This window comes from Dermacentor andersoni, chromosome 7 (assembly GCF_023375885.2).
Source record: "Dermacentor andersoni chromosome 7, qqDerAnde1_hic_scaffold, whole genome shotgun sequence".
In the NCBI taxonomy this organism is placed as follows: domain Eukaryota; kingdom Metazoa; phylum Arthropoda; class Arachnida; order Ixodida; family Ixodidae; genus Dermacentor; species Dermacentor andersoni.
Genome location: NC_092820.1, coordinates 29,995,945 through 30,140,123, shown reverse-complemented (window position 1 = coordinate 30,140,123; position 144,179 = coordinate 29,995,945). Strand labels below are relative to the sequence as shown.

Below are 144,179 nucleotides of genomic sequence, written 5' to 3'. Positions count from 1 at the left end.
CTATTTGAGGTTCGAGCTGGTTGCCTAAGCACAAAATGATACCGGAGCAAATAATTGTAACAAGATGAGAGATGTGTATGGTGCAATAAGACTCCGGAGACCACTGAACACATTCTTATGGAATAAGAAGGCATTCACCCAGTGAGACCCATAGATAACATGAACGTTCCAGATGTGCTTGATATTAAAGTGGATGGAAGCATCAACCGATCAGCAGTCGAGATAAGCAAGAGACGTTCGGAGAACTGGTGGAAAACAAGCAGGGAGCGGATTGATAGGAGCAGATTGGTTGCAATATAGGTAGCGATGCAAGGTTGATGGATAATTTTTTAGGAAGAGAAAAAACTATTAAAGATGTGTATACAAGAATCCTACAATGAACATCATTACAGCATACCTGAATAACTCAAAACGCGCTGCGTGACTATTTGTCACCGCCCCGTTTCGAAGGGGATGAACAATAAATCATCATCACCCGGAGCTTATGACGTATGACGTGCGCTCATTCCTCTCTCCTCCTGCCACGGTGCGCCTGTTCTCGCCTCACAGCGGCACGCTTCCTTTCTCGTGATGTTAGGTGCCTCTTTCCGTCCATCTGCTTCGGTCTTCTGCCCTCTTGATTCCTGTCCCTTTTGCCGTACGAAAGCCGGAAGACGCGTTTTCGTTCACATGAGTGCTCTAATGCTAACGCATTAAAAATGAGCGCGATCAATGTGATTCATGCAACAGTAGCGAGTAAGCATTTGTTCTTCCCTGTGTAAGGCACAGCTTCAATCTTTACCTTTAAATTTGTAGCACACAGAACACAACCACCGCCACTAACGTAACAATCGGAGTGCGCGACAATGACTTGCCCGGAAGCGAATGGCATCTGATGATGGCCGAGTGCTGGCTATGCTGGGCTGCATTGAAGCGTGCTCCATACCGCCCATTTGATGTCTCGGATATGTACTTTTTTGACGCTGTACTTACTTTTATTTCGATCATGTTAATTTTTATATGTCCATGCTTATATTTTTTTACTTGGTTCTCTTTAATCCTGTTGTTAGAGAGAGAAGTGGTTCTTGTGGGGAAGGAGGAAAGGCTGGCGCTATTTTTAGTAATTCTGCATTTTCTGTAATTGACGTTCTTTTCTCGCTATTGACTTGTTCCTACGCATGCTTCACTACTTTTTATGCACAACCCTAAAACAGATATGTTTTAGGTACTTAAATAAATACGTATGTTCTGTGGCGTTGCCGCACAAAAATTGCATTTGCACCCTCCATTACTGCGGCACGAAATAAAAGGTGTTTCTAAAACTGAAGTCCTGCAGTGGTAATGCACACTACATGAAGATTGTAATTTTCGTTGGCACTTGGGTCAAATTATAGATAATACTAAGGTATCTTGAAGCTGTCACAGCCCGTTTTCAGTTACCACGCGCTCTGCCTTTTGTATAAAAAACACCGCACCAAACTTTCGAGGTCACGCGACAGCATCGCCAAAGCTTCGTGAATGTGGGGCGAACCCTTGAGCTTTTCTCCAGCAAATTTTTTTTTTACTTCGTGAGTCATGTCTACATCAGCGATTGGAGGAGGAGGATGAGGAGGAGGAGGAGGAGAAACATTTATTTAAAAAAAAAGAAATGACAAGCAGGTGTATTTCAGCTTGTGCGGGAGGCGCCCTTAGTCCAGGGCTCCTGCGGCTCTTGCTGTCTCCCGGGCCCGCCGCACCAGTTGCTGCTGGTTACGAGGGTCCGAACTAGTCAGCCCGGCCTCCCACTGCTCGGGTGTGGGGTTGGGTACTTGCGGGGCCGCCTTCACGTTGGGGCACGCCCATGTGGTGTTATATAGGGAGGCGTAATCATTACAAAGGGGAAATTTGTATGAATATAGTGTAGGGTGGATTGCGTGTAGTCTGCTTAAATGTGGGTATGTATTGGTTTGTAGTTGTCTCCATGCTACGGCGTCTTCACGTGAGAGGGTCTTGTGTGGAGGTGGGTATTGTCGTCTGTTCAATCTGTGGTGCTGTAGTATGGCGTTGTATTGTAAAGGTACGGGCTCCATGGATGCGTCCGTATCCCTCTCTTGTGGCGCCCGGGAGGCATGAGCTCGGGCTACAGCGTGCGCACGCTGATTTCCACGGAGGGACTCGTGTCCTGGAGTCCACACTATTTCAACGTCCGGGAATGCGGAGGCCTGTTTGAGGAGTCGGTGGGCGATTGAAGATATTCGACCTCTCGCGTAGCTACGGCAAGCTGCCTGGGAGTCGGTAATAATTGTCATGTACTCGTTGGTCAGACTAGAGGTGATGGCCAAGGCGATGGCTGTCTCCTCCGCTACGAGGGCGCTAGCAGTGCGGACAGTCATCGAGACCACCTCTTATAGGTTACAGTCGACAGCGCTGGCCGTCATGGCTGCTTTTTAGGGTACTGCGCGGCATCTGTGTATAGTGTGGTGGGGAGACTGCCATATCTTGTCTGCAGAGCTTTTGCGCGAGCTTGGCGACGATCGGCATGATGTTCCGGGTGCATGCTTCTGGGGATAGCGGCTACCTTGATGTGCTCTCGGAAGTTGGGGGCCAGATGGATTGCTTGTTCGTGGCCTTTGCTGTGTGTGGGGTAGCCTAGGCACGCTAGGACTGTTCTTCCTGTTGGTGTGAGGGCTAGTCGTTCTCGTTGGCTTGCGAGGTGGGCGTCTATAATTTCTCTTGTAGTATTATGGACTCCTAGGGCTTCAAGCTCGACTGTCGCTGTTCACGGGGGTAGGCCGAGCGCTTGCTTGTAGGCTTTCCGAAGACGTACGTCTAATTGATCTATCTCCTTGGGAGTGAGGGGCAAGTACGGGGCAGCGTAGGCAATGCGGCTGATTATCAGGGCATGGACGTGCTGTATTATGTCGTCTTCTTTCAGTCCGTATTGTTTGGTGGTGATACGGCTGACCATTCGCATGATCTGGAAGGTGGTCTGCTTTAGACGTTGGATGGTGTATGCGCCTCCGCCGTCCTGTTGTATGTGGAGTCCGAGAATGCGGACGCGGTTTACTGTGGGTATTTCTTTGTCGTCGAGGGTGACTGTGATGTTTGGTAGTTCATTGAGCTTTCTTCGGGATTTCTTTCGTACGATTAATAGTTCTGACTTCTCGGGGGAGCACCGGAAACCACTTGTTTTTGCATATTGCTGGGCGACGTCGGTCGCTTGTTGAAGGGCGTCTTGTTTCTCTCCTTCGGAACCAGCGGTGGTCCAGATAGTGATGTCATCGGCGTATATTGCATGCCTGATTCCTGGTATTGCGTTGAGTTTTCAGGTAATTTCATCATAGCAATATCGAAAAGGGTGGGTGATAGAACAGCACCTTGTGGGGTTCCTGTGTTGCGGGTAGGTAACGTCGGGGTTGTGAGTGAGCCAATGCCTATTGTGTCCGTGCGGTTGCTTAGAAAGGCGCGTATATAACTGTAAGTATTACGACCACAGTTCGTGAGGCTTAGGTTTGTAAGGATGGTATGGTGAGCCACATTGTCGAAAGCACCTTTGAGATCGAGTGCTAAAATCGCTCCGGTGTTGTGCGGTGAGATGTGTTCAAGGACTTGTTCCTTCAGCTGAAGAAGGATGTCGTGGGTAGAAAGGTGGGGCCGGAATCCGAACATTGTTTCGGGAAAGAGGTCGCTGTATTCTAGGTAAGGTTTAAGCCGGTTCAGAATGACATGTTCCAGAAGCTTGCCTAGGCATGAAGTCAGTGGAATTGGTCTCATATTTTCTAAGCTGGAGAGTTGGCCTGGCTTCGGAATGAGTATGATGTCCGCGTGCTTCCAGTCTGCTGGTAGTGTACCCGCTTCCCAGTGATGATTAAAGAGGTCAGTAAGAGATTGAATGGCGTCATCATCCAGATTGCGCAGGAGCTTGTTATTTATTTTGTCCTTCCCTGGGGTGGTGTTTCGTGTGAGTGCATGGAGTGCTTGTTGCACCTCAGTGATAGTGATCGGCTTGTCGAGGTCGTAATTGTCGCTCCCGCTGTAGGTTGGAGGTTGTTCTTGTGCGGGTTCGAAATCGCCTATGTACCGCGCCCGCAAGTCCTCCAGGATTTCGTAATCAGAACCCGGATGGTTGTGGAGGATACGTTGGATTGTTTGCTGGCTAATTGCCTTGCTTTGTGTGGGGTCAAGAAGATGGCGTAGCAGCGACCATGTTTTGGCCGTGCTAAGATTACCCTGCAACTTGTTGCATAGTTGTCGCGAGTTGTGACGGGTGAGCTCCCCAGCATAAAATTCCGCGGTTGCCGTGAGTTTCGCTATACGTAGTTTCAATTTACGATTATGTTTTTGGCGCTTCCATCTCCTAACAAGGCCTCGACGTGCTTCCCAGAGGTGAAGAAGGTGTGGGTCTTCTGCAGGTATGTCTGTGGTGAGTGTGATCTGTTTTGAATGTCTGACTACGTCTTGATGGAGCTCTCGTACCCACTGCTCGAGATCCGTAATACCCGTTGAGGAGTCATCCGCTCGCTCTTTGCGAAAAGCTGTCCAATCTGTGAGTGTTGTCTTTTTTATCGGGTGGCGTGCATGCGTAACGTTCATTGTGGTGGCAAGTATGCAGTGGTCACTGCCCAGAGTTTCCTCCGTGTTGTGCCAGGCAGCTTGCTGTATCCGTTTAGTGAGGGTGAGGTCAGGGCATGTATCTCGGGAGACGCTGTTTCCTAGACGTGTGGGGTATGCGGGGTCTGTGAGGATGATGAGGCGGTGCTGCTGTATCGTGCACTGGAGTGCAGTGCCTTTTGATGTGGCTGTCGTGTAGCCCCATGCCTGGTGAGCAGCGTTGAAGTCGCCTACAATCAGCAGACTATTATTTTTGGCTATGCCAATCGCTTTAGTGATCAAGTAGTCGAACTTGGCCTGCTTCTGCTTGGGTGGGCTGTATATATTCAGTATGAAAAGGCTCTCTCGGCCTCGTTGGAGCGGCAGGATCTCAATTAGGTTATGATCGACGTCACTGCCGTCTATTGTGTGTTGTGTGGTTGTGAGCGTTTTAGCTGTAAGTGTGGCCACGCGGCTTTCAGGCGTGGTGGTATGTGTGTTGTAGCCAGCTTGAGTTCGGTGTGTGCCTGTTTCCTGTAGTGCGATTACGCTTGGTGTCGTTTTGGAGTTCCTTATGTACTGTCTCAGTGATCCTTGCTTGCGTTTGTAGCTGCGGCAATTCCATTGCCAGATTATGAGTGGATTTTCGTTCCTGTGGTTGGTTTTGCTATTCGTCCTGGCTGACGGGTGGATCGGCAGGGTGTCCCTGCTCTACTTCCTGTTGTACTAGTGTTCTGACTTTCTTGCGTCGCTGATCTTTTGCGAGCCGCGTTTCTTCAATAACACTTACCAGTTGCTGGATGCTTTGCTGCATTGCTAGAAGCTGCCGTTGCAGTACATCAACTTTCTCCTCGACTTGTGCGATTTCTGTCGGTTTTGCTGATTCCGCGAGAATCATGGGTTCAGAATGCTCCGAAGATGATGGCATTGAGGGTGCGGTTATTGGTGTGGAATGCTGAGTGGTAGTACAAGTCGCGTATAGTTCTGCAATCTGCGTGCGAAGTTTCTTGTTTTCTTCATGAAGGCGTTTGTTTTCTTCTCTGATGGCCTTTAGTTCAGCTAGAATTTGCAGTTGAACATCAGTATTGTGTATGGGTGAAGAATTATGTGGGGTGGGTGGTGTGTGCAGACGTGATGAGAGGGTGTTGTCTTGGTGGACTGTGTGAGAGGGGAAAAGCCGTGCTGACCAGACGTGATGAGAGGGTGTTGTCTTGGTGGACTGTGTGAGAGGGGAAAAGCCGTGCTGACCAGCTCACCGCTTGTGATCCCGGTACAGCAGGTCCGCTGAGGTTCCGGGTCGCTCCTTGTTGGTTCCGTGAGCAGGAGCGAGACCTGGAGCGGGAACGCTTTCGTTGCTTGTCTGTACGTGACCGAGACTTCGACCGTGAGTAGTCCCGGCGGCTGGTCCTTTGGGATGCTGATGACGCCTTCTTCAGTCGATCAGGGCACTCCTTGGAAGCCGTAGCATGAGGCCCCTGGCATAAGGCGCACCGGGGATGACAGGGGTGGTCCTGAGTGGAGTTCGGTGTGTGCCTGTTTCCTGTAGTGCGATTACGCTTGGTGTCGTTTTGGAGTTCCTTATGTACTGTCTCAGTGATCCTTGCTTGCGTTTGTAGCTGCGGCAATTCCATTGCCAGATTATGAGTGGATTTTCGTTCCTGTGGTTGGTTTTGCTATTCGTCCTGGCTGACGGGTGGATCGGCAGGGTGTCCCTGCTCTACTTCCTGTTGTACTAGTGTTCTGACTTTCTTGCGTCGCTGATCTTTTGCGAGCCGCGTTTCTTCAATAACACTTACCAGTTGCTGGATGCTTTGCTGCATTGCTAGAAGCTGCCGTTGCAGTACATCAACTTTCTCCTCGACTTGTGCGATTTCTGTCGGTTTTGCTGATTCCGCGAGAATCATGGGTTCAGAATGCTCCGAAGATGATGGCATTGAGGGTGCGGTTATTGGTGTGGAATGCTGAGTGGTAGTACAAGTCGCGTATAGTTCTGCAATCTGCGTGCGAAGTTTCTTGTTTTCTTCATGAAGGCGTTTGTTTTCTTCTCTGATGGCCTTTAGTTCAGCTAGAATTTGCAGTTGAACATCAGTATTGTGTATGGGTGAAGAATTATGTGGGGTGGGTGGTGTGTGCAGACGTGATGAGAGGGTGTTGTCTTGGTGGACTGTGTGAGAGGGGAAAAGCCGTGCTGACCAGACGTGATGAGAGGGTGTTGTCTTGGTGGACTGTGTGAGAGGGGAAAAGCCGTGCTGACCAGCTCACCGCTTGTGATCCCGGTACAGCAGGTCCGCTGAGGTTCCGGGTCGCTCCTTGTTGGTTCCGTGAGCAGGAGCGAGACCTGGAGCGGGAACGCTTTCGTTGCTTGTCTGTACGTGACCGAGACTTCGACCGTGAGTAGTCCCGGCGGCTGGTCCTTTGGGATGCTGATGACGCCTTCTTCAGTCGATCAGGGCACTCCTTGGAAGCCGTAGCATGAGGCCCCTGGCATAAGGCGCACCGGGGATGACAGGGGTGGTCCTGAGTGGAGTTCCGTGTACCACACTGGGTGCATAGGTTTGCTTCTGGAGTTGGGCATACATCGGTCCGGTGGCCGACATGGTGACAGATGCGGCAGAAATGCATGGTTGGTCGGTATGGTTTGCATCGTACTTCACCGCTGTAGTATCGCACGTAGAAGGGTACAGCCTTGCCAGTGAATATGATCACAGCCGCAGCGGTTTGTCCGAGCATACGGGCATGAAAGATTTCTCGGCCAGGTGCATAGAGCCCGCTAAGGAGGACTTCTGTGGGAGTTCCTGCAGGAATGCCGTGAATGACCCCTTTGACGGAGCTGTCAAGTGCCGCCACGTATGCCGTGACTGCAAATTCTCGACCGCCCAGGTGAATTGTAGTGATGTGACGGATGCTCATAGCTAGCTCTTCGTTTGGTATGCTAGCAATAGCGATGTTTTGTACTGGGTCAATTCTTACAGTAAGGGTCCGTACGTGCTCAGTAGTGGGGTGCTGACATGCCAGCTTCATGCCTTCAGCGACCTGTGGCGTGGTCCAGGTGGCAAGGTTGAGCCCCTCTCGGGGACGGATGATTACCTTGAGGTCGTTTCGAGGCAGCGGTGGGAGTCGGGGTTGTCGGGGAAACGATGGGTGGCGGGGTTGGAGGGGTGGATTGGTGGGAGTCGATGTTTTCTTCTGACCGTACTTAACAGTGAGCCAGTCTCCGCCGGCAGGTTCATCAGGAAGTGGGATTTGCGCGTGCTCGAGATTCATCTCGGTGCCATCACTGGTGGCCATTGGTGCACCGAACTGAGTCAAGGTCTTCGGCTAGACCGTACCCGTCGTTAGGCTTAGCTGGGCGGGCGCCTCTTGCGAAGTTCAGAGTCCGGTAATTCGTGGAGCGAGCGACTCACAGCATAGCCTTGGGTGTCGACGTGCCCCGCTCGACGTAAGGAATCGATTGAGGCTGGTTGTGGCGGCGCTGACGTCAATTATCCCGGGTTTAGCGATGTAAAGGCGGAACCCATGTGCGGTGCAACCGTGCGCAGCCTCTTCTTCTTCCTCTGCCAGCGATTGGAACTTTTGTGAACATGGTGATAACTATACTTCTGCAACACATGAGATGTTCTGCGAACTGAGCGTTCTGGGCAGCGACATCTAGTGCTCAATGCAGGGGCTGCCACATGAAGATAACTTTACGGAAATCAATTAACCTCCTGCTTCCGAGCGAAATCGAAGGGAAGCCGTGACAGACAACAAATTTTCAGCATTTCACTTTACCTCGTTTCTCACCTTGTTAAACAGCGCAAAATGATACATGGGGCAGCAAAAAAATGTGGAAACAAGACACGCGCTGTGTTCTTTAGCGCTTCCTTTCGTCTCACCTTTGTTTCGCGTCGTTTGCCTCATTTTACGCTGTTTAACAAGATTAAACACCAACTAGCCCTGTGTCAAATGCCTAATTCAAGTCTTGGTTCTCTGCAGCTCCTCAGTACAGAAAGCACGATTTATCTCTACCAGACGTCTGAAAACTGGAATCCCACGAACTCACTGTGTATGAAATGTGTTTTTGACAAACATGAGAATGAATCCTACTACAGGAGATTGGAATTTTATGCTTCAACAATTCGGTGAGCCTGATACACGCCTAGTATTTACCATGTAGTAAGGAGTCCTTTTTTTTTAATTGTTAGATCATTTTGATCTCGGCTTAAAGGTTTGTATTCCGAGTCATATCTTAAGCGTTGGATAACCTCTCTGCATAATGTTGATGAAGACTGAGTATGATGTACCACATTACTTGTACAATATTGCCCAAAAGATACGAAGTGCTGAAAACGGATTGCTGTGGCCTTTGATGGAAATAATGAAATAGGCAAGCTTACTTTTGATCATTTCTCTAATGATGCGATTACTGATAAGTGAGGTGTACTAAGGTACATTCATGCTTGTACTGTGTTACCACTCGAACTACCTGCCAATCGATCTAAGAAGATATACACTTAGCTAAACACTTAAATACCTTGTGTGTGCTATACCTTGTTAAATAGTTCAATTCTCAAAGTACTGTAGATACCAATGTGGTAAGTGTTTCCTATTTAGTCTTTATTTTAAAAAGACATGCGCGCGCAAAATAGCTTGCATTATGTTACAAAAGTTAACGCTAAACTTCAACAAAGCTTACCTGGCAATCGTGTTCAGGTAATTGTATAATAATGCTGCTACCTTTACTGAAACATTTACTCTTCATTGTAATATCAGTTCTCCGAGCAGTGATAAGGAAATATTATCGTATCTTGTTGGTTTTTCCACGCTTCGGTGGAACTGTCTAAATATCCGTCACCGTAAACCATACTTGCGTTTGGTGTTTTCAGCAATGGAGCTTCAAAAATGGAACACAGGTAAGTTGCCTACATCATTTCTCAAGTCGCATTTCTCATGGTTGTAGTTGGAGACTTCAGCTATATATTTCGGCGCATAGAGGATAAAAATCTGTTGTCTATATCTAGCAGCGTTAAAGACCTTCGTGGAGTGTGCGTTGTCTGATGCAGAGTTGAGCGAAGGAGGCGGGATGCATAAGCGACTTGTTACAATTCTAGGTGCACAGACAAATCACACTGGCTAATGCACAGATATGTACGTAAGCACAACGCGGCTTGTTGGGCTACCCAAGCGACACGAGCTACTAACGACATCATTAGACATGCTCGGCTTCTAACTTTCTTCTAACTTCATTACTCCTTCGCTTTTTTTTCCTTGGCGTTATAGTCCATGCTCGACAAGACCAGAGAGCATACGTCAGGTAAAAGTTTGAACCGAGACCATACAGAACAAGCTAATACTTTATTGACCTTGTTGCCAGAATTGTCCACTTTAACGACGTAGACTCTTGCTATTGCTTATTTTAATTTGCAACTTCGAAACTGTACTACTCCGAAGTAAAGCTATCTTAGTATACTCATTTTTTCCGGACATTTCCTGTGCAACGGTCACTCTCAACTGTGAATTTTGTATCTTCATAATATCATCCTAGCTTTAGTATTGCCCAAACTATGCGCAAACGTTTTCTAGGAGGTGCTCAGGGTCTCGTCTCGTGGTTCAACTTTCGGCTTAGGTGAAAATTTTCGTGTTCTTTACCACAGTTTTCTACTTCTGCAAGCACGAGAATGAATAAATCTTGGTTGCTGATGTCGCAGTGTTTATGAATTTGTCTGAGAAAATGTGGCGCGTCAAGGCTGGCCTGCGTGTTGACAACACTTTCTTGCAGGCTCCGGAAATCTTCTTCATTTGAGGTTATACAAATGACAGCTTCGGTTACAAGTTTTAGACCGCTGTCTCTAGCGGAATGGAAAGTTCAGTATAACGCAAAATGTATGGTTGATAATAATCTGCCAACCATTGGTGCGACAGCACTTCCCTTTTTTATTGGAACAGTTCTGCGATGCCTTCTTTATGCTATAAGCAGGCTAGGGCTCACATTTGAGGATTTCATGCTTCATTTAAAAGCAAGAAGAAATGCGTTTTAAGAAAGCGAGCCATTGCACGATATCTAAGAAAGAAACAAATAAAAAAACATTAAAGGCGGCAAAAACAAAACAAATGAGACAGCAACACACAGCAAAAGTTACCTAAATGGCGTGGACAAAAATAAATTGGCATACAAACATTAAACGTTCATAATACACTTTAAGCCCCTCTGGTATGCAATCTGCCTTTTGAAATTCAACAAGACTGGCTGGAACCCTATTCAGTTGTCGGGCTAACTATGGAAAATAGGCGTTCTTGAATGCCTCAGTTCGGCAGTAAAATAGTTTCTTTCAATTTTTCAACTTGATGCGATCGTGTGGATCGTCTACTGACAGCCTCTATCTGCCCTTCTTTATTTAGAACTAATTTACGTGAAACCATAAATACATGTATTCTAGTCCTTCTCGCAGCCGTCTTGGCTGCAAAGAATCCAAGCCAGTATTCATAAAAAAGGAATTGACGGATGTGTGCCTACTGTACAAGTGATGTGTAAATCTAACTGCTTTTTACATCGAAGCTGTATATGACTAGCCGATTCGTCCGCCCGTCGGTCTGTAGCGTGTATGCCGAAAACGCCTCCGGCGCAACCATATGCGCATGCTCGAAAAAAAAGAGAAAGAGAGGCGTGTGAGAGGCTGCGCCAGTAGTGGCTTCATTTCTCTTCGTCGCAGCCGAGCGCGCGCCGAGCAGTTCCTCTCCGGCTCCGCAATGGGTATACAACACGTCATACGTACTTCTGAGTAGCAGGCAGCTTTCGATCAGAAACTACGTGAGCGGAAGCGGGAATGAGCTCGTCTACGCCGTGCCGATGCTGCAGCCCGGGACTGGCTCGCCACCACGTCACTCGCCACCACGTCGCTGTGAAGCTTGCTAGCAGCGCCGCACCAGGTCGAGTGCAAGTCATCTTACAGCGGCCAGGCTGCAAACTGCGTCTGCGCTCCAACCAGCGTTGACGTCACTCTGCAGCTACATAAAGGCTGCCCCGGCGGAAGAAGGCGTCATAGCGGAGCAATCCAGGCAGCCACAGGGTTGATCGACAAGTAACCGCTTGCTTGTTCTACGCAGGTACGTCAGTAACTACCTACTTCGTAATAGATACAACACTTAGGCTTCTGGATTGCTCCGTCTATTGCCAATAGAATGTCTGATAAACCACCTTCGACTGTGAAGGAAGTAGCTAAGGCGCTTGCAGATTTGTCAGATCGGCTCGATAAGCAGCACGCCGAAATAAAAAAAGTCATAGAAACGGAGATCAATTACGTGAAGAAGGGCATGGAGTTCATTATTGAAAAATTTGAAACGTTCAAGACAGAAATCGTACAAATAAGGAAGGAACTTGTTGAAGTCAAAGCCAGGAATAAGGAAATTACGAATGAGAACACCCGCCTTTCAAAAGACTTGAAAGAAATTAAGAAAGAACTGGTCGACCTGCAGCAGCACAGTCGCCAAAACAATTTGGAGGTGAAAGGCATTCCTGTGGCTCCAGATGAAAACCTTGCCACAACCATGAAAGCTATTGCTGTCTGTGTCGAATCTGAAATCCAGGATTCAGACATAGAGGTAATTCATCGGGTTCCCACAAGAGACAAGGCGAAGTAATATATCGTAGTTCGGTTTGTATCCCGTAAGGTCAGGGACAGAGTCCTTAAAGCGGCTAAAAAGCACAGAATAAACACGTCTCTTCTTGGCTTTAAGGATATTTCTCCAATTTTTAATAATGAACACTTGTGTCCAGCGAACAAGGTATTGTTGGGCAAAGCGCTGAGTGCAAAGAGGGAACATAACTGGAAATTCAGTTGGGTGTCTGATGGGAAGATCCTCATGCGCAAAACAGAAAATTCGCGTGTACTGCATGTGACGTGCGCAGCGGACCTTGCTCAGGTGCAGTAAGCGTAAAAAAAAGAAAGAAAAGGAAAAAAAACAAAAAGAAAGACAGAAAAATGAAGACTTTAACAGATATTGAAGAAACATGGAAAGGACATGATTTCTTGTCCTTAGTCCACTGCAACATGCGTAGTATTAACAGATATCTAGACGTATTTTTAACCTACATATCGCAACACTCGTTTTCTTATGACATCATCGCGATAACAGAAACATGGCTCAGAAGGGATGAAAAAATAAAAATACCAGGATACACGATGCTATCGCAACCTAGAGAAAGTACAGCACGTGGCGGTGGCGTCGCGCTTTTCATAAACCACAGGCTCGGGTTTCAATGCCTAGTTAACAGTTCGTACAGCAACCAAAGTGCCAAAACCCTTTTTGTGAAACTTGTATGAGGTGTTGTTATACGCGTAGTTTACCGTCCTCCTAGCTCATGTATTAATAATTTCATCTCTGTGATATAAACAGTTATTGATCTTCTAACACAAGTCCGCAATCCAATTATCATTTGTGGTGACATGAACATCGACTTGTCTAGAGATGACTGCAATGAGTACATATTTTTTCTACAGTCCTTTAGTCTTAAAAATGTGATTTCATCCTCTACTCGTGTTTGCAACATGTCTTCAACTCTCATCGATCATATTTTGTGCAATATTGATATCGATGTACGGGCAGGTGTTTATGACACCACAATTGCTGATCATTGTCCAACATTTTTGTTTCTGCCTCGGGATTGTTTGCATTCTTTTCGCCAAACGCACCACAAATATTTGACAAGGCTTAACTATTCACGTGTACGCAGCATCTTACTCACTACAGATTTTGATAACCTCTGCAATGACAACGTTCACAAGGAATGTCAAAACGTTATTAACTGCATTACAAATGCGATAGAAGAATCGCGGTACGCTTCACGACACAGCTATGATTACGCCATATGTCCGTGGATGAATGAGTCCATACTTGCTCTACTGAAGAGGAAAGACTACTATTATAATAAATTAAAACATAACAAAACTAACAACTACTACAAAAGCCAGTTTAAATTTTTTCGGAACAAATCAGTTATGCTAATTCGCAAATCAAAGAAGGTCTATTATACGAACTTGATTAAACGACTAAATGGCAATGGAAGGCAAATATGGAAAATTGTAACAGATGTAGTGGGATTACAGGATAAACAGTATATTACTCCCGAAAATCCGTCCCCTAAGACTGCTAATGACTTCAATGATTATTTCTCAAAAATTGGTGACAATATATTTAAGCAGGCTGTACTTTCAGTTCCCACAACCAGGCTCCAGAGAACCGTCGACAGTGATTTTTCGTTCGATCAAATAACTTTTGAGGAATTAAAAAGTATCGTAGGCAAATTACCGGTCTATAAGGCATCCGGACTTGATGGCATTCAAGTTAAGATATTGAAAAACAATATTGATGTCTTATGTGTGCCCCTTTGTCACGTATTTGAGCGTGCGATAAGTAGTAATGTTTACCCAAATATACTGGAAGTGTCAAAGGTTATTCCTGTATACAAAACTGGTGATCCAAACCATCCGAGTAGTTATAGACCTATTTCAATTCTTGGTGTAGTTAACACACTATTTGAAAAGCTCATTGTGCTGCAGTTAAATGCATTTCTTGTAAGCAATAAGGTTATCTGCCCGCAGCAGCATGGTTTTGTTGCAGGTAAATCTACATCAACCGCAGTCTTAACACTTTCGCAATCGCTTAACTCTGCTCTTAACAAGAATAACATTGCTGTGTCAATCTTTCTTGATATAAGAAAGGCGTTCGATACGATCTGTCACTCCATACTGTTAGTAAAACTGGAATCTTATGGTATCGTTGGAAACGCGCTTCAATTCATCCACAGCTACTTTAAGGCACGAAGGCAACAAGTGGTAATTAACAAACATCATTCTGCTTTCACAGATATCGTATGCGGTGTACCGCAAGGCTCGGTTTTAGGCCCTATTCTGTTTTCGTTATATATAGATGATTTACCGGGCGCACTTAAGCTGTCAAAAGTTTTGATGTACGCTGATGATACCGCCTTAGTTTACTCCGGGGACTCCCTCTCGTCATTACAAGACACTATATCTGGTGAACTGCTAAAAGTAGCTAAATGGTTTTCAGAAAATAGACTAGCCCTAAATACTGATAAAACTAAATATATCATATTTCACTCTAACAGGAAAATACTAGACTACAGTGAGTTCACTTTGACTCTAGCGAACCGAACTCTGGATTGTGTTGATTCATTTAAATATTTAGGTGTTACTTTAGACAGTCACTTGCACTGGAGACAACAAATTAGCGTTGTCTGTAGAAAACTCGCTTTCAGCTGTTACACACCGGCCCGTGCCCGGCAATATTTTCCTCGTGCTTTGCTTCGTTGCATATACTTTTCTTTGTTTCATACCCACATGAGCTATGGTTGTGAAATATGGGGCCTAACATATAAAACTTACTTAACACCTATAGTGCAGTTGCAAAAACGCGCCCTAAGTATAATAACATTTTCCTCTGTTCATCACCCAAGTAGCGTTCTGTTTACTGACCTTCGTATTCTTTCTTTCACGGCGTTAAGAAATTATAAGGTCACTTGTTTAGTTCACAAAATACTCAACACCAACTTTCCCTTACCCAACACCATATTTACCTTCCCACGTGCGAACACCAGGCAAGCAACTAACTTTAACTTAAACCTTCTTATTGCAGCAATGTATACGGTGAACGATTAATAGAGTACTCTGGCGCTATAACTTGGAACACTGTGCCTGTGGAAATAAAACTAACCAGAAATTTTGATCTTGTGTGTAAACGCTTCTTCTTGTCTAGCCAAATGTAATAGCTTTTCCTTTAAAAAGAAAAGTACTTGTTCATGTAAAAAATGTTCTTACTCATTGAGCTGATATGTATTTGGTTGACCTGAACGTGTACTTTTGTGTATTGGACCAGCTACTAGCCACATAGGCTATTGGTCCAACTATTTTGTACACATTACTTGACTTGTATAAATAAAGCTCACTTTTTGATTGATTGATTGATTGATTGATTGATTGATTGATTGATTGATTGATTGATTGATTGATTGATTGATTGATTGATTGATTGAACAGGCTCGTGCAGCCTAGAGCAAAAAGCAACTGCGTTTTCATGGTCCGACAGCCTACCAAGCATTCGTTTAATGAACCCCCTACTTCAAAAACCGGCGTCTTCCAGTCCCCTCCAGTGTGAAACTAGCGCGTTTTTGACGCTGGGTTGCGCTGGGGACGCTGGCACTCGCTGGGAGTCACTGGGATACCAATGAGAACACTGGATAAGAGCTGGGTCACACTGGACGAGAAGCTGGTTTCACTGCTATGATACTGGGGCGCACTGGTTTGCGCCGTACACGGGCTGGTTCTCATTGCAGTTTGCTGGCTTGTGCTGCAAATTGCGCTGGTTGCGCTTCTGCCGCACTGGTTGCAGTACGGAAGGTATTAATATTCATCGCTAGATACTAATACCTTGTCCTGAATAAAGACATATCTTTGGGACATAAATGTATATTTCGTGTCGCAGCTTGGAATAAAGGTGCGTGATTACACACCTTTCATGGTTCATTCCCTGTTTATGCATACGCATTATTTGACACTAAGACCGCTTTCGTTTTTTGTATTTTCCTTTTGACTGGGTGGGTAGCTATATTCTTGCCAAAATGTCGCTTACGCAGATGATGCCTCGTTTTTTAGTAATTTGTACGCAACCGACGACTGTGAGTTGTCGCTGTGGTAGCAATGTTGTGGAGTCGACACGAAACGCAGAAGTCGTTCAGAGGTGTTCGAACAGACTGCCAGGAAGCCTGCCGCTGATTAATATTACGCACCGATAACAAAGCTAAGGCAATTCGAGCGCTCCCACTTTTCTTACTGTACTAAAGAATAATAGATAAAAGGCTCTGAGTCTCAAATACACGCACTGTAGCAATTGCCCGGTACCCACGCGAAGATAGTTCCCTTCCACCGAAGCTAAGACCTAGCCTACTCGCCCAGTCTGTATAGACGCCATGGGCCCGTCTGGGCTCAGCAATCAGCAAGTCTACCAACTTTAAATCACTCTATATTTCAGCTTTCGCATCGGTGTTATTAAAGAAACCACTTTTTCGTGTCTACAGTGTCACTACAAGAAACGATGAGCGCCGATGTGACGCGTTTTAAACATACTTGTCTCTGCTCGCCGCAGGCTGCCAGCACTAGCCTACGTTTCGCTGACGAAGATATGCGACTCGATGGACGTGTCGATTGAAACATATCGTTGAACGAAAAAAACGTTGCATATCCCTTGCACGAAGAACAAGAAAAGATTATCAAAATCAGCAGTCACAGCCCATACAGCGATCCGGGTCGGTGGTTCATTTGGGGCTTTTTTTCGAAGTCTCTGCGATGGAATCAGAGGTTGTGGACCTATGAGCAGAACGCCCCAAGACGCCAGCGGCGTCTGAAGGCCAGAACCTTCCGGTGGAAGCCGGGACGCCGGAGGCACACGATTCCCTGGAGCCTGAGCCGTTGGACGCAAGCAGTAGGGCTACAAGGATGCCTGGGCTTGATCCGGACGAGGATGAAGGCACGTCAGGGAGCACCGCAGAGATGAAAAGCACGGTGCAAAAAGTAAAATCGAAAGCGGTCATGAAGAGCAACCATGTTAACACGGCTCCTTGGATACCACCCGTGGAGAAATGTCACAAGCGTTCCTTGTGACCTGTAAAGATCACGCCTGAAAGGCATGCATCACTGGCCACAGTAATGGTACTTTTAACACTGTGGCTTACTTAAAGCTAGCAACCTTTATCTGCGTGAGCTTGGTCGCACGCAAGAGGAAGCAGTGGTTTCTAAATCCACCACATCAAGAAAATGTTGACATTGTATATATTCAGGAGACAAAACTTTCATCGAGTGTGCAGGAGGAAGAGATGCACCACTTTGTTCGCAACCATTACTCGTTTCATTTTTCCGCCTGCTTGTGGATACATTGTAGGGTTGGCAGTTTTAGTAAAGAAACACTCAGTGGTGGGGAAGAAGAAGACGGTCGCAAGCGCTAGGTTTCCATCTCGACTCCTGCTCTCTTGAATGATTTCGGCAAGATTTTCGCCTCTAATCTCCGTCATGTTGTTACCAACGCACGTCTAAAGGGAAGAGGACCACATCGATATCGGACTTTCTCCAGTGGGTGGCCTCTTTTCCATGTTATGAAAGTTTTTGTGCTCGGACCACGCCGCCGCCTTTCTGGCCCTAACGACAAGCCAAGCCCCGGCGTAACGCCGATGGGCGCCACCAAGTGTAGCTGGACTAACAATTCTGAGATCTCAGTGACTATGCAGATGACGGTTGAAGGGGAGGATCTTCCTGCTGAAGAATTTTCAGCAGAATTTGGATGGCAGTCGGCAGTTTCGAAGCGTATGTCCGCCAAGGTGGACTCTGCCAAGCGCCCTAGCGGCGGCATATGGGGGAATAGGCCTAACGCCGGCGCCTCATTTAGCACTCAGGAAAATGGAAATAAGCTCAAGAGTCAAATCATCAGGGCATCACGGGTGCCTTCCATGCCCAAGGAACATGCCAAAATTATCATACGACCCCGCGGAGGGCCAAATATTGCCAAGACAGGACCGACCGTGATCGGTAAGGCGATCGTGGAAGCGGCGGGTCTTACCCCTACGCAGATAAGCTCGGACATCATTTGTCCTAACATACAACAAAACATTCTGGTGGCCAGCACGCCCAACCGAGACAATGCTTCAAGATACACAAGAATCAGGGCAATTCATGTGGCTGGAAGAATGTTTGAAGTCAGTGCATACGAGGCCGCTCCCCACACCACGTGTAAAGGGGTAATCAGACACATCGTCCTCAACGACAATCCATCGGACCTGGAACGTAACATCGTCAACGAGAGAAACCCGCTGGCCTTGGCGGTCAAGAGAATTAAGAACAAAGGCACAATCATCATTGCTTTCGATGGACTCAAGGTTCCGAACTTCGTATGCTATGGCCCAGTCCTTGTAAAATACTTTCTTTATCGCAAACAAGTCGAAACTCGGGCACCGTGCCGAAGTTTGCCCGACTCCCTAAGAGTCCACCTGCAGAGGATGTGGGGCAGTCAACCCGGACGATCAACACCAGTGCACGCCAAAGTGTGGGTTGTGCGGGGGCCCACACCCTACGGCGGACAAAACGTGCAAGGAGAGATTCCAGATGCCGTACGTCGTCAGAAGGAGACGATGGGAGAGTGCGACGGTGGAAGCTTCGACAAATGGGGCTTCGTCAGCACCACATAGCAGTGACAGCAAGAAACACTTCGAGCAACCTCCACCGCAAGAGCCTAGGGGGCGTTCCCGATCCAGGGGACGCTCTCGCTCCAGAGGGAGCCCCCGGAGTCGCTCTCGATCCAGAGGGCCCTCTTGTTCCAGAACCAGGACCAGATCACGCTCCAGGGGTCGCTCCGGATCCCGGCACCGAGGCAGTCAAGTCCAGTTCAAGTCCTGCTCGAGGTCCTGCTCTAGGGATCGCCGACCCGAGTGCTACCCGACCTGGGCCGACCGAGTTAGAGGAACGCCGGAAAAGGTAACGCGGGGCTCACCGCCAGAGCATGATAGAGGTAACAACAGACTAGCACAACTTGAGCGCGAAAACGAGATGAAGAACACAATAGCTCGACTGATGACATAAATTGCCGAGATTAAGAAGGGCGGTCAACCCGTCATGGCTGACAAGCAGCCAGCCACTCCCCAATCAATGGAAATCCCCATGGTTGAGAAGAGCGATACGGATAAGCAACCGGCCGCTCCCCAGCCAATGGAAGTCCCCATGGTTGAGAAGATCGATACAGATAGGCCCGCTAAAAAGAGGGCAATCGCTAACGAGCAAGAAAGAGCACCAGGCAGGGCCAAATCGGAGATTCGCGAGTTGCTCTCCGCTCTCAGTGACAGCATTAAGCAGATAAATGAAAAGTTCTCGCTCTTCCATAGCAACATGACTTCCATGGAGGAGCGCATTAATCAGCGGATCAGAAAAATTGAATCCTTCTTAGAAAACGTTGTAGCACCTGTGCTGGTACCTAAAGCTCCTACACCCCCAACAACAGCATCGACCAGTAACAGCTCGGGGGCGATCGGCTCTCCGGTGGTTAGCACAGCAACTCAAGACCAATACGATGGCCACTCAAACTAGCTCATTCAAGATGTGGCAATAGAATTGCAGGGGTTTCCTTCCCAAGAGAGCTCCCCTGCAACAGTATATTCGCTCACACGCAGAGAAGCCAAATGTTATCATTTTACAAGAAACATTAACATCTAACGTCACGCTGTCTGGCTACAGGCCCGTAGCAAAGCACGAAGAAGGACGGAGAATCGCCGTACTGGTTAGCAACAAGCTGACCCACATCACTCACGACCTTAGGATGACCGCAAGTAAAGTCGAATACATGATGATAGAGATCATCCCTAGCCCAATGAACCGCGAAAGTATATTCATCCTGAATGTCTACAGTAGTCACAAATCTCCAAGACAACGCTTCAAAGCCCTAATCACCAAGGCCACGCAACTAGCGCACGACTCCCCTTTGATCATAGCTGGTGACTTCAACGCGCCGTTCCACACCTGGGGCTACCAATATAACACTAACAAGGGGGAGGAACTCTGGCGTGAGGCTCTAAACCTAAACTTGATGCTAGTCACGTACCCAGCGTTCCCCACCAGATTCGGAACATCGTCGAGCCGTGACACGACACCGGATCTCACCTTTGTCAGGAGCATTGCAGCGGTCAAGTGGACGAGCCCCGGGGTAGACTTTGGTAGCGACCATTATATTGTCACGTGGTAGTGACGGTGAAGAAAGCAGCAATACGGTGGAATACAAAACTAGCTTTTATTGGGCGAACCTGTGCCCACAAAAACAGGCCACACTTATAGCACAACGATAGCGGCGAACACGGTCGGCGATCGTCGAAAATATCATCAGCGGGTCAAGCGCGTCGGCTTTTAAAGAACAGCCGTCGAATGTTCCAGACTAATCGTTCGGATCCGCGTGCCTTCCACAAAGTTCTACACCATTCGCGTCAGGTGATGAAATCAGATAACATAAGGTTCGGCGACAACACACAGCGGATAGAAGCATCGATAACTTTCCAGAAACTTCGGATACATGCAGGCGCGTCCTACTCTGTGCGATTACATTCGTTAGGCGGCGAAACGTGGTTGCCCGACAAAGTACACGTGTCAATACCCCCCTCTTAAAAAGCATTGTCCCGATGCTACAAATATAAGAGAGTGAAACACAAAAGGACACTTATTAAACATAAGTAACAAAACAACGAAAAGAAACAAAGTCCAAAGGTCAGTTACGCGAAGCCCCAAAGTTCATTAACGCTAGTAGTACGGCTTGAATCGGACAACGTGGACTATTCCAGGTCGTGAGCGGCGCCGCGGTGATAGCGAAATGCCGTCTCGCACGACCTCATAGTCCAGTGCGCCAATACGTCGGATAATCTTGTACGGTCCGAAATAGCGACGCAAAAGCTTCTCGCTCAGTCCTCGTCGGCGTATAGGTGTCCAAACCCAAACACGGTCACCGGGCTGGTACTCGACGAAGCGTCGTCGGAGGTTGTAGTGTCGGCTGTCGGTCCTCTGCTGGTTCTTGATTCGCAGGCGGGCGAGCTGTCGGGCTTCTTCGGCGCGCTGGAGGTAGGTAGCGACGTCAAGTTTCTCCTCGTCAGTGACGTGCGGCAGCATGGCGTCGAGCGTCGTCGTCGGGTTCCTGCCGTAGACCAGCTTGAACGGCGTGATCTGTGTTGTTTCTTGCACCGCCGTGTTGTAAGCGAATGTTACGTACGGCAGGACGGCATCCCAGGTCTTGTGTTCGACGTCGACGTACATCGCTAGCATGTCGGCGAGGGTCTTATTTAGCCGCTCCGTAAGACCATTCGTTTGCGGATGGTAGGCAGTTGTCCTCCTGTGGCTTGTCTGGCTATATTGCCGAATGGCTTGGGTGAGCTATGCTGTAAAAGCCGTTCCTCTGTCAGTGATAAGGACTTTTGGGGCACCATGTCGTAGCAGGATGTTCTCGACGAAAAATTTCGCCACTTCGGCTGCGCTGCCTTTTGGTAGAGCTTTAGTTCCAGCGAATCGGGTGAGATAGTCTGTCGCCACGACGATTCCCTTATTCCCGGATGTTGACGTCGGAAACGGCCCCAACAAATCCATCCCAATCTGCTGGAATGGTCGACGAGGAGATTCGATCGGCTGTAGTAACCCTGCTGGCCTTGTCGGCGGTGTCTTGCGTCGTTGACAGTCTTGGCATGTCGTGACGTAACGGGCGACGTCGGCGGTCAGACGCGGCCAGTAATACCTTTCCTGTGTCCTCGACAACGTCCGGGAGAATCCTAGGTGCCCAGCGGTAGGATCGTCGTGTAAGGCATGCAGTATTTCTGGACGCAGCGCCGACGGAACAACAAGAAGGTAGTTGGCGCGGACTGGTGAGAAGTTCTTCACGAGTAGGTTGTTTTAAAGCGTGAACGAAGCTAATCCACGCTTAAATGCCCTAGAGACAACGTCGGTGTGCCCTTCCAAATACTCGACTAGGGCTTTTAGCTCCGGGTCCCCTCGTTGTTGTTGGGCGAAGTCTTCCGCGCTTATTATTCCAAGGAAGGCGTCGTCATCCTCGTCATCTTGCGGCGGCGGGTCAATGGGGGCGCGTGATAGGCAATCGGCATCTGAGTGTTTTCGTCCGGACTTGTATGTTACAGTGATGTCGTATTCTTGTAGTCTGAGGCTCCACCGTGCCAGCCGTCCTGAAGGGTCCTTTAAGTTAGCTAGCCAACACAACGCCTGATGGTCGCTGACCACTTTGAATGGCCTGCCATAGAGGTAAGGGCGAAATTTCGCTGTGGCCCAAACGATGGCGAGGCATTCCTTCTCGGTTGTAGAATAATTGCCTTCCGCTTTTGACGACGACCGGCTAGCGTAGGCTATCACGTGTTCATGTCCATCTTTTCTCTGGACTAGGACGGCACCGAGGCCTAGGCTACTGGCGTCAGTGTGTATTTTGGTATCGGCGTGCTCGTCGAAGTGCGCAAGTACGGGCGGCGACTGCATGCGTCGTTTGAGTTCTTGAAATGCGTCGGCCTGCGGCGTTTCCCACTTGAACTCGACGTCACATTTAGTTAGCTTTGTCAGAGGCTCAGCGACGCGTGAAAAGTCCTTGACAAATCGCCTGTAGTGGGCGCACATGCCAAGAAATCTACGGACTGCCTTCTTGTCGATGGGCTGCGGGAACTTTGCAATGGCAGCTGTCTTCTGCGGGTCGGGGCGGACTCCAGACTTGCTGATAACGTGGCCTAAGAACAGAAGCTTATCGTAAGCGAAGCGGCACTTTTCTGGCTTCAGAGTGAGCCCTGATGACTTGATGGCATCTAGTACTGTTGCAAGCCGCCTAAGGTGATCGTCAAAATTTCCGGCGAAGACAACGACGTCATCCAAGTAAACGAGACAGGTCTGCCACTTCAGTCCTGCTAAAACCGTGTCCATACCCGCCGTGGTTGCTCAGTGGCTATGGTGTTGGGCTGCTGAGCACGAGGTCGCGGGATCGAATCCCGGCCACGGCGGCCGCATTTCGATGGGGGCGAAATGCGAAAACACCCGTGTGCTTAGATTTAGGTGCACGTTAAAGAACCCCAGGTGGTCAAAATTTCCGGAGTCCTCCACTACGGCGTGCCTCATAATCAGAAAGTGGTTTTGGCACGTAAAACCCCAAATATTATTATTAAAACCGTGTCCATCACGCGTTGGAACGTTGCAGGCGCCGAGCACAGCCCAAATGGCATAACCTTGAACTCGTAAAGGCCGTCTGGGGTGATGAAGGCGGTCTTTTCGCGATCTCTTTCGTCGACTTCTATTTGCCAATAGCCTGACTTGAGGTCCATCGACGAGAAGTATTTAGCGTTGCAGAGCCGATCCAATGCTTCGTCTATCCGCGGAAGGGGGTATACGTCCTTCTTCGTGATCTTGTTCAGACGACGATAATCGACGCAGAAACGTAGGGTTCCGTCCTTTTTCTTCACCAGGACAACAGGGGATGCCCACCGGCTTTTCGACGGCTGGATGATGTCGTCGCGCAGCATTTCGTCGACTTGTTGCCTAATAGCTTCACGTTCTCGCGTCGAAACTCGGTAAGGGCTCTGGCGGAGTGGTCGAGCGCACTCCTCGGTGATTATGCGATGCTTGGCGACTGGTGTATGTCGAATCCTCGATGACGTCGAAAAGCAGCCTTTGTATCGTCGGAGCAGACTTCTGAGCTGCTGTTGCTTAATCACGGGGAGACCTGGATTAATGTCGTAGTCTGGTTTGGGAACCACGGTCGTCGGGGTAGATGCGGCGGAATCTAAGAGGGCAAACGCGTTGCTGGTTTCCAGAATTTCCTCGATGTACGCGATCGTTGTGCCCTTGTTGATGTGCTTGAACTCTCGGCTGAAGTTTGTCAGCAACACTTCAGTTTTCCCTCTATGCAGTCGAGCGATCCCTCTTGCGACGCAAATTTCACGGTCTAGCAGTAGACGTTGGTCGCCTTCGATGACGCCTTCTACGTCAGCGGGTGTTTCGGTGCCGACCGAAATAACAATGCTGGAGCGAGGCGGGATGCCCACTTGATCTTCGAGCACACTCAAGGCGTGGTGACTACGAGGGCTCTCCGGCGGCATCGCTTTATCTTCCGACAGCGTTATTGACTTCGACTTCAGGTCGATGATTGCGCCGTGCTGGTCCAGAAAGTCCATACCGAGAATGACGTCTCGTGAACACTGTTGGAGGATAACGAAGGTGGCAGGGTAAGTTCGGTCATGAATGGTTATTCTTGCCGTGCAGATTCCAGTCGGCGTGATGAAGTGTCCTCCAGCGGTCCGAATTTGAGGGCCTTCCCATGCGGTCTTAACTTTCTTCAACTGGGCGGCGATGTGTCCACTCATTACGGAGTAATCAGCCCCTGTGTCCACTAAGGCGGTAACTTCGTGGCCGTCCAGAAGCACCTCGAGGTCGGTGGTTCTTTGCCTGGCGGTGCAGTTAGGTCTTGGCTTCGGATCACGGCTGCGTCGCGTTGACCTGTGGCTGGTATGTGACGTCGTCAGGTCGTCTTTCGTCGTCGCATTCTTTCTTTCCAGACTTCGTCGGGACGGCGGCGTGTCGTTATGTCATCGAGGTAGTTTCTTGGGTGTCTTCCTCGGCGGCGTAGGGTCTTTGTCAGTTCGACGGACAGCAACAGCACCTCCATCGGTTGCTGCTTTTAGTTTTCCGGATATGGGCTCGCTGACCGGCCCCGGGCTGGGCCAGTGAATGGTCGGCGCTGCGGCGACAGGTAGCGGCCTGGTGATGGCGAACGCGACGGTCGTCGAGAGCTCCACTCAGTAGCCGCGAGGTAGTCAGCGATATCGCGAGGGCGTTCACCTTGCTGCGGGCGGGGAGCGTTGACGGCGAAACCTCGCAGTCCCATCTCCCGGTATGGACATCGTCGGTAGACGTGACCCGCTTCTCCGCAGTGGTAGCACAGCGGGCGCTGGTCAGGAGCGCGCCATACGTCTGTCTTCCTCGGGTAGCCGCGCTGGGCGACGGGTGGGCGTGCTGGCGGCGGGGGTAGTCGACGGAATTGCGGCGTTACAGGGCCCTGGCGCGGTCGCGGAGGAGGACCTTGACGGCGTGCGACGGCGGCGTAGGTCATCGCTTCTGGCTGGGGTTCCGGTAATTGAGGTGGCACCTCCGGAACTCCAAGCGACCGCTGAACCTCATCTTTGACGATGTCAGCGATCGAAGCCACTTGAGGCTGTGACGACGGGAAGATCTTCTGAAGCTCCTCTCGTACGATTGCCCTGATAGCCTCGCGCAGGTCGTCGGAGGCCAGCGATTGAACGCCGGCATAGCTTGTAGAGTTGGTGCGGCGGTCGGATTGCCGGTTTCGCATCTCGAGTGTCTTCTCGATGCTAGTGGCCTCGCGAAGAAACTCGTCGATGGTCTTCGGTGGGCTTCATACCATACCGCGAAAAGTTCCTCCTTTACACCACGCATCAGTAGCCGGACTTTCTTTTCCTCGGACATTTCCGTGTCGGCGTGGCGGAATAGGCGCCTCGTTTCTTCCGTAAAGATGGCAACGTTCTCGTTTGGTAGCTGCACTCGGGCGTCCAGCATAGCTTCAGCCCTTTCCTTGCGCACGACGCTTTTAAAGGTGCGCAGGAAGCCGCTACGGAACAGGTTCCACGTTGCCAAGGTCGATTCCCTGTTCTCAAACCAAGTTCTGGCGGCGTCTCCTAAGGCGAAGTAGACATGCCGCAGCTTGTCGACGGAGTCCCAATTGTTGAACGTCGCGATGCGTTCGTAGGTCTCCAGCCATGATTCCGGGTCTTCAGTCGCTGCTCCGTGGAAGGTTGGTGGGTTCCGAGGTTGTTGTAGGATAACGGGGGACGCTGGGGCAGCCATTGGAGTTGTCTTGACCACGATGTTCTTTGTCGTCTCAGTTAGACGTCCGCGCTCTGGGGGCAGTCCTTGCATTCGGCGGCTAGCACGCTGGTCTTGGGCGATGTTGGTTCTGTCCTCGGGCTTCGGGCTTGGATCGCGGCTTTGCGGGGGCGTTCGGTACATGAACGCACAAGCACCTCCACCAGATGTCACGTGGTAGTGAGGGTGAAGAAAGCAGCAATACGGTGGAATACAAAACTAGCTTTTATTGGGCGAACCTGTGCCCACAAAAACATGCTACACTTATAGCACAACGATTGCGGCGAACACGGTCGGCGATCGTCGAAAATCTGATCAGCGGGTCAAGCGCGTCGGCTTTTAAAGAACAGCCGTCGAATGTTCCAGACTAATCGTTCGGACCCTCGTGCCTTGCACAAAGTTCTACACCATTCGCGTCAGGTGATGAAATCAGATAACATAAGGTTCGGCGTCAACAGACAGCGGATAGAAGCATCGATAACTTTCCAGAAACTTCGGATACATGCAGGCGCGTCCCACGCTGCGCGATTACATTCGTTAGGCGGCGAAACGTGGTTGCCCGATAAAGTACACGTGTCAATATCTTGGCCACGCACCTCCAAGTCGACCAGAAGAGACAGCGCATGTCCGTGTACACAGACTGGGAGAAATTTCGCAAAATTAGGGAAGAGCGAACGGAGAGTGAGGACAAGCCTAGCCTCGAACAATGGTTTGCACAGGTTAGACACGACATCAAAGCTACCACCAAAGAGGTTTGTACCGACCTCCCGGTGGAAAAGATGGACAGCCGTCTGGCTCACCTGTTGGAGGCCAAGCAGTCCCTCCTCGCCAGGTGGAAAGGACAACGGCTCAACCGCAGGCTCCGAAAAAAGATATCGGAAATCAACAGAACTATAGAGGAACACTGCAGAGCCCTCTCTAAACAGCAATGGGAGGAGGTGTGCAACTCGATCGACGGGCAGATGCGCAACGGGGGCACCTGGAACCTCCTAAAGCATCTCGTCGACGAGACGAACACTAAAACCAACCAACGCAACACACTGGCGCGCACTCTACACACAGCCAAGCAAGAATATTCGAGCAAGGAAATTTTATCCAAACTCGTGCAGAAGTACCTATCAGTCGCATCGGGCCGTACACCCCCTTCCCCTGACTACGAAGGCTCCGTGAACCCTGAGCTCGACGCAGAATTCGAGATTGAGGAGATCAGTCAGGCGCTCCACGCCCTCAACGGCAGATCGGCTCCGGGTCTGGACAACATCACAAACAAAGCTCTACGGAACCTGGACGAGAAGTCCATCGAATACCTAACGGACATCATTAACCGAGCATGGAGCAGTGGTAAAGTCCCGGAAATGTGGAAATCGGCCAACACCATTCTCATCCCCAAGCCAGGCAAGCCGCCCAGCCTCGATAACCTCCGCCCATTTTCGCTCACATCGTGCGTGGGGAAGGTTGCTGAGCATGCAATCCTAAACAGGCTTTCACGCTACCTGGAGGACCACAACATTTACCCACACAACATGATCGGCTTCAGGGTCGGACTCTCGACGCAGGACTCGATGAAGCTCATCAAGCATCACATTATTGACTGTAATACGCGCGACACGAGAGCCATACTAGGTCTAGATCTGGAAAAGGCATTTGATAACATTCTTCACTCGTGCGTTTTAAACACAATTTCGAACCTAAACCTGGGGAAGCACTTTCATTCCTACACGAGATCTTTCCTGTCAGACAGAGAAGCCACCCTTAAGATCGGGGACCTGACTTCAGACATTATCAAGCTGGGGTCTAAAGGGACGCCACAAGGGGCATTCATATCCCCAACCCTCTTTAACCTCGTAATGATTGGTCTATCCAGGACACTCCCTGCTATTGACGGTACCAGTCATACCATATACGCAGACGACGTTACCATCTGGTGTACGGGAGGTAGTGACGGACAGGTAGAGACGGCCCTGCAAGAGGCGATTGTTGCTACCGAATGATACCTGAGTCCACGGGCCTTCTGTGCTCACCGCACAAGTCGGAACTGCTACTTTATCGACCCAAGCGCAGAGGCTCGAAACCAAAGGGATGGAAGCCACCCGCCGAATGCGACATAAAACTGCGCACAAACGACGGAGGCTATATTCCGAGGGTGGATGCTATCCGGATTCTCGGCATGATGGTAGAGTCGAGTGGTTCAAACAACCAGACAGTGCTGAGACTCACTAAGAGGACGGACAATGCCATCAGACTAATCAGAAGAGTGGCCAACCGGCAGCAAGGCCTCGGAGAAGATAACCTCGTGAGATTGGTACATGCGTTCGTAATGTGTTATTTCACTTACGCCGCGGCCATGCACAACTGGCAAAGATCGGAGAGGGATAAGCTCAATGCATTATTCAGGAAGGCAATCAAGAGAGCTCTCGGCCTCCCCATATACACTCCCACGGAACGTTTACTTCAACTTGGCATGCATAACACGCGAGAGGAAATAGCGGAAGCACAGGAGAGGGCCCAGTTCGTCAGGCTATCTACCACACAAGCTGGAAGACACATCTTACAGGAGCTGGGCGTTCCCCCCAGAGTAATCAAAACAAAGTTCTGCAGCATCCCTCGAGAGCAGCGGGACCGCATCACTGTCGCCCCGATCCCACGAAACGTCCATCCAGAACACAACGTGGGAAGACGTCGGGCGCGCGCGAAGGCTCTCCTGGAAAATGCTCGTGAACAGGCTTCGGAGAACAGTTTCGTAGACGCAGCGCGCTACGCCGACGGACAGGCCTTCGCTGTAGTTAGCATAAATCATGAAAGGCAAATAACGAACGCAATCTCTATTCGGACGACGTCCTCTGAAATCGCAGAGCAGGCTGCAATAACGATGGCCTTATTGGACGACAAGAGGACATCAATCTACAGTGACTCGATAACAGCTGTTAGGGCATTTGCCAAAGGAACCATATCCGAGCTGGCCCTAAGGATATTAGGAAGCAAAGATACCAAGCCACACACATTGATCTGGTTTTCAGCCCACATGGGACAGATAGAGGGTGCCCCGCCCAATCTCAATGAGTCGGCACACGGAGCTGCGCGAGGGATCATCAACCGCGTAGCTACCGGGCAACGTGACGCCGGGGGTACTGACAATCGGGACTCTCCTTCCTCGTACACCGAAATTGCTAAGCACTTTTACCTGGCTCGGAGGATCTACCCCCTCCCACAATGCAAACTCAATAGACCTCAGGCTTTGACACTAAGACTTCTACAGACGGGGGCATACCAAAACCCCCTACTTCTTCACAAGATGTACCCCGAAATTCAGACGACAAATACATGTGCACTATGCAATGACTTAGCGAACTTAGCTCATATGCTCTGGCGATGCCCCGCGTTACGCGGCGATGAAGTAACACTTCTTCACGCTGGCATGCTGTCCTACACAGCCCCAACCTCGAAGAACAGTTATGGGCTGTCCGGAGAGGCTCGGCCACTCTGTGCCGGCGTGGGAGCGGCCCGCTGCGCGCTAGGGCGCGCCCTAAAGGACCCTAATAAAGTTTTTCATCCATCCATCCGAAAGACGCACCGCTACGAAAAGAATTCTTTTCAGGCCGGAGGTAGTTCTTGACTCTCCGCGCCGGAGACAATATTACCGTATTTGATGGAGACTGTGTTTTATGTGCTTCGAAAAAGCGATCTCGAGATACCAGCCTAGCAAAGCTCTGGAAGTTTTTGCGAGACTATGGCTTACAGTATGTTACCGAACTTGCTCCAGGAGATAATGACGGTCTTACACATTGACAAGGGGACTGTCATTCAAGGCTTGATCGGTTTTACGTTTGTAGCGACCTCTCATCGTACAACGTGCGTCATAACATGCAACCTGTCTCATTCTCAGATCATGCATTTGTAACAAACATATCTGAAAAAAGGAAAAATACAAGAAAGAAGCTCAAGGAGTGGCAGTTGTGAAACCTGAATGAGAGTCTGCTTGATAACAAACAAATATTCGGCACCATTAAGAATCTAATCAAGGAATGAAAGAAAGGAGGAAACGTAGGTGCGATATTGTGGGAAGATATAAAAGAATAATGTAAGATGTCTCTACTTACAAAAGGACAGGAAAAAGCAGCACTAAAGAAGAGCGAGGAGCTGAGCTTGATACGAATTCTAAAGAATATAACCGAAGCCGAAAACTGTAATCCTGGTACCCCCACAGAGTGCAAAGGCCAGCTACTGTCAATCTTGGAGAAGGAAGGCGCCATGATTCGGTCTAGGGGAGAATGACAGCAGAGAGATGAGGAACCGCTCAAGATTTTCAAGACAAAAGAAAGACGGCGCAGCAGGAAAAACAGAATCGAAGCAATACAAAGCGGGGACAGCATTTTATTATTACAAGACGACATTGAGGCTGCTTTTACTCAAGCATACAAGGACCTCTTCAAATTTGGAAGTAACACATGTAACCGTGAACTCTTGCAAAAGTATGCTTCAACGTTTAATTGCATAGATGATGAAACAAAACAGCAAACGGATGAGTGTATATCAGAGAGCGAAATAGAATGGGCCATACATAAGCTAAAACTAAGAAAGTCGCCAAAAGGAGACTGACTCATCGCTGCCTTTTACAAGAAATTTTCACAGGAATTAGTCCCAATATTACGCGACGTGTACGATAGCATTTCAAAACGAGCATTGCTGCCGCCATCTAAGCGACGTGGTCATACTGTCTTACTGGCAAAGAAGCAATGAAGGCAAGTGCCTACAGTGAGCGACTTCCGCCACATTAGTAATTTAAGGACCCATTACAACATTCTTGCTAAAATTATAGCTAAACAGCTGGACTTTGTCTTAGGAACAGTTATAAGGAACCATCAATCATATTGCATCAAAAGACGTCGCATCAGCGATAATTTGCCTGCCATGCGGACACTCTGCAAAGCCACCTCCATTGATGGAACCAGGGTTGCGGTTTGGACAGAGTAATACATGACTTTCTCTTCAACTTGTTTATGGTCTGCAACATTGGGGACCAGCTTCTAAAATATATTGGCGTCTGCTACAGAAAAGTATTAGTAATCAACGGGCAAACAACTACGACAATAGAGCCCAACAGGTCCGTTAGGCAAGGATGCTCCATGTCACCAGTTCTTTTTGGTCTGTACCTGCAACCCCTGTGCCACACAATTCTGAACGACCGCGCATTAACAGGCTGAAGTTTCGCAGGTATTTGTCTGAAAGTCGTCGCTTACGCCGACGACCTTACGCTTGTGTGCGTGTCTAGAGAAGAATTCCGCCAAGGAGGGCAGCATCTCATGGACTTCTCTAAAGTGTCTGGTGCTAATGTGAATCGGGAACACTGCGCGGGTGCATGGCTAGGTGCATGGGACTTAATACCAAACACCTTCCTAGAGGTGAAGTGGACGTCTGGAATAATCAGCTAACTCGGTGTGCGTTTTGATACTGCCAACCTAAAGAAAGGACAAAATGCAATTCGAAGTGGTACTCTCGCGGCAAAAGTGTCCCATTGGCACAGAAGAACGGTCCCGCCAATGAATAGAGTCTCTGTGCGTAAGGCTGTTCTTTTCACTTATATGGTACTCAGCGCAGGTGATTCCCTGTTTGCCGGCTAACGTGAATCGAGTACATAGATTATGTGCAACATATATTTGGGAGTCATGGTATGAGCGCATTAGGCGCAGTAATTTATTCCTATGTGAAACAAAAGAAGGCCTAGGGCTGGTAAACGTAAAAGTAAAACTCGAAATTCCCAGGCTCATCTTATTCAAAAACCAAACACATTATATTATACTTCATTCTTTAAAACAATTAGGAGGGCGAACTACGTTAAAAAAATTAAGAAAGTCGCAGAATAGAGTAAGGCGTGGGTTCGTGGTAAAGTGTCGGGCTTGGGATTTGTGGATCACAGGATCGAATCCTGATGGCGACATTTTTTTATCGCACTAAAACGCTCTGTGTTGCTTACTGTATTCAAAAGAATATGCTGTGCCCAAGCACTGCGTATTTTACGCGCTAGAGCTCCTTTTCGCAAAAGTACCCAGCGCCTCCCAGTACGCCGCGCCTTCCCAGCGCCCCAGCATCAGGCGCGCGACACTGGGCACGTAATCCGGCATGACACTGGACACTGAATACTGGGTTTTGCAATACGGCCATCGGGATTTACCCAGTGATGCACACCGGGGCCACACATTTCAGCTTCGCTGGTTAACCATCTGTACGGAGTGCTTGGGCGGTAATCTTTATTTCTACAGCTACAACGTTACTATAATATTCTTGTGTATATGGGTCCCAATTAATTTATTCTTACTCCATAATTACACGAAGATTTGTTTAGTAAGGTAATGACCTTATTTTCTGTTTGGCAGGCTGTAGAGTCCGCCTTATATAACGAAGCTTCCTGATTGCTTTTTTCACCAATTTCGATATATGCTCCTTCCATCGAAGATCTCATGGTATAGTCATTACTAAACTCGTTATGGTTTACTGTAGCCAAGTTGCACTAACCTATAGAATCTAAGAACTATGGTGGCCTTTGCTTCCTGATGAATATAACAGTAACTGGTTTTGCAGTGTTCGTTTTCATCATGTTTTGACATCCTAGTTATATTTTAGATAATACGTTCTTAAGGAAGCTACGGTCATCACCATTACGAATATCATAGTACACAACACAATCGTCTGCAAATAATTAGATGTTACAGGTATGTCTTGAACAATATCCGTAATAATGAATAGAATGAACAGACGCGCGAAAACTGAACATTGTGGAGTGCGTGATTTGATATGCTCTGGTCGGGAACATACATCAACTATCGCCAGTTGACACCGAGAGCTAAGATAAACCTTAATTCATGCATATATTGAAATATGCTGTAGGACTGGTTGAAGCTTAGACAATTTATTCACACAATCTACAGAGAGACTCGCCGCCACTTTACATTTAATTGGCTCACGCTTTCAGGTCCTGATTATATTACCAGGACTCTATGGACTGAAACTTATCTGTTTTGACCTCTCAAACCTACTTCCCTCGTTTGCTACTATTTGTATGTGTTGTACGTGATATCCTGAGTCATCGGGAAATGCAGCCACAATGTACAGTTTGTACCAGGCTAATTCACCCAGTCCTTCGCTAACGTTATCCAGTAGCCTCGAGTAAGCACAACGGCGCGCTCTTGAGACAAATCAGCGAAATCTAATAATTAACTGCTAAACTTCGAAAAATTTTACTAAGATGGCGTAATGGCTATTTCGTTCTGTTAATAGAGTAGAGAAGCAGGAGAAGCAGATATGGATGCGCGTTGTCTGTTTCTTCTTCTTCCTTTCCGCCAGGGCAGTCAGGAATCATCAAAATTTGACCAGCGGGTAAAGCGCGTCGGCTTTTATGCAATGACTAAGCGAAGGTTCCAGCGTCATCGCTGGTGCCCGCGTGTTTCCGAGAAATTACTGCACAGTTCGCGTCACGCATACAATAATATTACGCGAGATTTGGTGACAACATACAACGGATACAACCACAGATAACATATGAGAAACTTCCGATACACGCAGGCGCTGAGCGATAACGTTCAACATTTGTTAACCGGTAAAAAGCGGTCACCCGAGAAATATGAGCAAGTACACGTGTCAATGCCCTCCTCTTAGAAAGCATCATCCCGATGCTGCAAATACAGGAGCAAGAGTATTACTCTTACGATTACGGTTCTCCATAATGCGAAATTTGAACGCAGCTCCAAACGTATTTTTGTCCCGTGATATATTAGCTGGCACAGACAATCTGTTTCGTGCGCAACGTTGCAAAGCGAAGTATGTGCGGCGCGACTGCCTCGCTAATCTTGAGACCGCGAGATCCAGCGCGTATGTGACGCGTGGGCGTCAGTCACAGCAACTGACGCCGACAGACCTCCCAGATGATGTATGCTACTTTGGTGCCATCTCGTAGCCATCGTCGCCGTACTACGCTTTTATGCTCACGCTTTCGCCATACCTTCCTCTGCTTTCCGCCTCGTGGTTTCTCTGCCGCCTGCTCTTCGCTTTCCGCCTCGCGTCTTTCATTCCACGCTGTGCTCCATGTTCACTTTCAACTTTCGCTTTGATAATTCGCTCGTCTACGCCGGCGCCGGCGGCGCCGGTTACCTTTCGTTCTAGAGCTGCGTTCTAAAACAAAAGTACCCGTAGTAAAGCAGAAAAAACAGAGTAACAAAGCAACATTGTTTCCGCAGTTCGTTAGCGGGCATGGGAAGGTATAAGGCGTCCATTATGAACTACATTAGGCCGAGAGCGGCGCCGCTGTGATTGCGTAATGCCAATTTGCACTACCTCACTTTGCTGTCCGCTAATACGTCGGATAATCTTGTAGGGTCCAAACTGCCGTCGCAAAAGTTCCTCACCCAGTCTACCTCAGCGAATCGGGGTCAAAACCCAAACACGGTCGGCGGGTTGGTATTCCACGTAGCGTCGTCGAGTATTGTAGTGTCGGCTGCCCGTCCTTTGCTGGTTCTTGATACGCGAGCAGGCGATGTCGTACTTCTTCAGCATACTGCATGTTGGCGGCGACGTCTAGATTCTCTCCGTCGGTGACATGGGCCAGCATGGCGTCGAGAGTCAGCATCGCATTCCTTCCTTAGACCAGTTTTAACGGCGTGATCTGCGTTGTTTCTTGCACTACCACCCGCCGTGGTTGCTAAGTTGATTTGATCCTGCGCTGTTAAGAACAAGGTCGCGGGATCAAATCCCGGCCAGGGCGACCGCATTTTCATGGGGGCGAATTGCAAAAGCACCCATGCACTTAGATTTGGGTACACATTAAAGGGACACTAAAGTGAAAAATGATTTCTTCTGCATCAGTAAATTACCGTTCTACAACACCAAAAACACCACTCTTGCAACGCTAAGACGTTTGCTAAGCCAGAAAAAGCACAAGAACGAAATACGGGTGGCGACGCCTACTTGAGTTCCCGCACCTGGGGGCTGTGACGTCTTGGATTTTGATGGCATCTTCTAGGGCCTACTAATTATATATAGCGGTACAGACTGACTACATTGTGTTCTAAAGGAACCAAATATTAAACATGGCAAGCTTCGGGAACCTTTATTCAGCCAACGCGGCCCAAATGCAGAAGCATACTTTGGAATCCCTGATGTCACGCTGACGTACCAGCGCTGGGGTTTCGGTGCGAAATTCAAATACTGATACTTGGACTTTCATTTTCTCATCTAATAATCAAACAATTTTTTTTAAATGACGGCCTGCAGGGTTCTCAAACAATGCTTCATTAGTCTAAACTGATTTATTGTTTCGCTTTAGTGTCCCTTTAAAGAACTGCAGGTGGTGAAATTAATCCCGAGTTCCCCATTAGGTGTGCCTCGTAATCAGATCGGTATTCTGGCACGTAAAACCCCATTATTCAATTTTTAGCTTTTGTACTGCCGTGTTGTGAGCGATGATTACACACAGGACGACAGCATCACATGTTTCGCGTTGCGCGTCGACGTGCATCGCTAACAAGTTGGCGAGCGTCCTGTTCAGGCGTTTCGTTAGAAGATTCGTCTGTGGGTGGTAGGTGGTTATCGCTAACAAGTTGGCGAGCGTCCTGTTCAGGCGTTTCGTTAGAAGATTCGTCTGTGGGTGGTAGGTGGTTGTACTCACAAGACTTGCCTAGCTATTGGCGGCGAAGAGTTAGGAAGTCGCCATCTGTCGGAAGCGCCTCGCTGGAGTAGTATGAGGGATCACACGGCGCGCTCCTCGAAGGTTTTGCTATGAGCGCTCACTGAAAACAACACGGGCGAGCTCTCCCGGACATTTCTGTAAGTATTTTCAAAACGAGAGAAGTTTTTTACTGTCTAAATAATAATCTTGGGCGAACTGAAAGCACAGAATCGTTTACAGACACTATCTCTTTACCGAATACGTGCAGTGAACGCCACCGCGCGCTGTCGCCGCGATAGAGTCTCCCGAACCGGCTTCTTGCGTGAAACGTAGGTAAACGCTGAGAGCAAACTACGTGAAATATGTTCTTATAGTGTTTGTATAACTAAATGGAGCGTAATAGAATGAAGCCTCAATGCAGCGATCACACAGATTCGAAGCGACCGACTGCGCGTCTGCATGCTTGTCCGCGCACTGTTTCCCTTTCGCCGCGTGCGCGTTTTCGCACCGTGCCATGAGCTTCAGGCCGCAGAATATGAGCATTTGACTGCATACAAGCAACCATTGTTGCGTGGGCGCTATCAGAGCTGTTCAATAATAATTTCATTGTAGAGACTTCGACGCCTACGGGGAACGTGATGTGCTGTCGCGACGATTCAATCTTTTTTTTTTCTTCTAAATTCTTGGACGTTTCAATATTATTTCTCGAATTGCCTCGCACTGTATGTTTATCGGTGTTCTCAGCCTGCGATTTTCCGCTGCTTCTTTTTTGCAATCCAGTGCATTAATTCGTAACACAAACATGACCATATTCCATGCTTTCTTTTATTCCGCTTCTTACCGCTCCCCTTCCACTCCAGTGAACTGGAAATGAGGACCGCAGCGTACGAGGGAATTTAAACTCGTTTTCAGCTCACTTCGGCGCTCCTTGAAGCAGCCGACGCGGCTGCTATGTCCACATGATCCCTAATAGCCCGTCATGCCGACGCTGGCGCCAGCTTTTCCGGTGGTGGAGCTCGAGGCCAATATTGCAGGATGCCTTGCCTAAGCGCAGCTATAAAAGCCGTTCCTCTTTCGGTAATGAGGTCTTCTGGCACACTATGTCGCAGCACGTTGTTCTCTACGAAGAATTTCCCTACTTCCACCGCTGTAACCTTGCACAGGGCATTCGTTTCGGCATAGCGGGTAAGGTAGTCGCCTGCCACGACGATCCACTTGCTTCCGGATGTTAACGTCGGAAAGGGCCCTGATAAGGCCATCCCGATCTCCTCAATCGGTTGGCAAGGAGGCTCGAACGGCTGTAGCAATTCCGCTAGCCTTATCGGTGGTGTCATGCGTCACCGGCAGTCTCAGCATGTCTTGACGTAATAGGTGACGTCGGGATTCAAACATGGCCAATAACACTGTTCCTGAATCCTCGCGGCCGTATGGGAAAACCATAGATACCATGCCATTGGGTCATTATGAAGGACGTGTACAACATTTGGCCGCAGCGCCGAAAGCACAAGGAGAAGGTTTATTGCGCGGACTGGCGAGAAGTTTTTCTTTACGAGAACGTCCTTTCGCAAGGAAAATTATGAGAATCCGCCCTTGAATAGGACAAAGTCCGTTTTCTCTTCCAAGTACTCGACAAGGCTTCTTCGCTCCGAATGTGCTCGTTACTGTACGGCGAAGTCGTCGGCACTTCTTTTCTCTGAGAATGAGTAGTCGTCCTGGTCGTTGGCGGCGACGGGTCAATAGGAGCGCGGGAGAGGCACTCGCTGTCAGAATGTTTTCGTAAGGATTTATATATCACGGTGATATTGAATTCTGTCAGTCGTACGCGCCTCTGTTTAGGCGTCTTCAAGGGTCCTTTAAACTGGCCAGCTAACACAGTGCGTAATGGTCGCTGTGACGTTGGACGGCCTGCCATATAGATAAGGGCGAAATTTCATGCAGCACCAGTTATGGTAAGGTATTCATTTTCTTTGTTTATTGTTTGGAGTCTGCTTTCTACAGTGATTGGCTAGCGTAAGGTATGACGCTTCCAAATCTGTGTTTCCTATGGACTAGGTCAGCGTTGAGGTCTCTGCTGCTTGCGTCAGTGTGAATATCGGTATCCGCGTCTTCGTCGAAGTGGGCGAGTACTGTAGATGACTGGTGGCATCCTTTAAATTCTTCAAATGCCTCGCCTGATGAGCTTTCGCACTTAAACTCGACATCCGCTTTCGTGAGAAAAGTAACAGGCACGTCAATTAGTGTGAAGTTCTTGACAAAGCGTCTATAGTAGGCACATAGACCAACAAACCTGCGCATTAGCTGCGGAAAGTTTGTAATGGCAGCTGCTCTCAGCATCTCAGGTGGGGCTACTGACTTGCTCATGAGGAGGCCCAGGAACAGGGGTTCTTCATAAGTGAAGCGGCATTTCTCCGGCTTCAGTGTCAGCGTTGATGACTTGTAGGCCTCAAGTACTGTCGCAAGGCGCCTAATGTGTTCTTCAAACTTTGAGGCAAAGAAGACAATGTCATCAAGCTAGGCTAAACAAGTCTGTAATTTCAAGTCAGTCAATACCGCTGGAAAGTTGCGGGTGCCGAGGAAAGACTGAATGACATGATCTTCAATTCTCAGATGCAGTCCGGCGTGATAAAGACGGTCTTCTTTAGATGTCTCTTCGTCGACATCAATTTGCCAGTAGCCCGTCCTGAGGTCCATCGACGAAAAGTAATTTGCGTTCCAGAGCCAGTCCACTGCGTCTTCTCTAATTAAAAGGGGGTATACGTCCTTCTTAGTGACCTTGTTGAGGCGACGATAATCTGCAAGAACGTAGAGTTCCATCCTTCTTTTTCACCATGACAGCAAAAGACACCCACGGGGTTTTGGACGGCTGGGTGATGTCGTCACGCAGAGTTGTGTCAACGTGTTCCCTTGCAGCTTCATGTTCTGGCGTGCAAACTCGGCAAGGGCTCTGACACATTGGTCGACCACATTCTTCGGTTATTATGCGATGCTTAGCAACTGCTGTTAGTCGAATCCTTGATGGCGACGAGAAGCTGTCGCGGAATTGCTTGAGGAGAATTTTGAGTTGTTCTTGCTGATGCCTGGGAAGTCTCGGATTATTATTGAATGATGATTCAGTAACATGGACAAGGTTCAACCGAATCCAAGTGGACCAACGTATCGCTGACTGATGTAGCTTCTTCCGTACAGGCAACCTTCGTGCCATTCTTGAGGTGTTTAACTGCTTCGCTGAAGTTTGTCAGCATTACTTTCGCTTCTACTTTATTCAGCCAAGCGATTCCCCTTGCGAGGCAAATTTCACGCTTGAGCAGCATATGTTGGCCACATTCAACGACCCCTTCTATGCCTGCGCGTATTTCAGTGCCGATGGAAAAAATGATATTGGAGCAAGGCGGGGTGCTGATTTCATCGTTGAGCAAACGCAAGACATGGTGACTCTGGCGGCATCGCTTCGTCTTCGGAGAGCGTTATACACTTGCACTTCAGGTCAGTGATCGCGCCATGTTGCTTCAGGAAGTCCATGCCGAGCATAACGTCCCGTGGGCATCGCTGTAGTATAACAAACGTCGCAGGGTAAGTCTGGTGATTGACTGTAAATCTTGCTTTGCAGATTCCCGTTGGCGTTATAAGGTGCCTTTCAGCTGTCCCAGTTTGAAGGCCGTCCCATGCAGTCGACTTTCTTCAACTGGGCGGCGAATGATACCCTTATGCCGAAGCAGTTGGCTCCTGTGTCTACGGGACTGGTGACTTTGTGGCAGTCAAGAAACACGTCGAGGTCAGTTGCTCTTCGCCTTGCGCTATGGTTAAATCTTGGCACCGGGTCACGGCTAAGTCCCATGGTCCTGCTGTTATTGCGTCTCATTGTTAAGCCTCCTGTACCTGGCGATATCTTGGCTTCGAGGCTTCATGTGGATGGCGGCGTTCCTTTGCGTCGTCGTCCAGTTGGGTCTCGAAGCGTCGACGGTGGCGGAGGAGGATGTTCGGCATTTAGACGAACAGCAACCGCACCTCCATCAATTGTGCGTTTGGATCCCCAGATGGGAGATAATTAACCGCACGCGGGTTGGGCAAGTGCATGGTGGGTGCTGAGGTGAAATGTGAAAGCCAGGCGACGGCCAACAGGAAAGTCATCGCTGTCTCCACTTGCTTGCTGCCTGGTTGTGTGCGATGACCCGTGGTCTTAGGATGGATAGTTGGGCGTGTTGGTTAAGCATGATTTCTGAAGTGAAGGCGCTAAAAAGACGGAGGACAAAGAAGAAACACACACATGTGTGTGTCTTCTTTGTCCTCCGTCTTTTTAGCGCCTTCACTTCAGAGACTCGTGGTCGTTTCACTTGACGCGGGCACAGCGTGTTGAAGATGAATCCTCGTGATGCCATCTAGTGGTATGGGCATCGATGGTAGACATCGCCCTGTTTCTCCGCAGTGGTAGCAAATGGCCCACTTTTCCGCAGTGGTCGCTGTTGCGTGGGCCGACAAGCAGACGGGATGGATGGATGGATGTTATGAGCGTCCCCTTTGGAACAGGGCAGTGGGTTGCGCCACCAAGCTCTTGCTATTATACTGCCTAATGTCCTACCTAAGTTAAACATTAAAAAAGAAAAAAAAACACTATGAACTCCCACGACCAAATTTTCTGAACCCCTATTGCGAACTGCGCTTTTGTACGTCTCCGTTTTTTGTCGTTTCCCTACTTTTCTTCCACCAAGCCTCCAATAACCTCGATTGGAGTATTGGTGTCCGGAACGGGCTTGCGGTGGTAGGAGCGCCGTCTGGCGACCGAATTGCGGGGTGATGGGGCTTTGATGTCGGCGTTGTGGAGGAGCGTGGCAGCAGACAGCAGCGGCGTAGTTCATGGCTTCCGGTTGAGTTTGCAGTGGTTCAGTAACTCCTAGCAACTGCTGAATTTCTTCGTGGATGTCAGCAATCAATGGAAATTCAACATGCGACGATAGAGCATCTTCCGCAGCTGTTCACGCACGAAAGACCTGATGGTTTTCCGCAGGTTATTGGAGCAGAGTGCGTGAGCTTCTGTGCAGTCTGGCATCGAGCAGTGCTTGAATTCTCTGGTGCGCATTTCTAGTGTCTTCTCAATTGAGGACGCCTCTGTGAGCAATTGAGCTACGGCCATCGGCTGGTTGCCCATCAGTCCCGCGAATTGATCTTGCTTAACGCTGCCCATAAGCAAACAAACCATCTTTTCTTCGGGCATGTCGGGTTAAGGGTGGCAGAATAGCCGAGACATTTCTTCAGTGAAGATATCGACAATCTCATTTGTTAGCTGCATCCGGGCTTCCAGCAGACTTTGAGCTCGCTCTTTATTGCGACGCTCGTGAAAGTCTGTAGGAAGCTTCTACTAAACAGGGCGCATATTGTTAGGGTGGATTCTCAGTTCACGAACCAGTTCCTCCAGGTGTCTTCAAAGCAGAAGTGTGCGTGGCACCACTTCTCCTCGGCGTTCCAGTTGTTGTATGTAGAAATCCTTTCAAATGCCTCAAACAAGGTTTCGGTGTCGTCCGGCGAAGATCGATAGAAAATAGATGGTTCCCTTGGCTGCTGCACGAAGATGGCTGCGGGGGATGTCGACTTGGTTTTGCTTTTTTTGGTCGTCTCGGCTAGAATTTCGTGCTCCGGAGCAGGCTTCGGCGTTTCCTGCTAGCTTGATGGTCGAGAGCGACGCTAGCGCTGTCTTCGTCGTTGCGTTAGCTCCAAGCAGCGGGGGTCACGGCTTCGAAGGTACGTCCGGAACATAAACGGGGACACACCTCCACCATATGTCACGTTGTAGTGATGGTGAAGAACTCAGCAGCAAAACTGTAAATCACGAAAGAAATTTTTATTGGGTGAACCTGTGCCCGCAAAAGCACGTCACACTCGAAGCACAACCATACTGCCGAGCACAGTCGGCGATCATCGAAATCTGATCTGAAATTCAAGCGCGCCGGCTTTAATACATAAATCGTCGAAGGTTCCAACTTAATCACTGGTTCCCGTGTGTCTTCCAGAAATAATACACAATTCACGTCGCGCATAAAATCAGATTACACAAGCTTCGATGACGACATACCATGGATAGAGCCGTCGGTAACATTCCAGAAGCTTCCGATTCATAGAGGCGCTGAGGGATAAGGTTTCGTACAGGTGTCACAGCACACTTGTGATGGTGATCAGGGCTGATCCGGATCGGATTTCTTGATGGTGGTCAACAATGGTCACTGCTACACGGTCCGAGTTATTATAGCCTGCTGATCGTCGGCAACTATCATAATTGCATAATGCTTTGACTGCACATTTCAATTTGCAAATTATGGTTGAATTCGGACAATAACTCCATTTTACTGCTTACTATTGTGCATAAAAGAAATTTTAGACGTTTTTAATTGAGCTGCTTCCACTTTATACTTGGCGTTTTCAGAATAATATGCTAGAGCGCGCTGACGCCAGCGTGCTATCGCGATCAACAGACATGATGGCGATTCAAAGATCGCAGCTGTATGGATCTGGATCCTGTCTGATTGTGATCGCAAATGACCCCGTAGCAACACTCCATCCGGATCAAACTCAGTCCAGATCACCCATCATCGCTATCAGAAGTGTACGTGTGACACCGGTATAAAATTTGCTAGCCGGTGGAAGTGGTCACCCGAGAAAGATAAACACGTACACGTGTGAATACAGAATAAATAAAGCAGAAGCCTAGGCTGCAACCTCCAGCCATGATGAAGAAATAAGACAGTTTTATAGAGATTTCCAAGTAGCAATGAGACACGTGCAGACAGAATACTGTAGTCATGGACGATTTCATTGCAAAAGTGGAGAAAAAGCCGGCTGGAAAACAAACAATTGACAAAAATAGCGTCAATTCTAGGAACATTATAGCAGAAATATTTGTAGAATTCGCGGAAAGGAATGCATCCAGAATAATATAACTTGCTTCAGGAAGCGCAGTAACCGGCAGTTTACCTGCAATAGCGCCAATAGAAAAAAGAAATATGTATATTTCACCCAATCTGGTGATCCCAGCATAGGGCGAAATAGGCTAAACGGCAGTGATCATAGATTAATGATTTGTAGGATTTCCATCAATAGAATAAAGAAAGTAAAACCATTCAAGAAGAAACCGGACAACTTAGATGCACTATGCATAATATCAGTGGAATTGACGGTGGTGCTCGCAAACAAATATGCAGCTTTAGAACGGAAAGATTAAGATAACAAAGAGGTAGTGAACGAAACCGCAACTAGGCTGATTTCGAAAGCAGCAGTTGATTTGGGAGGTAAGGCACCAAGGAAACCAGTAGGTAAGCGTTCCCAAGTAAAAATAGTGCCTATAAAAAAAGACAACGCGTGAAAATATCATATAGAATTCGCTAAATTGTCAAAACTGAATAAAAGGAAGACAGTGAGCGAATTTTAAGTCGTAACGTTGGAAAGATTTGCGAAGAAGTAGCAAAATGGCCAGAACACGACATGATTGACAAGAAAGGTTGGCATAGAATACGGCAAGATGTATGCAGTGAAAGATAGGCAGGGTAATGAAAGGATGGAAAAACTTTATTATGGTCCGTTAGGTCGCGCTAGTCTCCTAGCCCGAAAGGTGCCCTCCCACGTTGGGACCGAAAGGCCAAGCTTTCTGGTAATGTCATAAACAATTCTTATGGTATAATAAAGCAGTAGTACACTTCTATACTAACGCGAACGGTACCCAGAACAGCAACGCTTCTTTCATTGGAAGTAGTGATGAAAATCATACAGAGGATGTTTGAATATGTAGCGATGAAGAAACAAGGGCCTTGTAAGACATGTCGCAGGGAAAAGCGGCAGAAGATGTAATAACAGACGCTTCATTCAAAGATTAAAGCGATAGCATGTTTGAAAGCTTGGGGCACCTCATACGCATTCCCTCACGATTCAAGTGTACCAACAATCTGGAGGAATGGCAACATCATAATAATCTATAACAGCGAAGATATTAAAGAACTAATAAACAATAGGCTCATTAGCTTAGTTTGAATTTTGTATAAAATATTCACTAAGCTAATTTCCAATAGAATCGTAGTAACACACTACTTCAGTCAGGCAAGAGAACAGGCTTGCTTCAGGAAGGGATACTCTACAATGGACCACACCCATATCATCAATAAGGTGATTGAGAGCATTGCGGGGTACAGTGAACCTCTCTACATGGCTTTTGTAGATTATGAAAAGGCATTTGATTCAGTAGACATACCTGCACTCACTGAGGCACTGTGTAATCAAGACGTATAGGAGGCATCCGTAAATATCATGGAAAATGTTTAACTTAGTCCTACACAAGAGAAGTACAAAATTACCTATCGAGAAAAGCTCCAGACAAAAGAACACAATCTTTTCAATGTTATTCACCGGATACTTAAAAGTATTCAAGCTCTTATACTGGGAAGGCTTAGGAGTGAAGATCACCGGCGAATATGCCAAAACCTTCGGGTAGCAGATGATATTGTCCTGTTCGGCGACTGGAGCTGAACTACAACAAATAATTGATGACCTTAACCGAGAAAGTAGAAGAGGGGAATCGAAGTTTATTATGCACTCGACAAAGACATTGTTAAAATTGCCTGGCAAGGAAACAAGAATTCATGATCCCAAGTCAGCCTCTAGAGTAAGAGCAGGAGTACGTAATTCTAGGTCGACTACTCACCGGGAACCCTGGTCGTGAGAAGGAAACTTACAGAAGAATAAAAATGGGATGGAGTGGCATACTGCAGGCATTGCCAAATCCTGACTATGGCTGGGAGCTTAGCCCTTTCACGGAAAAGTGTTCAGTTATTGCATTTTACTGATGCTAACATAGGGGGCAGAAACCTTGAGGTTAACGAACCTCGAGAACACGTTAAGGACCGTGCAAGAGCGACAGAGCAAAAATGGCACGCATAACGTTAAGATGCTTGAAGAGAGCGATGTGGATCAGTGAGCAAACGGGGATCGACGATATTCTAAATGACATCAATGCAGGCCATGTGATGCGTACGGTAGATAATCGGTTGGTCATTAGTGGGAGAGAACACATGCCAAGAGAAGAAAAGCGTAGTCGTGGATGGCAGCAAATTAATTGGAGTGACGAAATTAGGAAATTTGCAGGCGCAAGTTGGAATCAGCTAGAGTAAACCACCGATAACTAGAGATTGCTAGAACAGGGCTTCTTTTTGCAGTGGGTATAAAAATCAGCAGTGGTATACCTCGGCTATGCCAGGATTTACGTAGCGAAAGCTTAGGTATAACTTGGTCAGCCTTGGTTAATCTTGATTGTAAGTGCAGGTTAGTCTCGTTGTCTAGCTACGTTGCGGCATTTAGCCAGTCGTTCGGCACGCTGTTCGTCTCTTTCCTGGGCGTTTCGTTCTCTCTTCATCTCGTTCCGATGTCGATTCCAGGCCACCTCCTGCTTATCAGAATTTCGCCGTCCATACTGCCGCTTCAACTGTGGTTGCGGCGCACGCGAGCTCTCCTTTTCAATCCTCCGACATGTTGTCAGGCATGCAACGCAGCTGGCGTTCCAGCTCGGCCTTCTTATAGTATTTGTGGAGGGATCAAATACATGAATAATAACTGCATTGCAATTGCCAAAGATAATCCAAACGAATTTTTGAACGCTACGCACTGTCAACATAAGCAAAATATGTATTTTTTCATTAAAGAATGTACTCGTATATCCCAAAAATTCTGCCCGGAATAACTTAAATCAATGATTTCAGGTTCTTTGCCTATTTAATAAGTAAAGAAAATACCACACAAACTTTTGAACTAGATCAGTTGGAAACTTGCAAAGTAGTGCATGCTGCTGATATGAAAAATGTAAAGGCCATGAAATGAACAAGTTAAGGACAAATATATTAATGAAACTTTGTCAGTCAAGAACCTTATTTACATTTTTGTACATCCACAAAGGCCAGGGAAAAATCTCAATGGTGCTGTCCTTTGTTCCAATGTATTGCTCAGGAGCAGCTGTCACCGGTCGTGTATTTTGAGCAATTGCACCGAAATTATAGTCTCAACAAATGGCACATATAAAAAGCAGGAGTTCTGCAAATTATACGAGGCCGAGTCAAATAAAAGTGAGCCAAGTGAGAATATAAAAACGGGGCACTTTATTTAAAAGTACTCTCCATGAGCATTTAGTAATTTCTACCTCTGACTAACGAGTCGCGTGATTCCCGTCTCATAAAATTCCTTGGGTTGCTGCTTGAAAAAGTCTGTAACTGATTCCTTTAGTCATCATCCGACATGAATCTGGTTCCTTTGAGCTGTTTCTTTTTTCAATTGCCCCATATTGTGGAAGTCACCAGGCGATAGGTCTGGGCTGTATGGCGGATGTTGAAGAATTTGCCACTTGAATTTTCCCAGTTTTGTGTTAACCCCATCAACAACGTTGGAACGGAATTGTCGTGGAGCAACATGACCCCCTTCCTGAATTCTCCACATCGTTTGTTCTTGATTGCGACACGCAGCCGATCCGGCGTTTCACAATCTCGAAATGAGCGATAGTCTCTCCAGGTTTAGCAAATTCAATCAGTAATGGCCCCTGACGATTGAAAAAAAAAGCCATCAGCACCTTTCCAGTGGCAATGATGGCCTTTGCTTTCTTTGGGGGTTGTGAATTTGAATGTGTCCACTCAAAGCATTGCCGTCGTGTTTCAGGCTCTGAATGGTGGCACCATGATTCGTCCCCGATAACAAATGCAGACAAAAAGCCGTCACCCTCATTGTGATACCGGATCATATGAGTCAATGCAATGCCGAACCTCTCCGTATTCTGGCGGTGGTTCGAAATTTCGGGCGACCATTGAGCACACAAGAGCCGATGACCGAGATGTTAATTAATTACGGTGTGAAGCGAACCATGACTGATGTTCACACGCTCTGCCAGTTCATCGATGCTTATCCACTATTGCTGTCTAATCAGCTCATCTACCTTCGCAATTGCATTGGGGGTGATTTCACGGTGGCTTTGGCCCGGTCTTGGATCGTCTTTGCAAATTTCCCGTCCTTCTTTGAACCGTTTACTCCAACGCTTTACAGTGGCCAGCAGTTTTTATTGTCAGGTCAGCCGCCTAAAAGGGGCATGTTATCCTCACCATGTGATCATATCTGTTGCAGAAAAAATGCTCAGGCAGCTTAAGGAACCTAACGTTCTAGACCACGGTCGAGCAGGCCCTTCTGGAACTAGGTGCGCTATCATTCCATACGTGCACGGCATATTTCACTATCCTGCAATCAGGTAAACGAGCTGGTGTTCTTGTTTTATTTTCCGCTCCGAAACGTCTTGGTTCGATGTGTTCCAAGGTGAACGCTGGACGTCGGGAAAATAAACAGGTGTGCGCTAAAAAGATGGGCAGAAGCATGTCGGATGTTCAAAGAAAGTAGTTTATTCGGTTCCCTTGTCGTGTGGTTCATCATATGTAGGCCAAACGGGCAGATCTCTGAATGACAGATTGCATAAGCATCGATATAAGATGGAAAACCAGCTCTCCGGTCACATTAGTGCGCATGTAAGACTCACAAATGCATTCCAGATTTCATTAGAATCTGTGTTTTGAACAGAGCTGATGAACAACTGACAAGGGCGATATTGGAAGCGCTTGCGATCAAGAAGCGTGATGATGATTGTATCAGTGAAGCCTCAGTTTCTCTACGCACAAAGGGACTGCCGTATCTTGGGAGCGGCACTTAGAAGTTCTCCTGTATCATGTTTTCGTTATGCAATGCACATGACGGCCCTGTTTCTTCTTGTTGTTTTGATTCTTGATAGCAGCTATATATTCCTGTGTCAAGAAATAAAACGCTCAGTCGTTAGTGCGCCTACGTGGTTGACCAGTGTCTCCTTCCTTGGTCCGTTGTTTTATTTCGCGCCTTTGTTGTAATCAACACCGTGTAGATGTGTGCCAACAGAATTGTGCACCATATAGAAGACAACCGAGGAGGAATAAACTATATTTGTGGACAGCAGATTTGAGACCTAGGCCTCTCTACCTAGATGACAGCCTCGAGCGCTTTTGCCCTGGCAGCATTTCTGGCTTACTGGATTGCCTTGAGTCTCTCTGTCTCCCGGTGCACAGCTGAGCAACGCGGTCTCCCACTGCTCTCTGGTCTTATTCCTTTTATTATGTGTGGGTGTCCGAAGACAAACCCAAACCATATGTTGTAGGTCCGCCCTTTCTTGTCAGAATCTACCTCTATCCGTGTAAAGGTCCAGGTGGCCACCGGGTTCGGATATGTATCTGTTTGTAAGAGGCGCCATGCCATCGCTTGCCGTCTACTCAACGAGGAGTGTGCCCGGGGGAATTGGCCCTTCCGAATTTGTAGTGTTTGGTGATCTGGTTAAAGCTGGTCATCCGGTCTGTCTCTGTTCAGGTATTTGTTGCGTGTCACCTGCTCGGCCTGTCAATTGTCGAGCCAGGTTGTGCACTGCTTCGTACCCGGGAAGGGAGGAGTGTGCGGGTGCCCATGGAATGTGAATGTCGCGATCTTCACGAAAGTTGTTTAAAATTCTCAGCGCTTCAGGCGAGATTCTTCCTTTTGCATACTTCTTGACGGCTGTCTTGCAGTCGCTTACTACGATGTTAACCTCCGTGAAGGCTATTGCCAGTGCTAAGGCAGCTTCCTCCGCCACCTCCGCCTTCCCTGTTTTTACCGTCCCACTAACTCTGCAGTCACCCTGTAGACTCGTAGCAGCTGTCGACATACTCTGTCCATTGGCGTACTCCGCCGCGTCCACATAGACCACGTCCCTGGCACTACGGAATCTTTTGTGGAGAGCTCTCGCTCTTGCGTTTCTTCGATCTTGTTGAAAATCCGGGTGCATGTTTCTGGGGATTGGGGGTATTGATTGTTCCCTTATTTTTCTTAGGATCTCTCTCCCCGACTCCGTGCTGTGCTTCATAGGTTATTCCGATGTCATCTAAGATGCGTCTCCCCGTCAAACTCTGTCTAAGTCTTTCATACTGGGCAACTCTCTGGACCTCAATAAGTTCGTCTAGTGTGACGCCGAGTGCCAAGAATTTCTCGTTTGACGTATCTGCCGGAATTCCCAAGGCCTACTTATATGGCCTTCTAGTAATGCATTCTATCTTGGCTTTCTCCGCAGCGTAGAGCATCAGGTAAGAGACCACATACAATTCGACTGATTACGAACGTTTCTATTCTTCGGATGAGATTGTGCGCTTTCATGTCATAGCGCCTGTTGGATATCCGCTTTATTAGTCTGATTATTTACCACTATTGTCTAGTAGTCTAATGGTTTCTTCATTATGGCAATTTTCGGATAGGCGGAGTCCCAGTATTCTCAGGCTCTCTACTATCGGTATCGTGGTGCCTTCAACTGCGACTACAATTCCCGGCCTTTCCCTAATAGTTTTTCGACCCCTGAATATGGATCTATAGAGCAAACGTTGTGAATTCTGAGTCCTGAATTCTCTCTTTAACAAGAAATCAGCTATTGACACTTTATTGTATTTATCCCCCTATCAACACGAAATACACGACATCAATAACCAAGATCTTTTACGCCATATTTCGCAATAACAAATGCTTATAACTTTTCCTTTTTCCCGCACACAGTGTCTCAATGGAATTCTATACCAGAGCGTGATCGTCTTGCCATCGTGTAGCATTGTGTACACTTACCCGTTGTGTTAATTTTTGTTTTTTATTTGTCTCTGGATGTAAAACACAATGTATGTTCACCGTTATACTCAATGTGATTTGTTGAAAAGAATGCCCGTCCTGCTTGGACCATGTTATGTGGTTTGAAGTATGTATAAATAAATAAACTTTTGCGAGGAACAACCCAGTCCTTTATCTCTGATGTACTCTTCGACCGTCTCTACTGCTGTTTGAAGGACTTCTTCTACATGCCCATCGCTTCCAGCCGCCACCCAAGGGTGATGTCGTCCGCGTATGGCCTGTGTCCGAGTCCTATTTGTTCGAGTCTCGTAGAAAGACCGATCATTTCCACGTCACTAGTAAGGGAGATAGGACTGAACCCGGGTGGGTGCCCCTATGACGTAGTTTGCGTGCTTCCGATTTAGATTCTCCAATTGAAATCTTTGCGGTACGATCCGTGAAGAAGTCTTTGATGTACGCGTGTATTTTACGTCCTGCATACAGTTTTTGGAGATTTTGTAGCATTGCCTTGCGCTTGCCAGTGTCAAAGGTCTTAGATGGCGACCTAGAATTGCCTTGCTGTCTAGAGTTTTCTCACCCGCGTCTACGATCTGATGTTTTAGTTTGAGTACAATATTCTGCATTGACAACTTGTGTCGAAATCCACCCATGGTATGTGGGTAAAGTTTCCCATCATACATGTATCTCACGAGACGTGTCAGAATCACGTGTTCCATGACCTTACCGACGCAGGATCTTAGCGATATGGTCCTGAAGCTCGTCAGTTGTGATTTCTTTCCAGGCTTCGGTATAAAAATGATTTGGGCTGATTTCCATTGACTTGGAATGCCACTTTGCTCCCAGCAGTTATTCATGTAGTCCGTGAGAGCTCGGATAGATACATCGTCGAGGTTCCTAAGTGTTTTGTTGGTTATACCATCAGGTCCTATCGCAGATTTTGGTTTGAGCCGGGTAAGCTCATATCTGAGTTATTCCCGCGTAATAGGGGTATCAATATCAGGATTCTCGTTACCTAGGTAATCCGGGAGTCTTTCCCTATCCGCATCTCCAACGTACATTTTTGGAGCTCTTGAAACAGCTCTTCTTCTGTATCGTCGTAGCGGTGAATAAGCTTCTGTAGATTGTGTCCTTGTATGTTTGTTTTTTTTTACTGCCGTGGTCCGAGGAGCATCAGAGAATGTTCCAGGTCTTGGCATTCACATCTGCCTTTCCATCGAGTCACACGTGGCTTCCCACATTTGTTGGTTTAACCTACTTGCATATCTCTCAATTTCCTTGTTTAGTTCCACAATTCTCTTCCTCAATTTCCGACTAGGTTGTTGCTTTTTGCATCTTTTCAGCATACTACCTTTCGCTCCCCATATGCGCAATAATCTGCTTTCCATCTCATCTATTCCTGCCTCCTTTGGAACAGCTTTGATACCTCGTTTCATGCTTTCTTGCAGTTTCTCTGCCCATTTCTCGATGTCCGTGATATTATCTTGCGCATCCTATTGACGGATTTTGCGGGAACAGTCCCATTCTAGAAGTTTCAGTTCTCTACCCCTCTTTTTTCTTGGGTCTGCTTGTACCGCTGTGACGATGATGTAATGGTCACTACCTAAGCTTTCCTGCATGTTTGTCTATTGAGAATCTGTTACATTTTTCGTAAATGGGAAATCCGGCGTCGTATCGTTCGTTACGCTGTTTCCTATTCTGGTTGGTGCCTGAAGGCCAGTCATGAGCGTTAGTCCTTCGTGCTGAGCGTCTGCCCATAGGCTTCTGCCCTTATGTTCTCTGTGCGGTATAAACGAGCCGCGTGTGGCGCGTCAAAATTGCAGCCCACGTCTAGTGCCTGCTTGTCCGCTACACTGAACGCTTTGCGGATGAGTGGACCGAATTTTGGCTTGTGTCGGGTTAGACTGTATATCTTAAGAATAAATGGACTTCCCTCTTCTTTACGGGAGGGAATAATTTCAACCAGAACGTGGTCTATGCTGCGCATACCGGTATCTTGCTCGACAGCCGAGAGGTTTCTGTGTATCAGCGCCATGATGGTTGCCATGCCCCCGGTCTCCTGCAGGGCGATGACATCTCGCGCATCCTTACTTGTTACGAACTGCTGCAGGTTTTCTCGCTTGCAACGATACCCTCGACAGTTCCATTGCCAAATGGCTTATTGGTTACGCGGTGCCATGGTAATTTATCTGTTCTTCTCCGGTGGTCTACCTATTTTATACCGCATTTGGTCTGCTATGCAGTTTGCTTTTAAGTGGCCCTGTGCCTGCCGGCCAACTATCTTTTGGGGTGCTTTCTGGCGCCGCAACTCTATTATCAAATCCATCGAATTGTTGTTTAATTTCCAGATACATGTTTGTGATTTGTTGCTGCAACTCATCAAACATTTATTTAAACGTTCCCATAACCTCGCTGATTGCAAAAACGCTCTTTTCCTTAACCATTTCTTGCGCCCTCCTTTTTTGTGGTGGTGCTTCCCCGTTCGCTTGTGTGAGAACGGGTGTTGGAGCTCGACTATGTGTCGACGTCGTACTGGCGGAGGGTGTTTTGCAAATCGTTCTTTGTTGCTGTAGCATCGTGTCCTCTACCCTAAGCTACTTGATCTCAGCTTTAAGTGTTGCATTATATCGGGTAATCTATTCTAACATGTTTCTAATGTGTATCATTTTCTGTTCTAGGGCGGACCCCTTAGCTTTAGGCGATTGAGTAGCAGTGCCGGAGACCATGCTTGCCCAGCTCACCTGTGCTTTTCCCCCGTCTCACCCTCGATTAGTTCTCGAACCGGACATCGACCTTGATCTTGTCCACGAGGTCAAGGTCTAGACGTGGACCTGGAGCGTCCACAACCGGCTTCCCCGAGCAGTCTCGCGAAGGAACCGGACCGGTCTCTTCCGTAGTTTTTCCTGCTTGTTTCTTCTTTGTCGGTTGAGGACTGCTTGCTCGCTGTAGCCTTATGATTATTTTGGTCGCTCCCTCTTGTTTCTTTGTAGTTGTGGTAGTGGTACTCTTCCTCTTCGGCCTCTTCTTCTTCCCTCCTCCGTCGCTCCCAGCAGCGTCTGACCAGGTACGCTATCTCGTATCTTGTCTTGCACTTACTGTCTCGCGTGAAGTGGTCATTGCCGCAGAGTTGACAATCCGCCTCGCAGTTGTGATCCTGCTGTGGGTTCTTGTACCCACACACCCGGCAAATCTCATCTTCAGGGCTGGGACACACATCAGCCCTGTGCCCTTTTCTTCCACGTGTATAGCATATGTCGATGTGCTTTTTATACAAGGAGCATTGGATACGCATCGCTCCATATCTCACACATCTTGGGACGGGAAATCCGTCAAATAAAACTACCACGTTGTCTGTGTTACCCATTTTCTTAGCTTGCAAGACTCCAGGATTGTGCGGCGTGACCAGACTGGTCACTATGTCCTCCGGACTCTCCTCCTTGGATATTTCTCCAATGAGACACTTGGATCTGTTATCAGGAGCTGCTCAGTAAGCACTTGCTTCAAATTCTAGTTCTCCAAAGCGGAGCTTATTGATAGCCCCAGATTTCCTGGCCCGGTCCTCGGAAGGCGTGCTGAGGGTGACTACATTTTGCTTGCTTTTATGCATATGCTGCCTTCGTCCGATATCTCTCGACCAACCCCGGCAGCGTTGCGTAGGTAGCAGTAGATGCGATCCAGCTTGTAGTCCGATACATTAAGTACACCATGTGGGCGCACGATAACTCTGTAGTTTTCTTTTGGCAGGTTAGGCAGCCTACTTGCTTTGATGATTCGCCGCACCGTGCGTTCGTTCTTCCATCTGTTTCTATTTGTTGCTTCCCCGACGGAGGTTGTTCCCTGCTGCTTGTGTGCCGCCAATCTGGCCCCACCGCTGCATCGCTTCTTTGCGCCTCTTCTGACTTCACACCAACCTGATTCTCTTCCGAACTCCTGCGGTTGCATTTCTTCGCCTTCCACGCTCACGAGTTCCATCATGCAGCAGGCCCTGGATATCTCTGTCGGCGCGTAAGGCCGAGCTCCCTCAGCCACCGTTGTGGCGGAGACATTCGAGGCATCGAGGCGTTCGCGTTAGGCGTAGATCTCCCGCCACGCGTAGCGAGAGGAAAGAACGAGGCCTAAATTATTTCACCTGAGGACTATTTATTTAAATCATTCAGCATCTGTGCGATAAATCGGTTCATCTTTCGTACTTGGTCTGCTGATGGCGCTTCTTACGCTTTGCTTTCGATGTAGGCTGCAAAGGCATCTGCTGAGAAATAGGAACGTGCAGCACGTTTTAAATATTTACGTCAATTGTTCATCTATCAAATAAAGCCATACTGCAAAAGAGGCTACGCTTACAATGCTCACTCGCGAACCCCGGCAGCTTCTCAGGTTTCAGTGTCTTTCTTGGTGGTGCCTGCTTCTCCTACTTGACGAAGCGTCGGCAAGCTGCTCCTGTGAAGCTCATATTCCTCACGTTAGGGATACGCCACGAGAGCGTTGTGGCTTCCTTGCGAAACAAGGAGTCTTTGGGGCATGACAACAGCCACGTCCAATGCTCCTTTGGCAAGGTGCACCTGTATGGAAGAGTAATGTTCAGACCCGAGTAATAACTTAATTATTTAAGAAAAATCCTACGTTCTAGAAATGATCCTATTAAATTATTATCGCCTAAAATTATTAACAAAGTGCTTTACATGAGTTGCACCAACATTATTTTGATAGGCTCACGAGGTTTCTATTTTGTTGTACAAGTAATGTTTCAGTTTAATTAGCAAACTTATACAAAGTTAATAAGGTGCCGATGTATATATTGTGGAGCTCATTGAGAAATATTCGATAAGAGCCTTTAAAGTAACATAGGGCTTGCATAGTCTTTTCCTGAAAAAGCAAGGCGGGCAAGCTTTTTCAAATTACCACGAGAAAATAATGCTCCCCCGCATCAGGAATATCAGTGGTTTCATAGTATACCTAGTCATGTTTTACGTTGTGCATTTACCGTGTGTGCAAACCACGGAAATGTTTATAGTACATTGCATAGCACAACATTTCTGTTTTCCTGCGGCCAAACTACAATGCACCGCCAAAAGCACACTCTAGAAATGCCGAAGCTCAAACGGGTTCCTTAGGCTTGTATTCAAGGAGTAAATAATTATACAGCGATGGCTTTGTGGTTGCCACTAAACACCCACATACAGCTAAATTTACCAACTTCACTTCAACTTTCTGTTTTCGTGCAACATGGCGAAGTTGGTGCAGCACTTCCACAATATCTGCTAGTAATGAAATAACTTGAAAAATTCTTGCGGTAGAACACACCTCAGAGGGCACGTAACGACTTCTAGCGTATAACCAAAATTTGCTACGCAGTCTCATCAGGGGCTCTTTAAGGTCATCTCTTTGAATGTCACCATTTTATCACAATTTACAAAAATGCAGTAGAGTAAATAATATAAGTACAGCCAAACCCAGATATACCAATCCCACAATAACGAATCATTGTGTATAAGAAACAGCAGTGAAATCTCCTAGAAAATGTTTCTACAAAATTTTTTATTTTATATACCGAACTATCTATATATCGAACTTTCTTGTGAAACCCTTCAGATTCGATATATGCGGGTTTGACTGTCTACGCACGATAAACTATAAGCATGGTGTCAATTGCATCAGTGCCATTTAGATACTCAGCTTTAAGATGATGTTAGTGAGCAAAACCGACTGTCACCTTCAGAAAAAAGTAAAAATGCATCAGGAGTGCAAAACAATTTTCTGAAAAATAAGTCTCCCTACCTCACTATTTACGACAGCCAATAGTGCAGTCAGCTTGGCCACAGCATTTGCACAAAATAATAGTGGGTTAATGAAAAGAACAGTTAATTTTTTCCACACATGCACTCCACTGCATGTCAATTTGCTCTTTTTTGCATTTGCACCTACATGCCATGATAGACATATGCATCTTTATGGATATGCCTAAATGCACACAGCAAATCTGACCAAAATGCAAGTACACTTTTGCATTAGAACACCACAGTGCTAGTGCACTTGATCTCAACTCTATTATGAGCTTTCAAAGCCACAGCTCATTTCAACTCCGAGGAACATGAACAAGAAGAATGGCTTGGCCATTGTCTACCGTCCCATGATCATGAGTTCAATTAAAGAACTAAATAGACGTTGCCATTGCACACTGCAAGATGTTCTTCCTGTGGCATTCATGCAGTTCATTATTGGTTGGCTATTGAAACCTGCAGATTCAATTAAACTGCAATGCACCTGTTTGGCAAGACGAAATAAAAAAACCTGATTTCTCATGTTGCAAATGGCTAAAGCGCCATCTGATTACGAGGGACACCGTAGTAAGGGCCTGTGGGTTAATTCGGACCACCTGCTGTTTTTAATGTGGATCTAAATCAAGATGGAATGCATTTAATACATAACATTAGCTAAATAAAAATTAACACATCGCGTTCAAAGCATGCTACATAGAACTATGTGTCACATTCAATAATGATAGCCTTGAGAATATTTCACTGCCTGATTGTCAAAGGAACACTAAACCGATGCTTACTACATCAACATATTTTAATTACTAAATCAATCTACAAATCCTGTATACATTTCAACAAATGAACTGTGGAGCTGCAATTACTGTCAGCTCACGACTAATTAGCGTTTGCAGCAGCTAGCACCTCACGACTTCCTTCGCGGAGAGCCCGCAGTGCAAAACAGCCACACCTTCCTCTGAGTGCGTGCACATTCCTATGATCTTTTTGCCAGTGAGCTTGTCGGAAACCGGTTGTGTGTCTATTGCAATGTAGCTGGCAGAATAGAAGCCACCGTGCAGGCCACGGTAGAATAACTGTTCATCCTTGATCGCTTAAGCTGCGCTTGTGACAGTCCGTGCGCATTGGACTGAGCCGAACAAAACTATTGCATGCTGCAACAGCTGCGAATGAAACAGTGATTACTATCGACGCAATCATGAATGGCGACTACACAGTTCTGAAGACATGCAACCTGTTATCAGCTATAGCCACAATATTAGCTCATTTTTCAGGACAGCCTATGCTAATCTCTGAGATCATACCTTATTCTGTAACTTCATAGCTCACTTCACTAATGCGAAAATCATAAAAAAGGCACTTAGTTTTTGCTATTTACCAAGGGTGTAGAAATTGGTTAGCAAAATGAAACGCTCATAGATTCTGCTATTTTGAAATCCCAAATTATGCATTATGCAATTTTTCTTCTATACATACCTGGCTGGTGTGTTCTGCATGAACGGCATCGGAAACCATGTCCAGTTGTTGCTGTGGAAGCAGGAGTGGTTTCTGTGGCGGCATTGGCTGTTGTGGCGGCGATTGCTGTAGCGCCGGCATCTGCTCTGGCAGTTGCTCGTGGGGCTGTGGAAGCAGGTGTGGTTGTTGTGGCGGCAATTGCTGTGGCACCAGCATCTGCTCAAGCAGTCGCTTGTGAGCAATGGCACATCTTGACAATAGCTGTCAGACTGATACAAACCTAATAAGCAGCACCTCAGTTAAGTACAACCTTAATTATGAAGTCACAACAAACCAGAAGAAAATGATTTATAAAACCTAAAACATAATGAAAGAATGCACAAATAGCACAAGAAACGGTTGTCTATAATGGAACAAATCAACTGAAGTACTATCCGTTAGATCAGTCGCTGATGTGGCAAATATCAAAAGTTATTATGTAAATGACAATCTGCAATATTGTTGACCTACAGTTTCACAATCATGAATTGCAAGAAAACAATGGGGGGATTCTGCTGCACAGAAAGTGTTGTACTTGTGGTAAGCACGCCATATTTAGGACTAAATCGTTACGCAAAAATATTTAGAAATTTTTCGGCCGGTCGGCCATGCCCTTTTCATTCTTAAGTGGGCACCTGTCAATCACACAAGTGCGATATGCGCAGCCCAGTTTTCTACACCCTAATGACACGGTGACTCGCGTGCTGTCAATACCTTCTGGTATTTACACACTCGACAGCCTATTGCAGTCTGCTTCCGTGAATTCATGATCACCGTCATCATCATCAGCCTGGTTACGCCCACTGCAGGGCTAAGGCCTCTCCCATACTTCTCGAGCTACCCCGGTCATGTACTAATTGTGGCCATGTTGTCCCTGCAAACGTCTTAATCTCATCCGCCCACCTAACTATCAGCCATCCCCTGCTACACTTCCCTTCTCTTGGAATCCAATCCATAACCCTTAATGACCATCGGTTATCTTCTCTCCTCAATACATGTCCTGCCCATGCCCATTTCTTTTATGCGTTGCATATTGCAATCACTCAGTTCAGCCCTTGGGTGCGGCCGGGCAGCCACCATTGGGGGTATGAGCCACCATAGTGGCTCATACCCCTACACTAGAGTTTTATGCGTTGCATATTGCAATCACTCAGTTGAGCCCTTGGGCGCGGCCGGGCAGCCACCATTGACCTTTAGCGCAACCACGTGACGTGACGTCACGACAGCCGGAGGAAAAGCTGGGCCCCAACTCGCGCGGTCGCGCGCGGCCGCAGCCACCACCTGACTCCCGCTCCTCCCGCTAGGGGCGCTGCGCCGGCGCGTGACGTCACGGACCGCGCAATATGCAACGCGCGCAATATGCAACGCATTCTTGGCTTAACCAAGCTAAGCCTGGCCATTTTTTCTTGATTTCAACTAAGATGTCATTAAGTCGCGTTTGTTCCCTCACCCAATCTGCTCTTTTCTTATCCTTTAGCGTTACACCTATCATTCTTCTTTCCATAGCTCATTGCGTCGTCCTCAATTTAAATACAACCCTATTCGTAAGCCTCCAGGTTTCTGCCCAGTACGTGAGTACTGGTAAGACACAGCTGTTATACACTTTTCTCTTGAGGGATAATGGCAACCTGCTGTTCATGATCTGAGAATGCCTGCACAACGCACCCCAGCCCATTCTTATTCTTCTGATTATTTCAGTCTCATGATTCGGATCCGAATCCAACTGAATTCAACTCCCCCTAATTTGATATTTCAGTTAATTTGATCCAATGAAGCCGGTGCATTTCTATGGGAGCAAACTTTCGTTATGTTGCTCGTGAAGTTAACCTTCGCCAGATAACTTGAACTTCGCAGGTCATTACGCATGCACCTGCCTATAGTGGTGACGACAATGGTGATGGCACTAGTGGCAGCATCCGTCTTGGCGGTGCTTATGGTACACGGAAAATGCATCAAACAGGCATCATATCCCTATGAAGACACCTACTTTTGGTGTGACTCTTCAATCGCCTGTCACTAGTCACAATAAGCAAATCTGTCATTGCTGGAGGTTGCGGAAAATTCAGTAAACAGCTTGGGGCCTATTTCTTTTATGGTATTCCTCGCTAATTGTGTTGCTCAATTGGTTGCCGTAGGTGAACAAAACAGTGTAAATCCGGCACACAGCCCCAGTCGCTTCAATGCATGGTCCAGTGGGACCACCCTACTGGTGTCTCTTAAGTCAATTATGGCACATGTTGAGGCACTGGCCAGTCTGACCTATGCACATTTGACCAATTATACACATGATCAGAGGAATAGACTCAAATAAATAGGGGGTTTTACATGGCAAAACCATGATTTGATTATGAGGCGCGCCACGGTGGGGGCCTCTGGATTAATTTTTACCAGCTAGAGCTCTTTACTGTGCACCTAAATCTAAGAACATGGGCGTTTTTGCATTTCGCCCTAAGAGATCACCAAATTTTACTCAAGAGACCAGTATGCTCGCCCGAAGTGGCCATGCATTGCCAAGACGGGGCTTCACGTTGGATTAAGATTGCTCATCTGTTTTCTTCCACAATGAAAAATTGACCAGTGAGAGCAATGAGGCATACCACATGAATAGCATGATGTTAAATGTAAGCAAGCCCTCACTAATAATGCATCACAAAAAAAGGCATCCTTTCGAGATCAAAAAAGATCGAAATGAGTCTGTTACTACTGAAGTAACTACAACATAGCGAATCGTGACGTTCATATTTATTTCTAAGAAATTCAAGCTCGATAAATGTTTATTTGCAAGTGGCTATTATTCTGGAAACATGACAGCAATGACTGTAAAGATAGCAATGATTAGCAATGGTGCGCACGCTGTATGCTTAGACCGGTGACATACGCGGCACGCTACAGTTCGAATTCTTACGTGCACAGAAAACTGCGCTAGCTTTTAGCACAAACATAAAATACAGAAAATACTGAAATGAAAGCTACTGCATAGGTAAGCTTTAAAACAATGAACTCATTATAGGAAGTGATAAATATACTATGTACTAAGCAATAATAAAATTTAACTTGCAGCCAAGCGATTTATGCAATCTGCATTAATGAACACCGGGAAATCTTAGGTACATTTTTTGTACAGAGTACAATAATGTGTGATAATGTCTATGCACATAAATAAGCAGAACGTTCAATAAAATTACACAAATATTTGTGCTCTTTAGTAAGCTGCGTTAAGCAATGTGTCGATAAACTTAACCATGAATGATACCAAGATGTTACTTTTTGGAAGGCGTACCCTTCATACACATATGAGATGACCATCTCGATCACGCGCCGTGCTTTTGCAGCCATAGCCACGGTGTCCACATTTCTAGGGGGCTCCTCCATTCTGTGGATAGTGTTGTGGGCCACGGCCACCCAACTATAAAGTGAGTTCTGTGTTAGCTTATCGGAAATGGCACGATAAAGCTGTCATATCGTGAACACATGCAAGGAGTACCCAAGAATAGTCACGAAAACAATATCTGCACTACTGCATAGTGGCAAAAGACAAAAAGCTCGAAATCACTGAATAACATCATAACAGGAACCTCTTCGCCAAAGTAATATTTCGGACACGGTGCAACAGCACATCAGAATGTAATGTTTCTTTTTTTATTACCTAATTTAAGCAACATTCCGTCGTTATGTTACGTCAAAGTTATGTAAACACACCTTGTCTTGAAAATCAAGCCGTACTAGTAGTAAGCTGTGATTTCCTTAAGATATTTTTCAACCTCGAACTGCTCGTGAACCGAAGACCTCGTAAGCAGACATTGTTCATAAAGACGAAGTATTTATAACCGAGGAAACGTCCATGAAGAAAGAATCAGGGAACAGGGAGATGGGTCGTTACTACGTAACTTTATCAGAAAAGTGGGTACTCAAGCACAGGTGCACAAGGTGAATGAGCTTATTTCCCAAGGTAATCTTTATCAATTCCGCACTGTGGCCATTATATTCTGTGACTAAATTCCGACAACTACAAGCACGCAGCAAGCATCAGCGCAGGTTTCACTGTTGTCATGGGTGTTCTATTTGTACGGTCGCAAATAATTCTATTCCATGGTCTATGAACACATCAGGAGAATGCAAAACATGCGTGTAGTCAGCAACCACGATTACTTGCTTTTTAACAGCACGACGACGTCGAAAGGCGCTCTCCAAGTTGTCAGTGCTGCGTCGACGATGTTACTCCTAGCATATATGCCGTTGCGTAGCGGACGAGCTGAGGCACGCTAGTAATACACATCATTTCTTTGTGACGTGCCTCATACTTTTCATGATAACCAGAGACAAAGGGAACGCACTCCACGGCATGAAAATCATTGGTCCGCATTTGTCTGGCGCGCCATGCATACGGCGAGTTTGCAGCGAGACGCAAGTTATCTTGTGGCAGTTTCGCGCACGCGAACTGCGTCAAATTTTGTTACAGCAAATGTAAAAATACATGACCAAACAAACACATCAACACCAGTGGCGTAGCCAGAAATTTCGCTCGGGGGGGGGGGGGGGGGGCGGGGGGCTCACATTGCAGCTCGGTCTCCTCCTTAAGAGCAAGCTTTAGCTCGCATGCTCGTATCTAAATACATGTAGAAGGAGAATTCGTGTTTCTCGGCAACCAATGCACCAAATTTGACACGGTTTGTTGCATTTAAAAGAAAAACTTAAAGTCTAGTGACTGTTGGTTTCGAATTCTTCATTTAGGTTCTCAATTCTTTATTAAAAATTGACCAAAATCGCAAATTTTCGGGAACCTAAACTATCAAGTTTAAAACTATGTAACTCAGCAATGAAAAATAATATCGCCATTCTGTGAATTGCACCTAATAGCACATCTACACCGGACAAAATTTCTATGTTACACGTGAATCTCAAAAAATTTCGCATTATGGAAATACGGCTTTCGCAGAATGCTTGTACACAACGTAACCAATGCACGTAAGATATGAATTGACACAGCAAATTTGTCCGCTTTGACTGCTATAATAGATGCCGTTTACTGAACAGCGACATGTGTGCGTGTTGCACAGCTATTAGTTTGTAAACATAGTGCTTTTATTTTTTTTTACTTTCGAGTATTGCAAAATATTTAAGCAATGTTCAGGCCCTAAATCAAAAATCCGCTTCCAACAGACGCTAGAATTTAACTTTCTCTCTCAAATGCAACAAATTTCATTAATAGTGACCCGTGGGTTATCAGAAAAAAGCGTTTTAACGTTTTACATGTATTTGAATAGGCCGCGTCGGAGTTGGGCGCGAGCTAAAGCTTCCTCTTAAACAATTTGTCTGGGGATCAAATACATGACTAATAACTGCATTGTCTTTACTAAACATGCTGCAAACGAATTCGTGAACGCTAGGCACTATCAAAACAAGTAAAATATGTATATTTTTATAAAAGAATATGCTTGTATGTGCAAAAAATTGTGTCCAAAATAACCGATATCAATGCTTCCATGTTTTTTCTCTATTTAATAAGTAAATAAAATATCACGCGAACTTTAGAACTATATCAGTTCGAAACCAGCAAGGCAATGCATGCCGCTGATATGAAAAATGTAAAGTCCATGAAATTAGCAAGCTGAGGACGAATATTCTAATGAAACATTGTCATTCAAGAACCTTGTTTGGATTCTTATACATATGCATCGGCCAGTGAAAAATCTCAATGACGCTGTCATTTGTTCCAATGTATTGCGCAGGAGCAGCTGTCACCGGTCGTGTATCGTGGGTAATTGCACTGAAATTATAGCCGCAACAGAGAGCACGTAAAAAAATCAGGAGTTCTGCAAAATAAACGAGGGCGAGTCAAATGAAAGTCAGCCAATGTGAATATATGACAAACGGAGTACTTTATTTAAATGTAGTCTCCATGATCATTTAGACATTTGTCCCGTTATCTAACGAGTCACGTGATTCCCGTCTCATTAAATTCCTTGGGTTGCTCCTTCAAAAAGTCTGCAACTGGCTCTTTCACGTCATCGTCCGACACGAATCTGTTTCGCTTGAGCTGTTTTTTTCAAATGCACCGAAAAGTGGAAGTCGCAAGGCGACAGGTCTGGGTTGTATGGCGGATGTTGCAGCGTTTCCCACTTGAACATTTCCAGTTTTGTATTAACCACATCAGCGACGTGGGGACGGCATTGTCGTGGAACAAGATGACCCCATTCGTCAATTTTCCACGTAATTCGTTCTTGATTGTGACACGCAGCCAATCTGGCGTTTTACAATAGCGAAACAAATTGATAGTCTCTCAAGATTTAGCAAATTCTATCAGTTATGGCCCCTGACGATCACAAAATGAACGTCAACAACACCTTTCCGGCGGTAATGATGGCCTTTCCTTTCTTGGGGGTGGTGAATTCGAATGTTTCCACTGTAAGCTTTGCTGTCGTGTTTCAGTCTCGTAGAAGTGGCACCATGGTTCGTCCTCGATCACAATTGGAGACAAGAAGTCGTCACCCTTATTGTGATACCGGATCAGATGAGTCAAGGCAGCACTGAACTTCTCCATCTTCTGGCGGTAGTTCAAAATCTTGGGCAACCATTGCGCACACAAGAGCGGATAACCGAGATGTTCATGAATTATGGCGTGAACCGAACCGTGACTGATGTTCACACGCTCTGCCAGTTCATCGATGCTTATCCTCCGTTATTGTCTCATCAGCTCATCAACCTTTGCAATTTTGTTAGGGGTGATTGCACGATGGCTTTGGCCCGGCCTTGGATTGTGCTTGCAACTTTCACATCCTTCTTTTAACCGTTTGCTCGAACGCTTCACAGTGGCCAATGAAATGCAATGTTCAACGTACACGGCAGCCATACGGCGACTAATTTCTTTTTGGGAAATACTTTCAGCTGTCAAAAACCTCAGGGCACCACGCTGCTCAACTTCTAGAGCGTCCATTATGTCCATGTCCATTATGTCCAACCATGTTCAACCCAGTGGATGACAGCATTAAACAACCTTAATACTCACACCTGCGTGTCACATTTGTAATAGAGAGATGCCTCTGTGTCACGTGCATGCCTCGCAGATAATGGACCGAACAATTATTGCGCGGGGTGGGTTGGCTCGCTTTCGTTTTACTCGCCTTCGTACATTAGAAATGCGGAGATACAGTGGAATACACCAATGCGAAGATACAGTTTGATAAAAGGCAAAAAATTGTCGCTGGAAACAAAGTTCACTGCAGGTATACACATAACCCCGCAACAAGATACATGAATATACGTACAAGTCTCCAATAAATCTACGTATCTAAAAAAAGTCACTGTATACAATGCGTCAAACAAGGCAAATGAACATGTTGCGCAATTAGAGATTCACAGAAATCCTAGATCCCACCCCCATTCCATCCACGCCCCCCGATGTGTCGTGGGCGACGGAAGTAGGCGCGCTTGCTCCCCGTTTTCTCTTTTGCGCACATAAGACTGAGCCACCATAGTCGTCTCACCCATTCCACGCCCACCCCCCCATCCCCCTCCCTACGCTTTCATTCCCACATTCAGCATGCGGCGCGCGGTCACGATGTTATCGCCCTTGGACTTTATACGAAACATGAGGGCGACGGCAACGGCAGTAATGCGCCTGGAGTGTCCATATAATTGCTACCGCAATACTATATAATAAAACTATCCGGCAACTGAAGCGTCCCGTGGCCCATTACTGTCCGCAAAAAAAGTAGGAAAATCGAACTTTCACCATACGACAAATCGCTGCGCCACAGCAATGTCTTTTTTTTTTATTTTGTGGCGCTGGAGCACCGAAATGAAAAAGCCCAAAGTATGTTGGCCACAATCGAATGTCTACTTTGGGCACCTAATGTAGCTACGGAAAGAATATCGAAAGAAACGTGAGACGCTTGGTCCACCGAGAACCATACGCATACTGCTCGGTATCCTACACTGGCGAGACAAGACTTTCCGGAGAGGTTACGCTCAAGCGAACGCGGTGCAATCCGTCGAGTCCCCACAGTGATGACAGCGAGCGACGATAGTTTCTTTTTCTCGTCTGCTAGCCAGAAAGTGCCCAAAACACTGCCAGGCGAAAATCCACTCGGTTAGAGAAAAGCGAACGCGCACGGAAGTGCGCCGCGCGGTGGTGGGAGCAAAACAAGAAAAACGCATGCGCTCTGGCGGCCTCTGGCAGCCCGCGGGTAGGGTAGCGAGCACAAAAAAATTGAAGAGGCTCAATGGGTCCTCGCGAATAAATGTCGAAGTAGAAAAAATAAATAAGAACGTAGTTACGTTGGCTGACTTTAGTGTCTTTGACGCGGATGCTTTAGCGTAGGCGAAAAGAAAAATGATATTTTTTATGTGTCATGACGGCACCAATTAACCACCACAACGCTTCATCTCATCCGACCTCGCTGCTCGCTTTGTCAACTTGTCTGATAGTGTGTTGATTTGGCTTGTCTCGTTGTATGGTCCGATGCAAGACCATAGAATAAAGAGCCAGTAAGACTTTAGAAAAGTCAATGCACCTTTGGCGTCCAATATTTACAGTAACATAAAACCCACAAAGTTCCGCAATTGAAAATCTAAAGCACAAATTTGGAAATGTCAATGCACCTTTCACATCAAAAGTTTATGAGAACTTTATACCCATAAATTTCGGAATTGACATCCATGCGCTGCGTAGATTCCGCGGCCTCTGCAAGATGCCGTGGCGAGCCCGTTCGCCTTCAAAACGCCCTTGAAACTTTGTGCTCGGATGGGGCTGCTTGGCGTTATGTGACTCCCGGTGCATGGGTGCTGCCGTGAAATCCAGCCCAAGTTCGCAAGGTTCGCGCTGAAATGTCTTTTCCAGTGTGAAAAAGACACTCTAGAGAAAATTCAGAATGATTTCCGGCACCGGGGATTGCTTGGGTGGGCGGTGCATGGACAGCACGAAAAAATTTCGGGGGGGGGGCTGAATCCCTATAAGCCCCCCCCCCCTGGCTACGCCCCTGATCAACGCAGCTCGCAGTACCGCGGCTAGCGCCCGGCGCGTGCGTCTAAATGTACAAAAATCGCTCACGTGACCTGATCCCAGGTACCTAGGAACAGGATCGTTTAGGGACTTTTGACAAGGCGCGATATCGGCTCTTGGTCTCGCGAAACTCTGGTGGTGTGAAACCCGTATTTGTGAAGAATTCGATGGTGCTGACAACCGAAATATTCAAGTGGCGTAGCGCCTCGGCAATGCGATTTGCGAACCGGCGCTGTGCAGCAGCGTCGCCGTGTTCGCCTTTTAGGCAGCGTCATCACATCGTACATGTACCTTTACTTGACGGGCGTCGTAGGCGGAGGTATTGTACGTGTTCTTCGTCACGACTTATGTTACGTAAATAATATAATGCCTAAGGTGGTGTTTGCTCACAACTGTTCACGCGTCCTTGAAATGGGCAGCGCATGTTTTCAATAGTCTTCAGGGCTAGCGCCCCATTCATGACTTCGTATCATTAACTTTTATTATGGACTTTACGACAATTATCGCGTAGTGCTGTGAACTTAACGGAGCTCTAGGACAACACATGGTCTGCCAGAATTCCACGAACTATAATGCAGAGTAGATGTTTAATATTATTCGTACTCAGGGCGCGATAAACACGGTGAGGTGGATCTTAACACTGTGCCCTGTTATGTTCAGCTGCATCTCTGCCCATGTTTCGCACTCGTAGTTTTAGTAATGGTACGCCCGGCTCTGCGTGAAGTTGGGACGAATGAATGTGTATATGTGCATTTGCAATACCTTCAATGCAACATTCTTGTGTAATGCGATGTAGCAAACAGTGTGTTGCGGTGACGGGATGTATGGCAGCCCTAGTTACAGCTTTGATGTCCCCGTTAGCCTGAAGATACTGCCACACCCGCTCTTGAACTCTCTATTTGCCGGTATTTTTATTTTCACATGCTGAATGGTCCCACCGCAATACGAATTTTAGTGAGGTGAAACTTATTAAAGTTGTCAAATGCTTTGACTGTGTCAGACGTTTCAGATTTAGAGTGACATGGCCAACACAACAGCCCAGAACTTCACTTTAACCATTTTATTAGCACTGTCAAACTAATCTTACAGAGCATAAAAAACAATGTAAACACCTGAAGAGTTGATTAGCAAGTCATACTGGAAAGCACAAGTCTAGTGGCCAAGGGTGTGGTGAAGTGCTTCAAACACTCAACCGAAACACCTCAATGCTTAAAAATTTATAGCATATTGATGCAGGTTGATCAGACTTACTGCGATATTGGTTGCATTACAATGAAAATAATAGTATTGGATAAGAGCATGCAAGCAACTCGTGTGCTGCTAGGTTATGCAAACAACATGGGTCCCAGAAATACCCAAACAGGGTTCTTGTTTACACATGCTGCTTGCGTCCACTAATCTAAAGCTCTCTAATGTCAGCAGTATAAAGAGAGGCTGTAAAAATATGGCTTTGAACTTCACAACTCCAATTCTGTTTCTTCTATACTCATACAACCCAAACACTACGCTGTCGTGACAGCATCTGCCTAGCTCAATGCCACAGTTTGCGACAAAAGCAGTGATCGCTCAGTTAGAGTTGCCTGTCCTAATGTTACTCCGAGAATGATCTAAACAATTCGTATTTTAAGCTCGAAGCATGGCATGCCCAACTAGAAAATTAACCACGCAATAAGCTACTAGAAGTAGCTAAAAACACAGCAGCCTTCTGAAGTCAGCTTGATTTGCCGCTCCCAAAAATTGGCTATTATTGAATGAGCTATATAGGGGAAGGAAAAAACAGCTTAAATAAAGATATGTCTGATCAGAAAGTTGTGGTGGTGTGCTGCAGGCTAAGGCAGTGAAAGGAAGCCGTTTTGGCATTGGTCTAACTCTGTCCCAAAACCAGGCACCACAGCCGAGGCAACTTCACTTGGCTTTGACATCTTCAAATTCGCTTTCTCGAGCACAGAATACTCAGTCGAGGTGAGCTCAATCCACATCACCCACATTGGGGATGCAAAGACGTATGGCCAAGAGGATTCCACCTTGGCGATGCAGACACCACAGCAACTATCCCAACTGACACACCCTCCATTAAAAACCAGAAGGGCAGTACACTTACCTAGCATGGGCAATTGGGGCCTTCATCCAGAGTGTCAGTGCGACTCTGCCCCGAGAGGCAGCGACCATTATCCAGTATAACACTTGATGTAGGGTTGAAAATGTGCGACATTCACAAAACCAGTGTTTCAGGCTGGGACCATTTCCGTGATACAATTGAATCTGGAGAATGTGAAGGCGTTGAAGAGTCGCTAGCAACACGCATCCTTTACACACTGCAAAGAGAGACAGGCGAACTAGAGCCTACTGGGGCAAAGTCCAGCCCTGACAAGCACCTACCGCAACTTTGGGGTGAGCAAGCCAAGCTGCAAACTTCATACTTAAATTGTGGCTTAACGCAACAAACCCTGATCAATGTTCTGCAAAAGATTGAGCAGGCAAGATGTCATGCTAAGAAACTTGCCACAGACTAGTGGATGGACCACTGTGCGTCATTTGAACGTATAGGTCTCAGTAAGATGCGATACGATCTCGGCTACAAAAGATTAACCAAATACTGTAATACTATTGAAAACAGGCTGCTCGATCTTCAGTGCACATCTGAGTAATTTGAAGAACAAGCTGCAGATGCTTTCCGCGACCACCTCACAGTCAGCAGAGTCGTACGCACATTATTGACCACTTGCCAAGGAAGGAAGGGAAAGCCTCTTTACGGTGGCAGTACCTGTTGTTGCTATCGAACATGTCAACACTTAAAGCTCACACGGCAAATATGGAGTCATTTTGCAGATGTTGAGGAATCTTGCTGAAACGAGGAAGCTTGTAATCAATGAAATCTGCAATATTGGAATTCCCCACAGAGTGGAAACACTTGGTCATGGTGCCACTACCGAAACCAGACAAGAAAGCTGACACCACAGCCAACCTTTGGTCAGTCTCACTCACATTGACAGTGTGCAAATTGACTGAAGGAATGTGCCTCGCAAGGCTGAACTACCATATGAGAAAGACAAGGCTACTTCCACCTGTGCCAGATTGGTTTCTGGCCTAAGGTTGACACGTGCGACAATAGCCTCTTTCTGCATCAAAGCATCGCCAATACCAGCTGCTTCGGAGGGAAGATATATGGCTTCTTATTTGCAGTCGAACCAAGAATATTGAGCATAGTCTGCAACGAGGACGTGTTGGTAGCCTTTCGTGAAGCCTGCCCAGGCATTAGGGTTGCCAGTGTTGTCAAAGCCTTTTATGCAACCAAATATTTGGAATATGAAGTTACAGTAAACAGCCAAAGAACTTTTACCAACTGCACAGGTGGAAAAGCAGGTACAACTTGGGCCAGAACACTTGGTTGCAGGAGTGATTCGCTGATGAGATAAGGTGACCTAAGAGTTGGTGATAGGGTATACCGAATGCAAGTATGTGCAGTATGTACCATTCTGTTAGAAAATTATCCGACCTTATTTTTTTGCGAACACCTGATTGATATGAAACAAGTGCGCTTGCATCAGCCGAACTTAAACCTTCGTGCCCATGCGTGAAATTTTTCCCACCAGCCGAGAGCGTCAGTCCCTGGGACGCAGCATTTGAGTGAGGTAGTACGCAGTGCTCTCGTCGGTTTTTTATTGCAAGGAAAATGGCGGAACGACTGGTGAAGCGCTACTGCATCAAATTTTCCCAGACACTGGTTAACAGCCAAGTGCAAACTATTCGGAAGATTCAGACGGCTTTCGGTGACAATGCTATGAGCAGCACACAGATTAAGGAGCTGTACAACCGGTTTAAAGACGGCTGCACATCGGTGGAGAACGAGCCACGCTCCGGTCGGCCATCAACATACCGAAATGACCAGGGCATTACCGAAGTGAACCCTGTGGTGATGTGGGATTGTCGTGTGACTATCCGAGAAATTGCGGAAGAGGTGGGCATCAGCACGTTTTCTGCATATTCCATTATGACCAAAGATTTGGCCATAAAAAAAGTTACGGCGAAATTCATGCCGAAGCTGCTCACGGTGTAGCAAAAGCAACTTCGTGTTGAAGTCTCACAGGACATGCTGGATTCCACAAACAGTGACCCCCAACTTCATAAGCACCATAATAACTGGTGAAGTCTTGGGTGTACGGATACGACAAGGAAACCAAATCCCAGTCACCAGAGTGGAAGCATTCTACGTCACCAAGACCAAAGAAGGCAAGTGCGCAGCAAGCGCAAGAAGAACAAGTGTGCAGCAACGTCAAAGTGGTGCTGACTGCTTTCTTTGACTCCCGCGGTATGGTAGACCACGAGTACGCACTGTAAGTATTTGTAAGTATTGCGTTTCTCGATGTGGATACGAAGCCTTGGTCGAGCGTACAAGCTAGGGCGCTCGATCTGGGCGGGGCTTACGCGCCGCTGGCTCGTTCGGATGCACGTACCGTGTGCCCCGAATTCTCGTGCGCCGCATGCCGGAGTGTGCAGTGCCGCACGTCGAATCGGACGCCGAATCCTACCGTGTGTCTCCTGCTTTATACGCGCAGTTTTGTTTAGTGTTTCTTGGTGCAGACGCAGGTAATTACATGCAGATCTGCGATGGAAACCACAGTGCGCTTCCAACGTACTTAGGTTTTTCTGATTTTGTATTTGTTTCGTAGCAGTCGATGCACGGGTATACGCCGTGAGAACTTCTCGGCTATAATTCCTAAATTGCAATAAGTGTCCGAAAGACAATAATTAAAAATTTAATTAGTGATTTTTGTTATTCAAGTCAATTATGCATTTTGATGTCTCGTGCAAGTAACGTCTGCATCTTCGATTATTTCAACTCCACGACTACAATACGCTGTCGGCTATAAGCAATATTAAAATTCTGCATGATCTTAAAAAAAGCTACCCCTTTAAATGGGTCCTAACAACCCATGTGAGCCCTACGTTACTCCTATACTGGGCGATATGGGTTTTTAGTCGGGCATATTGGTCCTATATACTAAGCCATACGGGTCCTATATGCCAGCATACCAGTCCTGTGTGGGCGTGCGCTCAGCTATATCGGTCCTATATATCAGCCATATGGGTCCTGTATATCTTCTACATTATTCCTTTTGAATTCATATCGGTCCTGCTTAAAAACAGATAAGTCCTGTATGAAAGCATGTTGGTCCTGTAGAAATTGCATGGGTCCTATATGCCAGCATACCAGTCCTGTGTGGGCGTGCGCTCAGCTATATCGGTCGTATATATCAGCCATATGGGTCCTGTATATCTTCTATATTATTCCTTTATGAATTCATATCGGTCCTGCTTGAAAACAGATAAGTCCTGTATGAAAGCATATCGGTCCTGTATGAAATTGCATGGGTCCTATACGAAGTCGTATCGGTTTTCTCAGTAGGGTTGTGTTGCACTGTTAAAAACCTTACAATGCATCATACAGGTATCGTGATAAATTCGTCGTAACGCTGTTGCCCTCATACCCTAGTCCTCGTCCCATTGTCCTCGTACCGTTTTAGTGTCATCGTCGTCATTAGTTTGTCATCGTACAGTCGTCTTAATGCATTTCTCACATGTTCGTCGTGATGCCGTCACAGCCATTCCATTGTCTTGATTTCAGCTTCGTCATCTCATTGTCATCATGCCGTCGTCGGCACACCATCGTCATCGCACATTCATCTACATCATAATGTCCTTATGTCGTCGAGGTCACGCTGTTATTGGTATATCGTTGTTATCATTTAATAATCGTCTTTTCATTGGCTATTATGCCGCCGGCGCCATACCACCTTTGTCGTTCCATCGGCGTCATTCCTTTTGACCACTATGTCATTCTCATGGCGTTTCCGTAATGGTGTCGTTGTCATGGCGCTGTGCCTGTCACCAACCTTGCCAAGCGAGTCTAATAGCATAGTGGGAGATGCCGCAATATACCGCATAAGTCTAAGTCTAAAAAAAGTCTAAGTGACCATAAGTCTGAAAGAGACCACTAAAGATGTTAAATAAACATGTCTTCAGAAACACTGTGTGTCACTACATTCCGTGACGGATAGTCGCGTTACTGTTGACAGTCATCGTGAGATGAGTTCTGCCGTGTTACTTTTTATTTCATAAGCATTTCTGTGCTCAAAGCGGTCATTTTTATTAACCATGCTATCATAGAGCCCGCAACTTTTCCTATACTTTTCTTGTTTAAATAGAAGCAGCGATTTACTTCTCCTTTAGCTTACTTGACTGTTGCTCATTGTTGCGCATTACAACAGATTTTCAATTACTCCTGTGTTTCAGGAAAATGTTATTAAAGCTGACGCCACATGTAACTCAAGAGTCCCAACCATACATCCAAGTTGAAGAAGTACGAAGCAATAGCAGTAATTCTAAAGCAGCAAGTACGGATAATTTATTTACTACCTATGGGAATGTGACATTCATAAACAAATTTGATCAAGTGTATTTTCCGCCGCAATGAGAGTCACCTACAAAAACAATCATAGTCGAAATGGGTGTTTTATTGTCATATTAGAGAAGGCGCGAATTTATTTCATCCCAGTTCATCTATTTACTTCCGTATTTATTTATAATATTGCCACTTTCACTTCGAAACCATAGCAGGTGGGCATATGAATGCGCTGTGTGAGATCCATACCATAAAAATATTCACATTGCATCCTGCCCTATGAAAACACAAAATTGTCGAACATGTGCAGTTCCAATGCCAGTTTCATCATCATTAGGCCTACAGTAATTAATGCTCTCTCTGCATGAAATGCGCAGCTGAAAAACATTTGACGTTATGGTGGTGATCAATAATGGGTTTTACTGGCGCACGAGCCAGTTATGGCAAAAAAGTACCATACAAATGACGATGACTTTTCTAACGCAAAGAATTCGTTGTGAATGGCAGATGTAACATGGCTGTGAGGAGGCCTCAAATAATTGCTGCAAAGCGCGTAAAATGTAAAAGCATTACAAATTGAGGTTGAGTATTGATGTGTCCTATGAGGAGTAAAGTTCCAGTACAAAGGAATAATGTAGTAAACATGTGGGCAGCAGTACCACTACTACCTCACCAGAAAGCCCTTTACCGCAAGGGCTGGCAGGCACGTGCTTCACAAAAATGCTATCGTAGCAGCAGCCTCTATTCAGAGGATGTGCAAAGAATCTCTTGGACTGGTAACTCGCAATGCACCTGCATCTTATAAAAATCGTAAAACTATGTTACTCCAAAAGGTACTTCAATGCCAAAAATCATCGCCGAGCGGAAGGTAGTGTTTTGTTTGTACGCCGGGGCACAGTACTATTTTTGTTTGAGCTCCTCCTTCACGACACTAATAGGACATGAAGTACTTTCAGCGTTTCACCACATACGTCGCAGACAGGAGGTTTCTCACTGTTCAATAGGTAGGAGTGAGTTTCATACTTGTGGCCTATCCTAATACGGCAAAAAAAAAAAACCTAATTTTTTTTATGAGAGGGCTATTCTTACGTTTGGCTCAATAACATGGAGTTTATTCATAGTTTTGTTGTCCCAAGTACATTGTCAGCCGCTCCTTAGATTTATCAAGAGGATGGTTTGAAATCTCTGACAGGGACGGCTATGCTGAAGTTGCTTAGTTTTATTGCTATGAATAAAGCAATATGGTCGGCAAGCGTATTAACGTCAATGCATCTTTACCCAGGTACTCAGCATATTATGGTAAGCTGATGAGATGTATTCTTATTGGAGAGAGTTCAATAAAGTTTGGTAAATAAAGAATTTGTGTTTTTGCAGAGAAATTAAGCTTTTGATGATGCTCAATGAATATGCGCACATTATTGCCTTTTCTTCTTTTAATTCTGTTATGTGTTCTGCGGCCAACAATAGTGCGTAGGCCTGTGCCTTAAAGATGCTTGTTCTCGCGTGCACACACCCGCATTCCATAAAGCGTTGGCCAACTGCAGCCTAAGAAATGCCGCCATGCGACTTTGGCGCATCAGTGCAGAATTCCCAGCATGATTACCTTGACAGAGTTCCTAGGAGGTGCATGCGTATCTGTATCTCTGGGGCTTTTATGTACCTTCTGCAAAAGGCGTGCCACAATCTACCACAATGAATCTACCGCAATGTATCTCTTACTGTCATGGTGGCAACGGCTTCGCTGGAGCCATAAGAGGATTTTGAAGAAATGGAGTTCCATCGCTTCACTGAGATTCCTCACGTGCAGGGAAAATGGTACTCTCATTACTCGGTGACTGTGAAAAGTGTGGCATACATCATATCATTTACGGTTTTTTTACAAGGGTGGGAGTGGTTGGAATTTCTGTTCAGAAAATACATGAAAGTGGAGTACGACCTTTGCAGATTAACTGGCCGCTTATTCGATTTGGCATGCAGGCTTTGTTCAAGGCTAGTTCTGAAAGCGTCTGTGGCGAGGCTGATTTCTGCATAATGTACCGGAACTAGAATTTTTATGCCTCTCCTTGCAATGAACTGATGTACCACAGCCCCGTAGTCTAAACAGGATCGCATAAGACTCTTGTAGAGATTCATGAAGAATTTCCTGTCACGGCGCCAATGTGTGCGAGAAAATTTTCATTGTGTTAATTGTTTTAAGGCACTTGGCTCTGAGGTATTAATGTGTGGGTGACAGTTTTGAATCTAAGGTGGAGAGTGTTGATATTCACAATTAAAAGCATGCAGTTGAGTACGCCTCCCTGCGGCACCTCAGTTTCCAGGGTAAAGAAACGATGGACGGTGTTGCCTAATTGTACACGAAGAGTTCGTTTGGATAGATCCATCTCTATAATACTTAGCATGTTCCCCGAATACACATTCGGGACAGGTCTCGGAGAATTCTGTAACTCCACGTTGTATCGTAGGCCTTTTCCATGTCAGAAAATGCAGATAAAAAGAACGGTCTAGGAAAAACCACAACAGGAATATTAACTTCGACACGCTAGAGGTGGTTGGTTGTCGACCGGCCTTCTCTGAATGCGCGGTGGTATGAAATAAAGCATTTTGTTTGATTCAAGGTAATGTAGAAGGCGACGATAAATTATTTTTTTAAACAACTTGCAGAGGCCAATTATTGGCCCTATCAGGTGATAGCTTCTTGCTGAGGCTGACCCTGTTTCAAAACAGGGATGGCAATAGCTTCTTTCCATGAGGATGGATGATCCCAAGCTGTCCAGAGCGTATTCAAGAATGTGAGCAGCGTAATTTGTGAGTATCAGTCAAGGTGCTCAATCATCTTGCACGAACCCCGTTCAGACCTGGAGCAGCGCACTGACGCGCGAGTGATAACGCTTCCTGCTGGACAACATTTGGGTTACATTACCGGTCGCGTTGCTTCCGTTCCTCAGTTTTTTTTTTTTTGTATTTTGGGAAACGCTCGGATAATGGAGAGAGCTATGGTGATGATGGAAGAATTTATTCATCGGCAGATGTAGGGATATGGTGAGTTGTTAGTCGCACTAGGTGGCCGGAAGCCTCTGGCTCTCGGCGATCTCTTTGGCCCACTTCATGGCCCAGAGTTGTACGGCTGGGTCGGAGTTGAGCAGCACGGCTTCCCACGGCTCGGGTGGAGCTGACCCTCTTCCGGAGGAGGCAGGTCCTCCGGACAACTTCACCCTATGTGATTTAATTTAATAATATTAATAACATTAAGTTAATTTCACCATGACGTGATACATGGTGATGCAGGGGGACCGAATAAAAAGCTGTCTTTCTACAGCTTGACAGAGCAACGGCCCTCTTTTGGCAGCAGAATACAAAGTGGTGTAAAAAAAGAAATATGCGGAGAAGAAGCACTACTCGCGGCGATCACACTACACTACAGAAACATATAATCATGGTACATTAAGGCTGCATCTGGCCCATATGCTTTAAGAAATTATAATATCATACACACATGGTAAAAGAAATAAAGGATTCTAATAATATACACAATGCAATGACATGGCAAAGACACATTAACAGAAAGCATAGCAATAACAGAGGGTAACACCATAATTGTGCAAAGTGATTGGGCTTTCGTTCAATAAAGAAATAACCAAGAAAAGCCTTAAAAAGTGAACTAAGAGTTTCTGAAATGTGGCACATAGGGGTGTTATATCCTGTTCTCAATAGGTCATTAAGTAGTCGTGCAAGCCGGTGTTCTGAAGTTTGTAGACAATGCTTTGTTGGAAATGTTTTAATTTCCCACATGTCTTCATATCTTATCTTGGAGTAGGTTCATGTCTTCTCAGGCCTGAAAGATATTGAATAAAACATAATCGATTACTTCTATAGTAACATCTCAAATAACCAAGGCGATAGTCACAGATTTTTGTTACTTAAATAATTTTGTGTTCTCAGAAGATTTCTCTTCTTTAATTTAACGTTGGTTTTTCATTACCAATCCGCATTACTTTTTTTGTAAGACAAGCAATTTCTTCGCATTTTTTTGTGTTGTTGTTCCCCAGCTAAGGCCACCATAGCTAAGGTGAGAATGGAATAAAGTGTAACAAACTAACAACACAAGACGGTGAGATTTCACGGTTGCGATAGAGTAGAACAATTATTTACGACTACTGAGGAGCAATGCGGTCCTATATGATAGCCCCAGCAGATTTGCTGGGTAAACAAAACGCCCAGAGTTTTGAATCTTGGCACTATTTCCAGCGGACGTGATCTAAAGCATATTTGTTTTGTCAAAGTAACTTGCTTTTCCTTTTAATTCTTGGCGGATGCCTAAATGCTTGGCAGATAAGACCATCCACATATAGTTTCTAGGTGGAAGTAGAGATGAGGGAGGTTCTCACAAAGCGGCTTAGGACGAATGCTTGTACCAGCCGGTTGCGATTAGCCTCCTTCTTGCTTCAATATTTGTTTGCAAGTATCTGCATGAAGCTGCATAGTTTGAGGGACCGTTGTCGCCAGTTTAGCGAGGGTCTCAGTGTTGCGACAGTTGCTCTGGAGGAGCCTCCCCAGAAAACGGATCGTAGAGAACTCTTTTATACGGAGGCTGCCTGCGGTTGAGGGGAGGGGGACCCCCAGGCCCGTCCGTGGGCCCGCGATGACCAGGAGTTTGGACTTTTGCTGGTAGCACTCGAGTCCTGCCCACGAGATGTGGAGCTCGATCACGTCGACTGTCTTCCTCAAGTTCTCCTCTACTTGGCCATGTCCGTTTGGAAGGAATGCTGCGGGCCCGGAATGGTGGAGAGTTTAGCGGGCTGTGCGATAAGGGCGAGGTTAAATAATAATTGCGAGAGAACCGAGCCCTACGGTGTTCCGTGGCTGCCTAGAGGGATTGGACACGACTCGATACTGTCTAGCGTGATATCGGCCGTCCGATCAGAGAGGAACGATCGTATGTAGTAAACAAGCATTGCCAGGGCTGATGAGGCAGATGTCGGTGAGGATAGTTTTGTACGAGACGTCAAAGGCTTTGGTGAGGTCGAACGCGAAGAGTGACTTTCATGCCGGCTTTGCAAGCGGGATCGAGAACGTCTCACGAGAAATTAACCAGGATATGCTTCGTGGACAGGTGGGTGCAGAATCCAAACATGGTGGCCTGCGGGAAGGGAGTTACGTTGTGATCTTCCACATGATATTAGAGGTAGCTCAGGATAACAGAATCAATCAACTTGCCTATACAGAAGCTGAGAAATATGAGGCGAATGCTTTTGATCGACAGGGATTTGCAAGGTTTGGGAATAAATGTGAATGGATCATGTCACCATGATTGGCGGAGTTCGCCTTCTTGCCAGTAGAAGGTCGTAAAGTAGGTTAATGCCAATACGTAGATGATGTACAGGTTTCGGAGGGTATTGTTAGAGACCCCGTCTGGGCCTAGAGCCGAAGTAGTACGGAGATCATTTAATAGATAGCGCACTTTTGCGAGGTTAGGTCAGCGACGAGGGCCTTGTTATGGAGGCCTTCTTAGGGGGGGGGGGGCAGTCATGTGTTCCGTGTTTAGATACCGAGGACGTAATCCTGCGAGCAGATTTTTGTCAGTATCTTGAAATTTATGAACGATAAATTTTAAAGCGTAGCGTTGGGACGACGTTGAATACGTGGGGTCAATCAGATGTCTCACCCACTACAACATTTTACTGAGGAGCTGCCCGTTCACGCTGTCGCAGATTTGTCCCCACTGCTGTCGCACCAGACCGAACGTGTAATCAGGATCCATACCCTTCATCTGACCATGAAACTTCCCCGAAACGTTCATATAGGGACAGACGGTGGCACCAAAGGCGATGGTGTAAGTAAAATGTGAACAATCTGCCCCGCCAGATGGCCGGGCTGCGTGATCATGCAATTGTTTCACAAAGAAATACGCCTGTCTCACATTTATTTCACCATGTTTGTAAAGCGAACGTGCAACCGGAACTTTTGACAAAATAACCTAATTTGTGATGTGTTTGTGTTTAAAATATACACGGCAATATTTTGTGATTGACGCTGCTCCCTTCCCCTTAGTAGCCTTCCTTGCACTGTTTCGTTCAGCTGCCTCTATTTACACTTTGTCTAGTCATTTAGATAATTCAGTTACAGTTGGTTAATTTGTTCAGTGTGTTAGCTATTAGTTGATTAGTTACTAATTTATTTATACTTCCTTAGTTATAATAGCTATGTTATGAGTGAATAATCTTGTTCTTTCACTTAGATAACCTAATTAATCAGTTGGTTCGTTTGTTTCAGTAGTTAATTATTTTCGTTACTTAGCTTATTTACTTAGTTTAGCTGATGTGTCATTTAATCATTGCTTTGTTGTTAGTTTATTAGTAGAGTTGGTTTTGGTACTGCAGCTCGTTACGTTACTTATTGAGTTTAGTTAGTTAATGTAGTTGTTACACTAATTAGTAAGTTAGGTGGGGTAGTTAATAGCTTGATAATTAGTTCAGTAATCACCCAGTTCGGTTAGCAATCAGTTGGTTAGCCTTCTTAGTTTAGTAATTAGTTTAGCAATCGGTTTGTAACAACTTAGCAATAATTAGCAATAAGCTTAGTAATTTGGTAATTTGGTAAACTATTTGGCTTAGTAATGAGTTGGTTAGCTTTAGTTCGAAACGCTGCTTTATTTAGCACAATTCTATAATAATGCGACGTGAACTTGCTCTGTAGCCAGTTTGTAAGGATAGAGTAGACGAAGTGGACAATTTTGAACTATGAATTAGGCAGCTGCTGCGAACGCAGTTGAACCTGGAAATCAAACGAGGCGTTGTAGTTGTTACGAAATTCTTCGCGTTTAAGATTCTCAACACTGTACATAAACAGCGCGGCAATTTGCACGTTGTGTCGGCAATGTTCACACGCCAAAATAGGCAGTCGACCCTTGCGCAATAGCGAGCGTACGCACGGAACGCCAGTGGCGTCAGAGCGCCACGGCGCGTCCACTTCGTGCGCTAAATGAAGCTCTCCCATAGACTTACACGAGCGAGTTTCGTGAACAGATACAAAGTTTAAGAAAGTATTGAAGGATCCTTGTATTGAAGAACTCTGGTAAATTCCTCTACCCGGCACTCCAGTTTTGCGATCATTCGACGCAGCTGGTGGCTGTACTATTTGCCTTTCCAGCGTGTAAGAAGCCTGGCGTGCGCTTCCCACATGTGGAGGAGTTTAGCATCTGTTGTGGGGTTGGAATGAAGAACTGTCTTCTTTGAGTGTGTACACCCACTCGTTCAGGTCATTAGTCTGTGTGGGTTTGGTTTGGTCGTGTAAGCGTATGACATTTTTCCAATCTATGATTTGGGCAAGGACAGCGAGGGGTTTCTGAGGTATGGTGTTGAAGGTTGTGGAGAGAATGTAGTGGTCACTGCCAAGAGTGTGATCAGGGTTTGACCAGTGGGCGTTGCATATATATGTGACAAAGGTGAGGTAAGGGACGGTGTCTGTGCTGACACTGTTCTCTATATGAACGGTTGTCGTTTAGGATGATGAGGCCGTCGTTCTGGGCGGTGAGCAAGCAAGTCACGATAACCCCATGCAGAGTGGTGGGCAATAATGTTTCCAACTATGAGGAGTTGGGTTTTGTCCGCTAGGCGGGTTACCTTTTCTAGGATATCCAGCATGTCAGGGCCTTTTTCTTTGAGCGAGCTATAGAGGATGACGTGAACACTATCTTGGTAACCGTACCACAGGTGAGCAGAACAGCAAGAAATACAAACACAGGCACTAACAACTAGTTTTGTTGAAGCTAGACACAGAGGTATATATATACACAAGCTGCGCACGCCAACCGTTACATGGAAAATTGTAATTCGTCAAACAAGAAGTGATTAAACCAAGTGCGAAAGAAATTTCATTTCAACATTGCACAGCGCAATTAATGTTTCGCTGACACACTGCCGACCTGCTTTTCTGGTTAAAAAAATGCCTTTAACGTTTGATAAGCGGTTTTTTGCTTGCTCTTGCCTAGGATCTTCGCGCTATGGGAAGGTGGTTCACAAGTGGAACAGCTACTGCAGTGGCCCGCAAGATGTGTCTTGATTTAGGTTCTACTAGGAATCTTCTCTAGCAAGGATCATTCTGGGTCTGATCTATCGATAGTACAATGGATTCAAGTGGTATTTCGCTGGAGGAGAATAGCGGTGCCTGGGACTGGCTCATAATGGGTGATATACTTTATAGCTCGGTAATCTGAGCGGGCCGTTACTTTCTTGGAGGCCAGTTATACCTGGTCGGGGGGAAGCCATATCTTGAATGTGGAGCTGCAGATTACCCCGATGATTGTGGTACCCACTGCAGTTCCTTTGCCACACTCTAAATTGCTGTCGGACCGCCATGATTTTAGTACGGGCGTGGGCGGTTCAGGCTGAGGTTGAGAGGGGGCGGCAGATGACGGGCTTCGACAACCGTGAGATAATTCATAATTTGTTGGAGAAACTTGTAGAAATTTTGTTTGAGTTTTGGTTCGAACACGGCTAGTCAGGCGTCAAATGTTGCAAACATGCCAGTTGCTAGTACGTTTAGTTTGTCGTTTCCCTTATCCATGGTGGAGATTTCTGTTGTGTAGTGACACTCTTTCTCTAGGATATGATCTGCGGGGCGTTTTAGCCCCAGCTGTTCCTCAGGAGTAGGCTTCACGGAGCGGTTTTGCCCCGGGGGAGGCTGGGGGTAGAAGGAGGCGTAAAGTCTAACTACATAACCTTAGAAGGAGGTAGTTGAGGTAGCGGCGAAGCGGGTGGTTGGGATTACCGTAATGAGGGTTAAGGATGAGTAGTGATTGATTGTGGTATCCAAGCTTCTTTAAGCAAGTCGTTTTCCTGACGGAGGGAAGTGACTAGCTTTTATAGGGCCATTATTTCGTTGAGCAGCTCCTCAACCCGAACAGGGTCGCGGGAGGCCGCGGCCACCCAACTCACCTGTCTGTCAGAGCGGCTGCTGCTGCGATTGCGCCCTTAGGTGGCGGTAGAGTTCTGGCTGGTACTTAGTGGTACGGGCTGGAGCACCTTTCTTTTGTATTTTTCTTTTAGCTCCTAAATAATTTATATGGTGCCCAATGAGAAAAGAAGGTAGATTGACTGCGGGATCTCCAGCGGCCATGATACGATGTTCGGGAACAACCTCTCGTCTGGGATTTCTGCCGGGTAGAGGACTGGTGGTCTTATGCCTAGCCATGGATTCAAGATGTGTTGGCCTTTTTGGGTAGGGATGTCTGAAGCGGTGTTTTCAGTTCTGTCCCCCAGTGAGCTGGGCGCTGTTGCAGGTGATGCAGTTTGGTGTGCACAAAAGTTCCTGAGCGGGTGGGTTACTTTCACCGTATCGGCGACAGAGGTGAGTCACAGCCTCGGGGCAGACATCGGTACGGTAGCTCGTTGGCTAGCTATAGAAGGGGAACCAGCTCGGATGTAGATTGACCGGGGTACCTTAGTCTCCGCAAAGTTGATTACGATGACGGTGGTCAGTCCCAGGCGCCGAGCAGCTACGACATGAACGTCAGGATTGTATTGGATAAAACTATCGAGGATTTTCGACGACACTTCGTTCCAGTAGGCATTGTAGAGGGTACCCCGCATGGATTCGCCCTGCAGAGAAATGTAGGCAGCCATGGCATACGTTTTGTCGCCTAGTTGGAGATATTTCAGGGTAACATTTCAGTGATTTCAGTGACAAGTACCCTGGACGCTACTGGGGTGCTGATAGCGAAAGTATTGTTGGTTGGGTTGATATGAAGGCAGTTCGGGAGGCCACATGATGGAGCGGGAGCTTGAGGCCGCAACATACTGCGGTGAGGAGGGGCTATTGAGGTAATTTGTGTAGTGACACATTTCCGCGTGACCGCACAACGACCTTATATTCATCGACGGGAATGCGAGGGACAGGTGGTTGCTTACGGCGCAGGTGGTGCGGGCTGCGTCTGCTTGGGCAGTGACGGCTGCAGGAACGTGGCCCTTGTCTTGTAGAGACACGGCTGCGCATTGTGGTTAGCTGGTCTGGTGGAGCCGGATGACCGGTAACGGCCGTGGATCTTAGTAACTAGTTTTCAATTTTGGTAACTCAGCTGGCTCGGTCGTAATTCTTCACCTACGACGGCATATTTATGGTACCAGGAAAGCGTGTCGGCCCCAAGGCCTCTGCTTAGCACTGGAGCGTTACGCGTAGTCGGACGTTCGCCAGTGTAGATGTGGAGTCAACCGCAAACGGGTTACCTGGGCTGCCATCGGTCCACAAACGGTCTTGGAATGCATGGGGCACTTTCGCGGACCTTTGGTGTAGTGGGGTGGTGTCCCACTGGCCGAGAAAAATCGCTGAAAGCAGACGAAGGAGCAGGAGGTTATGCGAAACGCGTCTGCCTGGTATGGGTCCCTAGCGGGGATCCCGGGTTGATCTAGAAATGCCCTCAAATTACTCAACAAAGTACCGAGCTGGTCTTTCAGGCTGTTTCCTTTAAATTAGCTAAGGGCAACTGATAAGCGTGCTCCCCTTAAGCCTTCTAAACCTATTCCACACTTTCGCCTCCCACATTGTCGAAGTTATGCTCCCAGCTTGCCCTCCTCGCGTGTGTTCGCGTACGCCTTCTTTGTAATTTGATGTGTTTGTATTCAACAAGATTTTCTGTATTTGGGTATCGCGGAAGCGTGCCCACGCTCTATTTTGTTTCGTTCGCGCCTTCTTGCAGACATCATTCATCCAAAAGACTCGTCTTCTCAATGAGTTAGCGTTTGTTTGCTGAATGCATTTGTGTGCGGCAGTGGCGTACCGACTTTTTCTAGAAGGGGGGGGGGGGCAAACCGCAGAGTGTCTGACCTCTCTCTCTCTCTCTCTCTCTCTCTCTCTCTCTCTCTATATATATATATATATATATATATATATATATATATATATAGTAGGAAACCAACTAACAAAGACATAAAGGACAACACAGGGGATATTACTTGTACTTACTAATTGAAATAAAGAAATATGAAAAAAATAGAATTGAAGCTGGATAAAAAAAGCTTGCCGCAGATAGGGAACAATCCCACATCCTTCGCATGTTTTTCAGAGCAGCCACTGCGGAGCAAAGGTTGTGCGATCGTTCGCGACCTGCGGTAAGTTGTTTGATCATCCACTTTCATTCTCATTTATTTATCGTTTCTTTAGTTCATTTACTAAGCACAAGTAATTTCTCCTATGTTCTCCTTTGTGTCAGGGTTTTTGTCTTCTTATGTTATAACCCAGTGTCTAGTTCATGGAGCTTAAACACTAGTTCTTTTTTTTCCGCAGATTTTTACAGGTGGCTTGATTTCAAAGGAGCCAATCAACAGCCAGTGCTTTTTGGAAATCACCATTGTCTAATTACTGGAAGTTACAGTGGAGGCGGCCGTAAGAGCTTCATGATTTTCTTTTATTGTTCAATAATTGCTCTCAAATATATGAACGCTGTGTGCTCCGTGTGCTGCTTGTAGGGACGCCTCTGTAGGTCTATCATCGCAGCTGTTTTGAAGGGAACGCAGCCGCAGGCGCGAGGCCTGCATACGGGTACTTTTCACTCCAAAAAAGAAGGGATATTTGTGAAGAAATGTTCCGCCCGTGGAAAGTACTATAAAACGTTTTTTTAAGGTGATACACGCATGACTGTTCTCCCAGGGTCTGCGGTTATTTTTGTGCTTTTTAGAGTGTAGCGACCGTCTGTCACTATACCTTGTCCCCCGCTTCTGGGAAATCCAGTTACCTTGCCTGGCGTCGACATTTAAAGTAAGATGCCTGCCCGACTGGAGTGCCACCACTGCCACTCTGGAAAACTGCTTTTACTGCACAAAAACGTGAGTCGACTCTCCATTCTAAACCTGTCAAAGCGTGTAGTAACTGCCTCCGCTATATGCAAAAAAAATTTTTCGGCAAACATTAGGGACGCTACTACGACGCGAAAGTGACACATTCAAAATGTAGCTTAGCGCAGCAAGGTTAACCATTAGAAACCGCGACGAAGAGAACTCATCTTTCGCTCGAATGTGACCGCCGTATCGCAAGTACCGAAAGGCATGAATTAAATTGACAGAGGCCATCCGGAGCAACAAATACGCTTTTTCCTCTGTTAGTGGCTAAGAATCAATCTGCCAATAGAGCAACCGAAGTTCCATAGAAGATAAATATTTGACGCCGTGAAGACACTCGAGCGCATCGCTCATACATCAGACAAACGTCTTTCATAGTTACATTTTTGTGAGGTTAAATATGTTAACATGAAATCATCAGGTATTGTCATTTTTCTTGAACAGCAAACAGGAGTTGCCCATCGAGAAGAGGATGAAATCACTTTCAACGCCAACAACTTCACGACTTCTTTTGAAGTTGTGCCGTGCCCCAGAACACAAATGTGATAACGGCGCCAGTGAATGGGTTTCGCACCACTGGTAAAGATGTTATGTTTAAAAACTCTGGTTTGGGCTAATGGATAATTTTCAGGATATCTGCCTACGACCGCAAGACACGACGAAGACCTCCTTCTTGCATAGGTTGGATGTCAGCCACTGCATTACAGTGGAGTTGTTTATAGTTAGGGCTAAGTGCTTTTTTTTTCTGCATGCAAAAAAAAAACCGTGGGCTGACGCCGGAGATAGTACACTACCAGGCCGATCCGCGGCGAAGTTGGAGCAGGCTTCAAGCACTCCACCAACTTGCAAAAATCTGTTTATTAATTTTGTGTCCAAATAGAATCTGTATCAGGTATTAAGCTGATATTAACATAACCTACACTTTGACCCGCGTCGGCCATGTCTACGTTCGCACTGCCCTCTCTTTGTCTGCCCTCCCGTAGTGGCGGTCTCATCGAAACGTCACGCGTGTGTAATTTCCTCAGGCACCTCGGGGCAGCGGTCCGGTTGCCCGCGCGAATGTATACGAAAATCACGGAAAATGAGTTCGTGCCTTTGTTCAATATTCAGTGTCACCTCTGTATGGTATGCAGAACATTATTTAGCTCCTGAGGGATCAGTCTGAGACTGATGCGAGCCGCTCCCACGTCGGGACCGAGAGGCCGAGCCCCTCTGCCGTCACACGGACCCTCTGGGCAGCCCTGAGTTGGTCCGCCAGCACTTCACTGTGCAGCATCCGTTGCCACCACTGTTCACGTCTAGAACCATCACCAGCCAACGCCAAGCAGCGCCAAAGCTTGTGTTCTAAATCGAGCAAGCCCCCACACTTACTACAATAGACTGAAACCCCGCAGTCCGGATTAATTTTATTCATGATGACCTGGTTAGGGTACGTTCGCGTCTGCAGAAGCCTTAATGTAACCGCCTGTGGCCTATTTAACTTAGTATGTGGCAGGGGGAATGGCCTGAGCCTTAAGTACTAGTGCTTGGTGATCTCGTTGGACGTTAACAGTTGGTCCCTGTACTCAGGAGCGGGAGATCCAGCCCCTTCAGGGAGTACACGGCACACTAATCCTCGTGCCTTTCTGTGCGCCACCTCGTTGAGGTTACGCAGAGCTCCCTCCACTGTCCCCATGTGCGCCGGGAACCAAGTAACTGTATGCGAAGTGATATCCCTACCCTGCCACAGTCTATTAGCCGGTTCCGCAACAAGTCCTCTCGAGAAGGCTTTAATCGCAGATCACGAGTCACTAAACACAGAAACTCTTCTTGTATCAATTAGTGCTAGAGCAATAGCCACCTGTTCAGCAACCCCCGGATCTTTGGTATAAATGGAAGCGGCATTTCTAACGCTCTCTTTCCCTATACCACCACCACCACGAAATAATCATTTTCCCCGTTAATCCATGCGGCGTCAACAAACGCAGACTTTTCCTCCTGATCCTTTGTCTCTCGCAACAAAACCCTAGCTCTCGCGACCCGCCTCCATACATTGTGCACGGGGTGCACATCCCGCGGAAACGGACGAACCATGATATTTGCCCTAAGGCTCACGTTCAACTCGTGTAGGAGCGCGCTATCGTGCGACACTGCCACCGATTCTTCAATTTACTCTAAAATATACCTACCCGCTGGTGAACCTAGCAACCGCTCCCTCTGTACCATGCGCTGAGCATCGGCAGTTTCATCTAAAGTATTATGCAAACCCAGTCGTAATAACATATCGTTTGACGTGGTCACAGGCAGACCAAGTGCAGCCTTGATGGCTTTTTTGATTAATGCTTCCAATTTATTTTTCTCCCCCCTATTCCAATTTAGCATAGCTGCTACATACGAGAAATGACACATAATAAATGCATGAACTAAGTGCATCGCACCTTCACCTAAACCTCTATGCCTATTAGAGATCCTTCTTATCACTCTTATGGCCTCCTCCGTCTTCTTGGTAATACGCTGAATGATTCTAATGTTGGGTCCATTCGCTTCAAGTACAAAACCCAGGACCCTGATTGCTTCAACTTTGCATATCAACGACCCTTCCCTAGTATGGATTCTAATGCAAGGCTCAACATCCGGTACCTAACCTTTCGGCCTACGATCCAGCTTCTTAGATTTGAAGATCAACAACTCGTGACTTTTTGTTGGAGCACATGAGCCCCATGAGAGCCAAATACTCCTCCGTAAACGTTACCAACTTCTGCAGCCTAGCCTCAAGCTCTCTCCATCACAACCACCGACACTCCATATAGTAACGTCATCCGCGTAGATAGAATAGCCAATATCCTGGACAGTGTCCATTGTATGTGTCAACTTCGACATCGCCAGATTGAATAACATAGGCGAGAGTACGGATCCCTGTGGAGTACCACAGTAACCCAATTTCAAGACTTCCGACTTTATCTCCCCAAACCTGAGACATGTCCTTCTATCTATAAGGAAAGCCTTCACAAAATGGAAAAGCCGCTGTCCCATATTCAACTGCGATAGCACGCGTAGAATGAAGGAATGTCGGATTTTATCGAAAGCTTTTTTCCACATCAAGTCCAATTAGTACCTTAGTATCCCTTGTCCGCCGGTCAAGGAGCTGATGCTTAATCCTGGTCATAGCAACTGAGTAGAGAGGCCGGGCCGAAACTTATCATCGAGTGCGGAAAGACCCCATTGCACTCAACATAACGCGTAAGCCTATTTAAGATGACATGCTCAGCGACTTTCCCCAAACACAATGTCAGGGAAATGGGTCTGAGATTTTCAAGCCCTATGGCCTTCCCCGGTTAGGGTATAAGAACAGTATTTGCAAGTTTCTGTCTTCCGGGTAAGAGCCTTCCTTCCACCAGCTATTGATCTCCCGCGTAAGGAACTCAATTGACCCGTCGTCTAAATTCCATAACATTTTATTCGTAATGCCATCCGGCCCTGATGCCGCTCGACCATTAAGATTCTGCAGCGCCATCCTTATATCACTTTCAGCAATTCTTCATCCATAGCTGCATGTTCGTCCCCACTATATTCCAAAATCACGCCAGGTGTATCGTGCCAGGTCTCTAACGGAAGGTATCTCGCAGCCAAATCCTTCAGCAACTCCTGCTCCATAGAGTCCCGACAAGCCTGATGGACCGTCTTACCAATCACAGTCGTCTGATTAGATTTAGTGTTTGTCTCATCTATTAAATGTCTGAGAAAACTCCAGGTGCCCCCCCTCTTAATGCGACCATCAATATAATTGCATAATTCATCTTATTGCTGCTTGCACAGTACCCGACAATGGTCTTCATTTTCCTCAATAACCACTGCTATACGCTTTCTGAGCCTTCTATTCAATCTCTGAGCCTTCCATCTCGCTAACATCAACTGCTTCGCTTCCAACAAATGCGCCAGGCAACTATCCGTGTGTTCCGTGCCAAAATCGGTCACAATCTCTTTAGTGGACGCCTCATCGTCAATCTTAAGCTGACTAGTCTACTGTTCCAAGGTCAACTCATTTCCCTCATCTTCGATTCTCTGCGTTCTTCATTCCCTAAAGACATCCCAGTCAACCATCCTGAATGTGCACTCCTCTTTATTAGCCACTACCAGAGTAATCATATGTAATGATCGCTACCAAAATCTATATTAAAATTGGATCAGGACGAATCCACCACCCCTCGAACAAAGGTGATATCAGATGTCGAATCTCTACATGTCGACGTGCCACATCTGGTGGGATACGAAGGGTCTATAATCAGAGTTAAATTCAAGTCTAGTGCCTGCTGTCATAGTCTCTACCCTTTAATAGTGCTATAAACATACTTCCACACATGATAGGGTGCATTGAAGTCCCCTCCAATAAGCAACGGCGCATCCTTAGCCAGATCGGTTGCCTTGGCCAAGAGAGATTTGAAACTCTGCTTCGTGTCCCGGGGGCTACTGTACAGGTTAAGCAGGTAAACGCTCCTCTGACATGACCTTTGCCGAACTAAAATTACCTCCACCATAATATATTCAATTTTGCAATCCGCCATGTGAAGATCATGTCTAATATACGCCAATCTCCTATTAATGAGAGTAGCGAGTCCTCTGCCCTGTAAATTATCCTTAACTTCCGCTTTGAAATCCGTGTAGGTCACGTTAACCGTCAGTGTTCCCTGTAACATGATAACTTGAGGTTTCACACCATGCGTTCTAACAAACTGCTGCAGAGACGCCTTCTTATGATTGAACCGCCTACAATTCCACTGCCAAATAGTAAATGAACTATTTAATAGAGTCATCTTGACCACGGAAATTCGGTGAACTAGTTTTGAGCTCAAGTCTACTCGGCGACTTACCTTGCTGAGCTAGCGGCCGAGTGCACTCCCGCTCCATAGCAGGGACCACCGTATCGTCTAGAAATATTTTCAATTTTTCCTATTCTCTGATACGTGATATGCCCCCGCAATTTTATCCGCTCCAGGCTACTAATGACCTGGTTTACACTTTCTTGCAGTGTCACCATCATTGCTTTAAGCTCGGCACCGACTTTGCCCTGAATCCGCACTGTCGAGAATAGGGCGCTCTTTTACGGAGCAGGCGTCTGCTCGTCCGCCATGTTATCTTCTGCGACCTCAACAGACCTCGGTACCTCAACCTAGTCATCACGACGCACATTACCGTTGAGACAATGCGTAGGCATCTCAGGCACTATGCTAACACCCCTTCCCACCACTTGGCGAGCCTCACTGCTGCAAGGTCCTGCTCGACATTTAGCGGTATTGTCAGTGCACATCGCGCGTCGTTTACTTCAGGGTACGCACCTGCGACCAAGCCAGCGTTTCTTCCGTGGTGTTTGAGCCGTCCACAAGCAGCTGTAAAGGCTTCAGGACTACAGAAGAAGACAGATCTACCGGCCCCTGCTTTAAAACAGCTGAGCTTACTTCTTCTGCATGAAAAGTACAGCAACCACGTGCACATCTATACCGATGGATCGACTACGTCGTGCAGTTCTGGTGGTGCCGTGGTTATACCAACACGACCAATGACACTGCGGAACAAGACATCGCACGTCACGACCTCAACGGCGGCAGAACTAACGGCCCTGCGTCGAGCACTGGAATTCATTGATTCTGAAAGACCTTGAAAATGGGCTGTGTTCTCTGATTCAAAACCGGCATTACAGTGCACGCAGTCAGTTCTCCGACACGGATGCCATGACCAATAAACATACGAAATCGCGAAACTTTACGATCACGTCCAACAAAAAAGACACGAGGTCGTTTTTCAATGGGTACCTGGCCATTGTGGAATCAGTGGCAATGATTCCGCCGATAACGCTGCTCGCACAGCACATCAAGAAGACCACAGCGTTCAAATTCCGCTTTCGAGGACAGACGCCGCAAGGCAGCTTCGACACCTGGCACGCAGTCTCACACTGACCGAGTGGAACTCGCCAAACTTGCGACTTAGACGACTGCATCGACTAAACCCCTCCCTGCAACTCCGACCTCCACTCGGACTTCCTCGACGTGAAGCTACGTTTCTCGTCACCCTTGCTTAGGAGTTGCCTTCAAAAGGCATACTCTACATTAAGTGGAGTGACTGACAGTGCAGCATGCGAGGTCTGTGGCACCGAAGAAAACATCGACCACCTGCTGTGCCACTGTCCACGGTACACCCCAGAGAGACAAGAACTTGACAAAGTTTTCCAAAAACTGGACAATCGGCCGCTTTCTGTGCAGGTGCTGCTGGAACACCACCCCCATCGCCCATCGACCCATAAAGCGGTGAAGGCGCTTTTGGGCTTCTTAAGGACGACGGGCTTGGCGACCATCTGTGACTATTAATGCAATTTCTGTAAGACCACACACGTCAGCGAACTCACCACAATTTCCTTCTTTCCTTCCCTCCTCTCTCTCCCTGTTATCTTTGTTTTCCTCTTTCCCATTCCCCCGGTGTAGGGTAGTCAAACGGACGTTATTCTGGTTAACCTCCCTGCCTTCTACTTATCTCTTTCCCTCCTCATGTTTCCTAGCCTGTCCTAAGCTATCGCTGTTACCGGAAGGTAAGCCGTTCCTAAGTTCAGCCATCTCTTTGATAAGCCCGTCAATGGCTGCTTTTAAGCTATGATTCTCTCTCTCCAATAGCGCAATCCTATTCCTATCCTTATTACTATCCACATGCTCCTGGCGCTGCTCACCCTTGGCCGGCGCTGATGTCACCCTTGGCCTTGTCAGCCCAGGTGGTCTGGCCTCCAGCTGCGCCGCTGCCTCCACCAGCGGCAGGAAAGCGCACCCGCGCCTCCATAGAAACGGAGCGGCTCCTGGTCGTTGGAGTCCCTGACGATGGCCGCTGCCTCAACCTGGAGCGGCTCCTAGAGAGCGAGCGCCCCTTAGAGCTTTGGCGGGCGCTCACCACCTGCACCATCAAGGCTGCCTCCTGTTCTGCCGTTAGCTCCGCCGTGGCTCTCTCCTGTCGTCGAACACGCACAACGTAGGGCAGCTGGTATTGTTCTCTGCATTGTTTATCCGCGGTGAGGTGTCCGCCACAAAGCTTGCAACAAGGTACACAGTTGTGATCCTCTTCAGGGTTCCGAGCCCCGCATGCTCGGCATTCAAAACAATCGGGCGCAGGACAGACATCCGCTCGATGTCTATGCTTGCCCCACACATATTATACATCCAACTGCTTTCGATACAGGAAGCACCACACCAGCGTTGGCCCATATCTGACGAAATTAGGCACTTTTAACCCGTCGAAAACAATGACAACTGATCCTATGTTCTTGATTCGTTTGACCGCCATAACCAGCGAATGGCGATCGTTAACGATGTTGCGCTCAAGTATCGCTGGGCTGTCCATAATGCCTACATTGCGAATGACCCCCTTACACGTTGTGTGTGGGGCCGTCTCGTACGCACTGACTTCAATATCCTTGTCTGCCACTCTAATTGACCTGAGTCTCATTTATCGTTCAGCGCTGCTCCTTTCTGGACTACTAGCCACCAAGAAATTTTGCATAAAGTATGGGCAAACAACATCTTCCCTAATCTGCTCAATACTTAGGCCTGTCGCCTCTGCGACTGCCTTGCCCACCGCTGTAGAGCTAACTTTCCCCAACTTCAGCCCCCCCGTGGGCGAATGACTATTTTGATGTGTTCTTGTGGCATCGGTGGCACGCGCGATGCCTTCACAATGCGATTCTTGATTGCCGAGCCTCCGCGCCGTTCACCTGCGCCCCGTCGTTCAGGCATATCGCTTGGCGAACCGCCATCACCCAATGCAGGCGTCGTCGTAGCTCTAGATTTTCGGCTGAACACTGTCCGCCATCCCAGGTCTTCAGTGAAGCCCTCCACCAGGAGCACTTCCCCTGCAACGTGCACTGCTGTCATGCCGCGCTACGTCTACCAGGCGCTAGCTCTCGGCCAGCGTGGCTTGAGCACAAAAGTTTCAATAAAGTCCAAAAAAGGGGTGGCCCACCTCAAAATCAGGTATCTGCTCTATCCTCTTGACTGCACGGATCCAATGATATCAAGTTTGCACCATTAGATGACCAGAAAAGGCTCAGAAGCTTCAAAAAAGACGTGCCCATAAAAGCCCACAAGCCGCCTTCGAACTTCGTCGCCGTCTGTCCCCAGTGTCACCTCTGCGTCGCGTGCTACCTAGCTTTGCTGGTCATCCTCCTTCACAGAGTCGAACGGCTCATGATTTCTTTCTTTCAAAATCAGCACATGGCGACGTAATGGCTGCGCGAAAGCCTTCTGCGGCTAACACAGAAATTTCACGTTCCTGCAACGACAAGACTGGCGCATGTGCAACGCATACAGGTACAGCAAAAGCTCGTGTATTCGGCACCCATGAATTCAGTAATTCGGATAATTCAGGTGGCTGTATTGGTCCCGGCCAAAGTGCATGTTAGTCTATGGGACCAAACCTTCGTTAATTCGTCAGAATTCAGCCTCGCACCGCTTAATTCGGACAAATGCTGATGGCTGCCGCTACACGAAAATGTGGTAAAGCGGCGCTGGCACTTCTGCAGTGAAGCCGAAACCTGAGAGGCATCGCTAGAGTCATCAATTAGTGGGGGCGATCACAGCGTCACCGAACGTCGGTGCCTTTTTTCTTCGCTCCACTGCGCCTTCGACGCCATTTTCCGTTGTGTTGTCGAGTCGGAATCATCTCTTCTTGTGAAGTTTTCTTTTTTCGTTGCGACCGTGTTTTGCATGCCACCACCATCGTGCGCTACAATGATGGCAACGCCGGCAAAGCGGCAGAAGTACGAAGCCAAGAACTTGGCGACTAAGGTGGAAATTTTCCTGGCTTCGAAGAACGGCGAATCGCTAAAGCACGTTATGACCAAGTACAACGTGAAACGGAGTACGTTGGGAACGTACGTCAAAAATGAACAAACAGATTCTTCAAGCCTTCGAAAGCGAGAAATTCCTTGCATCAAGAAAGCGAGTGCGAACCGCAGCTCATCCCCAGCTCGAAGAAGCTTTGCTCCAGTGGGTTGCTGACTGTCGTAACGTGCATGTGTCTTTGAGCGGACCTCTCATCATGGCACAAGGTGAGAAGTACGCTGCAATGATGAACATTCAATCGTTCAGAGCTTCAGGAGGGTGGTTCGCGAGGTTTCGGGAGAGACACGAACTCGTCTTCAGAAGTGTGTGCGGCGAAAAGGCCAGCGTTGACGAAAGCGTGACCACCCAGTGGAAAAGTGTGAAGCTGCTTGAGCACATCGCCGCATATGAACCAAGTGACGCGTTCAATGCAGAGGATACTTCTCTATTCTTCAGAGCTCTGCCCGACAAGATGGTGACTTTCAAAGGCGACCCGTGCATTGATGGCAAGAAGTGCAAGCAAAGGATAACTGTGATTCTTGCCGCCAATGTGACTGGCACGGAGCGCTTGCCAGTTGTCGTCGGGAAGACGCATAAGCCACGTTCTTTTAAAAAGATCAAAAGCCCTCCTGTCGAGTACAGAGCGAACAGGAAACCTGGGATGAACTCGGACCTTTTTCGATGCTGGCTGCAGCAGCTAGACCGGCCCTTCACGTCTAAGGACCGTAAGATAATTATGGTTGTTGACAACTGCAGTGCACATAACTGTACAGTCGAACTGAAGAGCGTCAAGGTAGTTTTCTTGCCGCCCAATACTACATGTGCCCTTTAGCCGATGGACCAGGGTATCATTCACTACGTGAAGTCGAAGTACTGAAAGCACCTGCTACAGCGAATGATCTTATGCTCAGAAGTTGGAAAGCTGTATGAAGTGGACTTACTCCGGCGAATTACTCCGGCGCAGTGCACATCATCGCCCACGTGCGGAAAAATATACCTCCGCAAGCAATCGCCTACTTTCGGCACAGCGGTTTTGTGAGGCTCGAGCATGCAGCAGTAGCCGATGAGGTGTCAGCGACTCCAGCGATGATGACTGCCTGACCTTCGATGCTGTCCTTTCCACATATGTGACCCTTCAGGACTACATCGCGATTGATGATTGTGTTGCCACCACTAGTCTCCTGACCAATGAAAAAATTATTAATGATGTCATGGACGCCCGGGAATACTATGATTCAGACGAAGAGTCATGCGAGGAGGTGCAGCCACGACCTCATCACACAATTACGAGAAGTCATGGAGGCGCTTTTTATATTGGATGACGTTTGCCTGAGCACTTCCGACAGTTTGCGGGCTCTTGGCTACTTGGAAGAGTTAAGAAAAATTGTGATGTCAGCCGGAATCTGTGCGAAAAAGCAGACGACTATTGCAAAATACTTGAGCAAATAAAGGTATGCTTCTCCAACTTCATTTTAATGTTGTTTTTCCTGTTCATTCGTTAATTCGGCATTCGGATAATTCGGACATTTTTGCCGGTCGCGTGAGATCCGAATTAATGAGCTTTTACTGGAGTACATGGCCAGATAGTCCGAAGTCCAAAAGCGGCCAGCAGGTGTGGTTTCCGCTTATGGTGACCACAGTGTGTGGCAGGAGGACAAACTGCGTCAGCACCATGTCGAGAACAGATAAATCAACGTGTTCACCATCGCACGCAGATGGAGAGGCACTTACGAGACCTGCGTTGCTGCTTGCGGTGGCAGATTAAGGAACCTTACATAACATAAGTGGCTGGGAGTATTGGATATCACGTGGGCATAAAATGAAAATTCAACTTCCAGACAGCCTTCGCGCAGTCCACAAGGGCAAATCAGAGTGGGTGGAGAGAAAGTCTAGGACGAGAATCATATCGTGAGGACATTGTACGAGCACGTTCAACAACACTGTTCTGATAGTCAGCAATGCATACACGAGAAGTGCACGAGAAGAACGGCATACATGGTGCCATCAGTGACGCGCACCATGTGTTCTGGCAAATGGCCTAATACATTTACGGAGATGAATACGGAGAGCAGTGCTCATTAGTGTAACCTGCTCTTTTGTTTCTATAACGGTTGTAACGGCAACGTCGTTCACTTGATTGTCTAGAAGGTTTCTACGTGGAGGTACACCCAACTGAGCATTCTTATGCTGTGTCTGACGCACCGTGACCTCTAGGAGCAGAACCCCTTAGTCTTCTGGAGCTTTGGAGTCATGCCGTGCAGGGTACCAGGACCGGCGTACTTGTTGCCATAAAGAGTGGCGGCCTGGTGGTGACGTAGAACTGCTCTACCTTTGTTGTGGAACGGTAGAATCAGAAGCCTGTGCACCAGGATGAGAATCGAGACGTCGAATGCTGCCTTAAGAATGACGCCAAGCCGCAGGGCGTCAGTCTGAAGGCGACGACCAGCGACTGCGGCAGTTACGGGCAATGTGTCTAAAGCAAGAGCAGTTGCAACGTATGCGTCATTAGCCTGCTATCCTGTCAGCCAGTTTTCGGTAGCGCGGAGGGCAGGAGTGGTTCTGGGTGGCATTGGCAGGTGTAAGTTCCAGTGCACAGATAAAACCAACGCATGACGAACCAAGGTTCGTGAGCTCTTCGCGGACGAATGATTGCCTAATTGAGCGACACGCAGAGTAGGTTGGCAGATTGAACGTCTGGAACAATTTTCGCGCGAACAATGCGGATATCATTTTCTGACGCTGTAGACTGCACAAACAATGGTGGATGTTCATATGATGATGTGACGGTGGTGTTGGGCCGCGTAAGGAATGTTGGGTGACGCAGCAACTCTTCCCTTCTTCAAAGTGTCGACATTCGTTACAACTAGCGTCAACCGTCGAAGAGTTGTTGAAGACAAGTAGATTATACGCATCTCTCCCTTCAAGATGCGAGAAATGTTGCGAGATTTGGAGATTTTGATGTCAAATTTTCAAAAAAGCCGCACCGCGTCCTGTATGAAAACATTGTACAATTCAGTGGACATTTGGAGGCGCGATCCCAGCTCTTTTTTTGGGGGCCAGGTGACGACCAAATGGCCTGTCGAACAAGTGACGAAGCTTCACCTTGCAAGTGTCCCAACTAGGGAAATCCTCTTCATGCGTCTGGTATCAAACGCGTGCAGTTACTTTCAGGTAGAGTATCACGTGAGCTAACATCAGCCAGGGAAAGGACATGCTGTGGTCGCTGACGAACTCGCATATGACGATCCAGTCTTCAACGTTCAAATCATCCGTGCTGTCCGAAAAGATTCCCGGGTCCCGTGGGCGCAACAGATTGATAGGAGTTGGTGGTTGCTACACCGTCGTCGCTTCCTTCCTCCTTATGGAGCAGCCAAGACGGCAACCGCTTCGAAGTGCCGTCCTTTGTGACAAAGTAGGGCAAACTTATCGAGCCCCTCCTTCAAAAAAAAAAAAAAATGACGTAGTACGAATAGCGATATACCTACGAATTACAACCTTATACAAGGCGACACTTACAAAAAAATGTTCAGAGCCAGGGGGCCTATATTGTTCACGTGGAGCCAAATTGGGAAGGCCCGCTAAGCTTCAACAAAGCCACTCGCTTATCCGAACGGGAATTGGCCTGCCTGGTGCAATATTTGGACATTGCGTCTCTCATGAGTCTTCCAATTGCCCACGACCCTCAGTTTTCAGCGGCTGCGCAATACCCGACTAAGGGTGCAGTCAGACATGCGATACGGCAGGGGGTGCTAAGAATCCCTCGATCCGGACGCATGGTCACTGAAAACTGAACCTGCCGACGTTTACCACGTGAACCTTCTTAACAAGGCTAGCTTAACAACGCTCTTAGAGGAATAGTCAGGCATTCGCGGGGATATTATATTTATTCAGCCGAACAGTTGAGGCTTATACAGTGCTCACTAACGGCTACATCCTCTACTACACAAGTTTTAAGTTAAAAGAGAATACGGAGTAGGGTCTCTAATACTTGTCAGGGTTGTGGCTTGGGCTAGTTGGTTCGTGGTGCGAAAGTAGGAGGCCAGCGCGAAATTACCGGAACACAAGACGAAGAAAGAACGAACGCGGAGTGCAGGCTCGTGAGCTTGTTGGTCCGCTAGGAAATGCGGATAAGGTTATGCGAGAAATTGTCGAAGCAAGCTTGACTACAACAGAAGGTGCTAACTGCGTCAGCGCCCCACTTAATACTGTGAGCAGAAAAGAGTGTGCATATCCGGCGAAGGTTGGTTTACCTGTGCGATGATTTATACTTTTTTTGGTATAAGTACCATGTTCTTGTAAAATGAAATCTGTTAATAGTTAGGGCACGTCCTGTCGTCTTTCTTATCCATGTGAATCCAGTGCTATGGCCTGAATTATGGCGACGAACATGGCGCTGACTTATAACTGATTTAATTTTTTTATACGAAGGCATATATATACCCTGATAGTCAAAAAATAAGATGAAACAAAATAAGACTAACAAACATGATACACTTATCCCTGTCTCTGGTCAACTTACATTTCTTTTATTTCATACACCTGACAGGCTCCAGAAGGAGTATTGCGTGAGGGGGGTGGTACAGATAACAATTGTGGAGCAAAAAAATAGTTTTTGTTACATAAATATAAACATAACAAAAATCAAATAATAAACAAGCAACGCGAAATAAACAAAAATAAAAAGAAAAGCAGGTAAACGAACAGTAGTTAGCTTTTCAGTATACAGTAAAGCGAACAACCTTACAACAAATGCTTTCACAAATAAATAACAATGAAGCTAAAAGCAACAAAACTGAACAGATACTTGTTTTTACATAAGTACTAGCCAAATATGCACAGATTTTTTGTCTGACGCTTAATGGGTCGTTAATGTCAGCGATGTTATCAGGAAGACCATTCCACAGTGCAATCACACGTGGCAAAGCTGAACAGTTGAATCCATTGGTGTGACCGAAGATGCGTTCGAAACTGAGATGATTATGCAGACGTCTAGATGTGCGGGATGGACGAACAAGTGGTAAAGTAGATGGGCGTACATTATGCATGATTTTGTACAGAAGACAAAGTAATGCTATATTCCTGCGCGATTCCAAAGATGAAAGCGACAACGACAACTTGATGTTAGTTACGCTCGAAAATGGGCAATAATCTCTGGCAATGAAACGTGCGGCACGGTTTTGGATCGACTCGAGAAGATGGATTAGATATGCCTGATGAGGTGACCATATAGAAGCGGTGAAATCGAGCTGCGGTTGCACTAATGTTTGGTAGGCTGTCTTTCTAGTGAGGGAAGGAGCGCTGCGAAGCTTACGTTTTAGATATCCGAGAGTGCGCGATGCTTTAGCCGTTATTTTCTCAATGTGGGATGACCATGAAAGACTAGGCGTTAGAATAATTCCAAGGTACTTGTATGAAGGTACTATTGCCAAGTGAGTAACTGAAAATGGAGTAGGACTTTTTGCGGGTAAATGCCATTAGATTGCATTTGTTAGTGTTTAGGGTCATTTGCCAATCCAAACACCAGTTAGTGACACATTGAAGGTCATGTTGAAGAGCAATATGATCAGCGGGGGAGCAGATTTGGCGGTAGATAACGCAGTCATCTGCGAAGAGTCGAACACTGGATGTAATGTTAAATGGCAAGTCATTGATGAAAATCAGGAAGAGTAAGGGTCCAAGGACACTTCCCTGAAGTACGCCTGATGTTGCGTTACTGAAAGGGGAAGAGTACTGGTCAATGACAGTGGACTGCTTTCGAAAGGCAAAAAGTTTCTTATCCAATAAATTGTTAGTTCGCCAAGGTGTAAGCATGAGAGTTTAGAAATGAAGCGACAGTGAGCCGCGCGCTTTAGAGAAGTCGATGAATATTGGGTCAGTCGGAGCATTGTCGTCCATATTTTGAAAAATATCCGTAGTGAATTCAATTAGTTGTGTCTCACATGAAAGGCCTTTTCTGAATGCATGCTGATGTTTAAAAAAGAAGTTATTACATTCTAAGTGATGAACGACATTAGTAAAAATGATGCGTTCGAGTAACTTGCAGGGAACGCTAGTTAGTGGTATGGGGCGGTAATTGCTCACATCGCTCTTGTCACCTGACTTGAATATGGGTATGATTTCGCCGACTTTCGAATCATTCGACAGCTCCCCTGTTCACAGTGACTTCTGAAATATATGACTAAAGATTGTACTGGAAAGGAGTATGTATGTTTTAGGATTTTCGTGTTGATGCCATCAAATCCGGAACTAGTCGATAATTTGAGATTGTTAATCGAAGTAGCGATTCCAGCAGCTCTTACGGTAATAGGAGTCATATATTGGTAATCAAAATCTGCCAATCTTTGGCATATTGGAACGGTCTTCCTCTGTGAACGTGGAAAGGAAACAGTTGTTAAATACAGATGCGTAGTGCCCTCGCGGTATGGGAAGACCAGTGCTATCCACGAGTGTGGGAGTGTCAGTGCTGTTTGAAGGAGATATGGTTTGCCAGAATTTCTTAGGATTATTTTTTATCAGTGACTGAATGTCATCGGAAAATAATTTATGCTTTGCACAACGAAGGCAACTGCAGTAGGCTTGTTGGCAGGCTTCATCTTTATTCCACAAATCTAACGTGTTGACACTTTTGGCTGCCCTGTATAAACGTTTCTTTTTGTTTTTTAACGCATTCAACGTTTTATTAAACCATGGTTTGGAGCAATTGGTGCGAAATGAGATCTGAGGTATGTTTTTGTTTGCTAGACCTAGTAGTTGTTCTTTAATAAGGCATCAGTTTTTGTTGACTGATCGTTGAAAAAATGTTGCGATAACTGTAGATGAAAAGCTTTGTAAATCTCGGTTAATGGCATTATAGTCTGCTCTCTTATAGTCAAATATTCATTTTGTTGTTAGATTACGTGTACATGAATGTGTGCGAACTGTAAATTCCAATAACGAGTGGTCACCGAGCCCACCAGTCATTGAAATGGTGCTAACTTTTTTAGGTGCTGTTGTTAGAACAAGGTCTAAGACGTTAGTAATGCGCGTTGGTTGGAGGACTAGCTGCGCAAAAGAAAAATCAAAGATGAGCTGGACAAAGTCATTAGATGCACGCGAATTGCCTCCTAAGTTAGGTAAATTAAAATCGCCAAAAATGAATATATCAGCTTTAGGGAATTTAGAACTAACAGCAGTAAGGTTCTCACGCAAGTTAGAAACGAAGTTATCAGTGCTGTCAGGAGGCCTGTAACACACTCCGTAAAGTGACTTTGATAGTGTCGATGTTAAACAAACCCACACTATTTCAATAGCGGAGGGTATCGGTACTATAAACGACGTGATGTGTTTCTATATTGCCATCGACCTTTATCGACTACGTTACAAGCACGTGCTGTAATATCTGTGTGTCAAGAAATTGGGTTCTTTTTGAGAGAGGATCAGAAAAGGCATGCTAACACAAGGTTGTCGAGAAATAGGCATAAGTGTATGATGGTATGTTGGCATCATATTTCTTTACACATTTTCTTACTGTCAAGGTATATATATATATATATGGCCATATGTCACAAAATAAAATATGTTTGAAGTTACCGCAGTATTTGTATTTTCTTCGTCTTGTGTTGCATCAACCTTGCACTGACCTTCTACTTTAGTATGTGTAGTTCATAAGGACAAAGCGGGAATGATTGATTAATTCTACAGCTACAATGAGAGGTTAGCAGTCATAAAAAAATGTGAATAAGATTTATAGTTTAAAGGCAGCACGAGCCCACGCTCCAACCACCAGTGTTGATGACGAATGGATGGAACAGTCTTATGAAGATGTTGAATTAGCAATGCAAAAGAAGCAAGCTCCGTATACTGTAGTCACGCGCGACCCTAATGCAAAAGTGGGAGAAAAGCAGGCTGGGGCCCAAGCAATTGGCGACTACGGTATGGATTGCAGGAATACTTGAGGAGACATGTTAGTATAATTCGCTGAAAGCACAGAGTTTCATATTACTATAACTAGAGGGAAATCTGGCGCTGTAATCGTTCAATTATCATGGGAATCTGGGATGTACAGGATACGGATTGGTATTCTGTTAATTCACGAACAGCTTGACAGGTATTCTTTTGGTAGCTTTTGTTTTGCTCCAAGCGCAGTTGATATAACCTGCAGTGGGGCATTGCAGCCCAACGCTCTCTCCCTTTGTTCTGTTTCTTGAAGTGGCGATAGCGCGCTGGGCCGATCTTTGTGTCGCGGTGGGATGCAGTCCTGAAGAGAAAGCGACGGCATCGTAAACGTTGAGCGAACGTGTTTTGACTGTTTGGACCTTGGTTTGTTAAGTGTGTTAGGTTGGCGCTGTAGAGTTACCTGCTTTATCAAACTTCACAAGACCCAATGAATGTACTAGTAATAAATGCATGATACTACATACACGTTCTGTGCTTAGACCCTTTCAAGCACGTAGGAAACGTGGCGTGCCTACTAGTAAGCTTAAGTTGGGGCTTAAGTGGCATGACTGATCGGGCCCGCGTTTACCGGTCCACCGGTTATATGCTGTACGCATTACATGGCCTGCCAGCTCGATTATATTTTAACAATAAATAGAATATGGGCTTTCCCCGTTTGCTCAATAATTCGCATTGCTTTCTTCCTCTCTCTTACCGCTGCAAGTAAAATATTTCGTTCAATCGCTCTTAGCATGGTCAGTCTGTAGATGCAACTTACTGCTTTCCTACAGTTTTTCGGATTCTTGTATATGCCTATATGTGCAGCGCGAGCCTTAAGGCTAGCCAACAGAAATATATCTCATAATCTGCGTATTGTAGCATTCATCAGGCCAATACGGCGCACCAGCTATAGGATGCAGTTAATAAATAACCATATTATTACACTATGTTATAAACATCATGAAATCATAGAATGTGCAAAAGAAGCAGCTAATATACTACAATTCAAGAAAAAAGTTATCCACGTGTTAAAAAATTTACTACCTGCCTGTGCATAGAATCGAAACTACAATGCGTTGTCTCATACCATTTATGCATCAAATTAAGTACGAATCGTGATTGCCACATTTGTAAATATTTCGTTGTATTCTGCTATTTGCTTGCTTTTATGTAAATTTGTCATATGTTTGACACACATTGCTGTATAACTGACACATGCATTGTGTATGACTGATGATTTGTGCGCTTGATTATTTATTTTGCTGATGAATATGTGCCTAATCTTCTCTTTGCATGGTGTATTGTTTGTTTTTGTGATCTGCTTTCCTGTACCTGTCCTAAGTGCAGCACAAAGAGTAGGCCCAGTCAGGAGATAGATTGTCTCCTTTTGCCTCTTTTCGTGGGCATTTCTTGAAATGTCCGAATAAAAACGACATCTAAATCTAAGGAAAAATTTAGCCGCACACATGTGCTGTGTTTTTAATTACGTGCCAGTAACTTTCTTCTGCTAATGACGCATAGTGCAAATGAAGGACCACTAACTGCTTCCATAACGCATTTTGTTTACTACATAGACAGTTGTACTTCTAGCGGCTTGACAATCAAATTTTATTGAGGGATTCATTGCGCATTGCTCGTTGATGTGTTAATTTAAATGTGTGTTTCAGGACATTTGAGGACAAAAACTTACTTGTGGTAGGAAAGGTTGCTACTGCCTGGCTGTAGTCTGCTGTCGCAGAACGGGTAAGCGCAAAGCCACGCAGTAACAGCTGCTGGCACACGCTTCAGAAGTGGTTCGTCAGCATAAAATATAATTAAGCATACTCGTAGGTCCACAAGCATTTCAGCTAGCATTGCAGCAGATGTGCTTATCAGTGCTTATGTGCTTACCCAGCAGATGGGTAAATTCGGCATACAGGTTCTCTTTTCGGCACCTTGTAAGCTGTCCAGTCTGTACAATTTAGCTAGACCTGATAGGAAAAAGAAAATCGAGTGCAGCACTAACCACAGGAACAAGTTTGTGCCTTGTAAAGCGAATGTCATCTATGAGATTCCGCTGAGTTGTGGCAACGCGTACGTTGGACAAACAGGCCGCTGCATTAATATTAGATTATTAGAACATGCCAATTCACTTGATGATTCTAGAGGACAGCATCTTCCTAAGCATTGCAAGACCTGCAGGCATGACGGCAAAGTTTGTACTCCACTTTTCGGCAGGACTAAGATTGTCGGACGCGCAAGTGATAAGAAAGAGCGTGAAGTAACCGAAGCTTTAGAAATCGCGTGATTAGGGTCGGATAAATGTGTTAGCGAGGCTTCCATACATTTGTACCGCAAGGAGTTGGCGTTTCTAGGCTTGACTACATGATAGCGGCATTGGTCTTTGTGGTTGGTGCGCATGCGCTCTGTTGTTGGTAGGAAGGTGGCGTTGGAGCATTAAACCAGTTGTTAGTCTGCGCTTGTGTCGTGTGGTTCTTTCTCTTTCTTGTCCTTTTTTGCGCAGTTTTTCTTTGTTCTCATAATGTCATACCAACTAGCCCCTCACCGTACGCTTCTGTGCTTAAATGTACTTGAAGACGTTCAACAATCGTGACAGCCGACGCAGCCTTTTGAAAGTGCGGGAGAGTTGGCAAGTGCATGTCGTCTGCGTGAATTTCTCCTCACCTTTCCTCTCTCGACAACTATTTGACTTTTTCCAAACCTTGATGTACGAGGAGTCACATGCTCTAAACATCTCAACCTTTTTTGCCCGCACTGATTCTTTTAAACACAGTTTTTTCCCATCAACAATTAGTCTGGAATTCATTACCGGGCAACATTCGTTCACTACCACTGAAATAACTCACACAAGCTTGTTTATAAATGTTGGTATGTTTGTTGTTATTCCCACTCCTGCAATAGCCTCATTGAGGCTGCAGTATGCCTACATAAATAAATAAATAAATAAAAATAACAGTCTCGCGTTCCCACCGAGCAAGCGTCGTAGCAGACGACACGTGTAGCATTCCTCTCAAAGGCGCAACACTTCCTAATAATAGAAAATTTTATCTCCATTAATAGTTGATGAGTATATTTATATATTTACATGCACAGTTGTTGTTTTTGTAAAAATCAATAATTATTTATTCAGTGGCGCTAAATCGGGAACAGGACTGCAAAACAATGCATACCATCATGTGCCCTGGTAGTAAACCGTGCTTCAATCCTCAAGTCATACAAAGTATATGTAATATATTGTGCATTATATGAGATATTGCACAAATAAAATTAAATATTACGCAAAAATATTTTAGTAAAGCTTTGTTTACTGCGCTGCAAGCAAACTCCAGTACTCTAAATACCGAAGTCGATCCGAAGCCTGTGCTACCCATCATTCCTGTGTAGGTTGAGGCAACGTTCAAGAGAGCCATCGTGGTCACTAGTGCCACATTTCCATCTAGGGTATTTATTTAGAAACGCTTTGCCTGAAAGCAATGCTTTAATAACAATTAATATCTTCTACAGGAAAAGCAGTAACAGGAAGTGGACATAGAAAAGCCCTAAAGAAGAAACATGAAAAGAAACAGATATCTTACTGTATATCTAGTAGTGCTCGCGATTTGAGAAGACAAAAAGCAAACTAATTCAGGCCCTTACAGTCCAACCTAACAGCAATAAGCACATAACCAGACGAATTTAGGCTGGTGCATTCTAACAAATATCTTTTTAGAAACGGAAAACTAAGATTACGTAAAAGTAAAGAATGAAGCCTTAACATCCTGATTTCAGAAGTAGCCATTGAAGTGAGAACAAGGAACCATTGGGGGCCAGTAGATCGGAGGGAGAGAGAGAACGCATGTATAGAAAGGCTAGGAGGCTAATCATAGGTAGTCGTGCTTGGCTACCATGCACGGGAAAAAAGGAGGACAAAAAGAAAAAAACGAGTGAAAGGCTCGAGAGAGAGAGATAAAAACAGGTGAGCGCAAACTACGTACACTATAGAGGGGTAGGAGGCGGCATTCTTAATGTTATTCGGGAAGGCTCGTAGACCGCAGTATTCTTAGTACCACGGATAAAACCTTTTCTCCCAAGTAACAAACGCACTAACAAAGAAACGACCAAGTATCAACGTGTCTAACTCAAGAAATCAGGCAGATTAGTTGCGGTTTCGTTCCTTACCCCTACGTCATCTTCATCTCTCTGTTCGAAGACTACATATTTGCTTTCAAGTAGCAGCCTGAATTGGTCTGCTTTTACCCTTACTGCGTCTAGGTTGGCCTGTTTCTTCCTGACCAATATTACTTTTTCTCTCTTCAAATTGAGGCGAATCCTGGACCTCACTAACCTATGATCATTGCGCTTTACCTAACACTTGAACATCCTCCACTGTTCTGGGATTGGCAGAAAGTTAGAAACCTATCTCATTTCTTGTTTGACCCTTAGGGCTTTTCTCGGTCCAGTTTCTGTTGCTACGCTTTCTGAAGAAGGTGTTCATTATTCACAGCATATTCCTTTCCGCCAATCCTACCAGCATCTCTCCTCTAACATTCTTAGAATCGACGCCATAGCTGCCAATTGCTTGTTCACCAGCCTGCATTTTCTCCACTTTTCCATTGAAGTCGCCCATCACTATATTATACTGCGCTTTTCTTCTCTCATCGCTAATTCAACATCTTTATAAAACAGATCTGCGTAATCATCATAACTGGATGTTGGAGCGTGGCCTTGTACCACCTTTAAATAGTTACCACTTATTAAATTTGATTACAACTACTGCTACCCTCGCAATAACGCTATAGAATTCGTCAATGTTGCCCGCTATGCCTTATAGATTAAGAATCCTACCCTGTATTGCTTCTTATCTAGCAGACCTCTATAGCAGAGGGCACAGCAATTACTCGCCAATGTATAAGCCTCACCAATTCTAATATCACTAAGGCCAGTGATCATCATCATCATCATCATCATCATGTGATATAATACTTACTATTTATTCAGTAGTCGTCAACCGAACTTGTACATTGTAATGCGCTCTTGCGGTTGTGAAATGTTTTGTCCACAGATTACCTTAAACAGCCTGTTATTATACATCAAGCGCTATGATGCGAACTGATAAAAGGAAACATTACTGGCTCTTTTTTTTGTGCAAGAAAGTGCATAAGGTGTTGATTTCGTGCAGTCATAAATATGACAGTTTCTTTTCAATGCTCGTTAAAGCACAATTGAAAACATGACACAGACGTACCATGGTTCTATAAATAAAGCTTCCGCAAAAATCTGGCATTGTTCATCTTAGAATGCATTAACTCACTTCAGTAAACGTTCTTATGCTTGTGCATCCTGTCTTCACTTCTTTCGAAAGCAGTGGCTCAATTATCGAAGCATAACTGGCAGAGAGCGCAATGTCCTGCTCAACAAGTGACGAAAGCAGCGATCAAAAACACCAATGGCTAAAGGAACTTAAGACTGCACTCAACTTGCACTCCAAAATGTGTACAAGCTCCTCGGCGCATCTCTAGCATTGAAGTGATGATTCCGAGCAACAAAAAGCTACTGACTTAACGACAGAAGTGTGCACAAAGTTTGCTAACGTTCCTCTTATGTAAGCCGATGTCAGACGAGCACCCACTATTGCCATCGAGCCGCACCGAGAACAAATTTTTTTTCTTGCTATCGTCAATGTTCTCTACTACACGGCCCAACGGTCTGGATTAAGCTAGCTGAGGTCTGTTGCGCAGGGAATCGACGAGCAGGTTCTAACAAATTTGCTCACAGCTACAATTGGAGTGCACAGATCAGACAATGCGACCGATCGCGACGCACAGATTGAGATTGACTGGATCCGGATTAAGATCACGATCAGAGGTGTCCGTGTAGTAGCAGACTACTTTATCGAGCTCAATCGGTATCGGGTGCCACTGCGAGTTGAAAGTTCTCGTGTGATACCGGTACCATGCAATTTGGGCAGGGCGCGTACAAAAACGGCTTCATTAGGTATCAGCGACGACACAGCAAACAAAACTAGCGGAAGAATGTTTACCAATGTACTCACCTTTTGACGAATATGTGCAGAGCATATTCACTATAGAGCTCTGATCGCCAAAACTGCCGCTGAAGCACCAACAAAGGGTTCGACGCCACGCCCGGTTCTCATCGCTAGCGCGCGAACGTTTCTTGTTCGTTCTTCGAAAACTTCCCGACATGGTAGTCAGACGGTTTCCGTCTTTCATAATCATCTCCGGCACTGACAGTATACCAAAGCAAAGCCTTTTATATCCCCTATAGTTACTGAGAGAAAGTTGTTCGAGCGATTTGGGCCGCACGTATTAGGAATGTTGTCAAATCTCGGAGGTCATGCCTTTTTTTTGTGTGTGTGAAGTGGCGTTTCTATTTGACAGCAAAGGACGTATTTTATATTTGTGCAGGTGCGTTAAGGTAAACAAGAAACACACGGAAAGCGAATTATGTTAATGATCAATAAATTTCATAGAATAAATTTACAACATATACAAATTATGAATGCATATCTTTAAATTGAACGCAGCGACAAATCGTGATTCTTGTGGTTGAAGAAACAGGTCTGTCAATCAATGTCTTTAGTCCACAAAAACATGGGCCAGCTGATTGATAGTAGTAGTAGTGCCAACGGGTACGCAAAATGATCGCCAAATAGCGCCTTAAGAAATTTAAGTACGTTTTCTGGCCCTCTAACCGAGCAGGCAGAGCGGCTTCGTGTTCATGAGAGAGCGCCACATCGCTTCGCAAGGGGGACTACTACAGCTACCGAATCTGAGCATTGTTTCTTGTGTTCACTGTGCTTTTCAAATAGGCGCGTTTCGAGAGTGTCTGGTTGATTGGTGCGTGTTGCGTGACTTGCAGAAAACGTCCTTCAGCGCGCATCTAAGCGTGCGTATCTTGATCGTTGTATGAATTGCAGCAAGCCACCGCTCTGTCATTGCCGAAACAACAGAACTGTGCTTTTGCTACGTCGGCCTACCTACCCAAACCTTGAAAGCAGCTTCTTCGGGCCTCGCCTAGATATCATCAGAATATGCTTTGTGCAAGACTTGCTGCATGCGCTGCTAAGAAGCGCCCATGGAGGCTTTCTTCGCATGTGGTGTTCGATTGTAGTGTTACAGTATGTCCGCCTATTTGAAAATAGAAAGCAAGGCTTGTTTTAAAATGCGGGATCGCTACGGAGGCGAGGGCGTGAAGCACATGGTGTGACTGCTCAGTGTAACGCTGATAAATATTTCGTACAGCCTTAAAAAGCTGCGCTGCAAGCGAGTGCCACAGATTTTAGGAATTGTTTGTTCAGTGACAAGTGGTGTAAATGGGATTGAGGCCGTACAGAGAAACCCATTCCTCTCACTGGTTAATGTCAGCTACTGGTGAAAGCGCAGAGGCACAGAACTGCTTTGATGGGTTTGCTCTGCTGTGGGCCCTTAGAAACACAATGAAATGTAACCAGAAAGACGGATTGTTTTTCTGCAGAGTCAGATAGATGCATATTACTAAATATTATTCTTCCCGACTACGTTAAGTACTGTTGCAACCTATAGTTTATTGCCAGCTAATTTCGGAGTTTTTCATTTTATAGACGATAAGAAAAGGCGGTTAGATTGACTAAATCAGTCTGCACATTTGCTTTTGTGGTAGCATTGATGGCAGGTCAATTTTCCAGAGTTTGATGAAGTTATAGGTAAGTACTTTGTTCGCTCTGCCATGAGCGAGAGAAAGAAATCATTTATTTAAAAAAGTAAAACCGCAAGGTCCTTCGACCGGTCATGGGCATGGGTGGAGTCCTCAGTCCAGGACACTATTAGCCACGGCTGTTTGGCACGCTCTCAGAACCAGATCAAGCTGGCCCCAAAGAGAGTGCTTTTCTTAACTGCACTCAAAAAGAGTTGTGTATATGGGAAGGGAAGAAAAAATATACAAAGAGCAAAGAGCCTAACCGTATGCCGCTATACAGCATTTTTCTTAGCACCAGTCCTATTCCTGCAAGTTATTCCTTTAATTATTCTGGTATAGAAGTACACAGAAATGTGCATTCATTGAACAAATATTTAAACTAAAAGAGAAGATTACCTAACGCACAAAACATATTTAACCATCACATGTTACTACCCTTGCACATTTCATTTATTCCTTCCCACATTAACTACTGCGTTACTTGTTGGGGAACACTTACCGCTTTGCAAATCCTACAGAATCAGGCAATTAGGATAATTACAGTTAGATCATAAAACCACAATGCTGCATATCGTTTACGAACTATTCGTTTCCTTTCAGTCACACTTGTTAAATATAACCTCGGCACATTTTTATTCCGTCAACTGAATTACGATGCGATAGTTTGATACCACAACAATCTCTAATAAATACCGATATTACTAGGTTTGAAATAAATAGGAACTTCATTTTACCCAAAATACATACTAATTATGGCAAGCAGAGCGTCTATTTTTCATCTGCCGAATTCTCGAACACACTACCACTAAATATAAAAACACCTAAAATTCATGAATTCAAGAAATAACTAAAAGAATATATTCTGTGGAATACTGATGCCTAGTTCATACTCATAACTATTCTTTTAGTATGCCTTCAGTTCATTTTCATTGACATTGTAGATTTGTGTTTGATGTCCTTGCTGTGCATATATATTCGATCTCGCCAATTATGCATTGTACATCAGGCCATTTGTGCTACTAATTTATTAGTATTCAACGAGATTATCCTACAGTGCGTTTTTAGTTTCTTATTTGTGCACATTTAGTCCTTCAATTATGATATTCATACTAAACCGCTATTCCTTACTTGTTAACCATTTGCTGAAACTGTTGAAATCAGTGTTTTATTATGTTTAGTTTGTAAAGGACGTTCCATTGTGGTCTTTGACTTTCGGACCTGCTGTGTATTAACATCCTGTAATCTTTATAATCATTGCAATAAAACCAATTCTGATTCTTAAAGGAGTACTGAACCACCCCACAATGTTGGTAAAAAAATATGTGGATAGCATACGCTGCTGTGAACACCTTAGCCAAATTTTCAATTTATGCGAGGCGTGCGGCGCTCACAAGTGGAGTGCGAAATTGCCTTTCTTGCAAACTTTCTTTTCAAGTGAATCGTTCTCCTCACCCGTTTCAAGGGTGCCAGCACCAGCCATGTCTCACCATCTAGCTAGATTCTCGCACTACAGATGGTATAGGTCAATGGCTGACCTCAGCCAAGCAGAGGGAGCCAACAATAGTCTGCTTACACTCAGCTAGCACAGCCCACCTAGGTATGAAACTATGTCCACGCTGCTCATTGGCTGTAGTAGCTGTCATGTGAACGGTCACCACAGTGTCGTATGAGCGGAACACGCACAGTGCTCATAATGCTGGCTTTATATTCCTTGTTTGCTCTAGTGCCATTTCTATGATGTAAGCCATACACGAACTGAACAAACGTGCACTATTTTTCACATTGACAAGGAGACACGATTTGTACGTATCAACTGTGCAGTGAGGGTACGTTCGTAATTTTTATGTAGCTTCTGATTTATGGGGCTTGTGCATATTCATGACGGCAGCTGCTTAATATTTCCACTTTTGGGGGCATGTGACATGGAAGCAGTAATGAGGTCTTGCGCATTCGCTCTGGAAAAAGTGAATACATTTATGCGTACCTTTGTCTACTTTGCTGCAACAATTAGCATTCATGCCTTGTGAATGCTTCCCCCATTTAAGTAATATAATTTGTAGCAGTTTTTATGTTGAGAAGCACGTAATTACTATTGAAAATGGTGTTCCTGAGGGAATATTAATTACTGCACGACCACTATACAGCTACATACCTCACTGTATGATAAAAAGTAAAGTTCAATTTAAAATGAAAATATCTCATAGTTGCGTGAATATACACTTGCGAAAACCTACCGCAGCCTGGCATCACACTAATGTCAGCATTGCCGACATCCAGCAACCTTCTGGGCATGTGCAGTTTTGCAACGTGGCTACATTGCTAGCATTAAATTGTTATAATAAATATTTACATGCAAGATCAACACAACCTGGGTATCAGAAAGTTGTTTTGACATTTATTCGCAGCATCTCCTGAACGTACAGCTGGCAACGTACAGGCGACATTGAAGTCGGCTCTTCAACGCTGCATGACATTTGTTACAATCGGGCAACGCTTGCACAACGTTGTGTGTAACTTGGGCATCAAGATGAGTAAATACGCTTTTAGAAATATACAACAGATTGCCGAACCACTTCAGAGCTCGCCAAGTTCGTGTCACTGCGCACATTCGACTGGAGGGCGTGAAGAACGTACAGATATGTCAATCACATGGTGGGGCCAGAAACGTGGAATCGTATCGCTACGTCAATGACGCTGAAATGATTAAATACAGTAAACTTCTGTAGATCTGTGAAAAAATTACGTAGTCATGTTAAAGTGGGGGAACTTCTTAGCGCTGATAGTTTTCAGACGAAACGCAGGTGAACAACGCGAGCCTTGGAAAACCAAGGGTTATGCAGTCTGCTTGAACAACCAGCGTGGCTATAGCTCTACTTGGACATTACAGATTCATTCCCACGTTTTACCTGAACCGGAACGACGCTACCTATATCGGCTACGCCATCAAGCATAAAATTGTGCACTTTGAAGCGCAGTGACGTAGCCGATTAGGTAGGGTTAGGCGTCTTCTGGTAAAACCTGGGCATGTATCTGTAATTATGCAGTGGATGTATATCCACGTCAGTATAAACGTATATAAAAAGCCACTTCATGCGTGAGTAAATATTTTAATGGCTATGCTCTCCGCTTTCTTTGGGATCTGAGCAGTGGTATTTTTTTCCGGAAAATTATTTCGCTCTGTAAATGCTTATCGCCGCTCCCTAGGACGTTCCTCCCCTCAGCACGCCACCTCGACTCAAGAAAGTGCGTGGTAGCGCCGCATGTCGACAAACGCGGTCATTGGGCTTCATTGGCACTTAACAGCGATTCTCGATAAGCATCATCTTCTACAGTAAAGAGGTGCTCTGTGTTAAGCTCAGTGACTTGGAAGATGAGCTGCGAGACGAGGGTTATTTCAGAATACGGGGGTTAGTCCCTTAACCGATAGCTTTGGCATATTTTTGTTATACGCCATCACCACAGCGTGAAAATGTAAGCCTTTTTGGGAATGACAGAAGTCCGTCGCCCGTCTGCTACCACTTCGCTGTTTATTGGAACGGTAAAGCGAAGAAGAAGAAGACGTAGGGCGTGTGGCAGGACAGTTAAAGGTATTCTTTGTAATTTTTTGTATAAATCTCCATGTTCCCGCCGGCAAACACTTTCGTTTGAAGTCTCTAAGCGGTAGAGATGCTGCACAGTTCGATGTACTTTTTTTTCGTTATACATTTTTCCAGAGACACAGACGAACAGGATTATCATGATCAGAAAATGTCTCTTCGGTTACAGCCAGGTCCAACAAAACTCTTCGAGTTCTTTCCTACATAAGTACGGTGTCGCATACTTTTGCTTCACTGCAAGACGTACCATTGACCTAGTGAGCTGATGGTAGCTGAAACATCCATTATTTGATTATCTCTTACAGAAGACATCAAGACAAGCTTGTCGTCGTCTCCAACGTCTCTTTGTTCTTTGTAGAAGTTTGCGTCTTCTCCGCAGTATTGTCGTCAAAAATAGAGATTAGCCTTCGGCTGATCAAAAAATGAGCTTGGTGTAAGTGATGGCTCTTCCAGCTGAGTCGATATTGTTTTCAAAGGGCGTGAGTTGACCATTGATTCAACTTCTGTCAATAGAGTTTGTATTTCGACGAAGTTGAGAAAGGTTGTCTTCAAAGCTTTTCGTAGCGCTGTCTTGACTCATGTATCAGTCATTCCGAGAAACCGCCCACCATGGTTACCGTTCCTCCATAAATTTCCACTTAATTCTATGTTCCCTGAAGTACTACAGTACTGACTCCCAGATTCCTTTTCATTCGTTTGATGCTATTTTTGAACGTGAGGCAGAAATCTTCTCTTGCTGCTAAAAAGTCTGCCGTACTGAGCCTGCACATGAGCTCGAGGTGAAGTGCACGTACAACAGCACAAAGTAAAGATAAGAATATGTGCTGGCATTGGGTTGGACGTAGTTGCGCGGTAGCACATTCGACCTGCAAAGTCCATACCCACAGTAGAACATGGTCCAAATTCTGTCACTTTATCTTTGGGTTTATGTGCAAATGGTCCGCTTACTGATTTAGCTGTAAATTTTCTGTACACGCTGAAGTGACCAATAATTTTTTCACCATTTTCTGACCTCTACTGATCCAGTAATGCTGTTTTAATTGAGTTAGTGTGTCAAGAATTCCAGCGTGTAGATGACTTGTTGGATGAATTCTTGCTCTGCCGGAAGAACAATAGGATGGTTCTCCTTTTTCATCAATTCTAAATACGGAAGTCTCCCGCCCACTTTGATCAAGTTTTCTCCATCTTTGGAAGTAGCAAAGTTCACTATTGTTAGACGCGTAACCTTCGCCAAACGCAGTTTTCTGTATTTTAGAGATCCAAAATTTTTCAGATCTTTCTGCCTCAGTTGTTACAGCGGCCATGTTATCCTTGCATCCGGATTCTTTGCGTTTTGAACGAACGTAATATCCAATCGGTGATGTTCGCAGTCTTGGTAATATTGTTAATGCGGGAGATATCGCGCAAAGCAGGTGTATTCTTGATTGTCATCTGTAATATTCTTGTTTCTTCCCCAGTTTTCTCGGGAGCCTTGAACAGTTAAGTTGGCCAAACGGGGCTTTCTTAATCAGCCACTCAGGTGCATTCCACCAAAGTACGCTTTCTTAGAGACGCTTTCTTGTTAGGCCACGTGTTAGATGTGCTCCGTTGTGTTCTGATGGACAGTATCGCTATGAACCTGATCAACTCAAAGCCTGTATTTACTTTACCGTGTTCGATATGAAAGGGTACCATTTACAGCAGTCTGAGTTTGCGCACCCATGAACGGCTGTTGAGACAGACAAGAAGTGCGTTCCTTAGACTGTCAATATGCCTTTCTGCACAGTCTGCATGAGTCGTGCTGCCGTCAGAGCTCCCCACGGTTCTAATCACGCCAGCGTTAACTTTTTCAGTGGTGCCACTTTTGATTTCGTGATCACCAGTCTTGTCATTACTTCTAGATTATCTGCCTCTGTTCTTGCATAAACCGCAGCTCTGTATGCCAATGTGCTGGCATCTGAAAAAACATGGAAGGTTGGTTTCCATGATGGTTCTGCACTAGTGATTACACTTGGAAAGAGTGCCACGTTCAAAAGACGAAGATATTTGCACCATCTTCCCCAAAAGTCACATATTCCAAATGGAAGATGGTCGTCTCAACGCAGCTTTTTCGTCCACAACCGTTGGGAAAATTTTGGTTTTCACTGTGAACGTAGAAAGAAAGCCGTGTGGGCCATAAATCTGAGCTACCGTCCTTAATACATTTATTTTTGTTGTTGTCATGGACGCCAGGAGTTGTATAATTTCGGAGGTGGCAAACCCGTATATGTAATCTTCCGGGAACCACAGAACTCCTAGTATTGCTTCTAGGAACCACTGAACGAATATGGTCGCTAATGTCTGTTTCTCTTCTTTAAGTCAGATGTTGCACACTTGTGGAATTCGTTTCCCATTTACGCAGATGCGTTCCCGCTTTATTGCTGACTTTAGCTGCATTATTGCAAACCAACAAAGCTGTCTCCGTTATGTCTATTCCTGCCACAAAGTCGTAGGCATAAAACTGTTGCTTTAATCGGCTCGTCATCTCTTCATCTTCTTTCTCCCTTTGTATTCTCAAAGTGGTTATGAAGTGTGACACAAAAAAGAAATGGGCTTGTTGCGGCTCTGAATGGTACATGATTCATCCCCATATGACTTGTCTTATCAATCTTCTAGTTTCAGAGGACTCTCGTACCTAAAGTACCGAAGTGCATTGCGGCCAACTTCAGTAAGATGAATTTGCAAAACAATCCTAAATGTCAGCTGTATCTGCAGTGTTGTAGATTCTGAACTTTAGAGGAAGCTCAATGATCGACGGCGTAAAATTTAGTCCTGCATGCAAAACATCACATAAACATAGTCTGCCAGGGCTGCTTGAAGAGGCGTCAAGCACAATCCGTGTCTTTGTGGTTTCTATTTTGTTTCTAACTGTCCGGTGCGGTAAGCAGTAAACAGTTCCGGTACCTTTGTTAAAGGGTACACTCTCCGAAAAGTCAATTTCTTCATATTCTCATATCACTTTGTCATATTCTGTGAACAACTCTTCGTTCTTGAGAATTCTTCGTGTCAGCTTAACAAATTGGTCCTTCGCTTCTTTTATATTCTTGTTTAGTTCATCAGCGTTATCCTTCCAAGGGAAGCGAACATCATAATTGCAGTCAATTTTATTCACAGTTTTTTTACATATTTGGATAGTACATATTTGACGTTGTAGTATCCTTTCCAAGTAGTATTCCTATGTTTTCCGTATGCCAAAACGCTTCAAGGAGTTTCGAAATGTCTTTATCGAGATTGCAGGTTCCCACAAAGACGTTCATCATGGTGGTGGTGTAAGTTTTTCTGACAATTTCAAAACTTTGGCAGAACCCTGCAAATTGCAACCAAACAAGGTTTCTATGGCAGTCACTCTGTTATGTTGACTTCTGATTTTTTCAGTAAAAACCTGCCAATAGTAGTCGTATCCAATAAAAATATTTATATTTTCGTTGCTGTCCTTCATGCTGGTACTATCTGCAAGTAGAAGACGAGTCTTTATTTCATGACGCGTTCAGTTATGAACCTACACTGATGTGCCGTTACCAATATAAAGAGCTTCTAGGGCCTCCACTGGAATCTACTTTCCGTCATTCGGCTCTTCAAAAAAAAATTTCCACGCGTTGCAATACCATGGGAAAGAAGAAACCTTCGCCAAATGAAGACAAGAACATGTTCTGTTTACCCCAAAATTGGCATTTATGTTTTTTTGCCATGTCTTCAGCGACGAATGTACGTTGACTTCCTCCTTCCATAAGGCAACGTACACGGGCCTGATTACATGATCTCCGAGCCCAAATTTTTGTCGTTTACAGCAAGATCGCTTTATCACAAGACACAAGTCAGCATACCTGGGCCAGTACTTCGGCCAAGTCATCTTACCTGGCCCACCGGAGGATAGCAGCATCGGCCACCCCTCTGGTTGCCTGCACTCCCGGTTTTGCGTAATCAAGTACCACGTGCCTTGACGCTTTCCTGGAGAACGCACCAAGACACGAGTCAGCATACCTGGGCCAGTACTTCGGCCAAGTCACCTTCCCTGGCCCACCGGAGGTACTGCTACGCCTGCGCCTAGCATACACCAGGAGTGCATAGGCAACCGCGACGACAGCGGGTGGTCATTCTGGCAGCGGTTGTGACAGCAAGCACACGCAATAATCAAACTGCTTTGCATCTGCAGGTTTCTCATACGCTCATCATCTCTTATTACTATTGCCTGTGTCACCGCAGCTGCTGCCAGAATTCTGCGGAGCGTATTTAACTGCGCAAGAACCCATTCAACTTAGTTTTACTATTTACTGCAACTTTTTCTTTCTTGTGCCGCCTAAACCTTGGTCTGTTGTCCCGAGGGCAATGCTCTCACACGCAGAACTCGCAAAACGAGTGGAGCAACTTGAATTCAAGCTTAAAAATTTGAGTTCCGAGTTTCTTGAAGACGTGTATGAAAAATTCTTACTAAAAATTGGCATTTCGGGATTAGACATTGTTGAAATTAAAAGACTAATGGATAATTTGATGACTAGTGCGAAATTCCTCAATAATCTGGTAGTGGCAATGAAGGATGAAAAAGCTACACTGGTAGCTGAAAATAACGCTCTAAAAGCTAGCAACAATATGCTCACAAAAAAATTGAGCGATCTAGAACAGCACTCAAGGCTGAACAACGTGGAGGTGAAAGGTGTTCTTTGTACACAAGGAGAAGACTGCCTGGTGGTAATGCAAAGCATTGGCGACAAATTTGGTTGCCCAGTATCGCCAGATGACCTCGACGTGGTTCACCATATGCCTACCAAATCTAACAACAACAAAAAAATCATTGCCCGTTTTATCTCGCGAACGAAAAAGTCTGACTTCGTGACAAAAGCACAGAAAGCGTGGCTAACTCTAGGTGACATTGGCTTATCGGTAAGCAAAGAAATGCCGCTATATGTAAATGAAAACACCTGAAAATAAGGCCCTCTTTTCTAAAGCTTTAACTCTAAAGAAAGCTAAGAAATTGCAATTATGGACTGACAACTGCCAAATAAAGGCGAGCAAAACAACTGGCAGCCACGTTTTTCGGATCGTCACGGAGGCAGACCTTTCTGTGACCACTTAGCTAACTTCGCCTTTGACAAATCGCGTCACCACACAAATTCACAATGTCATCATATTTTACAACTAAGGAGCTAAATAAGTATATGTCCAATAATCACAAATCTATCACTCATTTTAACGCACGAAGCGTACACAGACACTTTGATGACTTTTCAAATCTGATTGCGACACTTCAATTCTCATGCTCAATAATTGGGATCTCGGAAACTTGGCTAAGTGACCACGACAAGAACCTGTTTTGCTTTCCTAACTATGAAGCAGAATACTCAAATCGTCCGTATAGCTGTCATGGCGGTGCAGCACTATAAATTTTAAGTACTGTTACGCACAAAAGAAGGCACGACCTTCTTCTCAGCGTACGTAATTGTGAATTAGTGTGGGTCGAACTTAACAGTGACTTTAATAATGCGGATAACAAAAGCTAATAATAGGCTGTGTATATCGCTCGCCTTCATCTTCTATGAATGATTTCTGCGCCGCGCTTCATGACGTGCAAAATATCCTTGCAGACGTGAATAAAAACGCTATAATTATAGGCGATATTAACATTAACTTCGCAGACAGCTCGTCTGCATACGCCTTACAATATTCGAATTGTTCCAATACCTTCGGTTAGGAAGGCTTAATAAATGTGCCTCTGCGGTGCGCTAACTATACAGATTGTACACTAATCGATCATGCGCTTTGGAATTTTCTGTCTCCACCAAACGCAGGCGTCCTGTTACAAAGTCTGACGGATCACTACCCGATATTTTTACGCTTTCAGAATAATGAAGACTCTGTCAAAGCCACTTGCACAAAGCTAACACTTAACAAAGATTTCATTTATTCACTAAGCCAAGCTGATTGGTCTTCTATAGCAGATGTGAAAGATCTACAAACGGCCTCCTCGTTCTTTACATCAGTACTAAAATACTATTTTGACTGCCACACCAGCAAAGTCAAATGCAAAAACAAGTTTGCGTCCCCACAGAATCCTTGGCTGTCAAATAAGCTTCTAGCCTTGATGCGGAAAATAGACAATCTGTTCAAGAAAACGAAACTACGGCCATTTAACGGCAATTTGACTAGGAGGTACAAAAATGTTCCAACTTTCTTGCTATTGAACTAAAAAAAAAGGTAAAACTTTATTACGAGAAAAAATTATTAGAATGCGGGAAGGACAGTAGTAAGAAAGGGAAGATAGTAAATGATTTTTTAAACAGGCGAAACAATCGCGACATTTTCAAAGAAATTATTCTAACGACAGAGCTTGCGCCACCTCACAAGACATAGCTGACGCTTTTGCAGAATTTTTCTTTAGCAGGGATTCACATACACCAACGCAATATAACAATTTATTGCGACGCCTACCTCACTCATTCTTTCTTTTTCCAACCACACCACAGAAAGTAGAAAACACTATAAGAAATCTAACAACAAAAAGTGCAGGTCTTGATAATATGCATTCGAATCACATCAAGCTAATTGCCCACCTAATCTCAGATGTTCTCGCAAGTATTATTAACCTACTGTTTACAACTTGAACCTTCCCACAAGAACTAAAACAAGGTAGAATTACTCCTGTATTTAAAAAGGGTGACCATGCCTTGACTACTAATTATAGGCCCATTTGCATTCTACGCTTTTTTAGCAACGTTATTGAACGGCTGATAGAAAAGCGCCTAACTAAGTACCTATCTAAATTTAGTATTCTTTCACCGCTCCAATTCGGCTTCCGCAAGGGCTATTCAACCGAACTTGCTCTTATCGCCCTAACTGAACAATTAAAGATGGCAATCGATAAGGGCATGTATGCTGAATCAGTGTTCGTGGATCTAACTAAAGCCTTTGATAACATTACCCACCACATTTTATCCTTTAAACTTGAATATATCGAAGTAACAGGTCCTGCATTAGCTTTGATACAAAATTACATAAAAGATAGGACACCAAGAGTTAGAATTAATGGTGTTCTTTCTAAATCAATGACAACAAACATGGGTGTACCTCAGGGATCCATACTTGGCCCACTCTTGTTTTTAATATGTGGAACGACCTGCCTAATTGCCTGCTTTCTTCTAACTGCATTCTTTATGCAGACGAGACAACTATCTTTAACTCTAACATTTGTGTAGGGAACCTCGTTTCTAAACTTAATACCGATTAAACAAGGTGCTAAATTGGTGCGATATTAACCAGTTCAATATAAACTCGTCTGAAACTATATTTGCTTTATTCACGTCCCACCAACGCTCCTCCGCATTCATTCCTTCGCTCTACCTTAGTAATAATCTTATCCCGCGTAGTACTACCTGTAACTACTTGGATGTAGAACTTGATTCTAATATTAAATTTCATCAACACATAGCCAACGTTAGGCGAAGGGCAACATATGGAATAAGGACACTTTTAAAATCTCGATATGTATTTAACCAGAAAACACTATTCTCTTTATACTACTCATTTATCCATTCACATATAAACTATTGCATTGCGTGCTGGGGCAATACGTATCGCACCCACTTACAATCATTACAAGTATTACAAAACCAGGCTGTTATAATAATTGCATTTAGTGCTAACCATTTCAATTCCAAACACTTATTAGATAACTATAATATTCTTACTGTGGACGAGCTTATTAACTTTAGTTTTGGTACGTTTCTATATCAACAACTAGTTAACGCTTACCGCAACAGTCTGATACCTCAAGTTTGTCTAATGAATACTAATCTTACGCGATTTGCACTAAACAATAACTTTATTCTTCCCACGGTACGCACAAATTATGGTAAGCAGAGTGTTCACTTTTCGTCCGTTTCCTTCTGGGACACACTACCTCCTACTATTGACTCATGTAAATCATTTCAATTTAAACGACAACTAAAAGGCCACATTTTATCATCTGCAACCACTTAGATGTGTCTTTTCTTTTCCTTTTGTCCCTTCCAAATGTACATTTGGTTACGCGACACAAATAAAAGTTCATTTCGTTATGTCTCATTATTCACTTACTTTCATAATGACGTTATAGTTCCGTAATTAGTCGAATGTAATAATAATTACTATACTTTTTACTAGCATGTCTGCAGCTGGTTTGTAAAATACTGCCAAACCTAAAGCAATACTAAGTTTGTTATCTTTTGAATATTTTACACTATTTGTTGCAACTGTTGTTTATATTTTTACTTGTGTACTGTACAGGAGGTCCCATTACAGTCTTTGACCTCAGGACCTCTTCCTGTATTATATTATTGTCTTGTATTATATCTTCTCTATTAATAATAAGACCTCATTCATTGAATCAGTTTTGGAAAGCGCGCTTGCGACTTGTCTATCTTCCACTGCTTTCGGCCCTAGGTAAATCCTACATTTCTTGGAGTAAGGCTCACAAAGAAACGTGAAATGTCTTCCTTTACACAAGTCACAAATTAAGAACGTTACGTTTCTCTACTCTTGCGAGGTGACATTTCTTACAGCACCAAAACTAACGTGCACTTCCTTTAAGCTTTTTTTTCTTGTCTTGTATGGGCATCTCCTTGTCACACTTGGTAAAGAATGTTGACCTGACTCCCAGAAAAGGCAAGATTGCTTATATTCAAAGGTTGTCGTTAATGCAAGAGCTGAGGCGACATGTCATTGAGTAAATCCTGTTTGTTTGCCTTCAATTCCTTCCAGCCTGAACATCTCCAAGCAAATTGAAAAGCTTCTTTTCTGCTAGTAACTTCGCTCTTCAAAAACGCGATAAGCTCAGAAAAGCTGTTACTTGCGTCTACATTGTTGGACTTGTCTTGGCAATAGCGGCGCACAATCTCCGGTTGTAGACACCTTTCTTCAGCAACTTTCAAAAGGGCGCTGAACTCTTCCCGCTTTACACAGATGGATTCGAGACCGTGAACATTCTTGAATATCTCATCCTAAAGAAGTCGCTTAGAAATCACGTCGTTGGCTGAAACCACAGGCTTTAACTGAAGCAGTCGACCCATGTAATCGTTCACGGCAACCTCCTTGCACCCAAAACGTTCTTTGAGCAAGTGTACAGCAATTCAGAATTGCCATCTGTCAATAATAGGCCAGTTACGCTGTCTTCTGCCTTGCCAATAAGGTACCTCTTCAAAAACTTAAATTTATCAACGTTGGACAGATGCACGTTTTTGATAAAAGAGCACTCATACTGATCCCCAAAAGTGCTTCATCTTTGAACATTTTTATCGAGTTTGTTGATCTCCAGTTTCGGAACCTTGATAGTAGCTCGGAATTCGCTGTTCTGTCCACGAATTTCCCGTTCCCTTCTAGGGCCAAGCACTTGAGTACCACTTATTGACTTTCGCATTTCTTTTATGCATCTGCTAACTTTAGACTTCGCCAAACATATAGATACGCGTATTTGGTAGCTGTCAATGCTTTCGAGTTCCGACTAAAGTTCCTCGCCCTCTACTAATTCTTCAATTACCTATCTAACTCTAGTAAAGCTGCCTCTTTCATTAGTAGAATGTTGAAGTTGCCTTGCCGCGTACCAACAGTCGTTGGTGCAGATGAGGTCAACAAGGTACCGTCGTTGATAACTTTCATCACGCCGGCCCGCATGGCACTCCGCTTCCTCTTGTGGTGATCCACTCCGGCATAGGCTGGCGGCAGTGTCGGCCAGGCATGCGGATCATAGGCCCAGTCGCTGTTCTATGGCGGATGGTAGTGGTAGAAGATGCCGTGTCTGGACGTGAATCGACATAGCCACATCAAGCTTTGTGAAGGCAGCTTCTTCAGAGGTCCCTTTCGGTCAGGTCATCGTTTTAGAAGTCGGGTTTTCGGCACCATACTTTTATGAATACCAGAAGTCGTAGACCCGTTTACTACACGTTCGATGTTTATTGGAACAGTAAAGCGAAGAAGAAGAAAGTCATGCACCAGGAGCGTTAAGCCTAATTATCTGGCTTCATTTGTATGAATCTCCAACACGCCTGTTTTGCTGGAGGCAAAGGTTTGCTATTCATCGTCATTACAACTTGACAAGATAGGTCCTTTATTGTGTACTTTCAACACAGCGTATATATAAATGACCGGTGAATTACCGATCAAACCAGCAGCAGCTGCCCCACCAAGCCCTTAAAATGTAATAACAGCTTCGCTTTATATAAAATGCATAGTAAAAGTCATGCCCAACGATGGCCAGCTACAATGTAAACCAACAGCGCTGTGAAAAAGGCGGTACTGGCAATTTAGGATGATGCGCAGCTGCTGAACGTTGCATGATCCCACAACCTTTTCTTTCGGTGAACAGCAGCAACACAGCGAGATGAAGGCAACTGTGTCTAGGGGCCTGCAGGGCTGGTGTATGTATCGATTCCTGTATTCATTATATTTAGTGTCCAGTCGAGCATTGTGAATTAGTGAGTGAGCAATGGATGTCGCTTTAAAAGTTCGACAGGACATTTTCTAAGTACTGTGAACCTTCAAAACCGGAATCGCCACTTTCCTTTTCTCATAATGCTACATTTGTGTTCCTGGTTTGATGTGTTCGTCGGAAAAATATATGTTCGCTTTTTTTTGCGAATACGGTAGTGGGAAAATTTCGCGCAAATCAAATTCACCAGCTGTGACATGCAAGTAGCTGCAGTTATCAGACAACATCCAGTCAACGATATATTGTTGCTTGGAAGACTGCACTAACAAAATGCATGCTGATCATTGTTATTAGCTATGGCAATTGCAAACGCTCGTCTCAGCTACAACAATACAGGCAACATGGACGATCGCTGATATAGTCCAGTGCCTGTCACAATATCGGCACTTAGCGCAACTTGCATGCAACGCCCCTTGCGAGCAACGTGGCTGAACATTTCTCATAGGGAGAAGCAGGGATCAAAATGTTTGTGCATTAATTACTAAGAGCAGCCAGTTTCCGACAAATATGTTTCACTTGGTCTGGTGCTACCAAATCTATAAGACCCCAATATGAAAATTTATTTAGAGTGTTACTAAAATAAATACGAAGCGTGAAACGCTTCATAACGTCGTGATGTGCGATGAAACGCCGGACGCCCATATTGCGGCGAAAAATGTCCACGTTCTAACATAGTACCACCAATTTTTCCAGACAAAAGAAGTTATGCAATTAAATTATGCGAAATAACGCCAACTTGTATACCTTGGGCGCCACTTTTGCGTTGTTCTAGGTGCCGTAGACGGAAAATAAACATTTTAGCACCCTACATTTAAGCTGCTATAAAGCAATAACTTTACGTTCAATTCTATATATGGTGATTAGTGAATAGTACTGGATATACAACCACGCATTTCTTCATCCCGCAGTGAAATGTCTAAGATTTCCGTTACTAGCCGTTATGTAGCCAAAGATACCCCGCGGATTTCTATACCATCATTTAAAAAAGAATTTTGATTGCAGGTCAGACATTCTGCACAATGTGGATCTCTGAAGTGTTACTTGAAAGTGTACCCGACTACTGCAAATTCATTATGGTAACACTATGTGGAGACAAAGCCTATAACGCTTATCTAGCTGAACGGTTTTTCTGCAGCTTCCTTGAAAAGAATCCAGGAAGCATTTCCGGATAAATCACCAAGCAGGTATTCGTGTATTCTATGCATACTTAGCAAGAACAGATATTCTTAAAAGCATGCTTTAGTTCAGGGGCTCCTATTTGAATATATGGTAAAGGAGAAATCATTTTTTCTCCACAAGGACTGCAGCTACTTTATTGATATTCGTTGCACTTAAAAGAAGAAAGTTTAACATCGTGACTGTTTCAAGCTGATCTTTCGTTTACAAGCTGAATTTTTTTATTGAAAATTGATTAAATGGCAAATTGTCTGATAGCGTCACTATCAAGCTTACAACTCTGTAACTCAATAATGACAAATGATATGACAATTATATAAACTGTGCCTAATCGTACATTTAAAGAAGACAAATTTCATGTATTATGCATGACACCTGATTACGTCACTAAGATGTGAGGAGGACTTTTGCAAAACACTTGTGAATATTGTAACTAATTCATGTAAGAGAAGAATGTACATGCGATATTGGTCCGCTGTAAATGCTCCAAGCGATGCAGTTTACACAGATCCGTTATTGAATCTTGGTGCAGAGTTAAAAGTCTGCAAAACTTATGCTTCTGCTTTTTTTTAACCTTAGCGATAATGGGCTATTAAATTGTAAAAGAATTCGGGCCCTAAAATAAATATGGACTCCACTTGCAACAGCGAGAAAAATTAAACTTTTTCTGTCAAATGCAGCAAATTTCATTAAACTTCGCACCCGCCGTAGTTGCTCAGTGGCTATGGTTTTAAGCTGCTGAGCACAAGGTCGCGGGGTCGAATCCCGGCCATGGCGGCCGCATTTCGATGGAGGGGAAATGCGAAAAGACCCGTGTACTTAGATTTAGGTGCACGTTAAGGAACCCCAGGTGGTCAAAATTTCCGGAGTCCTCCACTACGGTGTGCCTCATAATCGGAAAGTGGTTTTGCACGTAAAACCCCATAATTTAGCTTATTTTTAAAATTAAACTTCGCGCCGCGGGTATATCAAAAAAGCTTTTCAGCGTATTAGATATGCTCGAAATATGACCTGAGACTTGGGCCCGAGCTAAAATATCCTCTTAAGATCTGGTGTTAGAGTCTGCCACTCACGTATATTGTCGTTAACAGCATCAAAATATATGCGGTTTTCTCCTACGCGTTATCAAAATACGGTCACATAAAATATGCTAACGTAAAAAAATGTTTTACTAATTGCCTGTGGCACATATCCGAAAGCAGCTGCGTGGTACAAACTGCGTAAAAATTTGGCACTGCTTGGATGACATCAAATTTTGTAATTAGATATTAACGATCCTTCGCTAATTCCTATTTCATTTCTTTTTGAGATGGCAATTACACGGATACTCCAGGCGAATTTTCACATCCCACATTGCCGTGTAGCTCGGTATCTATTTTGTTATAATTATGTTGTAAGTTGTTTTTAATGTTAAGCAAGGTTAGACGAGAAAGAACAGGCCAACATAAACACTGTAAGGATAAGCGCAGACGACGTCAGGCTGGTGCTCGCAAAAGATAGGAAGCTTTAGAGCAGAAAGATGAAGGTGACACAGAGAAGGGATTAATTACTAACTAGGCTAATTTCTGAAGCAGCTAACTCGTAAGAACCAGCAGAGAAGCACTCTTAAGTAACAAATGGTCATATAATGAAACGACAAAGCATCAAATTGTGGAGGTGAAGAGATAAGATAAAATTTGCTTAACTTTCCAAGCTGATAAACAAGAAAAAATTAGGTGCTATTCCAAATTATAACGTGGCAAAGATTGAGGAAGCGGTAAAAAATGACCGAAGCATGAACTCACTCAAAAGAAAATTTGGCATAGGACAGGAAAAGAGGTATACAGTGAAAGAAAAGCAGGGCAATATAATGAGCAATTTCGATGGTACCGCAAGAGCACTAAATAATTCTTAACTGACCTGTATGGTCCAGAGAGTAGCCGCGCAACATTCGCTGAAAGTAGTGAAAAACAGGATGCAGAGGCTCCTTATATCACTAGTGATGAAATTAGATGCGCTTTTCAAGGCCCGTCGCGGGGAAAACCGGCAGGAGAAGCTGGAATAAGAGCTCATTCATTCAAAGGTGGGGGAGGTGTTATGCTTTAAAAGCTTGCGGCACTTCTCACTCAATGGCTCACACCTTCGTGTGTACCTGAAAGATGAAAGAATGCCACTATTATACGAATCCGTCAGAAGAGACAGACAGACAGACAGACAGACAGACAGACAGACAGACAACGAAGTTTATTTAATCCTGAGGAGCGACTGTCAGGGCCTCCTAACGGGAGGCCATTGTAGCCGCTGGCCGCGCCCACGTAAAGGACAGAACGCCGTGACGCTCCGCTCTTTCTTGGGCCCTCTGGATAGCCTGGGCTTGCTTTCGGAGTACCGTGCTTCTGATGGCCTCCTCCCATTCGGCTTCGCTGGAGAGGAAGTCGTTAGGCAACGCGGGACATCGCCAGAGCATGTGAGCCATTGAGCAAAAGGTTTCAGTGCAGTCGGAACAACTAGGGTCCACATCCGAGTACATCCTATTGAGGAATCCCCGCGACGGGAAAGATCCCGTCTGCAGCATTCTAAGTGCAGCTTACTGACCTCTACTGAGCTTCGGGTGAGGCAGAGGATAAAGAAGAGAGAGACGTTAAAGAATTGAACAATTGTAGGTCCATTCGCTTGCTTTTGGTATTGCATAAAATATTCAAAAAACATAATTTCCAATAGAATCAGAGTAACCTCGACTTTACTAACCAAAATAACAGGCTGGCTTCAGGAACAAATTTTTACAATGCATCGCATCCGTGTCATGTATCAGCCACAAAGAAAGTAGAAGATAACCTATCAAGAAAGTGGTGAGGCAAGGAAATACAATCTCTCGAATGCTGTTCACTGCAGGCTTAGACGTATTCAACCTATCAGACTGGGAAGCCTTAGAAGCGAGAATAAACGGTGAATATTTCAACAACCATCGGTTTGCAGAACCGTTCAGCAACACTGGGGATGAATTGCAACAGATGATACAGGGACTTAACCAAAGAAATTGTGAGGGTAGGGTTGAAGTATAATATGCAGAAGACAAAGGTAATGTTCAACAGCTTGGCAAGGGAACAAGAATTCAGGATCGCCAATCAACCTTTACAGTATGTGCATGAGTATGTTTATCTATTTCAATTACAGACAGCACATCCTGGTCGTCATAAGGAAACATTAAGAAAAAGAAGAATGGGCAGGAGTGGACATGCCTCACATTAGCAAATGATTAGAAACTTATTATTGTCGTTGAACAGAAAAGTGTGCAATATTTGCATTGTATTGGTGCTTAACTATGGTGCAGACACTTGGAGGTTAAGAAGGTCGAGAAGAAGTTAAGGAGCGCGCAAACCGCGATGGAACGAAAAATGTTTGGCGTAACATTAAGAGAGAGAAAGAGAGCGGCGTTGATAAGAAGGAAAACGGGGATAAGCAATATTCCATTTCATATTAAATGAAAAAAGATGGAGCTGGGAGGCCATGTAATGCATAGCGCAGGTAACCGGTCAAACATTAGAGTCACAGAATGGGTGCCAAGGGTAGGGAAGCACCGTCGAGGACGGGCGAAAATTAGTGGTAGGGACGAAATTTAGAAACTTGCAGCCAGCACTTGGAATCAGCAAGCACAGCACACGGGTAATGGGAGCATCCGCGGTTGCTTAGTGGCTATGGAGCTAGGTTGCTAAGCAGGAGGTCGCGGGATCGGACCCCGGCCACGGTGGCCTCATTTCGATGGGGGCGAAATGCGAAACACCCGTTTACTTAGATTTAGGTGCACGTTGAAATCCCCAGGTGGTCCGTATTATTCTGATGTCCCTCACTACGGCGTGCCTCATTAGCAGATTGTGGTTCTGGCACGCAAAACCCCGTAATTTTGAAGAAACAAATTTCCGTGTAATTCGAGATAGATGGGAGAGGCTTTCGTTCTGGAGCGGACGTAAGGATAGGCTGATAATGATAAAGATGTGCTACATGGTTATGAATGCCGTATATGACATACATGAGTGCTGTAACACTCAACGGCTAAGTTGCCCAAACGAAGTCATACTTTCTTTATTATATTATTCCACAGAATTTTCAGAATGACAGCCCGCATACAAATGCCAGGAAATATTACGTTCCCAGTGCACGACTTTTATCTTAAATCTTCACAAAATAATAAATACTAAATATGCAAAAGAATTCCTGTGTTTACAACTGAAAATGATGCAAATTTACTTGCCTCTGTCTTTACGGGCATTGTAGTGGAGCCTGTGCGATGTAATTACAGGATGAAGATCTTAAAGGGGTAGCGCAAAACGACCAATACAAAACAGCAGGACTCTATCCCAGGAAAGACTTTTGTCTTGTAGTTATGTGCTACCGCTTCAAGATGTTCAACTAGTACCAATTCGCCCAAATGTGTATTCTTCTACATTACAGGTCCTACACCCCGTGTTAAAGCGTTTAAGGGTGCCAGAAGTTCTGGCGCCACCGCGTATGTCGCGTCCGCATAGATGGACGTAATAAAGCTATTAATTTTTTTCTGCTTTATTACACGACAAAAAGCAGAAAATTTACACAGTGACTTTGTTCGGACCCGCGTATAGTTAAAACGTCACGTGAGGAGTACAAGCGCAACACTAAAGCTTGAGTCGCACTCAGTGTTTCGCCATTCAAGAGAAACTGGGACATTTTGCTTACAATACTTTTGGTATGTCGAGCATCAGGTTCACTCAAGGCTTGACGTGCTGGAAGCATTCTAAATTATCATGTGCGCCGACAATAATAACGTTTTACCGCCAAAACATTTAACGGGACCCATCAGTGGAATTTCAGCCGTCGCCCTGATGTTCCTAGGAATGTACTATTTGCGGAGAAGTCGCCCACAATTAGTGTGATGTGGGTGAGAGGGCAAGAAGGCGAAGCTGAGCCACTGACGACTGTGGCTTGATGGGCGCTGTCTTCCAAAGCACCAAATATCTGGGTCACGTGATAGTGCCCGCATTAGGCAAAGAGAGCGCGCGTGTGCACCTCTAGCGGGGCTCTAGCTGCGCACGGCTGTCCGTACGGCTCGGCGCTTACGCGGCCCGCGTGTCGTAGGTCGGAGGTCATCTATGGACGGTGCCTATGCTAAATTAGAGCCTTAAAGAATGGCAGCTTCATGCACGCACTCTTTCCGCGCGCCAAGTGGAGAAGGTCGCGTTTCGACGGCTGAGAGAAGCGGCAAATTTAAAGTACTAAAGTGAGCGGCATCAGGAAGACATCCCTTCGTGACAAGCACGCGCGCTGCCGTCGGCCCTCATCACGCCAGCGTTGTGACAGTCAGCGCTCACGTTCATCGAGTCAGCTCTGCTCATGCTTGCACATGCCTGATACCACGCTTGTTCAGTTCGTAAAAGAATCTTTACTTCAACGTATATAGCCCTACAAAACTACGAGTCTCACTTCGTGTATTTATGTAATACAGGCGTCCCACACTCTATTTTCCATCGCGATCAAGACCGATCGGAACCGAATATCTCGACGAAGATTGGCTCCCTTCCGCCGCTTGTGCAAAGAAGCCAACTCCAACCAAGAAATGTGATCTCTATGGGGTACCATCGCGATCGAGAATGCACCTTCCCACACTCGTGTCACACCTCGCTAGCACTGTCAATACTTCGCCTTTCAAATGATACTGCTACTTTCTTGTCTACAAATGAGGCGACGTGAGCTGAGCTTACATTTACTAGACTTCTGAAAGGCCTTTCATGTGTACTGCGCTAAAATTATTTAGAATCTAGAACTTCAGAGTTTTGCAAGGCGTAAATTTGTAAGATACTGACCCGGTTTTTCACGGAGAAGTTTTTTGTAGTGTCGGCTCCCGCTCTGCAATTGTAACTTCTCTCTTAAGATAATGGATTAGAACGTTAAACTAAATCACCATCATCATCAGCCTATTTTCATGTCCACTGCAGCAAGAATACTTCTCCTAGCGATCTCCAATTACTTCTACCTTGCGCTGGAGGATCCCAACTACCAACTGCAAATTTACTAATTTCATCACTACACCTGGTTTTCTGCCATCCTCGATGACGCGTCTTTTCCCTATGCACCCATTCTGTAGCTCTAACCCTCCACCGGTTATCGACCATACGCATTACATGGCCTACCAAGCTCTATTTCTATTTCGTAATGTCAACTTGAATATTGGCTATCCCCGTTTGCTCTCTGATCCACACTGCTCTCTTCCTGTATCTTAACGCTAAGCCTCAAATTTTTCGTTTCATCATTCTTCGCGCAATCCTTAGCTTGCTGTCGAGTTTCTTTGTTATCTTTCAAGTTTCTACCCCATATGTTAGCCACCAGAAAGTGTGTGAGGTACCTTAACAATGCTAGCGCAATACAAAACTGAAATTTTCACATTTCTTCGAATTGTGCATGCGGTGAACATGTGGATGAATATATGACTAAAGTTCGCAATATGCTACAGTTCACTTAGCGTAGTCTCAAAAAGTCCGGATATACTCTAAAGATTCTGCGTATAACATGTGTTCGGCCAATAAAGAAATACGCTTGTTCCCGCTGCGACTCTTTGGAGGTGACCATGATTGACGGTTTATAAAAGTTGCAAAATTAAGTGGATAGGTTTCTCTTACGCCGACGTGAAAGAGGCAAGAGCGTCGCCGCAATTAATCATGACATTGTCAGTGAGCATCTTTCTCTGGACGAGCGAAATTGAGATTCAATCTTTTTCGAAATGTATAAATGCGAAACCGGAACCGAGAAAGAATAAAACTTTATGAAACCACATCACGTCTCAAAGCATACTAATCATGTTGTAAAAATTTTTAAATATGTTGTTTACCCATCCTGGTGCCGTAGAGGATTTCGGGTAGCGCTGCTAAGCCTGACGATGCGGGCTCAACCACCAGCCCCTGCGGCCGCATATCGCTGGCGGCTAACTGCAAGGACGCCAATATACTGTGTAATAAGTGCACATTACACAACCTCAGGTAGTCGAAATTATTCTGAAGTCCACCGTTTCACATGCCTACTTATCATATCGTGGCTTTGGCACGTAATCCCACCGAATTTAATTAGTATATTAAAAATGTTATTCCAGGACAATCATTTCCCGGATTCTTTTTTTTTTCAGGAGTGTGAGATTGCGAAGTTATTTATCCCAACAGGAAATACCAACTTGCATTTGTTCGTGACTTTTGGATATATCAAGTGTAAAATCAATTACAGCAGTCATAGGAGTGCGGCAGCCACATCTCCAGTAGGGGGATCCGTTAAGCGCGCCGCAAATCTGGTCGAGTAGTCTGTACGGCGAGCAGTGGCTTTTCAGTCGCATACAGCCTACTTATAGCTTTTGCTGTTATCGAGTCCGGTGATGCGCAGTGGCGTGGAAAGTGTGCCTTGCCGGATGAAGTGATGACCCGCCGTAACCTTCGACTAAGCTCAGCTGCGGAGTCATCATAATCATCGTCATAAGCCTGGTTACGCCCACTGCTGGGCAAAGGCCTCTCCAATACTTCTGCAACTGTGCCGGTCATGTACTAATTGTGACCTTGTGGTCCCTGCATACCCCAGCCCGCCCACCTAATTTTCTGCCGCCCCCTGCTACGCTTCCCTTCTCTTGGAATCCAGTCCGTAACCCTTAATGACCATCGGTTATCTTCCCTCATTATTACATGTCCTCCCCATGGACATTTCCTTTTCTTCATTTCAACTAAGATGTCATTAACTCGCGTTTGTTGTCTCCCCCAATCTGCTCTTTCCTTATCCCTTAACATTAGACCCACCATTCTTCTTTCCATAGCTTGTTGCGTCGTCCTCAATTTAAGTAGAACCGTTTTCTTAAGCCTCCAGTTTGCTGCCCCGTACGTGAGTACTGGTAAGACCCAGCTGTTATACACTTTTTTCTTCAGGGGTAATGGCAGCCTGCTGTTCATGATCTGAGAATGTCTGCCAAACGCACCCCAGCCCATTCTTATTCTTCTGATTATTTCAGTCTCATGATCCGGATCCGCGGTCACTACCTGTCCTAAGTAGATGTATTCCTTTACCACTTCCTTTGCCTCGCTACCTATCGTAAACTTCTGTTCTCTTCCCAGACTGTTAAACACTACTTTGGTTTTCTGGGGATTAATTTTTAGACCCACACTTCTGCTTTGCCTCTCCAGGGCATTGAGCATGCATTGCAGTTGGTCCCCTGAGTCACTAAGCAGGGCAATATCATCAGCTAATCGCATGTTACTAAGGTATTCTCCATTAACTCTTATCCCCAATTCTTCCAAATCCAGGTCTCTGAATACCTCCTGTAAACACGCTGTGAATAGCACTAGAGAGATCGCCTCTCCCTGCCTGACGCCTTTCTTTATCGGAATTTTATTGCTTTCTTTATGGAGGACTACGGTGGCTGTAGAGTCGCTATAGATATATTTCCGTATATGTACGTACGGCTCGTCTACACCCTAATTCTGTAATGCCTCCATTACTGCTGAGGTTCTCGTAACCTATAAAAGCTATATATATACACCCGCCGTGGTTGCTCAGTGGCTATGGTGTTAGGCTGCTGAGCACGAGGTCGCGGGATCGAATCCCGGCCATGGCGGCCGCATTTCGATGGGGGCGAAATGCGAAAACACCCGTGTACTTATATTTAGGTGCACGTTAAAGAACCCCAGGTGGTCGAAATTTCCGGAGTCCTCCACTATGGCGTGCCTCATAATCAGAAAGTGGTTTTGGCACGTAAAACCCTATAATCTAATCTATATATATATAAAGGTTAAGGTGCAGCGGTGGCGTAGAGGTAGAACACCCGCCTCGCGTGCAAGAGGTCCGTGGTTCGAATCCCGGTGCCGCGCAATTTTCCACCGGATTAAAAAAAAATCCGCGTGTTGATACAATTGCATAAACAGGCCTGGAGTGTGGCCTGATCCCAGTAACCAGAACCGGTAACGCACTCCCTCACCAGAGCAGGATTGGCCACCCTGGTGCAGTACTTGGCCACAACCTCCTATATGAACACAACAAACAAACCCCGGCCCTCATTCCCCAGCAGCTGCGAAGCAACTGACCACGGCGGCAGTCAGACCTGCGACGCTGCAGAGGGTGCTAAGAATCCCTGGCTCCGGACAGGCCGCCATTGGAATATGAACTTGGCAACGTTAAACGCTAGAACGTTAACGCTAGAACGTTTCTTTAGTTCGTTACTAGAACGTCATCTAGTAAGGCGAATCTAGCAGTGCTATTGGAGGAATAAGAAGGCATTAAATGGGATATAATAGGGCTCAGTGAAGTTAGGAGGCCATAAGAAGCATATACAGTGCTAAAAAGCGGGCACGTCCTGTGCTACCGGGACTTAGCGGAGAGACGAGAACTAGCAGTCGGATTCCTGATTAATAAGCACTTAGCTGGTAACATACAGGAATTCTATAGCATTAACGAGAGAGTGGCAGGTCTTCTTGTGAAACCTAATAAGAGGTACAAAATGAAGGTTGTACAGGTCTACGCCCCTACATCCAGTCATGATGACCAGGAAATCGAAAGCTTCTATGAAGACGTGGAATCGGCCTTGGGTACAGTCAAAACAAAATACAGTATACTGATGGGCGACTTCAATGCCAAGGTAGGCAAGAAGCAGGCTGGAGACAAGGCAGTGGGGGAATATGGCATAGGCACTAGGAATAGCAAGGGAGAGCTATTAGTAGAGTTTGCGGAACAGAATAATATGCGGATAATGAATACCTTCTTCCGCAAGCGAGATAACCGAAAGTGGACGTGGAGGAGCCCCAACGGCGAGACTAGAAATGAAATAGACCTCATACTCTGCGCTAACCCTGGCATCATACAAGATGTGAACGTGCTCATCAAGGTACGCTGCAGTGACCATAGGATGGTAAGAACTCGAATTAGCCAAGACGTGAGGAGGGAACGGAAGAAACTAGTACATAAGAAGTCGATCAACGAGTTAGCGGTAAGAGGGAAAATAGAGGAATTCCAGATCAAGATACAGAACAGGTATTCGGCTTTAACTCAGGAAGAGGATCTTAGTGTTGAAACAATGAACGGCAATCTTGTGGGCATCATTAAGGAGTGTGCCATAGAAGTCGGTGGTAACTCCGTTAGACAGGACACCAGTAAGCTATCGCAGGAGACGAAATACCTCATCAAGAAACGCCAATGTGTGAAAGCCTCTAACCCTACAGCTAGAATAGAACTGGCAGAACTTTCGAAGTTAATCAACAAGCGTAAGACAGCTGACATAAGGAAGTATAATATGGATAGAATTGAACATGCTCTCAGGAACGGAGGAAGCCTAAAAGCAGTGAAGAAGACACTAGGAATTGGCAAGAATCAGATGTATGCGTTAAGGGACAAAGCCGGCAATATCATTACTAATATGGATGAGATAGTTCAAGTGGCTGAGGAGTTCTACAGAGATTTATACAGTACCAGTGGCACCCACGGCGATAATGGAAGAGGGAATAATCTAGAGGAATTCGAAATCCCACAGGTAACACCGGAAGAAGTAAAGGAAGCATTGGGAGCTATGCAAAGGGGGAAGGCAGCTGGGGAGGATCAGGTAACAGCAGATTTGTTGAAGGATGGTGGGCAGATTGTTCTAGAGAAACTGGCCACCCTGTATACGCAATGCCTCAGGACTTCGAGCGTACCGGAATCTTGGAAAAACGCTAACATAATCCTAGTCCATAAGAAAGGGGACGCCAAAGACTTGAAAAATTATAGACCGATCAGTTTACTGTCCGTTGCCTACAAAGTATTTACTAAGGTAATTGCAAATAGAATCAGGGACACCTTAGACTTCCGTCAACCAAAGGACCAGGCAGGATTCCGTAAAGGCTACTCAACAATAGACCATATTCACACCATCAATCAGGTGATCGAAAAATGTGCGGTATATAACCAACCTTTATATATAGCTTTCATTGATTACGAGAAAGCGTTTGATCAAGTCGAAACCTCAGCAGTCATGGAGGCATTGCGTAATCAGGGTGTAGACGAGCCGTATGTAAAAATACTGAAAGATATCTATAGCGGCTCCACAGCCACCGTAGTCCTCCATAAAGAAAGCAACAAAATCCCAATAAAGAAAGGCGTCAGGCAGGGAGATACGATCTCTCCGATGATATTCACAGCGTGTCTAATGGAGGTATTCAGAGACCTGGATTGGGAAAAATTGGGGATAAGAGTTAATGGAGAATACCTTAGTATCTTGCGATTCGCTGATGATATTGCCTTGCTTAGTAACTCAGGGGACCAACTGCAATGCATGCTCACTGACCTGGAGAGGCAAAGCCGAAGGGTGGGTCTAAAAATTAATCTGCAGAAAACTAAAGTAATGTTTAACAGTCTCGGAAGGGAACAGCAGTTTACAATAGGTAGTGAGGCACTGGAAGTGGTAAGGGAATACATATACTTAGGACAGGTAGTGACTGCGGATCCGGATCATGAGACTGAAATAATCAGAAGAATAAGAATGGGCTGGGGTGCGTTTGGCAGGCATTCTCAGATCATGATCAGCAGGTTGCCATTATCCCTCAAGAGAAAAGTTTATAACAGCTGTGTCTTATCAGTACTCAAGTACGGGCCAGAAACCTGGAGGCTTACGAAAAGGGTTCCACTTAAATTGAGGACGACGCAACGAGCTATGGAAAGAAGAATGATTGGTATAACGTTAAGGGATAAGAAAAGAGCAGATTGCGTGAGGGAACAAACGCGAGTTAATGATATCTTAGCTGAAATCAAGAAAAAGAAATGGGCATGGGCAGGACACGTAATGAGGAGGGAAGATAACCGATGGTCATTAAGAGTTACGGAATTGATTCCAAGGGCAGGAAAGCGTAGCAGAGGGCGGCAGGAAGTTAGGTGGGCGGATGAGATTAAGAAGTTTGCAGGGACGACATGGCCACAATTAGTACATGACCGGGGTAGTTGGAGAAGTATGGGAGAGGCCTTTGCCCGGCAGTGGGCATAACCAGGCTGATGATGATGATGATGATATAAAGGTTGGTCATATTCCGCACATTTCTCTATCACCTGATTGATAGTGTGAATATGGTCTATTGTTGAGTAGCTTTTACGGAATTCAGCCTGGTCCTTTGGTGGACAGAAGTCTACGGTGTTCCTGATTCTATTTGCGATTACCTTAGTAAATACTTTGTAGGCCACGGACAGTAAGCTGATCGGTCAATAATTTTTCAAGTCTTTGCCGTCCTCTTTCTTATCGATTAGGATTATGTTAGCGTTCTTCTAAGATCCCAGTACGCTCAAGGTCATGAGGCATTGTGTATACAGGGTGGGCAGTTTTTCTAGAACAATCTGCCCACCATCCTTCAACAAATCTGCTGTTACCTGATCCTCCCCAGCTGCCTTCCCCCTTTTCATAGCTCCCAAGGCTTTTTTTACTTCTTCCGGCGTTACTTGTGGGATATTAAATTCCCCTAGACTATTCTCTCTTCCATTATCGTCGTGGGTGCTACTGGTACTGTATAAATATGTATAAAACTCCTCAGCCACTTGAACTATCGGATTCATATTAGTAATGATGTTGCCGGCTTTGTCTCTTAACGCATACATCTGATTCTTGCCAATTCCTAGTTTCTTCTTCACTGCTTTTAGGCTTCCTCCGTTCCTGAGAGCATGCTCAATTCTATCCATATTATACTTCCTTATGTCAGCTGTCTTACGCTTGTTGATTAACTTCGAAAGTTCTGCCAGTTCTATTCTAGCTGTAGGGTTAGAGGCTTTCACACATTGTCGTTTCTTAATGAGATCTTTAGTCTCCTGCGACAAATTACTGGTATCTTGCCTAACGGAGTTACCGCCGACTTCTCTTGCACACTCCTTATGATGCCCATAAGATTGTCGTTCTTTGCTTCAGCACTAAGGTCCTGTTCCTGAGTTTAAGTCGAATACCTGTTCTGTAGCTTGATTCGGAATTCCTCTATTTTCCCTCTTACTAACTCATTGATCGGCTTCTTATGTATTAGTTCCTTCCGTTCCCTCCTCAAGTCTAGGCTAATTCGACTTCTTACCATCCTATGGTCACTGGAGCGCACCTTGCCGAGCACGCCCACATATTGTATGATGTCAGGGTTAGCGCAAAGTATAAAGTCTATTTCATTTCTAGTCTCGCGGTTCGGCCTCCTCCGAAACCTTAATGGTGGAAAAAGCTGGCAAACCGGCTCTAGCGATTTGCCACCTTATGGGTTAGGCAGAGTGGGTTGTGGTATGGTGGGTTGTGTATTGGGGCTGTGTATGGGTTGTGTATGGTGAGAACCCAGTTGTCGAGGGTTCATGAACAACCGGAGGTGTGCTGTATCGGTGGTTCATCGGAAAGAGTGTACGCTGGCTTCAGTCTATCGGTGGAGGCGCTGAGGTACTGCCTGATGCACAGGGTGAATTTTTTCTGGTTGTTATGCACAAACGGTAGGGTCTGGTGTAAGGTGCCTGGAAACGAAGCCAGGATGGTGCCATTGTGGAGAAAGGCGTGCGTACATGTTCTGAGCTCTTTGAATGTAAAAGGTGCCGGCTTGGAGTGATATGTGGCTGGCGACGGACGGGGAGTGGTCATGGTGCGTTGTAGGGGTAGGCTACAAAATCGGAAGGATCCTAGGTGGCACCTTCAAAACCTCAGAATTCTCCCTGTACGGCTCAGTTGTTCCCGAAGACGAGCTCTGCAGATGTCACTTATATGTTGGGCTTCAAGTGACGCGGAGGTAGGGCGACGGCTGTGGATGTCTCGAGACAGGTTGAATCAGGGTGGCACATAATAGCTTCTTCTAATTTCCAGCAAAATTTTTGATTGTCCCTTTGGTGCAAGGATAGAAATTGCTGGTCATCATTCGCTGAAAACCAGTGGCTTGCACGAGGATCCTGAAGAGCTTGAATTTCAACTACCGTCCTTGATCGGTTGCGACGCGACGAGGGTTGCCGAAATGGGATATAAATCCAGTGAAGAAAATCAACACGCGTCCTCTTCAGTGATCTTTTTAAGGAGCCATACTTGAGCCTATTAAATAAAGCGATTGATGGCGGCGAGGCAATAGCGATGAGGTCATGCTGGTGGAAACGGCCTAGTATTGTCTAAGTGGACGTGTTTGAGGAGTAGTGAAGGCTTGGAAAATTATCTGAGTGGCAAAATGACGTGCCGGGTAATTTTGACCCATTGGCACTGAGTATAGGTACGCTCCGTAGTGCGACAATCACATTGCATGGAAGGCAAAACGTAGGTGGTCTGTCAACTTTTCAAAGTTTGTAGGCACCTTCGTACGTGCTGTGTTCTCGCCGCTCAGTTTGCGTTCAAGCGATAGACAGCACAAAGGTCACTTGGCTCGCTGCTGGTACTACCATGCAAGCGTTTTGAAAGCCAGTTTCCGCAGTCATCGACTGTTATGAGTTCATGTTAACCTGTGTGCGCTAACACCAACACCATGATTTTGCAGCGATAGCAATTATATAGACACTCCAGGCGAATTTCTGCCGTTGGCGTTGGCGTCGCCTAGAGTTTCCGTGTAAAGTCCAAGGACGCTGAATTCGTTGCGGCGCGCCGTATGCTGTATGTACGGGTGAAAGTGCGCGAGGGTGAGCCGGCGATCACGGCTCAATCACGCGCACACAAAGCAAAATAGTGCGGTGGGAGCATGTCGCCTTCTGTCGCACGCAACGCTTCGGCGGATTAAAGGGAGGGGAGGCGCGTTCTACGCCGGCTGCCCGGGCTTCGCATATGAAAGTCATATGCAATGGTTAGAGAGTCCGCGCTGCGCTGTGTTTTCGTTAGTTCGTTTTGATGCGAACGGCAATACGAAGGCGAATTCACTCGCTGCTTCTGCCGCGTTTGCTCACTGCAGCGTTTCGTCAAAGTTCCCGCGGTCATCGGGATAGCTGTGCTCATGTTTGCTTGTGCGCGCGTGACTGTATGCTTGTTACTTTCGTTAGTGTGCCCATGTTTGCAAGTTTGTGCAGCCGATCAAGCTACTATCCTTACTTTGTATTGTTGTCCACTAATTTGCTATCGCACTCTATATTTAGCCTTTAGGGCGAAACTGTGACTTTTGTTCACTTAAGTTAGTAAGCAAAAGTTTCTAAGTTTATACGGCCGATAACACTACTATTCTAACTTCGTATCGCCGTCTACTCATTTGCTATTGCAATCGGTGCTTCGCTTCGCACTCTTAAAGAATTGCAAGTTTTTAAAGAGTGCATATTATCGCAACGACTCTGTTAGCACGCCTTCTCTGGCGCATAATTAGAGAACGGAACGGGCTTTATTCATGGATCACTAGCAGCAAATTATTTGAAGCATTTAAAAAAAATTAGGAAGTTAAATATTAGTATGAACTAACAAATTTCTCTCAGTTCGTCTGCGTGATAATTACGATTACTTGCATATGAAATGTACGTTCGTATGTTCTAGTAATAATTCCATAGGCTATTGTGCAATTTTATGCACACGTGGCATTCGGTTCTTTGCTGTAGAAACAATGATTTGCATACTATAACTAATCACGTTACTACACATTCGCATCATTATTATACGCATTGGTAAGTTTTAGTATGCATTTCACATAATGACGTGCCGTTTATTTGCCTTTTGGATTGTGTGTTCTTCAACGTCGACAATTTATATTACTTTGGCGTCTTATTCAATTCTAATTAGGCTATAGCACGTACTTTGAAAATACTTTTACGTGCAACCACTGGTCCACCTGCAGGGATATCATACGAGACTCGTAGTAATGCAAATCCTTATGAAAATATTAAAAGAAATAAATACACATCAGGCGATATTCAACACTGCGTTATATTGAATGCTATACGGCAACTTTAGGAAAGTTATTACAATCCGTTTGTTCTTTGGACGTTTATGGTGGAAGTGACAGCTAATTATTGTCAAAGCGAAACTAGCCCCCGTGTCTTCAGCATGCGGTGAACCATGGCAATGCATTAAAAAATTTTTTTTGATCCCTCTTTCAGAAGAATTGGTCGTAACATCAAAGTAAAATGTGCATTCTAAGAAGCAGTGGCAACTTCGTTGTATTTTCGCAAATACAACTGCATAAATGAGCAGTCCTTTATTAATTACAGCTTCACTCAAACACGAAGCAATGGCTACGATAGCAAGCACGCGGCGTCTGTGCAGCTGTGCAGCGTAAACAGCTCACCGGAGGCTATCAGGAGGCCAAGGTGTATCGGATGCCTTCTCTGTGGCATAGAACGCATGCCCCCATACACATGTTCAAAGGGAGAGCCTTCTTAAGCGAGCTTACATGCAAAAATATGGTGAAACACAGCGACGGCACGAAGTATTAACCAGGGCCAGTGCCAGCTACTATCGCGCTCAGGATGAGTTACTACGCGCGACAGCTTCGCCCCGTTATAGCTCATAGTATGCGCCATAAAGGCCAACGTCCGTAGACTGCGACTTACGTGGGCAACCGCCAGACAATTCTAAGCACTACCGTCTTTGTTATCCCTACAGGTGTTGAAGATGACGGCTATGTTCACTACAGATTTAACGAGTGATGAAAGAAATCTTATCTACATATTCTCAGTGCAAGAAATGTACGTCTTGAAGAGCGCATTTCTTTTAATAAAGACACACCTTTGTAACCATTCATTGCCTACATTTTTAAGTATTCATCATCATTGTTATTGTCATTATCATCAATATCAGCCTCATTTATATGTCTACTGCAGGACTAAGGCCTTTCCCAGTAATCTTCAATTATCCCTTGCTTCCGCAAGTTTCCTGATTTATACACCCCACCTGAACTCAGCCATTCTCGATTGCCCTCCCCCTTCCTTGGCACGCAGGGTCAAAATTGCACTCCCTGCAATGAATTCCAAGATGATCGTGCTGCAGAGACTGCCACTGGAACCCTCAATTCGAATACTGCGTCGTAGTTTCCAAACACCGAGGATAGCTTACACGTGAAATCATAGAAGCGGACAAGATATAGCGGCTCGGCAACCTTTGCATCAGCATGCCGTATATTGCCCTCACAAAAAACGAAATCAAGTATCTTGCTGTGATGCAATAGGGGTTTATGTGTGATTTAATGCAGAAGTTGTTTTTTCATTACTTTTTCTCATGTGTGCAGTTATGGCGATTTCGCAAATAAATATCAGTGGAAGTCAGCGCCTGTGTTGTATTCTTCCTTCTGTCCTCGTATTTTTCGCTGTGCAAACATGTCGATATTGAATCATCAACTCGCCCAAGCTTCCACCATTTCAGCGGCGGCTGCGTCTAGGAACCGAACGGGACTCTTTAGTGACACCGAAAACGAACGCACCAGTGTTTCTCTGGTGATTACTTTAAGTTTTAAGCTTGTGAGCAGCTGCAAGTCGAAACCAAGAAACATAAGGGCGTCCATGTCTTTGTTCATGCAAACGGTAAGAACAACTCCCAATGCCGCCGTCACTACTATACTATTTACGCCAGACTTTGCTACCGACAACCTGAGGCGACTTAAGAGACAGTCTACCCCAGTGCCTCTTGAAGCGGTGAGGCCACAGCAAGTCACAGATGTTTGAGTCAACCCACGAAAAAATGAGTTGGTTATTCAAATAGCACAAGAGGCTGCGCTGAGCACTTTGAGTAAACTTGCAGAAGTTTTTAGAATGAAGATGCGCTTGTATATCCCTGTGGACAGTGGTTTCACTACTGGCGTCATCTATGACGTAGCCGTCTCCGTCTCTGGCACTGACTTTCCAATTCAAGTTAGGCCAGTCGATGAAGGTGTCCCCATACGGATACCCATGAGTATTCCCTCAGTACATTCCGGCGTGTGACGATAGTTTTCAAGGGCGAATCTCTCTCCTCACAAGTCAAGGTAGGCCACATTAGACACCGCATGCGACCATTTATCCCAAGGCCACTCAAATACCGCAATTGCATGAGGCTGGGACACGCTAGCTCCGTGTGCGATAACACGACAGTTTGCTCACGCTGTGTTGAGCCCCATGCTGCAGACTCTTGTACAGGCAAGGTTTTGAAATACACCAATTGCCTAGGGTCCCCTGACACTTCCTCGAAGAAGTGCCCCGAAATGAAGAAGAAAAAGGCGGTCTTGAAGCAGATGGTGAGCGACCATTCATTTCGTCGGGAAGCTGTTGCGGCCGTTAGAAAGTGACGCTCCGAACGCCATAGGACTTGAAAGAATGCGGATGCCTCTGTAAAAAGTACGGCACATCCCACAACACCTCCTGGTCTGCCCTCTAGGCCCTGCGGAATCCAGTCTAAGTTTGACAATGAGGCCATGACGGAGAATAATACGGCTTGGTCCGCACTACTAAAGGCACAGCCGAAGTCACAGCCGAAGTCACAGCCGAAACCACAATGGAGTAAGAGACTTAGATGAATTGCTGGCTTGATGGAACATGATTCCATCACAGAAGCATCACAACCGCGTGCCCGGTTTCTACGGGTAATTTTTCAGGAGCCTGCGCTGTGCAGTCTACGGCGGTGCGCTGTATCACTTGAATTAACTCCGGTTCCCGCTGTGGCATCAGCTGTGGCTCCCACTGTGGAACCTGGTTATAACGGCGAGTTTTGAGGACAGTACACAAAAATCAGCGACTGTCCTCTATGCATTCTTTGTGTCCTGTCCTCAAATCGCGCCATTATAACCAGGTTACACAGTGGGAGCCACAGCCGATGCCACAGCGGGAACCGGAGTTAATTCAAGTGATACAGCGCACCGCCGTAGATTGTACAGCGCAGGCTCTCGACAATTTCCCCGTAGAAACCGGGCACGCAGTTGTGCTGCTCTGGTTTCTGGAGAATACTTTTCGAATGCTCCCGAATAAGCTGCATACTCCGCCAGTGCGAAGTGCAATGCAAGTTCTCGATACTCTCACGATGCTCTCAAAGCAATGCAAGCACCAGTAAGCACCATGGCTCACTCGCAGATTTCTATTCGCACTGACGACAAAAATTCCGCGCTTCACTCTAGCGAGATGCTGTCACGTACGGCAACGTACTGCTAACGACCACTGGCCCTAGGTCCTCCAAGATGACTTCAACGGACATCACCAGCTACAGGAAAGCACCAAGATTAGCTTCAGACAGCAAAATGACGGCAGCCCAATGTGCCAGCGAGGCACTTGCTTGGACTTGAGTTTGGTTTCAAGGCACTTTGCTGCACGCCGTGCAGCGTACATATACAATGTTCACTTTCTCCGTCTTTCCTCCTTCTATGCCCCCAGGGTAGGGTAGTAAACCGGACGCTCCGCTGTTTCACCTTCACACCTTTATTCACCTCGCTTTATCTCTCTCTCTCTCTCTCTCTTTCTCTCTCTCTCTCTCTCTGCTACCCTCTTTTGTTTTCTGATCCGCACCCCTCTCTTCCTGTCTCTTACCGTTACGCGTGATATTTTTCGTTCCATCACTATTGGTGCGGTCTTTCACTAGTTCTCGAGTTCCTTTGCTAACCATGTTGCTGCCCCATTTGTTGCACCAGTAGAATACATTATTTACACGGCACATTATTTTCAACGGCACTGGTAAGCTCTTAATATGATTTTATTGTGCCAGCTGTATGCAATCCAACCCATTTTCATTCTGTAAATTTGCTTTTCATAATTTTTAATGATTACGTATGCAAAAACGGTAAAGTACGACCACAAACACTTCCAAGCACTACCTTTTTACTACCTTTATCTGGGCTGGCGGCTTTTCTTCTTTCTTTTTTTTTTTCGCCACACTTGATGTATTTCAAGTGCGGCGTTCGGCTGTTTCGCAGCTGACGGTCAGTTGGAAAGAGGGTTCATCAGTGCGTGCTTGCCTTCCTTCTCGCGCCAGCACAGGTTCGGCCGTTCGTCTGAGCGCACGAAACGTATGCCTGGCCGTGTCCGATTTCATTTCACGCTTCATGTTTACGTGCACCTCGAACATGTGTGTGCCGCGCTTCCATCCCTGGCGTTTCAACGGACGGCGCACGTGCATGCAGGCTGTCAACGAATAACACAGCGGCAAGGCGTTGGTACATGTGAGTAGCACGCAAAAAGCCACCACTTTGCTGGTGTCAACGCTTGTCCTGAATAATTTTTCCATTTACGTTTAAGGCGAAAGCGTTAGTAGGCTCACATTGCAGAAACCGTCCGAACCTGCAAGCCGCGCCCGGAAGCCGTCCGCCTCGACCCTTCCACGAGCTATGGCAGCACGGCAAAGAAAGAGAAAGGGAAACGCCCTCCTGTGCACTGACCTTCAGCGGCAAAACAGCCGAACGCCGCACTTGATTTATCAAGTGCGTGACTTGGCCACACGAGAATGAGAGCGAAGATTAGCGTCACTCGGTGCGCCCTCAAAGCAAGCACCCGATGTAAACCCGATGGAGACTGCAGGGCCGCGGTGTGGCCCCGCAACCACTCCTGCGCGCGGAACCGTGGGCCATGTATTTTTTATTGCGAGTGTACGTCATGCAATCTGCATCACGCGAATCCACGTGATGGCGATACTTCGTCATTACCTGCCTACCTCACTGTTAGGTAAGTACGCACAGAAAAATTAAGGAGTTATGCCTAGTACGTTTTTTTGATGGAATGGGGATATTCACGCATCATTCACGCATCATCATAGGGCGGATAGGAACATTTGAAGTGTGCCAGCTCAGACAGCGCAGAAAATGCCAAGGGTGTATGGCTGGCGGGAGGCCACGCGTTTGGAGGCAACGGCCATACCGCATCTTCGAAACCATTGTTTTCGCTTGCTGACAATTCATACGTTAGGTGTATGTG

At 45.8% G+C, this 144,179-nt stretch overlaps 1 long non-coding RNA gene and 1 pseudogene across 1 annotated transcript; one reads left to right on the top strand and one right to left on the bottom strand.

Annotated features, from left to right (window-relative positions):
• Positions 1-83,011: 83,011 nt before the first annotated feature.
• LOC129385904 (uncharacterized) lies at positions 83,012-140,034 on the top strand. Its single transcript, XR_008613387.1, has 4 exons — positions 83,012-83,049; positions 83,225-83,323; positions 123,264-123,445; positions 139,921-140,034. It is a non-coding gene; the product is annotated as an uncharacterized lncRNA (long non-coding RNA).
• LOC126535449 (U2 spliceosomal RNA) lies at positions 84,536-84,716 on the bottom strand (annotated as a pseudogene).
• Positions 140,035-144,179: the final 4,145 nt, after the last annotated feature.